The sequence below is a fragment of the Zalophus californianus genome, chromosome 7, assembly GCF_009762305.2.
Source record: "Zalophus californianus isolate mZalCal1 chromosome 7, mZalCal1.pri.v2, whole genome shotgun sequence".
NCBI classification, from domain to species: Eukaryota; Metazoa; Chordata; class Mammalia; order Carnivora; family Otariidae; genus Zalophus; species Zalophus californianus.
In genome coordinates this window covers 102679591-102781946 of record NC_045601.1, presented here as the reverse complement: position 1 = coordinate 102781946, position 102356 = coordinate 102679591, and the positions used below count along the sequence as shown (strand labels likewise).

The 102356-nt window shown below is 36.6% G+C and overlaps 1 pseudogene; it reads left to right on the top strand.

Annotated features, from left to right (window-relative positions):
- The first annotated feature begins 31928 nt into the window (after positions 1 to 31928).
- On the top strand, positions 31929 to 88600 carry LOC113927955 (annotated as a pseudogene).
- The last annotated feature ends 13756 nt before the right edge of the window (positions 88601 to 102356 follow it).

The window sequence follows — 102356 nt, the reverse complement described above, 5'->3', positions numbered from 1 at the left end:
AGGCTTCTCACTTAATTTTTTCCTGCTGTTTCCCTCTCATTCCAGCTGGCTTAGAGAGTATGACTAATGTGCCAAGTTTCCCTAAGAATAGCCTGTGTTTCTCTGGTTTATGTGGGACGTGGGGTCCAAAGGACATGACCCAAGAGCAAGTCCAGGCACAAACCTATGTGTCAATGACACAAGTTCTCATGTTACCTTCCCTAGTTTTACAGGTCTCTTACTGTTATATAGAATTCTTATAAGCTGACTCTTGTTAGGTGTATAATTTCTCCTCTTTAAGCAAACTATCCCTGACTTACATTTTTTTCTTTCATCCAAGTTAAATATTTTGGCCAATTTGTCTTGGAAATGGAGCCCTAAAATAGTGGAAAGTATACTAAGCAAACACTTCTGAAATTTGTTCTTTAGCCCCAGCTCTGCTATATGCTAAATTTATGATCTTGGATAAATTACTTTGCTTTCTCAGACTCAGCTTCCAAATCAATAAGCTGCTGTACAAAGGTGAGTTATTATCATCATTATCTTGTATTGCCATCCATTTTCAAATATAAACTAATTCCAACCATAGATTCTTGAGTTCTGAATCTCATGTACAAGCGTAGATGACATTTGTAGCTGCATCTTAACAGAGAACTTAATTCTCTTTTAAAGCCTAATAATTATTTTAAATCAATTTGTAGTTTTAAAATTTCTGGTAGTGTTCTGAGGTCTACCTTGTCTTACAGACACATTGCAGCAGTGTTCTCTTATCTGCAAGAAGTGTTTTACTATATTCGTGAGAAAAATAACCCTAAATTTCATTGAGGAAGAAACAACAGTTATCCAACAACACAGCTGTGCCTAAATAAAGCTAATTTGTTAACCAAAAGATATGAATATATCTTTATATATATATATACACACACACACCTAAAAATGTTTCATAACCATCAAAGAAGTTTAGATCAAATAAACTGAAATGATTTTAATTTGTATGCATGTAAGGAAATAAAAATGGACTCTTTTTTACAATTGAGATATTAAATGTTCTTAAACATCACCAAAGTTATCAAAGCCAATAGGTAAAAACTGATGAACAGGAATGGAAAAAAAATGATCCAAAATTACATTAGGTGCATACATAGCAGTAATAGAGGCCATTATTGGCTGGTGACTGATATTATAAAAGCACTTTACAAGATGTGAAGTGATTTTAAAAAACATTTATTGGATAAAGGAAACCATAATGCTGAAGTTAATGAGCACCTTTGAATTACTTCTGCTCTACATAATTGTTCCTGCACTTTGCATTTGCAAATATCTAATGTGACCATCTTCACATATAAACTTAGGTCACAACCATAGCGAACAGTATAGGAGAGTCTTTCTTGCCAACCTGGCATTGCTGAGTTATTACTTTTAGAATACTCCATAATTTCTGCAGCATCTAGCACCACCTTGGGTAAAACTGTGTCCTATTTTACAAATGCACTCAAAATACTTTGAGTATTTTTTAAAATTACTGAAATATTCACATTAAAATTTGCACCTAAAAATGTACAGCTCATGGAATCTTCACAAACAGTGAACTAAGCACCGGATCAAAGAACAGATCATTCCCCGGCACCTGGGTGGCTCAGATAGTTAAGTATCTGCCTTCCGCTCAGGTCATGATCCCAGAGTCCTGGGATCGAGCCCCACATCGGGCTCCCGGCTCAGCGGGGAGCCTGCCCCCCCTGTTTGTTTTAAGATTTTATTTATTCATAAGAGACAAACAAACAAAAACATCATTCCCCGCACACCAGCAGTGCTCTAGTGAACTTCTTCAGTTACTAACCTAAACAACGGTAATCAGTCTATAGACTCCTTATGATTATAGATTAGTTTTGACTGTTTTTGTACTTTATAAAACCAAAATTCTACTGTATGTCCTTCTCACTGAGTTCTTATCAAAATATCTTTGATTCATCTGTATAGTTGTAGACCATATTCTCATTGTTTTATAATAGTCAACTGTATGAATAGATCACTCTATTCTTTTGAGCATTTGATTAGGTTCCAACATGGGTCTACTCTGAATACTTCTACCTAAAACAATCTAAAAGTAACACTTGGTGAGTGTACAGAAACATTTTGAGTATATGAATCATGTGAAATTGCTACTTTCATAAATCACAAACAATTGAATATTGAAAATGATAGAATATAATCTAGTGTCTAGGAATAGAATTGTTGGGTCACATTGAACACATTTTGTTTGGTAGATGTTGTCAGAGTTTGCTAAAATTGCACTAGTTACCTGCCTACTGGCAATATATTCCTGTCACATTGTTGCATAATATTTCTAATTTGGTCTATTCTTTAAGTATTCCTTTTTTAAAAAAAATATTTATCTGACAGAGATAGTGAGCTAGAGCAGGAACACAAACGGGGAGTGGGAGAGGCAGGTCTCCCACCAAGCAGGGAGCCCGATACAGGGCTCGATCCCAGGACCCTGGGATCATGACCCCAGCTGAAGGCAGACGCTTAACAACTGAGCCACACAGGTGCCCCTATTTTTTAAGTGTTCTGATAGGTGTATTATAATCTCACTGAGGTATAATTTGCATTTTATAATGAAATTAAGCCCCTTTTATGGTCATTGACAATTTGGATATCTCCCAACCCCTACCCTGCTTTTTTGCCATTTTTCATTGGGTCATCTCTTTGTTTGGATTTTTTAGTTTATGGTGTAGGAGCATACATACATGTGTGTTCTAAACACACAGAGTGCTTTGTCAGAAATAGTGAGGGAAAAAAATATCCTCTCCAGCTGTATAAGTTGCCTTTTCCATTGCTTAATGATGGTTAGTCTTTCCAGGTCTGACTTAGGAAGTTTTTGCCTACTCACAAGTCACTGGATGTTCATCTATCTTTTCTTTCAGTAGCTCTAATTTTGTTGACATTTAAACCTTTGATTCATGTGGAATTAATTTTTATGTATAAAATGATATAGGGGCCCTTATACATTTTTTCAATATGGATATCTAGAATCACTTATTCAATATGGATATCTAGAATCACTCATATCCACTTATTCATTTATCTGAATTGCAGTGTTGCCTTTAACATAAACTATATATATGTATATATATATATAGGACATATATATAGGACATATATATGTATTGGACTATGAGTGACTCTATTTTAAATGTCATAAATGGAGTAAGACTTCATTCTGTGGGAATAGACTTGGTATTTGTAAAGACCCACATTTGTTATCTGTCTAGGATGGGTTCCTATGAGCAAACTAGATAAAGAATAGAAATATAATTTCTCAAAGTATCAGATTAATATAGGGTATGGTGTATAAACTTCTGAAGTCTCGAAGTTTCAAAATTATTCAAGTACTATGATTGTCATTGAACTAGCATGCAAAGATGATACTAGGATGGTCTAGGATTCCATGTTTTGCAGCTCTATCATGTTGACAGCTCTCAAATCTTTTTTCTGTTTCAACATTAGTAGCAATTCAAGTAATTTATAAACCAAACTTATAGTGCCATTTCAAATAGTTCTAAGTCTATCCTATAAATAGAATACTGCATTTATTAAATGCATTTCTAAATATTGCTATATATTAGCTCATTTGAGTGTTGGAGACTTCTTATAATAAACATGTGTATTTAGTTTCTTTGTTTTACTTGCCACAGACTTGACTCAGTCCTTGATTTTTATCTCATTCTTTACCACTAGCTGCTTTTTCATTTTTCTTTCTTACTATAACTTTGTATTCCCACACTCACCAGAAGCTCTGTGGTTGCAATCAGTAGCAATAAATAAAAACTTACATCGGCTTAACCTCGGGGTTGACTTTAAAAGTATTGAATTCTAGAATCCTATATTTTATGAAAAGAAAACACATGGTCAAACATCAAAGTGGGGGGGAGAGATATATTAGGTCTTTATAAAAATTGTGTTATGAGACAGAGTTGCTGGGAAAGATGCCCCCCACCCCCACCCCAGTCTCTCACTTTCAAAACCTTTTCCACATTTCTTGAAAGTCCTGCCAAGTCCTTTCTTTGAATTGGGATATTGAAAGCCTTCATTTGCCATACTTCAACTTTCTTCCTGAACTCCATAGAGTAGTCTGAAACACTCAGGTTCAATAAAGGAAAGGTTCCATACATAATGAAGAGGAAGCTTTATGAGAATAAGACAGCATGTAATCATGTTAGGGCCCCTCTATAAAGAATCTGGGTTGGAGGAGGAAAGATTGTTTTGAGTGTTGTAAGAAATCTAAGTGTGTTATAAAATAACATGAGATACTCAGACAGGCACAGAGATGTTTAAAACACATTCATCTTCACTGGCCTAAATTCTGTTCTTGCAAGGAGAGTGAACATACTCAAACAGTTGGAGAGGCAAAAATTAGCTATTTCTCCTTCAGGCATGAAGGATCCTTCTGTATTTGGTGCACATGCGGACATGTAAGTGATAAAGTTCTTTGACGTTTTATGGTGATTTTCACCAGCTTCATCTTGAGAGAAACCCAATGGAATTATAACATTGAGAACATTTTTGTTTACATAATTATTTGCTCAGCTAAAGAACACTCAGGATTACTGCATGTTGTGTTTTAAAGCCCTACCCAGTAACTCAAAATGAATGTATTTCGTTCAATCTTTACCTATCAACAAAGTCAATGGACTGATATGACTAGAATTAGTCCTCCCCATCCCCCTCTTCACCTGTGAAAACTTAATAGATCAAAGGAGTCCAGCTATTAGATTTATCCTCTGAATTTTATCTGCTTTTTTAATAAATTAGAAAATAAAAATATAAGTGCTAGACATTGATAATGATACAACAAAAGGTAGTAGAGGACATTTTGTTAACTGAAAAAAGCCAGACCTAGAAAGAAAACTATATGATTTCATTACATGTGGAATCGGGGGATAAAAAAAAAAAAAGGCAAATACACTGAAGCATAGAATACAATGGTGGTTACCTGGGACAGGGAGGTGGGGGAAACTGGGAGATGTTGACCAAAGGGCACAAAGTCACATAATCTAGAGACCACTGTACAACATGATTATAGTTAATACTTTATTGAAAACTAGAAATTTGCTAAGAATAAGGATTTTAGGTGTTCTTACACCACACACACACACAAAGAAACATACACATGGTAAGTGTGAAAGGATTAATGCTTTGACTAATTTTTTCACCAGGTGTATATCAAATCATGTGTACACATTAAAATATGACCTTTATTTTAAAATATAAAGCACCAATCTCCTTTGGAGGAAAAAAAAAAATCCTACCTCCCATGTTACTTTGGAAGTTTCATTGAAGACATTAAAATTGTGAAGAGAAATTACCTGGTAGTGTCATCTAAACTTGATAAGTATAACAAATTTAAATTTTCTAAAACTTATTAAAATTATAATTATGACTTTGTAATCAGAATCTGAAAGTAAGAATCAATGAAATGATAAAAAATTAATGAATTATTTATCATCATGATAAGTGTACTCTAATCCCCATCTCCTCTTTCCTCTATCCCCCCCCCTCAGCCAACCTTCCCTCTGGTAACCATTTTTTTCTCTATAGTTAGGAATCCATGTTTTGGTGTGTCTCATTTTCCTTTCCTCCCCCACTTTTTTTTCCCTTAAATTCCACATATGAGTGAGATCACATGGCATTTGTCTTTATGTGACTGACTTATTTAGCATTTTACTTTCTAGCTCTATCCACGTTGTTGCAAATGGCAAGATTTCATTTTTTATGGATGAATAATAATTTATATATACACACACCACATCTTTATCCATTCATCCACCAATTGACACTTGGGCTGCTTCCATAGTTTGGTTATTGTAAATAATGGTGCAATGAACATAAGGGTATATGTATCCCGTTGAATGTGTTTTTGTATTTTGGGGGTAAATACCCAGTAGTGTAATTCCTGGATAGTAAGGTAGTTCTTTTATTTTTTGAGGAAAGCTCCATACAGTTTTCCACAGCGGTTGTACCAGTTTCCCACCAACCGTGCAAGAGGGTTCCTTTTTTCCCCACATACTTGTCAACACTTGTTTCTTCTGTTTTTGATTTAACTGTGCTCACAGGCGTGGGGTGATATTTCATTGTAGTTTTGATTTGCATTTCCCTGGTGGTGAGTGATGAGCATTTTTTCATGTGTCTGTTTTTCATCTGTATGTCGTCTTTGGGGAAATGTCTGTTCATGATCTTCTGTCCATTTTTTAATTTATTGATTTCTGAAGGACTCAGTTGACTTTCATATCTACATCAGAACTAAAGGCCAAGGAATGCATTTCACTTACCCTTCAAAATAGTCTTCCTCATGTTCTATATCAAACTTAAAAGGTGCCCCTTAACACAATTTTAGGATAAAATTTTTCTTACAAAAATGAAAAAAATATACTTTAAATAGTATCTTCTTATACAAAGTCAAATTTCAGCTAAATTCCTAGGCCATTTTTAGTAAATACTGGTTGGTAATATTGCATTATTAGAAGTTGCTAAGACCTTGTCCTGGTTTCTTCTCTGCCTCTAGCTTGGTTTAATTTCATGACTTCATGACTTCTAGGGAATAAAATGAGTGAAAATAATGGATCACAATTGTTTACACGTTTATTAATAAAACTATTTAAAAAATTTTATTATCTTTGAAAGACCAAAGTAACAATAGGACCCAATTAAAATTCAGGAGCTCCACCATTATCCTCTGCTGCCTTCAAGGCACTTTCTAGTGTCCCCAAGTTTTCTGAACAATGCAGTCTGAAAGTTGATGAAGCACTGAACTGGTCTCACAAAGTTTTTTAGTAGAAAAGTTACACAGTACTAGATATAATTAAAACATTGAATTTAGATATTTTTAGCTTCAGTTGATTCACTAGGACTACACTAAGAAGAAATTCTCTTATAAATGAGCAAACGGAGGTCTTTTATTCACAATGTTCAGTTACCACAATGTGCCTTTTCTAGTTTCAACATAGTAGGAAGCTGTATCAATAAGTATAAAGTCTGAGAGGTAAGCATGGATTTTTTTTTTTTAATACTATTAGTGGCTGATCTCTAGAAAGGATGTCCCACCAACATCTATTATGTAGAGCCTCTCAATAAGAATATATATTCTTAGGTCCCTCCTATCTGCAAAATCCTCCAGATACATGGACAAATTTTTGAAGTCTCTCTCTACCACTTTTCTAGGTATCTCCCAAAGTAAATTCCTTTGTTTTTATTTGCTATAACTACTCTATTCTCCATTATGACCCATTCCAAAATAATCAGCTCAAATGAGCAAATATTTGAATGCCTACTATGTGTGCTTCTCTGCTGAACACTATGAAGAATTTTTAAAAGATTAATATATCATCTCTTACATCAATGAACTTAGTCACATTATAATTGTTTCAGGTAAATATGGATCCTATTTTATTGACTTCATTTCAAAGAAATTGGGGATTCTGGTAGCAGTAATGGTAAGGGTTGCAAGACTGATTTTTAAATATAGTTAACATATAATGTTACATTAGTTTCAGGTGTACAACATAGTGATTTGACAATTCTATGTTATACAATGCTCACTGTGGTGAGTAGTTGCCATCTGTCAGCATACAAAGTTATTAAAATGACCATATGCCATGTGCTGTACTTTTTATCCTCATGACTTATCTATTTTATAACTAAAAGTTTTATACTTTTAAGAAAATATTCAAATTGCCCTTTCTCTGGCCCTGAGGCTGAGCTTTGCCATGTAACTTGTTTTAACCAATGGAAAATAGGTGGATAATTCTCAAGAAGATGCTTTGGAAAACACAATATTTCTACCAGTTCTCTTGGTCTGGTCTTCTGCCATAATAGCATTACTTCAGAGGAGGAGTGCACCTGCCTGGGAACTTTGGTTCAACTCAAGCCCAGAGAAGAGCCAGCAACTGTTCCACAGATATTGCAACATGAGCAACATGAGCAAGAAGTAATATTTGTTGTTGGAAGTCACTGGTTATAAGATTGTTAGTAAAACCTGAAAAATCCAGAGGATACTTTATCATTAGTGCATTTTTGCCATGAGACATGGTGGGCTATAGTTATATCTAGAAAGAATTCTGTTGAAAATGAACTTTATCAGTTATTCCAGGACTCTCAAATATTAGTGATGGAAGCCCTCTCCCCAACCCCCACGTCCCCAGCCCAGCTCTTATCAAAGCAAAATGATCTCCTTCAGATCAGTTACTGTCACACTTTTTTTCATGTCCAGAGTTACTGGACCATGGGCTATTGCTCCAAAAAGGTGTGAACATTAATAATTTTCTGAAAAAAATTGAGATTATAGAGTGGAGTACATCACCTAAAACTAGATGCCTTTGTAACTGTTAGGGCCACTTCAATAGACAGAATGTTCTGCAGAGGTCATTTTTTTTTAATTTAGAAAATATTTTATTAATACTGTACTTTTAGAAGAGTTTTAGATTTACAGAAATGTTGAACAGGTAGTAGTTTCCAAATATACCCCATACAGTTTCCTCTAATACTATCTTTTATGATGTTTAGGACAATTAACCAATATTCATGCATTATGAGTAGCAAAAGTTTATGCTTTATTCAGATTCCTTAGTTTTTTTCTTTAAATTTCTTTATTGTTAATGTTAGTCACCATACATTACATCATTAGTTTTTGGTGTAGTGTTCCATGATTCATGGTTTGTGCATAACACCCAGTGCTCCACACAGAACGTGCCCTCTTTAATACCCATCACCAGGCTAACCCATTGCCCTCACCCCCCTTCCCTCTGGAACCCTCAGTTTGTTTTTCAAAGTCCATCGTCTCTTATGGTTCGTCTCCCCCTCCGATTCCCCCCCTTCCTTTTTCCCCTCTTGCTATCTTTTTTTTTTTTTCCTTAACGTATATTGCATTATTTGTTTCAGAGGTACAGATCTGTGATTCAACAGTCTTGCACAATTCACAGAACTCACCAGAGCACATATCCTCCCCAATGTCTATTACCCAGTCACCCCATCCCTCCCACCCCACCCCCATTCCAGGAACCCTCAGTTTGTTTCCTGAGATTAAGAATTCCTCATACCAGTGAGGTCGTATGGTACGTGTCTTTCTCTGACTGACTTATCTCCCTCAGCATAACACCCTCCAGTTCCATCCACGTCGTTGCAAATGGCAAGATCTCATTCCTTTTGATGGCTGCATAATATTCCATTGTATATATATCCCACATCTTCTTTATCCATTCATCTGTCGATGGACATCTTGGCTCTTTCCACAGTTTGGCTATTGTGGACATTGCTACTATAAACGTCAGGATGCACGTACCCCTTCGGATCCCTACATTTGTATCTTTGGGATAAATACGCAGCAGTGCAATTGCTGAATCGTATGGTAGCTCTATTTTCAACTGTTTGAGGAACCTCCATACTGCTTTCCAGAGTGGTTGCACCAGCTTGCATTCCCACCAACAGTGTAGGAGGGTTCCCCTTTCTCCACATCCCCGCCAACATCTGTCATTTCGTGACTTGTTCATTTTAGCCATTCTGACTGGTGTGAGGTGGTATCTCATTGAGGATTTGATGTGGATTTCCCTGATGTCGAGTGATATTGAGCACTTTTTCATGTGTCTGTTGGCCATATGGATGTTGTCTTTGGAAAAATGTCTGTTCATGTCTTCTGCCCATTTCTTGATTGGATTATTTGTTTTTTGGGTGTTGAGTTTAATAGGTTCTTTTTTTTTAAGATTTTATTAATTCATTGAGACAGAGGAGGAGAGAGAGGGAGAGAGAAGCAGAGGGAGAAGCAGGCTCCCAAGGAGCAGGGAACCCAATGCAGGACTCGATCCCAGGACCCTGGGATCATGACCTGAGCTGAAGGCAGATGCTTAACCATCTGAGCCACCCAGGCGCCCTAGTTTGATAGGTTCTTTATAGATTTTGGATACTAGCCCTTTATCTGATATGTCATTTGCAAATATTTTCTCCCATTCTGTCAGTTGTCTTTTGGTTTTGTGGACTGTTTCTTTTGCTGTGCAAAAGCTTTTTATCTTGATGAAATCCCAATAGTTCATTTTTGCCCTGGCTTCCCTTGCTTTTGGTGATGTTTCTAGGAAGTTGCTGTGGCTGAAGTCGAACAGGTTGCTGCCTGTGTTCTCCTTTAGGATTTTCATGGACTCCTGTCTCATGTTTAGGTCTTTCAACCATTTGGAGTCTATTTTTGTGTGTGGTGTAAGGAAATGGTCCAGTTTCATTCTTCTGCATGTGGCTGTCCAATTTTCCCAACACCATTTGTTGAAGAGACTGTCTTTTTTTCCATTGGACATTCTTTCCTGCTTTGTCAAAGATTAGTTGACCATAAAGTTGAGGGTCCATTTCTGGGCTCTCTATTCTGTTCCGTGGATCTATGTGTCTGTTTTTGTGCCAGTACCATACTGTCTTGATGATGACAGCTTTGTAATAGAGCTGGAAGTCCGGAATTGTGATGTCGCCAGCTTTGCTTTTCTTTTTCAAGATTCCTCTGGCTATTTCGGGTCTTTTCTGGTTCCATACAGATTTTAGGTTTTCTTCCATTTCTTTGAAAGAAGTGGATGGTCTTTTGATGGGGATTGCATTGAATGTGTAGATTGTTCTAGGTAGTATTTACATCTTCACAACATTTGTTCTTCTAATCCATGAGCATGGAATGTTTTTCCATTTCTTTGTGTTTTCTTCAATTTCTTTCATGAGTGTTTTATAGTTTTCTGAGTCCAGAACCTTTGCCTCTTTGGTCAGATTTATTCCTAGGTACCTTATGGTTTGGGTACAATTGTAAATGGGATCAACTCCTTAATTTCCTTTCTGTCTTGGTGGTGGTGTATAGGAATGTCACTGTTTTCTGTGCATTGATTTTATATCCTGCCACTTTACTGAAATCCTGTATGAGTTCTAGCAGTTTTGGGGTGGAGTCTTTTGGGTTTTCTACGTAAAGTATCATGTCATTTGCAAAGAGTGTTTGACTTCCTCTTTGCTGATTCGGATGTCTTTGATTTCTTTTTGTTGCCTGATTGCTGTGGCTAGGACTTCTTGTACTATGTTGACTAGCAATGGTGATAGTGGGCATCCCTGCCGTGTTCCTGACCAGAGGGGAAAAGCTCTCAGTTTTTCCCCATTGGGAATGATATTCGCTGTAGGTTTTTCATAGATGGCTTTTATGATATTGAGGTACGTACCCTCTATGCCTATATTCTGAAGAGTTTTGATCAAGAAAGGATGCTGTACTTTGTCAAATGCTTTTTCTGCATCTTTTGAGAGGATCATATGATTCTTGTTCTTTCTTTTGTGAATGTATTGTAGCACGTTGATTTGCGGATGTTGAACCAACCTTGCAGCTCAGGGATAAATCCCACTTGGTCGTGGTGAATAATCCCTTTAATATACTGTTGGATCCTATTGGCTAGTATTTTGGTGAGAATTTTTGCATCCATATTCATCAAAGATATTGATCTGTAGTTCTCCTTTTTGATGGGGTCTTTGGTTTGGGGATCAAGGTAATGCTGGCCTCATAAAACGAGTTTGGAAGTTTTCCTTCCATTTCTATTTTTTTGGAACAGTTTCAGGAGAATAGGTATTCTTGTTTAAATGTCTGATAGAATTCCCCTGGGAAGGGGAATTCTGGCCCTGGGCTTTTGTTGGGAGATTTTTGATGACTGCTTCAATTTCCTTAGTGGTTATAGGTCTGTCCAGGTTTTCTATTTCTTCCTGGTTCAGTTTCAGTAGTTGATACATCTCTAGGAATGCATCCCTTTCTTCCAGGTTATCTAATTTGCTGGCATATACTTGCTCATAATATGTTCTTATAATTGTATTTCTTTGGTGTTGCTTGTGATCTCTCCTCTTTCATTCATGATTTTGTGGATTTGGGTCATTTCTCTTTTCTTTTTGATAAGTCTGGCCGGGGGTTTATCAATCTTGTTAATTCTTTCAAAGAACCAGCTCCTAATTTCGTTGATCTGTTCTACTGTTCTTTTGGTTTCTATTTCATTGATTTCTGCCCTGATCTTTCTTTCTTCTCTTCTCCTGCTGGGTTTAAGCTTTATTTGCTGTTTTTTTTCTCTAGCTCCTTTAGGTGCAGGGTTAAGTTGTGTATTTGAGACCTTTCTTGTTTCTTGAGAAGGGCTGGTATTGCTATATACTTTCCTCTCAGGACTGCCTTTGAGGCATCCCAAAGATTTTGAACAGTTGTGTTTTCATTTTCATTTGTTTCCAGGAATTTTTTTAATTCTTTACTTTCCTGGTTGACCCATTCATTCTTTAGTAGGATGCTCTTTAGCTTCCATGTATTTGAGTTCTTTCGACTTTCCTCTTGTGATTGAGTTCTAGTTTCAAAGCATTGTGGTCTGAAAATATGCAGGGAATGATCCCAATCTTTTGGTACCCCTTCACACCTGATTTGTGACCTAGGATGTGATCAATTCTGGAGAATGTTCCATGGGCACTAGAGAAGAATGTGTAATCCGTTGCTTTGGGGTGGAATGTTCTGAATATGTCTGAAGTCCATTTGGTCCAGTGTTTCATTTAAAGTCTTTATTTCCTTGTTGATCTTTTGCTTAGATGATCTTTCCATTTCAGTGAGGGGGGTGTTAAAGTCCCCCACTATTGTATTGTTGATGTGTTTCTTTGCTTTTGTTATTAATTGCCTTATATAATTGGCTGCTCCCATGTTAGGGGCATAGATACTTACAATTGTTAAATCTTCTTGTTGGATAGACCCTTTAAGTAAGATACAGTGTCCTTCATCATCTCTTATTACAGTCTTTGTTTTAAAATCTAATTTGTCTGATATAAGGATTGCCACCCCAGCTTTCTTTGGCCATTAACATTGTAAACGGTTTTCCACCCCCTCACTTTCAATCGAGGGGTGTCTTTGGGACTAAAATGAGTCTCTTGCAGACAGCATATCGATGGATCTTGTTTTTTTATCCAGTCTGATAGCCTTTGTCTTGATTGGGATATTTAGCCCATTTCCATTCAGGGTAACTGTTGAAAGATAGGAATTTAATTCCATTGTATTGCCTGTAAGGTGACTGTTACTGTTCCTTTGTCTGTGTTCCTTTCTGGTCTATGTTGCTTTTAGGCTCTCTCTTTGCTTAGAAGACCCCTTTCAGTATTTCTTGGAGGGCTGGTTTTGTGTTTGCAAATTCCTTTAGTTTTTGTTTGTCCTGGAAGCTTTTTATCTCTCCTATTTTCAATGACAGCCTCGCTGGATATAGTATTCTTGGCTGCATATTTTTCTCGTTTAGTGTTCTGAAGATATCATGCCAGTCCTTTCTGGCCTGCCAGGTCTCTGTGGATAGGTCTCTTGCCAATGTAATGTTTCTTCCATTGTAGGTTACACATCTTTTCTCCCGAGCTTCTTTCAGGATTTTCTCTTTGTCTCTGAGACTCTAATTTTTACTATTAGATGTTGGGGTGTTGACCTATTTTTATTGATTTTGAGAGGGGTTCTCTGTGCCTCCTGGATTTTGATGCCTGTTTCCTTCCCCACATTAGGGAAGTTCTGTTATAATTTGCTCCAATATACCTTCTGCCCCTCTTTCTTCTTCTTCCTGGATCCCAATTATTCTAATGTTTCGACTTATGGTATCATTTATCTCTTGAATTCTGCCCTCGTGATCCAGTAGTTGTTTATCTCTTTTTCTCAGCTTATTTTCCGTCATTTCGTGTTCTATGTCACTGATTCTCTCTTCTGCCTCACTTATCATTTAGTCTCCCCATTTTTGATTGCACCTCATTAGTAGCCTTTATGATTTCAATTTGGTTAGACTTTTATTTCTCCAGAAAGGGTTTCTCTAATAACTTCCATGCTTTTTTCATGCCCAGCTAGTGTCTTTAAAATCATGATTCTGAACTCTAGGCCCGACGTTGTACTAATGTCTATATTGAGTCGGTCCCTGGCAGTCGGTACTACCTCTTTTTCTTTTTGTTGAGGTGATTTTTTCCATCTTGTCATTTTGTCCAGAGGAGAATAGATGAAATAGAGAACATAATGTTAACAGGGTAACAACGTCCCCAGAAAATATACTCTAAACAAATCAGAAAAGACCTGAAACGGGGAAAAGAAAGGGAAGGAAGGAAAGAAAGAGAAAAAAACAAAAAAACAAAAACAGAACAAAACAAAAAAACCAGAATATGATCAAATATGATCAGGCTGGTGCATAGATCAGTGCCACACACTAGATTTTGGGTGTATTTTGGTCTGTTAGAAGAAAGTGCCTCCCAAAATTTTTAAGAAAGACCTATATATGTACAAAATAAGGGTTGATATGAAGGGATGGAATATGATTGTAAAGATGAAAATTATAAAAAAATTTTATAAAAGGCATTTATAAAATAAGTTTGAAAAAAGAAGAGGATTAAAATAAAATGTAATCAGGCAGGAGACTAGAACAAAGCTGTACACTAGAGATTTAGGGTATATTTTGATCTGGTAGAAGAAACTGTATATCAAAATTTTAAATAGAGAACAACTTATATATGCTAAAAATAAGGGTAACTACTATGAAGGGATAGAATATGACTCTAAAAATGAAAACTAAAAATGTTTTTTTAATAAAAGGTATTGATAAGATGTTGGTTGAAAAAGGGAAAAAGAAAAAAATAAAAAAAAAAAGTTAATTTTTTTAACTTTGAAAGACTAAAGAATCATGGTAAAAAAAACCATGAGTTCTATGTGTAGTATTCCCCTAGTGCTGGAGTTCTGCCATTCTCATTGATCGGTAAACTTGCTCTTGGCTGGTTGTTCTAGCTGATCTTCTGGGGGAGGGGCCTGTTGCCATGGTTCCCAAATGTATGTCGGAAGCGGAATTGCCCCGTCCTTGTCGTCTGGGGTAAGTAATCTGCTTGGGTTTGCTCTCGGGAGCTTTTGTTCCCTGCAAGCTTTTGGTACAGCTTTGGAGGACGAGAGTGAAAATGGCGACCTCCCAATCTCCGACCCAGAGGAGCTGAGAACTCGGGCCGCTCCTCAGTGTGTGCCCAGAGAAAAGCAGTCAATCACTCCTGTCTCCCTGGTCTCCAGCCGCACTCTGTACTCACCGGGCCTGTGACCGAGCATTTCTATCTCTGGCACCTGACCCCATGCAGAGTCTCCAAACCCTGCAGATCCCCGCTCCTCCCAGGGTAGGAAGGGGAGTCTCCCTGGATCTGCCCTTGTTGGGTCCCTGCTGGAGGAGCAGTGCCCTGACTGGGCCGCGGGTCACAGTTTATGGCAACCCCGAGCTGAGAGCCCGCGCCTCGGCTCTGTCTCTGCAGCCAGCTTCCCTGCTCTGATACCTGGGAGCTCTGCCTCATTCAGGCACCCCCAGTCTTTCTGTAACCCCGAGGGTCCTGAGACCACAGTGTCCTGTGAGGGTTCCTCCCCCCGCTTAGCCACTGGAGCGACGTCCCTCAGTGGAACTGACTTCTAAAAGTTCCGATTTTGTGCTGCGCTGCTCTAGCACTTGCCAGAAGCGGCCGACGGAGGCCTCCTCCCCCACCATCTATCCTCCCGAATATCGCCTCGGATTCACTTCTCCGCACATCCTACCTTTCAGAAAGTGATCACTTTTCTGTTCAGAGAGTTGTTGCTATTCTTTCCTTTGATCTCCTGTTGAGTTCATAGGTGTTCAGAATGGTTTGATCCCTATCCAGTTGAATTCCTGAGACCAGACAATATCCAGGTCTCCTATTTCTCTGCCATCTTGCCAGTTCCCCCGGATTTCCTTAGTTTTTATCTAATGACCTTTTGTGTTCCAGGAATTCATCCAGGATACTACATTTAGTAGGCATGTCTCCTTAGGCTCCTCTTGGCTGTGACAATTTTGCAGACTTTCCTTGTTTAGGATAAAGCAATATTGTAGGATGCCTATTGACATTTGTCTTTCTCATAATTATACTGGGATCATGAATTTTGAGGAAGATCACAGGTGAACTTCCAATCTCATCACATCATTTCAAGAGAGTATGCTATTAACATGACTTCTAGCCATTGTTGACCTTAATCACCTGGCTGAAGTAGTGCTTATAAAACTTTTCCCACTGTCACGTTAATCTTTATTTCCTTTCCATACTATAGGCTTTGGATAAGTTATTGCTCCACTCACTTAAGGAATAGGGATTTATGCTTTGCCTCTTTAAGATAGAGTATCTGTATACTTTCTTTGGAATTCTCCATTGGATATTTCTCTGCTTATTTGGCCATTTGTTATTAGTGTAGACATGAGGGTCATAATTCAACACTCCTGTACTTATATTCTCAATCAAATAGTTCTAGGTTTTGCCATTGGCATCTCTTTTGATTGGTTCCTGTGTCCCTTTGAAATACCTCACTATTGTGTATTGTGGACTTTCTTTTGTTTTTGTTTTTTAGAATTCCTTACTTTCTGTCACTGTAAGATGCTTCAGTCTCCTCTTACATATGTCCTAATTTTCTGCCCTCGTTCTAGAATTAGCATTTCTCCAAGGACCCCTGGTTCCTTTTAATGGAAAGTGGAAATCAAGGTTTGGGTTTCAGGTATGTTAATTTTTATTGGTTTCTCATTTTTTTAGGCCTGCCACCAGTTCGAGCAAAGAAATATATGTATGTTACCCATATTTATACACATACCTATAAATATTTCTAATTGTAATTATCTGTATGTACCGTGACTTGAACATGAGTTCTGTTTCCAACTTACTCATTACCACATAGATCATTCTAGTCCCCTCCTCCTGGTTATCTGTAGATTCCCACTCCAACAGTGAGAAACCTTGTTTTCACTGTTTGCTAATTACTTAATTGTTCAATTTTACTATATATGAATAGCAGTATCAGAATTTTTAATCCGTTATCCCAGGGGGAAATGTTATCAACTAGAGTATAGTACTCATGTGCAATTATTTTTCCCTGTAGTCTTACTCCATTTATTCCCAAGTTACTTAGGTTAGCACTGTTTCCCCACCACCTTCAGGTGAGGTTTTTTTCATACAATTGTGATATAGTTATATTCCCTGGTTAATCTGCTTTTTTTCCCTGGGATCCTTCTACCTTCCAATTATTTAAATATTTATATACTCTAAGGTTCATTTTTTAGGTTGGAAAGTTTTATGGGTTTTGAGAAATGAATAATGTCATACATTTACTGTATAGTACCATAGAGAATAGTTGTTTTGCTGTATAAATCCCCTCTGCTTCACCTACTTCCCACTTACCTGGATTCCCTCATACCCATTCATCTATGATTTTGAGTAAATTCTGGTGAATTAGGTAAAGTCTGGGTCTGGATTTACTTTTTCCCTTGCATAAGGATACCCGGTATTTCTAGCATCATTTGTAGAAAATCTTATCTTCACTGGATTGTCTTGGCAAAGATCAGTTAGACTATATTTGTGTGGGTGTATTTCTGAGCTCTCTATATTGTTCCACTGATTTATGTGCCTATTGAATTTTCTTGTGTTTTTGGTGCCTATTGTTTTGATAATACCGTGATGTTTTCATTATAGTAGCTTTACAATAAGTCTTCAGATAGTGTCAGTTCTCAAACTTTGTTTTCTTCAGCATTGTGTTGGCTATTCTTGGTATTTCGCCTTTCCAAGTAAATTTTATAATCCCTTTGTCAATATCCACAAACATTGTTGAGAATTTGATTGGGATTGTATTAAATGGATAGATAAATTTGTGAAGAATTGGTATTACAAAAATCTTGAGTCTTCCAATCCATGGACATGAATTGTCTCTTTATTTAAATCTTTAATTTATTTCATCCTGTTTAGTTAGCTCCATATAGATATTATATTTATTCCTTAAATATTTCATATATTTGGAGTTAATGTATATGGTATCTTTAATTTCAAAATTACTCGTTGGTATATGGAAAGCAAATGACTTTTGTTTATTAACCTTGTATCCTATGACCTTGCTATAATTGCTTATGAGAACCAAGAGATTTTTGTCAATTCTTTGGGCTTTCTACATAGATAATAATGCTATATGTGAACAAAGCAGTGTTTTTATTTCCTGCCCAATATGTATACATTTTACCCATTGTCTTATTGCACTAGCTAGGTCTTCCAGGATGATGTTGACTAAAAGTAGTAAGATGGTGTGTTCTTGCCTCATTCCCAATGTTAGAAAAACATTCAATTTCTCATTACTAACAATAAGTTTTTGGTAAGTATTCTCCATTAAGTTGAGGAAGTCCCCCCCCCATTCCTAGTTTGATAATTTTTATCATGAATGAGTGTTGAATTTTGTTAAATGATTTCTTTGCATTAATTGATAAAAATCTTTTTTTTTTTTTTTTGCCGGTAGAAACAGTGAATTACATCAATGGATTTTTGAATGATGAACCAGCCTTGAAACCTCAAATCCTATTTGGTCGTGATGTATAATTCTACTTATATATTATGGATTCTTTTCTAATACTTTGTTGAGGATTTTTACAACTGTAGTCATAGTCTGTTCTTTTTCTTCTTTCAATTCCTTTTTTTCTGGCTTTGGTATCAGTAATTATGGCTTCCATTTTCTATAAGATAGTGTAGAGAATTGGTAAAATTTCTTCCTTAAATATTTGGTACAATTTACCAGTGAACCCATCTGGGTATGTTGTTCAGGAAGATTGTTAATTATTGATTAAATTTATTTAATAAGTGTGGGACTAATATTTACTTTTTGTGTGCATTTTGGTAGTTTTTGAATATCAAGGATTGATCCATTTCACCCAAGTTACCAAATTTGAGTTCATAATTTCTTTAATGCCCATGGATTTCTGACATTAATTTGTATTTTCTGTATTTTTTATTAGCCTAGATAGAAGCTTATCCACTTTATTGACCTTTCAATTTTGTTATTTTTCTCTATTGATTTCACATTTGCGATTTATTGATTTCTTCTTTTTTTTATTTCTAACTTTTATTTCTTCTGCTTGCTTTAGGTTTAAATTGATGCTCTTTGTATCATTTCCCAAGATGGAAGCCTAGAGTATTGCTTTTAGACTTTTTTCTTTATAAATACATACCCAGTGCTATAAATTTTCCTCTAAGTACTGCTTTTGCTGTATCCTACACATATCTTGTGATGTATTTTCATTTTAGTGCAAAATATTTTTTAAAATGGTTAAGACTTCTTTTTGACCCATGCATTGTTTAAAAATGTGTTTAATCTCCAAATAGTTTGGGATTTTTTTCAGCTTTCAAAAATGAATTTTTATCTAAAAATTCCTCGGTTCTAATAACATTTTGTATGATTTCTATTTTAAAATTACTTTAGCTGTGTTTTGTGGCCTATAATGTGGTTAATCTTGCTAAATAATCCATGTGACCTTAAGAGAAATGCATATGCAGTTGCTGTTTGAAGAATTTTGTAAATGTCATTTTGGTCCAGTTTATTGATGGTGCTATACAGTTCAACCATACCTTTGAGATTTTTCTGCCTGTTAAAGTCTATCAATTATTTAAAGGAGGGCTTTGAATGCTCCAATATGTTCTCTGTAATAGTGGACTTGTCTATTTCTTTTTGTAGTTTTATCAGTTTTGACATTGAATTATTTCACAAATTGTCCATTAATACTTGTGTATTTTTAGAGAATTGGCCCCTTTATCATTCTGTAATACAACGCTCTTTACCCCTGATAATTTTTTTTTGTTCTGAAATCTGTTTTGTCTGAATTTAAAATATTACTACAGCTTTATTTTGCTTTTTTATTTTCATGGTATATTCTTCATTCCTTCACTTTTAACCTTTGTCTTTACATTTAAAGTGAGCTTCTGGTAGACAACATAAAGTTGAGTCTTTAAAAAAAAAAATCCACTTTGTCAGTCTATCTTTTAATTGTATGTAGACCATTCACATTGAAGATTTTTATTGATGTAGTTAATGTCTACCATGTATGTGACTGTCATTACACTTGGTTTTTGTTTATCTTTCTGCTTTTTCTGGTTTTGAGACTTTTATGATTCCATTTTGTCTAAGTATATTAATCATACCTTGTTAAAAATTAGGGCTGCCCTATATTTTACAATAAACATTTAAAATTAATCTAAATCCAATTTCAAACAACACTGTATGTTTTGTGGGTGGTAAAAATACCTTATTCATAACTTCTCACTCCGGTCCCTTAAAATATTGTCATTTCACTTATACATATATACACACACTACAATCATGAATAGTATTACTATTACTTTAAACAGTTACATATTTCACCAATTAATAATTTAAAAACTCATGATCAATGATCAATAAAGTAAATTCTATTTTGACAAAAATAGTGGTTTGGACCAGACTATGAAAATAAATATGTAGAAATGAAGAGTTACTGGGTTCACTTAGATTTCAAATGGGTAACTTGTTCTCTTTGAAGGTTTAAAAATTTTACATATTTAGCGGTGCCTGGGTGGCTCAGTCAGATAAGTGTCTACCTTCTGCTCAAGTCATGATCCCAGGATCCTGGGATAGAGCCCCACGTTTGGCTTCATGCTCAGTAGGGAGTCTGCTTCTCTCTATTCCTATACCCTCTGCCCCACTCGTGCACTCTCACTCACACTCTGTCTCAAATAAAATCTTTTTAAAATTTACATATTTATGTTTAATTTCACATATCTTCATGTGTGGTTTTTCAATGATGAACAGATTCTTGGCATCAGATTTAATGAAAGTATTTAAATCAAGTTTGAAGTACATTGAGTAAAAGTCATAGGTTGTTTTCTCTATATTGACAAAACAAGTCATCACACACCATAGGAATTCAGGTTCATGAAGCTGTTACCAAGGTATTCTAGCATATCAGGCAGTATAGTATGTCTGCTACTGGAAGTATTTCAAATGCTACAATTCAGTTACAGATCAGTATAGTGTTTCACTATTATATTCAAGTAATGGACTCTGCATAGACACAGCCTGAGACACAAAAGCCATTAAATATATCAAAGTTCATATGGTAAAACCAAATATATATGTATAAAATATGGGGCACCTGGGTAGCTCAGCCAGTTGATTGGCTGTCTCTTAATTTTGGCCCAGATGATGATCTCAGGGTCTTGAGACTGAGCACCACATCAGGCTCTGTGTTTGGTGGGGAGTCTGCTTGAGATTTTCTCTCCCCTCCCCTTTTGTCCCCCCTCTACACTTGCTCTCTTTCTCTCTCAAATCTTTAAAAAATACTGTGTCCCCTAAGTGTTTCTTATCTATAATTTTCTATGCTGTAACTTTGTCTTGTGCAGTGGTTAAAAAAGTCTATTTTATAATGACTCTAAGTCAAGAAAAATGGAATACCTAAAAATTCAATTTTTGATTTCATTCTCAACTTGAAAAAGTTGTTAGGTAAAATCTAATTCAGCAATATTCAACTCAGGCTACACATTAATATTACCTGAAAAATCCCAAATAATGCTTCGTCCTTAACCTGCATCAATTATTCCAAAAATCCTTCAGGGTGGGGTCTGCATGCCACTAATTTTTTAAAGCTCCTCAGATGATTCCAATGTATAGCCAGTGATGAGAACCACTTATGTAATTCAACCCTCTCAATTTACATATGAGAAAATTCAAATGTAAAGAGGTTGAGTGATTTGCCCAAAGACTCATATGATTTTTAGATCATTAATTTAGATGGTCTTATTCTCAACTCTAAAATTGAGGTAGGGCTCTCTATTCTCATTCTAGTATGCTCCATATATAACGTGAGGAATGAATTCATAACAGTTATGGCTTTAGTACCATGAACTGTGAAGACCAAATGGAAGTTACAGTTGTGATAACAGTGTTTTGTTAATTGCTATACAGTTGTTATCTATTGTGTATTAGTTTCTATGAGGCAATAAGGAATTTGAGTGACAAAGAGGTCCAAAGTTGGTACCATGCTGTGTACACAAATGTATTTGTAGGGGTTATATCAATACAAATCCAAATGATAATTCTTCTATCATTGAATTCTGAAAGAAAAATCTACCCAGTAGAACCATTGACAATGTTATTACAGAATCAGAACTCTAAACCCTATATATTCTAAAAGACAAAATGATATTAAAATGTCATGATACAAATAGTATGTTCAGTGTGCCTTCCATGAATTTAATATGCTTGACTAAGAAAATATTTGAGATCACTTGCAATCTTTTTTATTCTGTTATCCTCTGTGCTTTCTTTGGGGGTTTACCAAAATGCAATTTTAGAAGTTTCGTTAAACTCAAAGCAAATTGTGCTTTTGACATGCAGAAGCTTGGAAGGGAAAGAAAAGTAATATCTGTTTCAGCAATAAAACAAATCATTGACTTCTTTTAACATCACTGATTTTTTTTGTTGTTGACAGTTGGCAACAGATAACAAAGTCTCATGGAAGGCAAGATCATTTTGGATATTAAAATATGAATCTACAGGGGCGCCTGGGTGGCTCAGATGGTTAAGCGTCTGCCTTCAGCTCAGATCATGATCCCAGTGTCCTGGGATCGAGCCCCGCGTCAGGTTCCCTGCTCCTGCTTCTCCCTCTCCCTCTACTGTTCCCCCTGCTTGTGCTCTCTATCAAATAAACAAAATTTTAAAAAAATATATGAATCTACAGAGGGGGGAAAAAAGTTGCTTACAGTGTAAACCAAGGGAGTTATTTCCTTTAGCAGTAAGTTACCCATTGCATCATAAGTATAGTTCATGTTTCAGTTTTTATTACCCCTGTAAGAATTCAAGTTTGTTGTAAAGATCCATGTGATAAAAATATGTAAAACCTCCACTCTTCCATTTCTTTTCATCTAGTTCACATAAAGTAGAATCTCCAACTATACCATGGATCTTATACACTTTGGGTCCCAGAAATCCCTCATTGTAACTTTGATTTCTATGTAATCCACAAAATAATTTTTGAGAAATTGGTCAAGTCTCTTTTTTCTTTTTCTTTTTTTTTTTTTTGAGAGGAAGTGGGGAAGGGGTAGAGGGAGAGAGAGGATCTTAAGCAGGCTCCATGCCCAGGGTGGAGCCTGACACAGGGCTCTATCTCACAACCCTGAGATCATGACCAGAGCTGAAATCGAGTCTACACTTAACTGAGACATCCAGGTGCCCCAAATATACTCATATTTTGAAAAAAAATTTAGCTTTGAAAGAAAAACTTAATCAGCTTAATATTTTATGTCATTAGCTCTGTAAAATTATTCATCAGTTATCGTTGTAACATCTTCCCCGATATTCTTTGTTTTCTAAGTAGCAGTATTTCCCATATTATCACCATGTATGTGAAAAAAAACTTTTATATGAGAGGCCTAGCGTTAACCTGGTTAATGATTAAGGTATTAAAGGCCATATGTGTCAGTTTCTCTATTGAAGTATAGTTGACATACAATGTCATATTAGTTTCAAGTGTACAACATATTTGATAATTGTCTAAGTTACTCAGTGCTCACCATAAGTACAGTCACTCACACAAAGTAATTACAGTACTACTGAATATATTCCCTATGCTGTACCTTCCATCTCTGACTTATTTTATAACTGGAAGCTTGTACTTTTTAATACTTTTACCTCTTTCATCTATTCTTCTACCCTCCTTCCCTCTAGTGACCACCAGTTCTCTGTATTTGAGTGTTTGATTTTTATCTTGTTTTTTAGATTCCATACATAAGGTATATGGTATTTGTCTTTCTCTGACTTATTTTACTTAGCATCCATGTTGTCAAAAATGGCAAGATTTCCATTTTCATGACTAATATTCTATTGCCTATGTATATACATCTTTATTCTATTGAGGAACATTTGGGTTGCTTCCATATCTTGGCTATTGTAAATAATCCTGCAATTAATGTAGAGGTCCTTGTATCTTTTTAAATTAGTGCTTTCACTCTATTTGGGTAAATATCCAGCCATGGAATTGTTGGGTCATATGGTATTTCAATTTTTAATTTTTTGAGGAACTTCCATACTGTTTTCCAGTGATTACACCAAATAACATTTCATCCAACAGTGCAAAGGTTCCTGTTTCTCCACATCCTTTCAATACTCTATTTCTTGTCTTTGTTACTAGCTATTCTAACATGTGCAGGATGACTTCTCATTGTGGTGGTGTTTCACATTTCATCGATTAGTGATCAGCATCCTTTTGTGTGTGGCCATCTAAAAATGTCTATTTATGTCCTCTGCCTGTTTTTTAATTGCATTTTTTCTGGTGTTAAGCTGTATAAGTTCTTTATATATTTAGGATATTAATCCTTTATCAGATACATCATTTGCAAATATTTTGTCCCATTCAGTAGGTTGTGCTTTGTTCTGTTGATGCCTTCCTTTGCTGCACAAGAGCTTTGTATTTTGGTTTATTTTTGCTTTTGTTTCCCTTTTGTTGCTTGAGGAGACATATCCAAAAATATGTCTCTAAGGCTGATGCCCAAAGAGATTACTACCTATGTTTTCTTTGAGGTGTTTTATGGTTTCAGGACTTACATTTAGGTCTTTAATCCACTATGAGTTTGTTTTTGTATATGGTATAAAAAGTGCTCCAGTTTCATTTTTTTTTTTTTTTGTCTGTAGCTGTCTAGTTTTCCCCACATCATTCATTGAAATGACTGTTTTTCCCCATTGTATATTCTTGCTTTCTTCGTCACAGAGTAATCATATAAGCATGTACTTTCTGTGTTTTCTACCCTGTTTCATTAGTTATCATACTGTTTTGGTTACTGCCGCTTTGTAGTATGTATTGAAATCTGGATTGTGATAGTGTCAGTTTGTTCTTCAAGGTTGCTTTGGCTCTTTGAGGTCTTCTGTGATTCTACACAAATTTTAGAATTACATATTCTAATTTTTTGAAAAATACTGGTATTTTTATAGATCTGTAGATTGCTTTGGGTAGTATAGACTTAGCAATATTCTTCCGGTCAGTGAACATAGTATATCTTTCCATTTGTTTGTGTCCTCTTTAATTTCTTATTTTTTTATTTATTTTTAAAGATTTTATTTATTTATCTGATGGAGAGAGAGCACAAGCAGGGGGAGTGGCAGGCAGAGGAAGAGAGAAGCAGGCTCACCACCGAGCAGAGCCCGACACAGGACTTGATCCTGGGACCCTGGGATCATGACCAGAGCCAAAGGCAGACGCTTAACCGACTCAGCCACCCAGATGCCCCTCTTTAATTTCTCTTATCTGTGTCTCATTGCTTTCAGAGTATAGGTATTTCAGTTCCTTGGTTAGATTTATTCCTAGATATTACTTTGGTGTGATTGTAAATGGGATTTTTTCTTAACTTTCCACTACTTTATTAGTACATAGAAATATAACTGATTTCTATAGTTTAATTTTGTATCCTGAAACTTTACTGAATTTGTTCTAATAGTTTTTTTTTGGAGGGGTGGAGTCTTAGCATTTTCTGTATATAGTATCATGTCATCTGCGAATAGTGACAGTTTTACTTTTACCAATTTGGGTAATTTTTAATTTTTTGCAGTTAGGATTACTAGTATTGTGTTCTATAAAAGTGGTGAAAATCACATCCTGTCTTGTTCCTGTTCTCAGAGGAAAAGCTTTGATTTTTTTGTTTTTTGTTGTTTTTTCCAGTTTCTCACCATTGAGTATAACGTTAGCTGTGGGTTTTTCACATATAACCTTTATTATATTGAGGAATGTTCTCTCTAAACCCACTTTGTTGAAAGTCTTTATAATGAAGGAATGTTGTATTTTGTCAAATGCTTTTCCCACATCTGTTGAGATGATCACATGGTTTTTATTCCTTTTAAGATTTTATTTTAGGGGTACTTTGGTGGCTCATTTGATTGTGTCGGCCTTTGGTTCAGGTCATGATCCCAGGGTCCTGGGATCAAGTCCCACATTAGGCTCTTTGCTCAAGGGGGAGCCTGCTTCTCCCTCTCCCTCGGCCTACTGCTCCCCCTGCTTGTGAGCTCTTGCAAACTCTCTCTCTGACAAATAATTTGATATATTTATATATAAATATATATTACATATATTTATATATAATTGTATTTATTTTAGAGAAAGTGTACATGCAAGGGAGAAAGTAGAGGGAATGGACAGTGGGGGGAGGAAGAGGGAAAGAATCTCAAGCAGACTATGCAGTGAGCATGCAACCTCACACAGGGCTCAATTTCACAACCCTGAGATCATGATCTGAGCCAAAACCAAGAGTTGGTTGCCTAACTGACCGAGTCTCTCAGGGACCCTTATTCCTCCTCTTAATGTGGTGTATCACATTGTTTTATAAATATAGAACCACCCTTGTGATCTTGGAATAAATTCCACTCGATTGTGGTGGATGTTCCTTTTAATGTATTGTTGAATGTAGTTTGCTAATACTTTGTTGAGGACTTTTTTGCATCTAGGTTCATCAGAGATTTTGGCCAATAGTCTTCTTTTTTTGTGGTAGTGTCTTTGGTTTAGTATCAGTATAATGCTGTCCTCCATAGAATGTATTTGGAAACTTTTCTTCCTCTTATCTTCTGAATAGTTTGAGGAGAATAGATATTAACTCTTTAAATGTTTGGTAGAATTCACCTGTGAATCCATCTGGTCCTGGACTTGTTTGTTGGTAGTTTAATTACCAGTTCAATTTTGTTGCTAGTAATTGGTCTGTTCAGATTTCATATTTCTTTCTGATTCAGTTTTTGAGAATTATGTTTCTAGGAATTTATCCATTTCTTCTAGGTTGCCCAATTTGTTGGCATATAACTTTTTGTAGTAGTCTCTTACATTCTTTCATATTTCTGTCATTTGTTCTCTTTTGTTTCAGATTTTGAATTCTTTTTTTTTTTTTGATGAGTCTGGCTAAAGGTTTATCAATTTTGTTTATCTTTTCAAAGAATGAGCTCTTGGCTTCAGTTTTTTTTCAAGACTATTTCATATATTTCTGTTCTGATGTTTCTTTCCTTTCTACTAATCTTGTTATCTAGTTCTTTTAGGTGTAAGCTTACCTCGTTTACCCAGGACTTTTCTTATTTGGGGTGGAAGACTGTATCACTAAATTGTCCTTAGAACTGCTTTTGCTGTATCCCAAATATTTTGGACCATTGGTGTTTTAATTTCCTTCTATCTCTAGGTATGTTATTTCCTCTTTGATTCTTCATTGACTCATTTGCTGTTTGGTAACATTTTGTTTAGTTTCCACGTATTTGTGTTTTTCCAGTCTTTTTTCTGTGATTGATCTCTAGTTTCATACTTTTGTGATCGGAAAAGATGCATGATATTTCTATCTTATATTTTTTGAGACTTCTTTTATAGCCTAGCATGTGGTCTGTCCTAGTAAATATTCCGTGTACACTTAAAGAATGTGTATTCTGTTGTGTTTGGATGGGATATTCTGTATATGTCCCGTACATCTTGTCTAATGTCTCTCAAAGCCACTGTTCCTTGATTTTGTTTGCATGTCCTATCAAAGTAAGTGAGATGTCAAAGTCACCTACTATTATTGTATTATGGCCAATTTCCCCCTCTATGTCTGTTAATACTTGTTTTATATATGTAGGTGCTCCCATGTTGGGTGCAAAGATTTTTATAATTGTTCTATACTCTTGTTGAATTGACCTTTTTATGTAGTGTCCATCTTTTTCTCTTGCTACAGTCTTTGTTTTAAAATCTATTTTGATAAGTATTGCTACTCCAGTTTTTTTTTTTCCCACATCAATTTGCATATGTTTTTCCATCCCTTCATTTTCAGTCTGCGTTTTAGGTCTGAAATGAGTCTCTTATAGGCAGCATATAGATGGGTCTCTATCACCTTATGTCTTTTGACTGGAACATTTAGTCCATTTACATTTAAAGAAATGATTAATAGTTATGTACTGATATTTTCAAAATTGGTTTCTGGTTGTCTTTGTAATATTTTTCTTTGCTCTCTTCCCTTGTGGTTTAAATGGCATTCTTTAATGTTATGCTTGGATTGTTTTCTCTATTTTTTGTGTATCTATTATAGGTTTTCAATTTGTGGTCACTATTGGGTTTATATATAACACCCTATGTGTTTAGCAGTCTATATTAAGTTGATAGTTGCTTAACTTTTGAACACATTCTAAAAGCAAATTCTTATTCCCCTGCCATGTTTTATGTATGTCATATTTTGTCTTTATTTTGTGTCCATTGACTAATTTTTGTAGATTTTTCTACTTTGTTTTTTTTTTTTTTGAGTACCCTCACCATTTCCAGCTGTCTGCTAAACAACAGTGTATTCTTTTTTTTATTGTTATGTTAATCACCATATATTACATCATTTGTTTTCGATGTAGTGTTCCATGATTCATTATTTGTTCATAACACCCAGGGCTCCATGCAGAATGTGCCCTCTTTAATACCCATCACCAGGCTAACCCATCCCCTTACCTCCTCCCCTCTGGAACCCTCAGTTTGTTTTTCAGAGTCCCTCATCTCTCATGGTTCGTCTCCCCCTCTCACTTACTCCCCTTCATTCTTCCTCTCCTGCTATCTTCTTCTTTTTCTTTTTTCTTAAAATATGTTGCGTTATTTGTTTCAGAAGTACAGATCTGTGATTCAACAGTCTTGCACAATTCACAGCGCTCACCATAGCACATACCCTCCCCAATGTCTATCACCCAGCCACCCCATCCCTCCCACCCCCAACCACTCCAGTAACACTCAGTTTGTTTCCTGAGATTAAGAATTCCTCATATCAGTGAGGTCATATGATACATGTCTTTCTCTGGTTGACTTACTTCACTAAGCATAACACCCTCCAGTTCCATCCACGTCGTTGCAAATGGCAAGATCTCATTCCTTTTGATGGCTGCATAATATTCCATTGTGTATATATACCACTTCTTCTTTATCCATTCATCTGTCGATGGACATCTTGGCTCTTTCCACAGTTTGGCTATTGTGGACATTGCTGCTATAAACATTGGGGTGCACGTACCCCTTCGGGTCCCTACATTTGTATCTTTGGGGTAAATCCCCAATAGTGCAATTGCTGGATCGAATGGTAGCTCTAATTTCAACTGTTTGAGGAACCTCCATACTGTTTTCCAGAGTGGTTGCACCAGCTTGCCTTCCCACCAACGGTGTAGGAGGGTTCCCCTTTCTCCACATCCCCGCCAACATCTGTCGTTCCCTGACTTGTTAATTTTAGCCATTCTGACTGGTGTGAGGTGGTATCTCATTGAGGTTTTGATTTGGATTTCCCTGATGCCGAGCGATGTTGAGCACTTTTTCATGTGCCTGTTGGCCATTTGGATGTCGTCTTTGGAAAGATGTCTGTTCATGTCTTCTGCCCATTTCTTGATTGGATTATTTGTTCTTTGAGTGTTGAGTTTGATAAGTTCTTTATAGATTTTGGATACTAGCCCTTTATCTGATATGTCATTTGCAAATATTTTCTCCCATTCTGTCGGTTGTCTTTTGGTTTTGTGGACTGTTTCTTTTGCTGTGCAAAAGCTTTTTATCTTGATGAAATCCCAATAGTTCATTTTTGCTGTGGCTTCCTGTGCCTTTGGCGATGTTTCTAGGAAGAAGTTGCTGTGGCTGAGGTCGAAGAGGTTGCTACCTGTGTTCTCCTTTAGGATTTTGATGGACTCCTGTCTCACGTTTAGGTCTTTCAACCATTTGGAGTCTATTTTTGTGTGTGGTGTAAGGAAATGGTCCAGTTTCGTTCTTCTGCATGTGGCTGTCCAATTTTCCCAACACCATTTGTTGAAGAGACTGTCTTTTTTCCATTGGACATTCTTTCCTGCTTTGTCAAAGATTAGTTGACCATAGAGTTGAGGGTCCATTTCTGGGCTCTCGATTCTGTTCCATTGATCTATGTGTCTGTTTTTGTGCCAGTACCATACTGTCTTGATGATGACAGCTTTGTAATAGAGCTGGAAGTCCGGAATTGTGATGCCGCCAGCTTTGCTTTTCTTTTTCAAGATTCCTCTGGCTATTCGGGGTCTCTTCTGGTTCCATACAAATTTTAGGATTATTTGTTCCATTTCTTTAAAAAAAAGTGGATGGTATTTTGATGGGGATTGCATTGAATGTGTAGATTGCTCTAGGTAGCATTGACATCTTCACTATGTTTGTTCTCCCAATCCATGAGCATGGAACGTTTTTTCCATTCTTTGTGTCTTCTTCAATTTCTTTCATGAGTATTTTATAGTTTTCTGAGTACAGATCCTTTGCCTCTTTGGTTAAATTTATTCCTAGGTATCTTATGGTTTTGGGTGCAATTGTGAATGGGATCGACTCCTTGATTTGTCTCTCCTCTGTCTTGTTGTTGGTGTATAGGAATGCCACTGATATCTGTGCATTGATTTTATATCCTGCTACTTGACTGAATTCCTGTATGAGTTCTAGCAGTTTTGGGGTGGAGTCTTTTGGGTTTTCCACATACAGTATCATATCATCTGCAAAGAGTGAGAGTTTGACTTCCTCTTGTTGGAATGCCTTTGATTTCTTTTTGTTGTCTGATTGCTGTGGCTCAGACTTCTAATATTATGTTGAATAGCAGTGGTGAGAGTGGACATCCCTGCCGCATTCCTGACCTTAGGGGAAAAGCTCTCAGCTTTTCCCCATTGAGAATGATATTTCTACTTTGTGTTTTAACCTCTATGCTTTATAAGTGATTATTTTTATTGAATGTTTACTTTTATCTGTAAGATTTTTTTCTTTTCATAATTTCTTAACATCTAGATATGACTCCCCCCCCCACTTAAAGAATTCCCTTATCATTTCTTGTAAGGCTGGTTTAATGATATTTTTAACTTTTGTTTGTCTGGCAAACCATCTCTCCTTTATGTAATTAAAAAACATATTTGTGAAAGAGCAAGCACGAGAGAGGGGAGGGGTAGAGGGAGGGAGAGAAACAGACTCCCTGCTGAGCAGGGAACCCAACGTGGGGCTCGATCCCAGGACCTTGGGATCATGACCTGAGCCGAAGGCAGATGCTTAACTTACTGAGTCACCTCTCCTTTAATTCTAACTGAAGGATAATCTTGCCAGCTAGAGTACTATTGGCTATAGGTTATTTTATTTCAGCACACTGAATATATCATGCCATTTCTTCCAGTCTACAAATTTTCTGCTGAAAAATCAACTAATAGCCTGGTGCTTTCCTTTGTAACTTTTTCTTTCTCTTGCTGCTTTTAAGATTTTCTTCTCGTTACTTTCTGCCATTTTTTAGTTATTATGTGTCTTGGTGTGTAACCTCCTAAGGTTCATCTTATTAGGGCCCCTCTGTGCTTTCTGAACTTGGATGTCTGTGTCCTTTCCCAGATTAGGGAATATTTCACCTATTATTTCTTCAAATACATTTTGTGCACCTCTTCTCTCTTTTCTCCTTCTGGGACCCCTATAATGTGAATGTTATTACAGTGGTTGTTGTCAGAGTTCCCTTAACCTCCTACATTCTTTCTTTTTGCTGTTCAATTTGGTTGCTTTCCATTACCCTGTCTTTCAGAGTGCTGATTGTTCTGCATTTTCTAATCTGCTGATTCCCTCTAGTATATTTTTCATTTGTTATTCTTAGTCTCTGTGGTTCCTTTTTATATTTTCTTTCTTTGTTGAAGTTCTGAGTTCATTCACTTTGACTATTACTTAGGAGTCTCTATTAGTCATACTGCTTATCTTCATTTCACTTAGTTCTGTTGCTGTGATTTTCTTTTTTTTTTGGACATAGCCTTCTGTTTCCTCATTTTGTTTATTGCTCCCTATGTATTAGGTAGGTTAGTTATGCCTCCTGCTCTTGGAAGTAGTGGCTTTATATACAAGAGGTACTTGGTGCCCTGTAGTACAATCCCCACCCCCACCACCAGAGACATATGCTCCAAGGGTGTTCTCTTTGTGGGTTGCCTGCATCTTCCTGTTGTGGCTGAGCCATGTTCACTGCTGGCACACTGGTGGGTAAAGCTGGCCTTCAGCCAGCTGGCTGCAATGACAGTTTTGCCTGCTGTTGGTGCACTGCAGGGTTTAAAAGGCCTGTTTGCAGTCAAGACACCTCCCCCCCACACACACACACCCACTATTAAAAGGCCTGCAGTCACCATGGCCTCCCTAGTGGCCTTGGTTGACACTCAGCCTAGCTGCCGGCAAGCCTCTGCCACAGCTACTGGAGCACTGAAGAACAGGGCTTATTCCCTGTGTAGCCAGCTAAGAGGGCTGGCGGAAGGAACTGCAGACATACTGGTATGTAGAGTTGTCTCCCCTCTTCCCCAGTGCAGGAATCACTCTAGAGTGGTATTGGTTCTCTTCCAGACTGCCTGCTGGGTGTATTAGGGCTACTTTGGAGGGATTTCTGCCAAGGTATGTAGGTTGGGTGAAGTGAATCTGCGGGGGAATGCTGAAGTGGGGCATAGAGTACTAGTAACATAGATTGAAAGTGTTAGAATTGGCTCCTGCAAGCATCTGGCTATCTAGGCTTGGGAGAGGGCAAGAAAAAGGTCACCCAGCAGTACTTTCATTTTTGAAGAACTTTCTGCAGATCCCTGCCCCTCCCATACATGTTTTAAAGATTAGTTAACAAATCTCCTTCACCCAGGGGCTTTTAAAACTGTTGCTTCTCAATGAAGGGGGGGGAATCAGAGGGGGAGAGGAACCATGAGAGACGATGGACTCTGAGAAACAAACTGAGGGTTCTAGAGGGGAGGTGGGTGGGGGGATGGGTTAACCTGGTGATGGGTATTAAAGAGGGCACGTTCTGCGTGGAGCACTGGGTGTTATGCACAACCAACCATGGAACACTACATCAAAAACTAATGATGTAATGTATGGTGATTAACATAACAATAAAAAATTTTTAAAAAATTGTTGCTTCTCTGCTGTATCTTGGGCCAAGCTATTTAGTGTGCTGGATCTTTAAGGGTGAGAATTTAATTTTCTATCATCCTCTGCTTCTCTGAGTTAAGCTGCACAAATTTCAAAGCCAGGTATTAAGGAGACTCATCTTCCCAGTACGGGTCCCTAGGGCTAGGGGTGCTCAGGTTTGTTCCTCTCATCTGTGTTTGTGATAACCCTCTTGTCAGTGCTTAGTCACTCTGGGGATTTGGTTCCTGACCATGTCTCCACCTCTCCTACCCTTTTAGATGTGGCTTGTCTCCACAACTAGCTGTGAAAAATTTGTTTTGCTAGACTTCAGATTATTTTCAGAGTTAGTTGTATACATGTGTTTGTTGATATGATATGTCCGTGGGACCAGGGGAACTCAGGATCCTGCTACTCTACTATCTTCCAGAAAAAGTTTGTGTCAATTTCTCTGTTCTTTAACACTCCACTCCTTATATCTTCCATTATCAGGCCATAAGTAATATTTTGATCAAGTAAGTGATGTTGCAAGGCCTTCCAGTAACTATGATTTTGTAGAACAAATAATTTGTTTAGATGGGCTGGCTGAAGAGAAGTTATATACTTAAATATTTTAGAATTATTGGTACTTTATTTTTTATTTATTATGTTAATCACCATACATTACATCATTAGTTTTTGATGTAGTGTTCCATGATTCATTGTTTGTGCATAACACCCAGTGCTCCACGCAGAATGTGCCCTCTTTAATACCCATCACCAGGCTAACCCATCCCCTTACCCCCCTCCCCTCTAGAACCCTCAGTTTGTTTTTCAGAGTCCATTGTCTCTCATGGTTCGTCTCCCCTTCCAACTTACTCCCCTTCATTCTTCCCCTCCTGCTATCTTCTTCTTTTTCTTTTTTCTTAACATAAGTTGCATTATTTGTTTCAGAAGTACAGATCTGTGATTCATCAGTCTTGTACAATTCACAGCGCTCACCATAGCACATACCTTCCCCAATGTCTATCACCCAGCCACCCCATCCCTCCCACCCCCCACCACTCCAGCAACACTCAGTTTGTTTCCTGAGATTAAGAATTCCTCATATCAGTGAGGTCATATGATACATGTCTTTCTCTGATTGACTTATTTCACTCAGCATAACACCCTCCAGTTCCATCCACGTCATTGCAAATGGCACGATCTCATGCCTTTTTATGGCTGCATAATATTCCATTTTGTATATATATCACATCTTCTTTATGAATTATTGGTACTTTAAAAAATGTTAAGGCAGAATGAAAAACAGAATCAAAACAACAAAACTTTTTATTCAATTTGAGATTATTATAAGTGTTATAAAGCAATTAAGATGGGACTGAGGCATATAAAAATGTTACCCTAAACACAAATTTTATGTCCTTTCTCCTACCTATATTTGCATGGCTCTCTTATCTGACTGGCTCACCAATATTGGAAAGAAAATTTCAAATGATAGGGTAAGGATGCAAGAGAAATGTGTACATGTCTGCATGTGTACACAAACAGTAGATAGGGACAGGAATAATGAAAAGGCAGCTCTGCATCCTTCAGCCTGTAGGCAGAAGTGAGATTTGGATAATAAAGGAATGTGTATTGTGATTGGGTATTTGGGGAGTAGAATATGTAAATAGGAAGAAAAATGGCAGTAATGGAATGGTTATTAGGCTTTGGGAAAAACAGGTGAAAATGAGCATCTGAAAGCTTTTGATAAGCTTAATGACACAGCATGTAAACTCCTTCTTGCCAAACTTTGAAAATAGCATCTAAGCTGTAAATCCTCCTTTGGATATTGGGGAATTTAGCTGCAAATTGAGTTTGGCTTCAAGTATAAAATGAGTCTCCAAAGAATCGGTGTTAACCATTTTTGTTTGTTTATAGTAGAATATATCCTAGTTTCCTTCACTTTGATAGAAATTCATTTCTTAACTGAAATTAACAACATACAGAAGGGATTGTTGGGGGAAATTTTCATTCTCTCAATGGAAACTTGATCCATCAGAAATTGCCCAATACTTCGCTGGTTATGTTTTCCCACTACACAAATACTCCTTTTAACATGATGATTTGTTCTTTTTTCCATATGTCTCTGCTATATGTTACATGTCTCTACTATGCTAGAAGTCAAGAATTGAGGCACTAGAACAGAGGTCATGAAGCAAAGACTTATTACCTTTTGAGGTCAGACCAACAATCAAGACAATTCAGTTTATCAGTTCATTAAATTATAGGACTTCATTCAATAGATGTTACTCAGTGACTCATATAGGCCAAGTAAGGTTAGATGCTGGAAGAGCAACAGAAAATAAAATGGAAATGTCCCATCCTTATGATCTAAATCTTTCATCAGGGAAGTCACACAGTAATTAAAAGAGCATAACATGATTCTTAATATAACAAGTACAAGGTGTAATGGGAGGGCATAAAAGGGGGACATAACCTAATACAATGGGGAAGAAGGTGAGAAAACCTCCTAAGAGATAAAACAGTAAGAGTGGTCAGGGAGGAGGAGGTGGATTGGGACTGGGAGTGGGTTATAGGAGTGTTTCAGGTAGAATGTCATTTGTGAATGCCTTGATGGAGAAGAGATGTTGATTTAGAAGATTGAGCATGAGAGGAGTCAATCCCTCCCTAAGAAGTACTGATAGGGAGTCCCAAGAGGAGAGAGTCTATGGCAGATTTATAAGGAACATTTTATTTCATATTTATATTATGAACATAAATATTTAAAAATGAGGGATGCCTGGGTGGCTCAGTCAAATAAGGGCCTGTCTTTGGCTCAGGTCATGATCCCAGGGTCCTGGGATTGAGTTCCATATCCAGCTCCTTGATCAGCCGGGAGCCTGCTTCTCCCTCTGCCCGTCACTCCCCCCTCCTTGTGCATGTGCGCGCGCTCTCTCTGACAAATAATAAAATCTTTAAAGATGATAAAAAGTAAGATAAAAGCAGGAAAATGTCATAATAGAAACAAAAGATTCTAATTTCTTTGTTAGCCTCTAGCTTTAGAATTTGGTTTAGAATGTATCTTTCACACACAGATAGTTCATGTAGTCTTGTTAGATTTTCTATAATATAGAAATCTAGGTTTTTTTTTTTTAATCTGTATCTCCAGATAACTTGTAAATGGGAATTTTACAATTCACAAAGTTAGAAACCTGAGACATTGAAAAAATTTTTTTCTATGAGTTTTAGTTTACATTTAAATATTCAATATTTCTGAAACATAGTTTTGTGCTAAGTTAAGTTAGTGATACTTTCAGAGTCTGAAAATTCTTATTCAACTTTCTGGCTAAACTGCTTTCTTCAAGGCCTGATTTCATAATGGTGACTAGAAAGCTCACTTTCAGCAGACTTCCTTGAAGCCAGAAGAATCAAATTCTGACCAAAGACATACAGATATATCCTAAGAAGGCACAACTTCTTTTACAAAAATAGCAAAAGCAAAGGGAAAACGCTTTTCCTTTTCGTCTTTCATGGATGACTAGAATGGCAGTAGCCATTTTGCGATCATAGGGATAATCATGTAAAGTTCCTCGGAAAACCCGGAAGAGCAGAAAACTAGCAGGAGACTGCTATGACATACTATAACATCTATCTCAGCCTATACTACTGACTTGTAGACTTTTTGCTACATAAGCTGGATCAACACCTACATGTGAGTTGTTTTCTCTTGCTTCTGTCCAAGAACACCCTGATACAGAGTGCAACTTTTTTCTTCCATACACATTAGCCTGTTGTCATAATAGTATGTTAATTACTCTTTCCTTTCCTAAATAAATTAAAATACTTCCCTTAGCATAGATTACTCTCTCAAACACATTATAATCTATTCCAGGGATCTCTTTTTCTAAATTTTTCCCTTCTATTTCTAGGCTATTACCATATCTATTTGATTTTCATAACTTTATAGTTTGTTTTTATGCCAGGTATGCAAGTTTACATCTTACATTAAAACTTTACAAGTTTTAATCTTTTTAAAAAACATTTCTGGGCTTTTGGACATTTTTTTCATATGAAATTTATTTTACAACAAAAACCCATTTGGTTGTAGATCAATTTGGAATTACATTAAAATGTCAAGTTTGGGAGCCCTAATATTTATAATTTTATATTAGAATTGGCTTTTACAAGGTGGATATTGGGTCTTAGAACTCAAGAATGTTATCTTTCTGTTTAACTTTTTTCTTATGATCTTGGTTCTTTGAAATAAATTTTTTGTCTACTTGACATAAATGTGATGCCTTCCTTGTCAAATTCAATATTTTAGTTTATTTTCTAACTACAATTTTTCCACTTTCCATTATAAAATGTTCATTCCATTGGTAAATATATAGATTAAAAGTGTTTGACAAATGCTACTGAATTTCATTTTTTAAAAGATTTTGTTTATGAGAGAGAGAGCGAGAAAGCCTGAGCAGGGGGAGGGGCAGAGGGAGAAGCAGGCTCCCCGCTGAGTAGGGAGCCCTAGTGCAGGTCTTCACCCTAGGACCCTGGGATCATGACCTGAGCCGAAAGCAAACGCATAACTGACTGAGCCACCCAGGCACCCCTCTATTGAATTTTCTACATACACTATCATGTGGTCAATCAAAAGCTTTTTGTTTCCAATATGTGAGAGAGATTTTTACCTTAGTGTTCTCACTGGACATTCCAATACAATGTTGAATAACACTGGTGTGTATTGGCATGCTTACTTAGCTCCTAATTTCAATAGAAATTAACTTTAGATTTTTAGAATAATTTCTTTTTTTAAATTTTTTATTGTTATGTTAATCACCATATATTACATCATTAGTTTTTGATGTAGTGTTCCATGATTCATTGTTTGTGCATAACACCCAGGGCTCCATGCAGAATGTGCCCTCTTTAATACCCATCACCAGGCTAACCCATCCCCTTACCCCCCCTCCCCTCTAGAACCCTCAGTTTGTTTTTCAGAGTCCATCATCTCTCCTGGTTCGTCTCCCCCTCTCACTTACTCCCCTTCATTCTTCCTCTCCTGCTATCTTCTTTTTCTTTTTTCTTAAAATACGTTGCGTTATTTGTTTCAGAAGTACAGATCTGTGATTCAACAGTCTTGCACAATTCACAGCACTCACCTTAGCACATACCCTCCCCAATGTCTATCACTCAGCCACCCCCTCCCTCCCACCCCCAACCACTCCAGTAACACTCAGTTTGTTTCCTGAGATTAAGAATTCCTCATATCAGTGAGGTCATATGATACATGTCTTTCTCTGACATTTCATTAAGCATAACACCCTCCAGTTCCATCCACGTCGTTGCAAATGGCAAGATCTCATTCCTTTTGATGGCTGCATAATATTCCATTGTGTATATATACCACTTCTTCTTTATCCATTCATCTGTCGATGGACGTCTTGGCTCTTTCCACAGTTTGGCTATTGTGGACATTGCTGCTATAAACATTGGGGTGCACGTACCCCTTCGGGTCCCTATATTTGTATCTTTGGGGTAAATACCCAGTAGTGCAATTGCTGGATCGAATGGTAGCTCTAATTTCAACTGTTTGAGGAACCTCCATACTGTTTTCCAGAGTGGTTGCACCAGCTTGCCTTCCCACCAACGGTGTAGGAGGGTTCCCCTTTCTCCACATCCCCGCCAACATCTGTCGTTCCCTGACTTGTTAATTTTAGCCATTCTGACGGGTGTGAGGTGGTATCTCATTGAGGTTTTGATTTGGATTTCCCTGATGCCGAGCAATGTTGAGCATTTTTCATGTGCCTGTTGGCCATTTGGATGTCTTCTTTGGAAAAATGTCTGTTCATGTCTTCTGCCCATTTCTTGATTGGATTATTTGTTCTTTGGGTGTTGAGTTTGATAAGTTCTTTATAGATTTTGGATACTAGCCCTTTATCTGATATGTCATTTGCAAATATTTTCTCCCATTCTGTTGGTTTCCTTTGGTTTTGTGGACTGTTTCTTTTGCTGTGCAAAAGCTTTTTATCTTGATGAAATCCCAATAGTTCATTTTGCCGTGGCTTCCTGTGCCTTTGGCGATGTTTCTAGGAAGAAGTTGCTGTGGTGAGGTCGAAGAGGTTGCTACCTGTGTTCTCCTTTAGGATTTTGATGGACTCCTGTCTCACATCTAGGTCTTTCAACCATTTTGAGTCTATTTTTGTGTGTGGTGTAAGGAAATGGTCCAGTTTCATTCTTCTGCATGTGGCTGTCCAATTTTCCCAACACCATTTGTTGAAGAGACTGTCTTTTTTCCATTGGACATTCTTTCCTGCTTTGTCAAAGATTAGTTGACCATAGAGTTGAGGGTCCATTTCTGGGCTCTCGATTCTGTTCCATTGATCTATGTGTCTGTTTTTGTGCCAGTACCATACTGTCTTGCTGATGACAGCTTTGTAATAGAGCTGGAAGTCCGGAATTGTGATGCCACCAGCTTTGCTTTTCTTTTTCAATATTCCTCTGGCTATTCGGGGTCTCTTCTGGTTCCATACAAATTTTAGGATTCTTTGTTCCATTTCTTTGAAAAAAGTGGATGGTATTTTGATGGGGATTGCATTGAATGTGTAGATTGCTCTAGGTAGCATTGACATCTTCACAATGTTGGTTCTCCCAATCCATGAGCATGGAACGTTTTTCCATTCTTTGTGTCTTCTTCAATTTCTTTCATGAGTATTTTATAGTTTTCTGAGTACAGATCCTTTGCCTCTTTGGTTAAATTTATTCCTAGGTATCTTATGGTTTGGGTGCAATTGTAAATGGGATCGACTCCTTGATTTGTCTCTCTTCTGTCTTGTTGGTGTATAGGAATGCCACTGATTTCTGTGCATTGATTTTATATCCTGCTACTTGACTGAATTCCTGTATGAGTTCTAGCAGAGTTGGGGTGGAGTCTTTTGGGTTTTCCACATACAGTATCATATCATCTGCAAAGAGTGAGAGTTTGATTTCCTCTTTGCTGATTTAGATGCCTTTCATTTCTTTTTGTTGTCTGATTGCTGTGGCTAGGACTTCTAATACTATGTTGAATAGCAGTGGTGAGAGTGGACATCCCTGCCGCATTCCTGACCTTAGGGGAAAAGCTCTCAGCCTTTCCCCATTGAGAATGATATTTGCTGTAGGTTTTTCATAGATGGCTTTTATGATATTGAGGTATGTACCCTCTATTCCTATACTTTGAAGAGTTTTGATCAAGAAAGGATGCTGTACTTTGTCAAATGCTTTTTCTGCATCTATTGAGAGGATCATATGATTCTTGTTCTTTCTTTTGTTAATGTATTGTATCACGTTGATTGATTTGCGGATGTTGAATCAGCCTTGCAGCCCAGGGATAAATCCCACTTGGTCGTGGTGAATAATCCTTTTAATGTACTGTTGGATCCTATTGGCTAGTATTTTGGTGAGAATTTTTGCATCCATGTTCATCAAGGATATGGGTCTCTAATTCTCCTTTTTGATGGGGTCTTTGTCTGGTTTTGGGATCAAGGTAATGCTGGCCTCATAAAATGAGTTTGGAAGTTTTCCTTCCATTTCTATTTTTTGGAACAGTTTCAGGAGAATAGGTATTAATTCTTCTTTAAATGTCTGATAGAATTCCCCTGGGAAGCCATCTGGCCCTGGGCTTTTGTTTGTTGGGAGATTTTTGATGACTGCTTCAATTTCCTTAGTGGTTATAGGTCTGTTCAGGTTTTCTATTTCTTCCTGGTTCAATTTTGGTAGTTGATACATCTCTAGGAATGCACCCATTTCTTCCAGGTTATCTAATTTGCTGGCATAGAGTTGCTCATAATATGTTCTTATAATTGTTTGTATTTCTTTGGTGTTGGTTGTGTTCTCTCCTCTTTCATTCATGATTTTGTTGATTTGGGTCATTTCTCTTTTCTTTTGGATCAGTCTGGCCAGGGATTTATCAATCTTGTTAATTCTTTCAAAGAACCAGCTCCTCGTTTCGTTGATCTGTTCTACTGTTCTTTTGGTTTCTAGTTCATTGATTTCTGCTCTGGTCTTTATTATTTCTCTTCTCCTGCTGGGTTTAGGCTTTATTTGCTGTTCTTTCTCCAGCTCCTTTAGGTGTAGAGTTAGGTTGTGTATTTGAGACCTTTCTTGTTTCTTGAGAAAGGCTTCTATTGCTATATACTTTCCTCTCAGGACTGCCTTTGCTGTATCCCGAAGATTTTGAACAGTTGTGTTTTCATTTTCATTTCTTTCCATGAATTTTTTAAATTCTTCTTTAATTTCCTGGCTTGCCCATTCATTCTTTAGTAGGATGCTCTTTAGCCTCCATGTATTTGAGTTCTTTCCAACTTTCCTCTTGTGATTGAGTTCCAGTTTCAAAGCATTGTGGTCTGAAAATATGCAGGGAATGATCCCAATCTATTGGTACCGGTTGAGACCCGATTTGTGCCTAGGATGTGATCAGTTCTGGAGAATGTTCCATGGGCACTAGAGAAGAATGTGTCTTCCGTTGCTTTGGGATGGAATGTTCTGAATATGTCTTTGAAGTCCATTTGGCCCAGTGTGTCATTTAAAGTCTTTATTTCCTTGTTGATCTTTTGCTTAGATGATCTATCCATTTCAGTCAGGGGGGTGTTAAAGTCCCCCACTATTATTGTATTGTTGTCAATGTGTTTCTTTGCTTTTGTTATTAATTGCTTTATATAATTGGCTGCTCCCATGTTCGGGGCATAGATATTTACAATTGTTAGATCTTCTTGTTGGATAGACCCTTTAAGTAGGATATAGTGTCCTTCTTCATCTCTTATTACAGTCTTTGTTTTAAAATCTAGTTTGTCTGATATAAGGATTGCCACCCCAGCATTCTTTTAGTGTCCATTAGCATGGTAAATGGTTTTCCACCCCCTCACTTTCAATCTGGGGGTGTCTTTGGGTCTAAAATGAGTCTCTTGCAGACAGCATATCGATGGGTCTTGTTTTTTAATCCAATCTGATAGCCTGTGTCTTTTGATTGGGGCATTGAGCCCATTTACATTCAGGGTAACTATGGAAAGGTATGAATTTAGTGCCATTGTATTGCCTGTAAGGTGACTGTTACTGTATGTTGTCTGTGTTCCTTTCTGATCTTTGCTGCTTTTAGGTTCTCTCTTTGCTTAGAGGACCCCTTTCAATATTTCTTTTAGGGCTGGTTTTGTGTTTGCAAATTCCTTTAGTTTTTGTTTGTTCTGGAAGCTTTTTATCTCTCCTCTATTTTCAATGACAACCTAGCTGGATATAGTATTCTTGGCTGCATATTTTTCTCCCTTAGTGCTCTGAAGATATCTTGCTAGTCCTTTCTGGCCTGCCAGGTCTCTGTGGATAGGTCTGTTGCCAATCTAATGTTTCTACCATTGTAGGTTACATATCTCTTCTCCCGAGCTGCTTTCAGGATTTGCTCTTTGTCTCTGAGACTCGTAAGTTTTACTATTAGATGTCGGGGTGTTGACCTATTATTATTGATTTTAAGAGGGGTTCTCTGTGCCTCCTGGATTTTGATGCCTGTTTCCTTCCTCACATTAGTGAAGTTCTCTGCTATTATTTGCTCCAATATACCTTCTGCCCCTCTCTCTCTCTCTTCTTCTTCTGGGATCCCAATTATTCTAATGTTGTTTCGTCTTATCGTATCACTTATCTCTCGAATTCTGCCCTCGTGATCCTGTAGTTGTTTCTCTCTCTTTTTCTCAGCCTCTTTATTTTCCATCATTTGGTCTTCTATATCACTGATTCTCTCTTCTGCCTCATTTATTCTAGCAGTTAGTGCCCCCATTTTTGATTGCACCTCATCAATAGCCTTTTTGATTTCGACTTGGTTAGATTTTAGTTCTTTTATTTCTGCAGAAAGGGTTTCTCTAATAACTTCCACGCTTTTTTCAAGCCCAGCTAGTGTCTTTAAAGTCATGATTCTGAACTCTAGGTCCGACATCGTACTAATGTCTGTATTGAGTAGGTCCCTGGCTGACGGTATTTCCTCTTGTTCTTTTTGCTGAGGTGATATTTTTCGTCTTGTCATTTTGTCTTCCAGTAAGTGGTCGCTTCTCTGTTCAGAGAGTTGTTGCTACTCTCCTCTTCGATCTCCTGTTGAGTTCGTAGGTGTTCAGAATGGTTTGATCCCTATTTAGCTGAATTCCTGAGACCAGACGAAATCTAGGTCTCCTACTCCTCCGCCATCTTGCTCCGCCTCTCTAGAATAATTTCTTTTAGTTGCTTTTAAGTACTACATTATCTAAGCTATACTTAAGACTAGGTTATGAAAGATTTTATTTATATTTTAGAATAACAGGCTGAATTTTGTCAAATCACTTTCAAATCTGATACGAATGCATAAATATTACTCATTTTTCAGTGTTATAAAAGTAAAATGACATGCATGAAAAATTTGGGAGACATTAAAAAAGAAAGTTTATACTAGTAACTGTATTTCAACAAATTTGAAACACTGAAAGACATAACTGATTCTCTAGTAAAAATGTGAATTACCATAATGTTACCCTAGAACAAATACCAAATTAAAAAAGAACAAATACCAAATTAAAAAAATTCCGTGATCTTATTTGGGAATATAATAATAAAGATCTCCATGTAAAAAAAATGGAAAAGAAAAAATCAGGAAGATCATAGTAGTTTTGTCTCATTTTAAAGAACATATTTTCATCATAGGAAAAAAAAATGGAAAGCTTTCTAATTTTATAAAACTAGGACACATTTAATATCAGAATCTGGTAAGATTGTCCAATAAATTAATAAAGAAATATTCTTATAAAAGCAGAAAAATCTAAATAAAATCCTAGCAAATAGAATCAATGTAGCAAAATGTTGTCTAGTAACACAGAAGAATCGTTCTAGGAGGAAAAGAATTATTCAGTCTCCAGAATACTAGCATAATTCATTATAAATTCAAATTAAAGAATCACATGTAGATTTCTGTTAATAAATATCCATGAATCATGTAGATTTTTGTTAATAAATACCCAAGAGTCTTAGTTATATCACTACAGACTTACCTCCTCATCAGGCTGACCTCTTTGTAAAGATATGCCAGTGTTCAGAAAAAAATATGTGGTAATTTGTGGATCAGTGCAAATATTTCTTCCAGTTGAGAATGTCCCTAAAATGAATAATTAGTGAACTTGAACCCATTTGAAGGTGCAAAATGTTTTCAAGAAAAGTTACAATCATTCCAAAAGCAGGATATATTTTCATTTAAAGCAGCAGAGAGGGGTGCCTGGGTGGCTCTGTTGCTTGGAAGTTGGACTCTTGATTTGGGCTCAGATTATGATCTTGGGGTTGTGAGATTGAATCCCACATCTGGCTTTGTGCTTAGTGTGGAGTCTGCTTAAGATTCTCTCCCTCTCCCCTTCTCTCTCCTCTAAAAGCAAGGAAGGAAGGAGGGGAGAAAGCAAGCAAGCAAAGAGTAGGAGCTTGAGTGCCAGGATTTGAATCCAGTGCCTTCATTAACAAGCTGTGTGAACCTGGAAAATTACTCAACCTGTCTCAGTTTCTCCATATAAAAAACTAATACAGTTCCCATCTCATTGGGTCATTTATAGGAGTTACATGAATTAATATATTTAAAGTTCCTAAGATAGTGCCAGGCTCATATCCAACAGGTATTACCTGTTTTTACCACTACTACCATCATTGCTACTACCACTAAACCAGTGATTCCCAAATTGCAATCAAGTTTGAGTAAATTGATATACAGAAAGAACACTCAGAAACTAGCATAATGAATAGTATATCCCTTAAAATATTCAACTTTCAATTTTTCTAAAATTTCTCCATAGTAAAGAATGAATCTAGGAAATTATATCTTGCAAATAGAAAAAAAAAAAAAACAATTGGAAGTAATAAGAGGTGATTAAACATATAACCCATTTATTTTAAATTCCTTGCTGGCATCTACATCTATAAATCTGTGCCACAAAACTGATCGTTTTTGGATATCCTGCAAACATTGAACTTCTGAATCCTGCATTAGTCTCTCACATATTCTACTTACCCACAAGGCTTACACTGCAATAGCCCAACAGATTTCACTATCATTCTGTTCTTGTCTTCATTAAAAATTGTCTTTATAAAAGGTGTACACACCTTTGATTTAAATTGAATAACTGGATTAGAGTTTCACTATAATTTGTGATTTTATAACCTTTTTATTGCCAAATAATACTTAATATCCTTAGGGTCACTACCATGATAATAGACATTAAATAAGAATAGCTGCTTAGACATGGGGAGACCATCTATTTCAGGACATAGAAAATTTCTAGAATCTTGAAGTCAAAAGAGATTTGTAATTTTTTTTTCAAGATTTTATTTATTTTAGAGTGTGAGTAGGGATAGAGGCAGAGGATGAGGGAGAGGGAAAGAATGTCAAGCAGACTCCATGCTGATTGTGGCGCCTCACGCAGAGCTGGATCTCACAACCCTGATATCATCACCTGAGTTGAAGCCAACAGTCAAATGCTCAAGTAACTGAGCCACCCAGGTGCCCCAAAAGAGATTTGTATCATACTATCTAGGAATTGGTTTTAGAGAATGACCAATCTCACATTTACACTGTTTTCCTCTAGGATACTAAACTGACCATCACTCATAATATTCAAGACAAATTTACTTCAGAGTTGCATCTTGATCCATAAATAACATATTCCCTACTCAGTGTTCCTCTTTGTCATTTCTTAGTCTTTTCAGTGATCTTGCTGATGCTAACTTGTCCTTCTTTAGTTTTATACCTATTGCTCAACTGCTCTTGTTTATACAGCAGCTAGTCAAAATTTATTAGTTCATCTGCTCTTTTCTAGGTGTATTTAGGTCACTCCCTTTAAAAAAAAATAAGGGAAAGTGATTGATCCTGTTTGAATATTACCTCAGAAATTGTAAAGAAATGCAAACATGTAGGACATTCAAAGACTAAGAAGTTTTAGGATACCAAAACTTGTGTCTTAGAGTACATGAATAGTTAAAAATCTCATAGGTGGATAGGCACATTGTATTCATGGATATGTTATAGATCTGTTGGCACTTTTGACATTATCAACCAGTGGAATTAGGGGAGAAAATGAATCAAATCTTGGCTCTACCACTTATTACCTTTAAGATTATAGTAATGCATCTTAACCTGCCTAAGCTTCAGTTTTCTCATCAATGTAATGGAGGGAAGAACATGATTTCTTTGATTGTTCTTAGGATTAATGAAATAAGCACTTTAATTTTTTGGCATGCTGGGCTGCACCATACACATCATAGGAAGAAGCTCCTTCTGCCCTGCTTTATCAGTTTCACATCTAAAAATGATACCGAAATCTTTTAACTGCTGATGCTTATTTAGTTGTTCTTGTTGTTGAATATTTATCCCCTTTTATTTTTTTGTCATTATAATTGAGTCTCAGAAGGAAAAAAATGATAAATATGTGTTCAATCTGTCATTCTAGTTAAGCTACTCGGTATAATTTAATGTTACATATGGATTATTTTAACCATTGCTGAATTTATGAATGGTATACATATAATATTTATAGTAGCCCCATAAATTGAGTATTACTATTCTTATTCATACTTATGACAGAGTTTCTAGGTGGCTAAATAATTTGAATATTTAAGCAAACTAATAAATTCAAGAATGAAGATTCAAGCTTATGTCTTTAATCATGCAAAATCCATGCTATTTCTGTTCTCTCAGAGGATACATTAATAGCTTAATTGAACTGTAAGATAATTTTAGCAATTAGCCATAGCAGTAAAATATTCCCCAAATTTACCACTGCATTTCTTTTTCTACTTATCATAAGAAATACCTGTAAACGGGCGCCTGGGTGGCTCAGTCGTTAAGCGACAGCCTTTGGCTCAGGTCATGATCCCAGAGTCCTGGGATCAAGCCCCACATTGGACTCCCTGTTCAGTGGGAGCCCTGCTTCTCCCTCTCCTACTCCCCCTTCTTGTGTGCCCTCTCTCTCTGTCTCTCTCTCTCTGAAATAAATAAATAAAATCTTAAAAATGCCTGTAAACATATGAAAAACTTGCACAGTAATGTGAGTCTTTTTGTTCCAGATCACCAGTGAATTTCCCATTATAAAATCTGTGTCAATTTTCAGACCTCACATTTTTGTCCTAAATAAAACATGTGGCACATCCGATTATTTCTTCCATCAAGAAATACCTTTGTTCCTCGGGTTCATGTGGCCACATTCTCATTTTCTTCCTTGCTGTTATACATTCTCAGTCTTTATTAAGATTGGAGTCCCTTAGAATTTAGTCTTCAGACAACTTTTGTCTTCAGTTATAATCCCTTTAAGGGGACTCATTTAATTTCCATATATATTTGACCTCTTGCTTATAATTTAAAACTTTATTTCACCAGCTTGACTTCTCCCCTGAAATCCGTACTTCTTTATCCAACTACCTATTGGATAACATTTCAACTTATTTCTAATGGAAACTCTGGAGACCTCTTGACATCTCAAATTTACTGTGTTTAAAATGTAACCTTATAATCTTCTGATACTGTTTACTTGTAATTTCCCATATCAATTACTGGCAACACCATCTTCAGTAGCTCAAGCAAAAGTCTTCCTTTATTTCACCCACATGCTACATTCTCTCTCTTTTTTAAAAAAAGATTTTATTTATTTGACAGAGAGAGACAGCGAGAGAGGGTACACAAGCAGGGGGAGTGGGAGAGGGAGAAGCAGGTTTCCCGCTGAGCAGAGAGCCTGATGTGGGGCTCAATCCCAGGACCCTAGGATCATGACCTGAGCCGAAGGCAGACGGTTAATGACTAAGCCACCCAGGCACCTCCTCTGCATTCTCTTAATTAGCAGTAATTTTACCTTCAAAACATATCTAGAACCATCGATTATTCACCATCTCCATCACTCCTACCCTGATTGCAAGCACTATTATCTCTGGCATTGACTAATACAACAGGTTCTCAACTGGTCATCCTAATCCCATCCTCGTCTCCATAGTTTATTCTCAAAATATCCCATTAAAATGTGTGGCAGATTAGCTCATACCAGTCCTCAAAACCTCCAATGACACCCTATTTGGTTCAGAGTAAATGGGAAATCCTGAAAATGGTATTATATATTGACATAATTTACTGCCATTCTTTCCCTGCTCTCTCTGCTCTACTTTGCTGCTTCGTGAATTTACCAGGAACACACCAATCTTGAAACTTCACACTTGTGTTCTCTTCACTTGGAATGTCTTTCCAGATGTTGGTAGGACCTACTTCCTCTGCATCTTTAAATCTTTATTCACCTATCACCTTCTCATGAGTCCTACCCAGGGCATCCTATTTATAACTGCAGCTTCTCTCACAGTATTCCCAACACCCCTTACTTTTTTTCTAGTATTCATCATCTCCTATTGTACGATATAATGACTTTTTTTTTTGTTTCTTCTCTAACCCCTTCCCCATTTCACCCAATAAACATTTTCACTTTTTACAACATTGTCTGTTTTGTAGTACATTCAATTAAAGAATGGTGAATGAATGAATGAACGAATGAGCATCATGGTGGGAATCCCGATTTTTTTTTTTTTTTAAGATTCATTTATTTTAGAGCATGGGAGGTGGGGCAGAGGGAAAGCAAAACTTAGGCAGATCCAAGCTGAACATGGAGCCTAATGTCAGGCTCCATCTCATGACCCTGAGATCATGACCTGAGCCAAAACTGAGAGTTGGATACTTAATTGACTGTACCCACCCAGACATCCCTGGGACTCAAGATTTTTAATACAGTGACTGATTGGGACCTAGAACATGAAAACTTGAGATATAATGACTTAAAATATTTTATTTTCTTAAGATAAGACTCTCCCTAAAACATAAGGATCAATACCTCTAACTTGTCATTAAAACTATTCTCAAATATTTGACATGCCTGAATATACCAGTCTCTATGAGGGTGAGGATCCAAGAATGATCCTCTACTAAGTATGTTAAAGTAGTTTCAAAAGACCTGGAGTTGAAGATGTGAAAGACAAGAAGCAAAATAATGTAACCATATTTGCTGGCTTAAATTTCTGGAAAAATACTAGACATGACCAATTTTTCCCTTTTACCTAATAAAAAAAATGGCTGGTGCCTTGAGAACATTTAAAAAAAAAAATCCTCCAAAATAGGTCAACAAGTTCATTGTCCTTCAAGACCATTCTTTAGCTAATGTTCTAGCCTTTAAAATTAGCTGCTCAATTTGCCACTTTAAGAATCATGAACATCTGCCTGCCTAATACCCTCCCCCATGTCCAGCGGGTGAGCCAGCCTTGCTCTAATGAACAGAAGTTATATTCCCCAAGATGTTCATTTGGCAGGGCTTTTGGGCTGTCCTCAGCAATTCTCCAAACTTCCACTTCACACTTCTTATTTCTGAAGAGGAAAAAGGAAAAAAACAACTTCAATGTTTTTCAAAAGCAAAATAAAAAGTGTCATAGCATTGAGTGTCTACAAAATGAATTTCTAAGAGCTCTTGCCAGCTTATTGGAACAAATCATCCAAAAAATGTACCACCTTGAATTCCATACATGGCTAAGTACTTTCAGTTCTCTGTAATGTTTAGGCTACCTTAAAAAGTGGCCCTATTTTGGACTTATTGTTAATTCAGAGCTATTTCAGAGAATCTGATTTTGCTTGGATGAACTCTGAGTCTGATTCAAATAGAAACTAGGTGTCTTTCTGATTTCTGCTCGATGTGTTTTAGGTGAATAATTTACATATGCTTTTAAAATTTCTGCTTCATTTAACTTACATTTCTTCCACAGTTCTTTGGAAAATGTTGAGGAATAGTGATGTTAATTTTTTTTGTTTGTGTTTTTGGAAAACACTAAGTCATTCATCAAAATTAGTCTTCATTTCTTAGTTAAATGGGTAAATTAAGCAACAAGTGAGGAAGAACTAATTAGTACAATCCAGTGTGAGAAGTTCTAAAGTAGCAGTACTGGTTTTAGCTTTCTCAATATACCACATGCTTCAGTCATATATAAAAGAAAGACGAAGTCCTTTGACCTCAGGATAATAGCTTTATTCTTTTGTTCAATGACTTTGGAAATATTGACTCACATGGTAGTCTTGAGTGTTAAATGATAAATTGAGACATATTACAATTTATGAGTTTATTTGAACATACATCAATTTGAAATGAGTGTGGCTAAACCAAAAGTAGTTAGGAGTGTTCCACTGATAGGAGCTAGGGGGAAAGTTTTTATAGAGAAAGGGGAAGCAAAACAAGGAATATTTGATTGGGTATGACTGAAGCTGTTGCTTTATTGGGAAAGACTAGTTGGCTCTTTGTGACTGGTTATTCTTATTTGTTTAAATTTTAATTCCAGTATAGTTAACACATAGTGTTATATTAGTTTCAGGTATACCATATAGTGATTTAACAGTTTTGTGCATTACTCAGTGCTCATCAGGCTGAATGTACTCTTAATCTCCTTCACTTATTTCATCCATCCCCCCACCCCCCACTTACCTTCTCTCTGATAACCATCAGTTTGTTCTCTATAGTTAAGAGTCTTGTTTTTTGGTTTCTTTTTTTTTTCTTGTTTTATTTCTTAAATTGCACATACATGAATGAAATCATATGGTATTTGTCTTTCTATGACTTATTTCATCTAACAGTATCCCCTCTCGCTCCATCTGTATTGCAAATGGCAAGATTTCATTCTTTTGTATGGCTGAGTAATATTCCATTTATGTAGATGTATGTATGTGTATACATCTTTATTCACATCTTCTTTATCTATTCATCTATCAGTGAACACTTGGGTTGCTTTCATATTTTGGCTATTGTAGATAATGCTGCAATAAACATAGGGGTGCATATATCTTTTAGAATTAGTATTTTTGTATTCTTTGGGAAAATACCCAGCAGTGGAGTTACTGGATCATATGGTAATTCTATATTTAACTTTTTGAGGAACATCCATACTGTTTGCATTCCCACCAAGAGTGCCCAAGGGTTCCTTTTTTTCCACATCTTCAGCAAAATTTATTTCTTCTCTTGTTTATAGCCATCTGACAAGTGTGAGGTGATGTCTTATTATAGTTTTGATTTGCATTTTCCTGATGATGAGTGATATTGAACTACTTTTCATGTATCTCTTGAATATTTGTAGGTCTTCTTGGGAGAAATGTTTGTTCATGTCTTCAGGATTACTTGTTTTTTTGGATGTTGAGCTTTAAAAGTTCTTTATGTGTTTTAGATACTAACCCTTTATTGGAGAGATCATTTACAAGTTTCTTCTCCCGTTCAGTAGGTTGTCTTTTTGTTGGTTGTTTCTTTGCTATGCAGAAGCTTTTTATTTTGCTGTAATCCCAATAGTTTATGTCTACTTTTGTTTCCCTTGCCTCAGGAGACATATCTAGAAAAATGTTGCTATGGCGAGTGTCAGAGAAATTACTGTCCATGCTCTCTTCTAGGATTTTTATGGTTTCATGTCTTATGTTTAGATCTTAAATCCATTTTCAGTTTCTTTTTGTGTATAGTGTGAGAAAGTAGTCCAGGTTCATCCTTTTGCATGTTGCTTTCTAGTTTTCCCAACACCATTTGTTGAGACTTTTTCCCATTGCATATTCTTTCCTCCTTTGTCGAGGGTTAATTGACTATATAAATGTGAATTTATTTCTGAGCTTTTTATTCTGTTTCATTGATGTATGTAAATATTTTTATACTATACCATACTGTTTTGATTACTTTGGCTTTGTAGTATTTCTTGACATCGGGGATTGTGATACCTCCAGTTTTGTTCTTTTTCAAGATTGCTTTGGCTATTCAGGATCTTGTGATTCTACACAAGTTTGAAGATTTTGTTCTAGTTGTGTGAAAAATGCTGTTGGTATTTTGATAGTGATTGCATTAAATCTGTAGATTTCTTTGGATAATATGGACACTTTAACCTCTCTTTCAGTCATGAGCATGGAATGTCTTTACATTTGTGTCATCTTCAATTTCTTTCATCAATATTTAAAATAGTTTTCAGAGTACAGGCCTCTCATATCCTTGGTTGAATTTATTCCTAGGTATTTTTATTTCTGGTACAGTTGTGAATGGGATTGGTTTTCTTAATTTCTATTTCTGCTGATTTATTATTAGTGTATAGAAGTGCAACCTATTTATGTATATTAATTTTGTATCCTGCAACCTTACTGAATTCATTTATCAATTCTAGTAAGTTTTTTTGGGGTGGAGACTTTAGGGTTTTCTATATATAGTATCATGTCATGTGCAAATAGTGAAAGTTACCAATTTGGATGCCTTTTCTTGTCTGATTGCTATGGCTAGGGCTTCCAGTACTATGTTTAATAAAACTGGTGAGGGTGGACATCCTTGTCTTGTTTCAGATCTTAGGTGGAAAACCCTTAGGTGGTTTTTATTTACCATTGTGTATGATGGTAGTGGTAGGTTTTTCATATATGGCCTTTATTGAGGTATGTTCCCTCTAAACCTTCTTTGTTAAGGGTTTTTATCATGAATGGATATTGTACTTTGTCAAATGCTTGTTCTGTATCTGTTGAAATGATCCTATAGTTTTTATCCTTTCTCTTGTTGATGTGATATATCAGATTGATTTGTGAAAAATAAACCAAGTTTTTATCCCAGGAATAAATCCCACTGATTGTGGTGAATGACCTTTTAATGTATTGCTGAATTTGGTTTGCTAATATTCTGTTGGGGATTTTTGTGGCTATATTTATCAAAGATATTAGCCTGTAGTTCTCCTTTTATTATAGTGTCTTAATTGGGCTTTGGGTTTTGGTATAAGAGTGATGCTGTCCTCATAGAATGAATTTGGAAGATTTCCTTCCACCTTTTTTTTTCTTTTCTGAATAGTTTGAGAAGTATAGGTATTAATTTTTCTTTGAATGTTTAGTAGAATTTACCTGTGAAGATTTCTGGTCCTGGACTTTTGTTTGGGATTAATATTATTTTGATTACTGAGTCAATTTCATTGCTGGTAATTGATCTGTTCAAATTTTCTATTTCTTCCAGATTTAGTTTTGGGATGTTTGTAGGAATTTATCCATTTCTTCTAGGTTGTCTGATTTGTTGGCATATAACTTTTTAATAATCTCGTAATTCTTTGTATTTCTGTGGTATCAGGTATTTCTCCTTTCACTTCTGATTTTGAGTCCTCTGTTTTATTTTTTGTTTTTGAGTCTGGCTAAAGGTTTACAATTTTGTTGATTTTTTTCAAAGAACCAGTTCCTGGTTTCATTCTTCTATTTTTGTTTGTTTGTTTTTATATCATTTATGTCTGCTCTAATCTTACCTTTCTTTCTCCTGGCTTTGGATTTTGTTTATTTTTTTAGCTCCTTTATGTGACATCTTTAAGCATACACTTGTTTGGTTGAGATTTTTCTTCAGGTAGGCCTGTAGTGATACAAACTTCTTCCTAGAACTGCTTTTGCTGCAAAATGATTGTTTTCATTTTTATTTGTCTCCATGTATTCTTTGATTTCCTCTTCAATTTCCTGGTTGACCCATTTATTGTGTAGTAGCAGGTTATTTAACCTTCATGTCTTTGTGTTCTTCCCAGAGGTTTTTTTCTTGTTATTTCTAGTTTCATAATATGGTTAGAAAAGATGCGTGGTATGACTTTGATCTTTTGGAATTTGTCGAAACTTGTTTTGTGCCTAATATGTGATCTATTCTGAAGAATGTTCCATATGCACTTTAAAGAATGAGTATTCTGCTGTTTTGGAAATTACTAGTTATTCTTACATTTCATTTTCTTGAATTCTAGTGGATTGAATTTGTCCTAGGACTCTGTCCCATGCTTGCATAACCACTAAGGCATTAGAGCCACCTCAGTCTAATGATATCCTTACTTAATCACTTTAACTCAGACTTAATGAAGAAAAAAACTAATGCAGATAGTGGCCCAACAGTAACACCCCACTTTTGTATGTTCCTAAGAAATACAGAAGTTAATATCAGCTCATTAATACTGTGACTAATAGGCATCAACTAAGAAAGTGAATTACCATAAAATTCTCAAATGAGTGGCTTAGATGAATGGAAAACTGTATTAAACGAGATAAAAGCAACTAAAAGTGTCATTGATTAATCACACCAAATGTTTTCTAGGACCTATTTTCCATCCCTGTTCCTTCTGAGTGCATACAGCCTCCATTTATTTTACTTTTAATACTTCCCTATGCTACTGAACTCAGTCTGCCCTCAGGGAGTGGGCTAGTTTATTGGACCACTTTTGGAGAAGACTATATTAGTTCCATTGACTTACTTTGGCATCTTTACCAAAAAGTCAGTTGCACATGTATATTTCGATCTGTCTGGTCTATTATTCTATATATCTATCCTTATTCACATCATATATCTTATTATAACTTTATAGTAAATCTTAAAATTAGATAATGTGGGTCCTCTTTTTTTTTTTTTAAGATTTTATTTATTTGACAGAGAGCACAGGCAGGGGGGGCAGCAGGCAGAGGGAGAGGGAGAAGAAGACTCCCTGCTGAGCAGGGAGCCAAATGTGAGGCTCAATCCCAGGATCCTGGGATCATGACCTGAGCTGAAAGCAGTTGCTTAACTGACTGAGCCACCCAGGCACCCCTTTTATCTTTCTTCAAGAAGATTGTTTTAACTATTTTGGGCACATTATATTACCATGTAAATCTTAAAATCAGCTTACCAATTTCTATAGTAAACCCATCAAATTTTAATTAGAATTGTATTAAATCTATAGATCAATTTGGGGAGAATTACCTATTACCATAATATTGACTTTCTCAAGAGTAGAATATAGTATCTGTTTATGATCCTTAAACATAGTTTCTCTTTCCATTCTCTTCACAGTGCTTTATAATTTTCAATTTACAGGTATTGAATTTATTTTGCTAAATTTATCCCTAAATACTTTATTTTCTGATGCTGTTAATGGTGTTACTTTACATTTGGGTTTCAAATGTTTGTGACTAATATGTAGAAAATAATTGATATTTTATATGTTGAACTTTGTTTGACCTTGCCAGTACTTAATGGTGCTACTTGCTTTTTTGTAAATTCCTTAAGATTTTTCTAGATAGTCCTATGACCTGTGAATAAAGTTTTATTTCCCAGCCATATGTCTTTTAATTATATTATTACACTAGCTAGGACATCCAGGGAAATATTGAATAAAGAAGATGGGATCGTATTTTCCTATCATGTTGAAAAAGTTCCCTTTAATTAGTAATTTGCAAAAGTTTATCGTGATTGTTGATGGGTCAATTGCATCTTTTTCTGCATCTATTAAAATGATCATAAAGTTCCTTTTTAAAATTTTTAACATTGTAAACTACATAAACTTGATTTTTTTTTTTAATGTTAAGCCAACCTTCCGTTCTTGACATAAACTCCATTTGTCTATGTTGTGTCCATTTTACATACTGCTGAATTAATTTTGCTAAAATCTTAATATACGTTATGGCATATGTTTATAAAGGATATTGGTTGATAGTTTCCTGTTCTCATATGTTTAAATGGTTTTGTTAGTGGAGTAGTACTGGCTTCATAAATTGAGATAGGAAATGTTCCTTCTTCAAGTTTCTGGAAGGCTGTTTAAAATTGTCATTTTTTCCTTAAATGCTTGATAAAATTCACCAATGAAATTATCTGGGACTAGATTCTTATGTGGGATTATTTTTAGCTAAAATATCAATTTTTAAACATCAAAACACTCATATCATCTATTTCTTCCATAGTGGGTTCTTGTACTTTAGCGTTTTTTTTTTTTTTTTTGAAAGAACTGTGTCCATTTCTTCTAAGTTATTCAATTCATTGGCATCAAGTTGCTATAGTATTTACTTGGCTTTCTACTAAGATATAAAGGAGTGGTAATTACATTCCCTCTTTCATGGTTCTCTCCTGTTTCCTGTTTTGATACTTTGAGAGCCAACTTTTGTTTATTTCATTTAGGCTTCTGCTCTTTATTTTCTTCATAGACTTATTTGAGGTTATAGTTAATTTGCTCTTTTCTAGTTTCTTTTTTTCTCCTTTTTAATTGTTTTTTTTTAATATTACGTTAATCACCATACATTACATCATTAGTTTTTGATGTAGTATTCCATGATTCATTGTTTGCATATAACACCCAGTGCTCCATTCAGTATGTGCCCTCTTTAACCCCTCACCAGGTTAACCCACCCCCCACCCCCCTCCCCTGTAGAACCCTCAGTTTGTTTTTCAGAGTCCATAGTCTCTCATGGTTCATCTCCCCCCTCCGATTTCCCCCCTTTCATTTTTCCATTCCTACTATATTCTTTTTTTTTAACATATGTATTATTAGTTTCAGAGGTACAGATCTGTGATTCAACAGTCTTACACAATTCACAGCACTCACCATAGCACATACTCTCCCCAATGTCTATCACCCAGCCACCCCATCCCTCCCAACCCCCACCACTCCAGCAACGCTCAGTTTGTTTCCTGAGATTAAGAATTCCTCATATCAGTGAGGTCATATGATACATGTCTTTCTCTGACTGACTTATTTAGCTCAGCATAATCCCCTCCAGTTCCATCCACATCCTTGCAAATGGCAAGATTTCATTTTTTGATGGCTGTATAATATTCCATTGTGTATATATACCACTTCTTCTTTATCCATTCATCTGTTGATGGACATCTTGACTCTTTCCATAGTTTGGCTGTTGTGGACATTGCTGCTATAAACATTGGGGTGCACATACCCTTCTGGATCACTACATTTGTATCTTTGGGTAAATACCCAGTAGTGCAATGGCTGGGTCATAGGGTAATTCTATTTTCAACTTTTTGGGGAACCTCCATACTGTTTTCCAGAGTGGTTGCACCAGCTTGCATTCCCGCCAACAGTGCAGGAGGGTTCCCCTTTCTCTGCATCCCCGCCAACATCTGTCGTTTCCTGACTTGTTAATTTTAGCCATTCTAACTGGTGTGAGGTAGTATCTCATTGAGGTTTTTATTTGGATTTCCCTGATGCCGAGTGATGTTGAGCACTTTTTCATGTGTCTGTTGGCCATTTGGATGTCTTCTTTGGAAAAATGTCTATTCATGTCTTCTGCCCATTTCTTGATTGGACTATTTGTTCTTTGGGTGTTGAGTTTGATAAGTTCCTTATAGATTTTGGATACTAGCCCTTTATCTGCCATGTCATTTGCAAATATCTTCTCCCATTCTGTCGGTTGTCTTTTGGTTTTGTGGACTGTTTCTTTTGCTGTGCAAAAGCTTGCTTTTTTGTAAATTCCTTAAGATTTTTCTAGATAGTCCTATCACCTGTGAATAAAGTTTTATTTCCCAGCCATATGTCTTCTAATTATATTATCACACTAGCTAGGACATCCAGGGAAATATTGAATAAAGAAGATGAGATCATATTTTCCTATTATGTTGAATAATTTCCCTTCAATTAGTAATTTGGAAAAATTTATCATGATTGTTGATGGGTCAATTGCATCTTTTTCTGCGTCTATTAAAATGATCATAAAGTTCCTTTTCTTTCCTGCTTTGTCAAAGATTTGTTGACCATAGAGTTGAGGATCCATTTCCTTTTTAAAATTTTTGTTAACATTGTACACTACATAAACTTGATTTTTTTTTAAATGTTAAGCCAACCTTCTGTTCTTGACATAAACTCCATTTGTCTATGTTGTGTCCATTTTACATACTGCTGAATTAATTTTGCTAAAATGGGTCAATATGTGCTAGTATAAAAAATTGTATACGTTGTAAATTGTTAGAAAAGAAAACCCATAGCATATAACAGTGTCTACTCCCCCTTTTTAAAATTTTATTTTATTGTTATGTTAATCACCATACATTACATCATTTTTTATTTTTTATTATGTTAATCACCATACATTACATCATTAGTTTTTGATGTAGTGTTCCATGATTCATTGTTTGCATATAACACCCAATGCTCCATTCAGTACGTGCCCTCTTTAATACCCATCACCAGGCTAACCTATCCCCCCACCCCCTCCCCTCCAGAACCTTCAGTTTGCTTCTCAGAGTCCATAGTCTCTCATGGTTCATCTCCCTCTCCGATTTCTCCCCCTTCATTTTTCCCTTCCTACTATCTTCCTTTTTTTTTAAACATATAATGCATGTTTTTGAAAAGGATATGTATATAAAGACAAAAATATACATTTGTATATGTAATAGAATTTCTTGGAAGTATAAATATTAATAGTAGTTGTTGCTTCTGTGGAGGTAATTTGAAAAGATGCCTAAATTTTACTATATATGTTTTCATTCTGTTTATATCCCTTACCAAGTATATTTTACTTTTCAAATAGAAGTTATAATACAAAACTTCAAAATAAAATATCTGTCCCAAGTCTATTCAACAGTGCATGTAGTGGTAAAGAAGGGGAGAGTAATTCAAAATATCTCTGCTACAAAAGAGCCAGTAATACTTGATATAAAAAAATGTGTAATTGATTCATAATAGGGTTTCAGAGAAGGTAGAAGTCATCATCTTAGTTGGGGAATGAGAGCTGACTTTCAGAAGATGACTTTTTAAGTGGGTCTTCATGTTAGAAGAGCAGGCCAGGAAGTGAAAATAGTAAGAGTGAGTTTGGATGATGGAAAGACCTAGAGATGTGAAGCATGAAGTTATGGATTAGGTTGCAAAATCCCAGGCTATAATGTTTCCTACTCTTCACAAACTTTCCTTTATAATGATTAATATGGTAATGATCTTTAGATTAGATTGGCGGAGAATATTAGAGACGAGGAAATTTAGGAAACTAATAGGCCTGAAGTCAACATTTTCTTCCTGGCTCACTAGCTGGTAAAAAGCCTTTTGCTGAACAGGACAGATACCTAGGGTTAGGTGAAACTTTAAAATATATGAGAGGAGCACATGAGAAGGAGCTATAATCAATTTTTTTCTACATTAAAACCTTGACCTTGGGTTCAAAGTTAGTCCATCTCAACCATTTGGTTGGTAGTCCCAGTGCTAGCATTCTGAGACTAGAATGAGAGGAAAAATCTAGACCTCCATATGGAGCCTACGCAGGGACTGCTGCTCTTCTGTTTGCCAATTTTCTCTGACTATTGAACTATCAGTGGAAGTGTCCCAAGGCTACCAATGCAGTTGTTTTCTACTCAGTCTGCTGACTCTGAGACTGTTATCTTTGTTCAAGTTGTGCTTTTGGGAGTGCTAAGACAAACACAGCAGCCCCTGGAATTCATTGCAATCCAAATAAGCACACAGATGCTGAACACATTCCTGTATAACACAGGGGAAATGGAAGACCGAGTCTATGACTTACTCTAAAAGCTACAAATAAGATCAGCTCCAACAGTAAAGCTGAGAAGAAGCTTTACTCCTATGGAGGTTGGTTTTGTTAACTATTAACTGGGAAATTGTAGGGGATAGGATGATTCTATGCTGCTAATTCAGCAAAAGAGACTTCTTGAAAATGACATCTTTAAGCATACACTCAATAACAGGTCTAGTTAAAACATGAGGCTATACTTGTTTCTAGACATGATGGAAGTCTTTATGGGAAGTTTTGCAAATACTTTAGGTCACTTGTTTTCATGTAATTTTGTCAAAGGGTAACTCACTACATGACATTTCAAGGTATGAACTTAACTCTAGTTGACCCCTGAACAATGTGAGGGTTAAGGCCACTGACCTCCTCTGCACAGTTGAAATCCATGTGTCTTTGACTCCTCAAGAAGTTAACTGCTGATAGCCTACTATTAACTGGAAACCTCACTGACAATATACAGTCAATTAACCATATTTTGTATGTTATATGTGTTATAGACTATATTCTTACAATAAAATAGAGAAAAATGTTAAGAAAATCATAAGAGAAAATATATAGTACTATATTGTATTTATTAAAACCATGTATAAGTGGACCCACAAAGTTCAAACCTGTGTTGTTCAACATTTCAAAGTTCCAACAGTTATAAGTAGGGTAAATCTTGGCTAAATTTCCATCTATTTTCAAAATTCTGTTTGTTTAGTCTCTGACCACCTTCTCCTCCTGAGCCTGGCATGTAAACTAAGATTTAGTTTCCTGCCTTTTAAGAAAAGAGGCCTGAATGCCATGAAAACTTCACAGCTCTCTTAAAACTGCTTAAAAAGATTGATTCAAGTATAAGCTCTAATATCACAACTCTGGTAGGATAAAGATGGCTATAAATACTTCTTACATTAAGAAATAGAGTCTAATTCTCCTTTTTTTTTTTTTTTTTTTTTTTTGTATTTGGCCTGACTTAGCAACATGTTTGACTAATACTATGACAGAAATAACATTCTGGTATGCCAACATCAGGTTTTAAGAGTTTTCAAGTTCTGCCCAGGCCTCTAGGATTACTCTCGCTAGAACCCTGAAAGCACCATGTTAAAGAAGCCAAAAATAGGGTTTTTAGCTGGCAGTCATCATTTAGTGCAGCCTTGTAGCCATCTTCATCAAGATCTCAGAGATTTGGACTCAAGCCAAGATGTTAACCAGCTGAATAGCACAAAGTGACTTCAACTGGTACAGAAGAATCACCTGAGCTACATGCTGCCTGAATTCTTAACCCACAAAATCTTGAGATATAACACAATTGTTGTTTGAAGCCAATGAGTTTTGGGATAGTTTGTTACACAGCAATAGATAACATAGATAATACTTAAAATGTTTGTATGGGCGTACAGCTAGGAATTCAGCTATAGTATTCTGCCAATATGTGAAAGTGATATTACTGATCAGGTTTCTGGGGAAAAATGATAGTGACATAGACTTAACTGTATGTGTTCTTCTGATATTTTGACGCCCACACCTTTCAGGTACCAAGTATGTTCATAATATTTACCCTGATTGAAGTCTCTAATATCAGATAATTCCCTAATATAAGGTTTTTGAGCTTTTTCTATCAAAAACATTCCCCTTTTGAATGTAGCTTTAATTTAGGGATAAGTCATTGCTTCTCAAGAAGGAAACTTTAAGAATTGGCTGAAAGAATTCAAGGGAAAGATCTACTCAATAATTATGAAAGTGCTTTTGTGTATACATCCTATTCCATGACACATTTCCTATTCAGTTGCAATTCGGAGAGGGTTAAATTCATCTGTGCTGCTGATGTCTCCTGCTTCAGATTGCATCATTCATCTTTTCTCACTTTGCCTCAGGGGCTTTTCTGATACCAAGGAATATTGCTGCCCCTACATACTAGAAAATTCCAGAGTGTGGGGTTGTTAATGCTTCCAAACATGATTCTTGAGCCGTTGAGTATCAGAAATGGGATAAATCTTAGAGCCTTCTCTCCATAAGGTTAACAATTCTTGGTGGCATTCTATACAATTTTTAAGAGGTCCTGGAAGAATTGAGGACTCCTTACAGCAGAAACCTTGTTAACATACCCCTTCTCTCTCTCTCTCTGTCTCTCTCTGTCTCTGTCTTATTGCGTGCATGTGCTCTCATTCTCTTTCTCTCCCTCCCTCCCTCCCTTCCTTTAATGCATACTTCTTGGAATCACATAGCAAATAACCTTCCTGCACCCAAGTCTTTACCTCTGTGATGTTATGGGGGAAATTCAAACTAAGTGCCCTGACACGACCTTGCTTAGAAGATCTTCTACTCCATTTTGTCTGGTTCTCCTACTGATCCAGTATTCACAGGGCTTAAAAGGAAAACATTTTCAAATAAAAATTAGAGATTTTTTCATGTGGTTATTAATAATTTTTACTCTAAATGACAAGACACCTGCATTTTGAGTTTCTTGCTGAGGTTGGCAGTAATATATAAAGTTGGATTTCAGTTGACTAAATGTAAGATATCAACCTCATTAACATCTTATTACAAAAAAATTGAAATAAGCCTGAATATATACCTCATACTGTGTGGTTTTAGGTGTAGTATGTTGGCGAGGGCTACCACTAAATTTCATACCAATTAGCTAGCAGTGCCATTCCAATGTAAGAATGGACTTTGGGAATGTAATGTTCATTCAGTGTTACCTAATCTTATTTTTTAAAATAATAAATGAAGTATTACATAATTATATCAACATGCACACTAAAAACTGGGTTCCAATTAATTCAATTAAAGATTTCATTTGAGGCACAAGATTAATAAGATTATATTCAGTCTAAGACCAAATTAAACTACTTCCTCTCATCTAACTTAATGGCAAGAAAAATCAGAACAGTTATTCTAACCGAGGAAAATCAGCCCACTCAAACTATGAATTTTATAACATGCATCAACTTAATTAAAAATAGTAAAAATGTGGCAAATATATCAATTTCTGACAAAGAATAGACAAATGCCAACATGGATAGCCTGCAACTGACCCACTAACAGAAAACTCCCTATTTACACTTCTAAGTATTTTCAAACATGAAGGAAAATATAAAAATATATCAGAGCTTTCTGTAAAAGTAAAAATTCTGTTCTGAATTAGGGTCACAGGTAGCTCTGAATGATCTCTGAAATGTAACTTGCCTGGAACCACAGATTCATTTAGTTTAATAAGTAGCTTCATCTGAGTGTCTCAAAGATGAACTGTGGAAACTATAAACTCATATTAAAATTACACTGGACTTCAAGGGGAAATAAGGAACTCAGGCCATAGTTCCAGAAGTTGAAGTGTTTTTATGAACTGTTGACTTTACTGTGCTATACAAAAAATAACCTCTCACAAGAGCAAAATATCTCGTGATTTTCTCTGAGAAACAACTGTAGAAAAGGGGGAAAAATGTATTTTTGCCTGTGTATTTGTGGTACATGGAAGAGTTAGGGAGTAGGCTGAGAGAAAGTAGTTAAAAACAGAACTATTACAAGGTCACAAGATCATTATAGTCATTATCCAGCTTTCTCAAAACCACACTGACATAGGGGCATCTGGGAGGCCAAGTCAGTTGAGTGGCTGACTTCGGGTCAGGTCATGATCCCAGGGTCCTGGGATTGAGCCGCACATCAGGCTCCCTGCTCAGTGGGGAGTCTGCTTCTCCCTCTGCCCCTTCCCCTGCTTTTGCTCACTCTCTCTCTCAAATAAACCTTCAAACATACATACATACACAGTGATAGGGTTATTATTCTCAGTTTTAAGGTGAGGTTTAGAAACAAAAGTCAGAGTTGGTATATTATTGAAGCAAGATTCAAACTTGAATGTCTTCTAGATTCTAAGTTCTTTCTTATTCTGTGGCACACTACCTCTACTGAATTAAGGCAAATCAGTTTCCACATGACAGATATTTTCAGCTGCATGGCACCATTTCCATAAGGCAAATATTTTTAGCTGAGCTGTAATTCTTCATAAGTTAATAGGCACTATCTATATTCTGAGGAAGTATATGGAAAATTAAACTGAGAGGAGGGCAAAAGGTCCTCTTTTTATTCTACATTATAACATTTCACATCCGTCTAAAGAAATTTTGCAAGAAGAAAATGAACAAAGCAAGAAATAAGAGACAAGATTTGAGAGAATATGGACAGGAGATAGTGTCTGGTCTTGTTTAAATTGTAAGTTCTCCAAGGGTCTCTTGATTCTTTGTTCAGTGCTAGGGAACTTAAGCCATGTTCACCAAGCTCTTTGCTATTGCTTACAGATGATAGAGAACATTTGCTGAGCAATGTTAAGATGCTCCACCTAGCAACAACTTGCTAGTAACTTAAATTCCTCTTCCAATTTACTTCATTTACTACATGACATGTAAATGTACATGTAGTACATTTACTATAGGATTTTTTTTAAGACTTTATTTATTTGAAGAGAGAGACACAGCGAGAGAGGGAACACAAGCAGGGGGAGTGGGAGAGGGAGAAGCAGGCTTCCTGCTGAGCAGGGAGCCCACTGTGGGGCTCGATCCCAGGACCCTGGGATCATGACCCGAGTCGAAGGCAGACACTTAAAGACTGAGCCACCCAGTCGCCCCTATAGGACCTTTTTTCATATGAGCTTTTATCAACACTTGTCTACATACTTCTGGGTTGTTTGCTTTGCTCAGTCTTGAGAGTGAGATTCTAATTTCTGTCCTTTCCCCTCCAACTGGCCCAGGTCTATTAGTTATCTACCTCTATAAAACAAATGATTGTGAACTTTGCAGCTTAAAATAAATATTTGTTATATTTCTGTGGTCAGGAATCCAGCTATGGCTGAGTCCTCTGCTTCAGGATTTCACAAGGCTGCAATCAAGGTGTTGGCCACAGATGAGGTCCCATCTGAATACTTAACTGGGGAGAATACAGTTCCAACTTCATATGCTTTTTGGCAGAATTCAGGCCCTCAAGAGTTGAACTGAGGGCTCCTCAGTACTTAGCTTTTGTCTAAGGCTGATCTCCATTCCTTGCCATGTAGGCCTCTTTGACATAGCAGTTTTTTTCATCAAAGTCTTCAAGCTGAGAAAAGTATAGAGTCTAACAAGATGATATAAGACAGGATGTGATAATCAACAAATGTGTGGAATATACACATTGATGTGTGTGAACATCCATGTACACACACTATCCGTCCTAAGATTGGAGAGATCACAAGGGCTGAGGCATTCAGAGAATGGTTTAAACAGCAGATGGGGTATCAAACTGACCATTGAAAGGAAAATATGTACTCAACCAGAGGAACTGGGAAAGGTAAAAGTATAGTAGTGTGAATTCAAATTGCATGTCTTAAGGAAAAGGAGAACACTGGGCTACTGAAAGTAGAGAAAATGTTTTGGGAGGGAATAATTATTATATTTATATTATATATAATTATATATATATTTAGTAATATATATATTTAACAGTAATCAAGTCCTTTATTGGATTATGACTTTGGGGGATAATTTTTAATAGTTAAAATATTCTATCATAATTTTTTGTCCAGCAGATATTTAGTATTAGTCTTCCCGTGTCCCTATGCTAGGTGCTGAGGGACCTCAGCACCCTATGCTAGGTGCTTAAAGATAATTAAAGTCCAGTCTAACTGGGGAAAAAGAGGCAAACAGGTGGATTCAGCACAGGGTGGGGCCTAGGAATGGAGTGCAGGGGGTGCACGGTGTAAGTGTGCCCCTCCTGCTTTGGGGAGCAGGCCAGGGCATACCTCTCTTTTGTAGGACACTTTTAAATACTTACATGAGTTCATTTAAGCCTCACAATAATCTTTGAGATAGACAATATTATTCCCAGACTGTAAATGAGGAAAGATAGCTCTGAGAGTTTAAGTGGCTTGACAAGTTTACACAGCAAATAACTGACAGAAATTGGATTCAACCAAGGTGTTATAGTTCTATAACAAACTTTTTTTTTTTATAACTCAAACTTATACAGTAGATTAAAATGGGTTTAGGTAGTTCTATGAATGCATAACCTCAGTAAATCCCCCCACCAACTTTGCAAGTCACCCAGACTATAGACTTTAATTTCTTCTTGATATTATTGTACAGTTCCTCTAAGTCTGAAATTTTTATGTTTTAAATGGATTTTAACCTACACACGTCAGGGCATTAACTTTTCAGAATACTCATGTTCCAAGGAGTATTTTAGGACATTATTTTGGCAGGAAGTGCTACATAGACTGGATTGGAGTTAGAATATAATTAAAGGAGAATTGGAGACCATTGCTTTAGGCCAAGCATTCACAGTCTGCCAATGTGGTAGTCAGAGATCGAAAAGTGCTATGTGAGGGGCGTTACAGAGGACAAAGTTACAGGATTCAGTGGAAGGTAGTGGTGGTGCAGTAGGTTACCATGGCAGCCACATCTGGATTATTTCCTGCTTCAGTTACTAACTGATCCAGGTAAGGTTACTTATATTTTGTAAGCTTTGCTAAGAGGGGGTTAGCAAGATGAGTTTGTTAGGTTGGTGTGCCTATGTTGAAGGAATAAGCAGGGCTTATATAGCAGTAACTTCGTATAATAAAATATTATGCTCAAAATTTGCTCAGGTTCTAGCTAATTGTCCAGAGCAGTTGGCCTCTATATGGTGATTAGTGATCCAGGCTAGTTTGATCCATGATTCCATTTCCACCATAAGGCCTCCTGGGAACAACAGCAGAGGAAAGAAGCAGGTTTTACGAGGGCTTTTTACTGCCTCATCTTGTTAGGCATTTCCTCTCACTGTGCATTGGCCAGAAACATGATCTTGCCTAATCTGAGAACCTAAGTTGTATGGTCTTTATGTCCAAAAAGGAAAGGGGAACAGATAATGGTGATCACTAGTGATGTCTGTAGAAAACATCCAATTTATCTTAGGATAGTAACCTTCCTAGCACATCTTAGGTGTCCTTGGCAAGTGATTCCTTTTAACTCTTGACAGAATTGGGTGCAGTAGGAGTGGAGAATGGAGGGAAAGTTCAAAAATACTCACACTGTGTTTAAAATACTCCCAATATCTTTAAAAGTATATCTTTATACTTTTCAGTCTCTGTCACTCTTTGTTTCTGTCCCTTTCATGTACACATGCCCGTGTGCACGCACACATACCACAGCTGAATTGGGGAGCAGTTTTATCCTAAGTAAATCAAATAAACTTAGGTTCTCAATTTTCAGCTAAATATCTATGGATCTAGTTATTAAGATTTGTGGAAGCAATAGATCCAGCTGGGCTTCTAAGGCTGTCCCTCAGTTATTCCTTTGATTCTTTTTTTCTTGTATTTTGAGGGGTCACAAAATCTGAATTTAGATCTAGATCCACTAAACTTCTTTCATTCCATATCTATGATTTCCAACTAGGGGGTGGTTGGCATTTTAGGCAAGAGAGTTCCTCGTTGAGCAGGGATGTCTTGTATATTTTAGCATAGTTTACCTCCGAACACTGCCTGTGAATTCAAGATCTGCAATCACTATGACAAATTTTCTCTACATATTTTCAAATGTCCCTGGTTTTAGAGTACTCTCCTGTTTGAGAAGCACTAAGACTAAGGATTAGATTCTTCATACCTCTGATACTCTGATGATAGAGTGGATAGTCAAGGTGTAGGGAAGAAAACGAGTACAGAAGATGTATTAGATGCTATGGTATTCATACTTGGAACCCTTTTAAGTTTTAACTAAGATGAGAGACTTCCCTTACAATCAAGAATCTGCAATGATTGGAACATATGCCATCTTTTAGAAATACATTTTAAACCTGGACATAATTAATTCATTCATTCAACAAATACTTATTAGCACTTTTATAATTGCTGAGTAAAATGAAAAACTTAGTCATCCACAATAATATGAAATCTTCCTTTGAACACAGAGATCATCTGAAAAAAGTCGTGATTTTGGACAGTTAAAATATTGTGTAAATTACTGAATTTGTGAGTTACCTGAAAGTGATGCTTATTATATTTTATTCCCTTTCCATGGCATTATCAGTATTATTTTATTATGTTAATCACCATTGATTACGTCATTAGTTTTTGATGTAGTGTTCCATGATTCATTGTTTGCATATAACACCCAGTGTTCCATGCAGAATGTTCCCTCTTTAATACCCATCACCAGGCTAACCCATCCTCCCACCCCCCTTCCCTCTAGAACTGTCTGTTTTTCAGAGTCCATCTTCTCTCATGATTTGTCTCCCCCTCCGATTCCCCCCTTCATTCTTCCCCTCCTGCTATCTTCTTCTTTTTTTATTTTAACATATAATGTATTATTTGCTTCAGAGGTATACAGATCTGTGATTCAAAGTCTTGCACACTTCACAGCGCTCACCATAGCACATACCCTCCCCAATGTCTATCACCCAGCCACCCCATCCCTCCCACCCTCCACCACTCTGGCAAACCTCAGTTTGTTTCCTGAGATTTGGAATTCCTTATATCATGAGGTCGTATGATACATGTCTTTCTCTGACTTATTTCGCTCAGCATAATACCCTCCAGTTCCATCCACATCGTTGCAAAAGACAAGATCTCATTCCTTTTGATGGCTGCATAATATTCCATTGTATATGTGTGTGTGTGTGTGGGGGGGGTATACACCACTTCTTATCCATTCATCTGTCGATGGACATCTTGACTCTTTCACAGCTTGGCTATTTTGGACATTGCTGCTATAAACATCGGGGTGCACATACCCCTTCGGATCCCTACATTTGTATCTTTGGGGTAAATACCCAGTAGTACAATTGCTGGATCCTATGGTAGCTCTATGTTCAACTTTTTGAGGAACCTCCATACTGTTTTCCAGAGTGACGGCACCAGCTTGAGTTCTCACTGACAGTGTAGTAGGGTTCCCCTTTCTCCGCATCCCTGCCAACATCTGTCATTTCCTGACTTGTTAATTTTAGCCATTCTGACTGGTGTGAGGTGGTATCTCATTGAGGTTTTGATTTGGATTTCCCTGATGCCGAGTGATGTTGAGCACTTTTTCATGTGTCTGTGGCAATTTGGATGTCTTTAGAAAAATGTCTGTTCATGTCTTCTGCCCATTTCTTGATTGGATTATTTGTCCTTTGGGTATTGAGTTTGATAAGTTCCTTATAGATTTTGGATACTAGCCCTTTATCTGATATGTCATTTGCAAATATCTTCTCTCATTCTGTCGGTCGTCGTTGATTTTGTTGACTGTTCCTTTTGTTGTGCAAAAGCTTTTGATCTTGATGAAGTCCGAATAGTTCATTTTTGCCATTGCTTCCCTTGCTTTTGGTTATGTTTCTAGGAAGAAGTTGCTGCAGCTGAGGTTGAAGAGGTTGCTGCCTGTGTTCTCCTTTAGGATCTTGATGGACTCGTGTCTCACATTTTGGTCTTTCATCCATTTTGAGTCTATTTTTGTGTGTGGTGTAAGGAAATGGTCCAGTTTCATTCTTCTGCATGTGGCTGTCCAATTTTCCCAACACCATTTGTTGAAGAGACTGTCTTTTTTCCGTTGGACATTCTTTCCTCCTTTGTCGAATATTTGTTGACCATAGAGTTGAGGGTCCATTTCTGGGCTCTTGATTCTGTTCCATTGATCTATGTGTCTGTTTTTGTGCCAGTACCATACTGTCTTGATGATGACACCTTTGTAATAGAGCTGGAAGTCTGGAATTGTGATGCCACCAGCTTTGCTTTTCTTTTTCAACATTCCTCTAACTATTCAGGGTCTTTTCTGGTTCCATACAAATTTTAGGATTATTTCTTCCATTTCTTTGAAAAAAGTGGATCGTCTTTTGATGGGGATTGAATTAAATGTGTAGATTGCTCAAGGTAGCATTGAGATCTTCACAATATTTGTTCTTCCAATCCATGAGCATGGAACGTTTTTCCATTTCTTTGTGTCTTCCTCAATTTCTTTCATGAGTATTTTATAGTTTTCTGAGTAGATTCTTTGCCTCTTTGGTTAGATTTATTCCTAGGTATCTTATGGTTTTGGGTGCAATTGTCAATGGGATCAACTCCTTAATTTCTCTTTCTTCTGTCTTGTTTGTGTATAGGAATGACACTGATTTCTGTGCATTGAGATTATATCCTGCCACTTTACTGAATTCCTGTATGAGTTCTAGCAGTTTTGGGGTGGAGTCTTTTGGGTTTTCTACATAAAGTATCATATCATCTGCAAACTGAGAGTTTGACTTTTTCTTTGCCAATTTGGATGCCTTTTATTTCTTTTTGTTGTCTGATTGCTGTGGCTAGGACTTCTAATACTATGTTGAATAGCAGTGGTGAGAGTGGACATCCCTGTCGCATTCCTGACCTTAGGGGAAAAGCTCTCAGTTTTTCCCCATTGAGAATGATATTTGCTGTAGGTTTTTCATAGATGGCTGTTATGATATTGAGGTATGTACCTTCTATGCCTATACTTCGAAGAGTTTTGATCAAGAAAGGATTCTGTACTTTGTCAAATGCTTTTTATGCATCTATTGAGGAGATCATACGGTTCTTGGTCTTTTTTTGATTAATGTATCACATTGATTTGCGGATGTTGAACCAATCTTGCAGCCTAGGGATAAATGTCATTTGGTCATGGTGAATAATCCTTTTAATGTACTGTTGGATCCTACTGGCTAGTATTTTGGTGAGAAATTTTGCATCCATGTTCATCAAGGATATTGGTCTGTAATTCTCCTTTTTGATGGTGTCTTTGGTTTGGGGATCAAGATAATGGTGGCCTCATAAAATGAGTTTGGAAGTTTTCCTTCCATTCCTATTTTTTGGAACAGTTTCAGAAGAATAGGTATTAATTCTTGTTTAAATGTTTGGTAGACTTCCCCTGGGAAGGCATCTGGCCCTGGGCTTTTGTTGGGAGATTTTTATTGACTGCTTCAATTTCCTTAGTGGTTATAGGTGTGTTCAAGTTTTCTATTTCTTCCTGATTCAGTTTCGGTAGTTGATACATCTCTAGGAATGCATCCATTTCCCCCAGATTATCTAATTTGCTGACATAGAGTTGCTCATAATATGTTCTTATAACTGTTTGTATTTCTTTGGTGTTGGTTCTGATCTCTCCTCTTTCATTCATGATTCTGTTGATTTATCAGGGTCATTTCTCTTTTCTTTTTGATAAGTTTGGCTAGGGGTTTATCAATCTTGTTAATTCTTTCAAAGAACCAGCTCCTAGTTTCGTTGATCTGTTCTACTGTTCTTTGGTTTCTATTTCATTGATTTCTGCTCCGATCACTATTATTTCTCTTCTCCTCCTGGGTTTAGGCTTTATTTGCTCTTCTCTCTCCAGCTCCTTTAGGTGTAGGGTTAGGTTGTGTATTTGAGAACTTTCTTGTTTCTTGAGAAAGGCTTCTATTGCTATATACTTTCCTTTTAGAACTGCTTTTGCTGCATCCCAAAGATGTTGAACAGTTGTGTTTTTATTTTCATTTGTTTCCATGAATTTTTTTAATTCATCTTTAATTTTCTGGTTGACCCATTCATCCTTTAATAGGATGCCCTTTAGCCTCCATATATTTGCGTTCTTTCCGACTTTCCCCTTGTGATTGAGTTCTAGTTTAAAAGCATTGTGGTCTGAAAATATGCAGGGAATGATCCCAATCTTTTGGTACTAGTTGAGACCTGATTTGTGACCTAGGAGGTGATCAATTCTGGAGAATGTTCCATGGGCCCTAGAGAAGAATGTGTATTCCATTGCTTTGAGATGGAATGTTCTGAATACGTCTTTGAAGTCCACTTGGTCCAGTGTGTCATTTAGAGTCTTTATTTCCTTGTTGATCTTTTGCTTAGATGATCTGTCCATTTCAGTCAGGGGGGTGTTAAAGTCTCCCACTATTTTTGTATTGTTGTCAATGTGTTTCTTTGCTTTTGTTATTAATTGGCTTATATAGTTGGCTGCTCCCATGTTAGGGGCATATTTACAATTGTTAGATCTTCTTGTTGGATAGACCCTTCAAGTAGGATATAGCATCCTTCCTCATCTCTTATTACAGTCTTTGGTTTAAAATCTAATTTGTCTGATATAAGGATTGCTACCCCAGCTTTCTTTTGGTGTCCATTAGCATGGTACATCGTTTTCCACCCCTTCACTTTCAATCTGGGGGTGTCTTTGGGACTAAAATGAGTCTCTTGCAAACAGCATATTGATGGATCTTGTTTTTTTATGCAATCTGATAGCGTGTGTCTTTTGATTGGGGCATTTAGCCCACTTCCATTCAGTGTAACAATTGAAAGATATGAATTTAGTGCCATTGTATTGCCTGTAAGGTGACTGTTACTGTATGTTGTCTCTGTTCCTTTATGGTCTATGTTGCTTTTAGGCTCTCTCTTTGCTTAGAGGACCCCTTTCAATATTTCTTTTAGGGCTGGTTTTGTGTTTGCAAATTCCTTTAGTTTTTGTTTGTCCTGGAAGCTTTTTATCTCTCCTTCTATTTTCAATGACAGCCTTGCTAGTTACAGTATTTTTGGCTGCATATTTTTTCATTTGGTGCTCTGAATAAATCATGCCAGTCCTTTCTGGCCTGCCAGGTCTCTGTGGATAGGTCTGTTGCCAATGTACTGTCTACCATTGTAGGTTACCAATCTCTTCTCCCGAGCTGCTTTCAGGATTTTTCTCTTTGTCTCTGAGATTCGTAAGTTTTACTATTAGATGTCTGGGTGTTCACCTATTTTTAATGATTTTGAGAGTTCTCTGTGCCTCCTGGATTTTGATGCCTGTTTCCTTCCCCACATTAGGGAAGGTCTCTGCTATAATTTGCTCCAATATATCTTCTGCCCCTCTCTCTCTTTCTTCTTCTTCTGAGATCCCAATTATTCTAATGTTTCATCTTATATTTATCTCTCGAATTCTACCCTCGTGATCCAGTAGTTTATCCCTCTCTTTCTCGGCTTCTTTATTTTCCATCATTTGGTCTTCTATATCACTAATTCTCTCTTCTGCCTCATTTATCCTAGCAGTGAGAGCCCCAATTTTGATTGCACCTCATTAATAGGCTTTTTGATTTCGACTTGGTTAGATTTTAGTTCTTTTATTTCTCCATAAAGGGTTTCTCTAATAGCTTCCGTGCTTTTTTCAAGCCCAGCTATTATCTTTAAAATCATCAGTCTGAACTCTGGTTCCAACGTCGTACTAATGTCCATAGTGAGTAGTTCCCTTGTAGTCGGTACTGCCTCTTGTTCTTTTTGTTGAGGTGATATTTTCCGTCTTTTCATTTTGTCCAGAGGAGAGTAGTTGAATAAGAGAACAAAATGTTAACAAGGTAGCGATTTCCCCAGAAAATATACTCTAAACAAATCAGAAAAGACCTGAAACTGGGGGAAAAGAAAGGGAAAGAAAGAAAAAAGAAAAAGAAAACAAACAAAAACAGAACAAAACAAAAAAACAGAATGTGATGAAATATGATCAGGCTGGGGCATAGGTCAGTGCCACACACTAGATTTGGGTGTCTTTTGGTCCGTTAGAAAAAAGTGCCTCCCAAAATTTAAAGAAAGAAAAACTTATATATGTACAAGAATAAGGGTTAATACAATGAAGGTGTAAGGTGACTTATTGTATATTGTCTGTGTTCCTTTCTGGTCTATGTTGCTTTTAGGCTCTCTTTGCTTAGAGGACCCCTTTCAATATTTCTCATAGGGCTGGTGTCGTGTTTGCAAATTCCTTTAGTTTTTGTTTGTCCTAGAAGCTTTTTATCTCTCCTTCTATTTTCAGTGACAGCCCCGCTGGATATAGTATTCTTGGCTGCATATTTTTGTTATTTAGTGCTCTGAATATATCATGTCAGTTCTTTCTGGCCTGCCAGGTCTCTGTGGATAGGTCTGTTGCCAATCTAATGTTTCTACCATTGTAGTTTACATATCTCTTCTCCCGAGCAGCTTTCAGGATTTTCTCTTTGTCTCTGAGACTCGTAAGTTTTACTATTAGATGTTGGGGTGTTGACCTATTTTTATTGATTTTGAGAGGGGTTCTCTGTGCCTCCTGGACTTTGATGCCTGTTTCCTTCCCCACATTAGGGAAGTTCTCTGCTATAATTTGCTCCAATATACCTTCTGCCCCTTTCTTTCTTCTTCTTCTGGGATCCCAATTATTCTAATGTTGTTTCATCTTTGGTATTGCTTATCTCTTGAATTCCGCCCTCGTGATCCAGTAGTAGTTGTTTCTCTTTTTCTCAGCCTCTTTATTTTCCATCATTTTGTCTTCTATATCATTAATTCTCTCTTCTGCCTCATTAATCCTAGCAGCTAGTATCCCCATTTTTTATTGCACCGCATTAATAGCCTTTTTGATTTCGACTTGGTTAGATTTTAGTTATTTCTTCGGAACGGGTTTCTCTAATAACTTCCATGCTTTTTTTCAGGCCCAGCTAGGATCTTTAAAATCATCATTCTGAACTCTTGTTCCAACATCATACTAACGTCCATATTGAGTAGTTCCCTGGCAGTTGGTACTGCCTCTTGTTCTTTTTGTTGAGGTTATTTTTTTCCATCCTGTCATTTTGTCCAGAGGAGAATAGATGAATGAGAGAACAAAATACCAACAGGGTAATAACATCCCCAGAAAATATACTCTAAACTAATCAGAAAAGATGTGAAACTGGGGGAGATAAAGGGAAAGAAAGAAAAAGGAAAAAGAAAAGAAAAAAACAGAGTATCAAATATGATCAGGCTGGTACATAGTTCAGTGCCACACACTAGATTTTGGGTGTATTTTGGTCTGTTAGAAGAAAGTGCCTCCCAAAATTTAAAGAAAGTAAAAGTTATATATGAACAAAATTAAGGGTTAATACAATAAAGGGATGGAATATGAATGTAAAAATGAAAATTATAATAAATTTTATAAAACAAATTGATAAGTTTGAAAAAAAGAAAGGATTTAAAAAAAAGAGAGAGAATGTGATCAGGCAGGAGACTAGAACAAAGCCATACACTAGAGATTTAGGGTATATTTTGATCTGTTAGAAGAAACTATCTCAAAATTTTAAATAGAGAATATATATATATATATATGCCAAAAATAAGGGTAACTACTTTGAAGAGATAGAATATGACTCTAAAAATGAAAAATAAAAAATGTTTTTTAAAATAGGGATTGGTAAGGTGTTGGTTGAAAAAAGGAAAAAGAAAAATTAAAAAAAAAAACTTTGAAAGACTAAAGAATCAGGGTGAAAAAAAGTCATGAATTCTATGTGCGGTACTCCCCTAGTGCTGGAGTTCTGCCGTTCTCATTGATCGGTAAATTTGGTCTTGGCTGGCTGTTCTTGCTGATCTTCTGGGGGAGGGGCCTGTTGCCATCGTTCCCAAATGTCTTTGCCAGAGGCGAAATTGCCCCGCCCTTGCTGGTCCGGGCTAAGTAATCTGCTCAGGTTTGCTCTCGGGAGCTTTTGTTCCCTGCAAGCTCTCAGTACAGCTTTGGAGGAGAAGAGGGAAAATGGTGGCCTTCTAATCTCCGCCCCGGAGGAGCCGAGAACTTGGGGCCCCACTCCTCAGTGAGCCCCCAGAGAAAAGCAGTCAATCACTTCTGTCTCCCCGGTCTCCAGCCACACTCTGTGCTCACCCAGCCTGTGACCAAGCGTTTCTATCTCTGGCACCCAACTCGGTGTGGAGTCTCCAAACCCAGCAGATCCCTGCAGTGAGCTCCCACACTGCTCCTCCTGGGGGAAGAAGGGGAGTCTCCCCGGATCTGCTGCTTGTTGGGTCCCTATTGGAGGAGTAGTGGGCCAACTGTGCCGGGGATCACGGTTTATGGCAACCCTGAGTTGAGGCCCGCTCCTCAGCTCCGCCTCTGCAGCCGGCTTCCCTGCTCCGATATGTGGGAGCTCTGCCACACTCAGGCACCCCCAGTCTTTCTGTGACCCCAAGGGTCCTGAGACCACACTGTCCTGCGAGGGTTCCACCCCCCACTTAGCCACTGGAGCGATGACCCTCGCAGAGCTGACTTCTAAAAGTTCAGATTTTGTTCTCCACTGCTCTATCACTTGCCAGAATCGGCTGACAGAGGCCCCCTCCCCCGCCATCTATCCTCCCAAATACTGCCTTGGATTCACTTCTCTGCACGTCCTACCTTCCAGAAAGTGGTCACTTTTCTGTTCAGAGAGTTGCTGCTATTCTTTTCTTCGATCTACTGTTGAGTTTGTAGGTGTTCAGAATGGTTTGATCCCTATCCAGGTGAATTCCTGGAACCAGATGAAATCCAGTTCTCCTATTCCTCTGCCATCTTGCTCCCTATCTCAGCATTATCAGTATTTTGATTCTGTGCTCCTCAAGCAACCTTCCGATTCTTAGGTTTCCCCTGAATACTGCTTAGAGGGTAGAATGAAAAAAGTAGATTGGTGAGTATTTAAAGTACTTAATCATTACTTTCTATTTTAGTAAAGTTATGCAGTTATATTCCTTTATACATTGGTTTCCTTAAAATGTTATTAGTGTGAGTCAGTACACTTTAGTCCCATTAATTCTGGGATCCTGAATAAATAATTTCCCAGGGTCTATGATACTGAGAACCAGACATCAGACTGTGATGAATCCAGAAGAGATGCTACTTGTGAACTGGGCTTCTTGGGAAGCCATGGCTGCCTGTAGGATTGTTTTTCCTTTTATTTCTCCATTAGTTCAGATTTATCAGAGGACTATGGAACAATGTATCCCACAGCTCACTACACAAGCTGATAGGACATCCATTTGTGCCAAAACACCAGTCCAAAACTGACTCCTCTTTTTTCTCCAAACTTGTTTCTATTGTTCCCCTAATTAGACTCCATATTCTATTCAGCTATCTAAGGCAGACAGTTGGGAATCAGCTTAGTCACCTCATTCTAAGTACCCCATATCTACTCAATCAATTCACTAAAGATGTGTTGCTGACTTTATTCATAAATATATTTTGAATATCTCTTTACATCTTTGCTGCCAGTGTTATAATTCAAGCTGTCACTATTGTGATGGCCACCCGACTTGATTCTCTCTACTTTACCTTCCTCACAGCAGGTAAAATAATTTTTAAAACCAGAATAAGACCATGTTATTTTCCATCTTATAATATCTCAGTGATCCTCAAAGTAGCAACAAAACAAACATTTTAGCTTAGTACTTGAGGCCCTTCAAAATCTGACCACTGTCTTCTGTTATCCTCTTAGTTTCTGCCACCTATCCCCCCCCCCACAACACAACTGATTTTCCCCCTGCCAGGTTGCCATATCCATATCCTGTGTTGATGGGCTTCATCTTGTCAGTGGCCTTCATCTCCACTGCCCTTGTCTAGTCCATGATCCTTTTTATTTTCCTACCTTTCCTAACTGTGGGACATCTTGGAGATCACCAACAAACTTTTATTCATCTCCTGGTGATGATTATGGGAATTCTCACCTCTGTCTTCCACATGTTGGAGTATATGGTACAGATCATCCCCAATTTACCATGGTTTGACTTTACAAAGATGTGAAAGTGATATGCATTCAATAGAAACTGTACTTCAATTTTGAACTCTAATCTTTCTGGGGCTAGCAATACATGGTATAATACTTTCTCAGGATGCTGGGCAGTAGTAGTGAGCCATAGTTTCCATTCAGCCAACATCATGAGGATAAGCAAATGATACACTTACAACCATTTTGTACCCACACAACCATTTTGTTTTTCACTTTCAGTACAGTATTAAATAAATGACATAAGATATTCAACACTTAATTACAAAATAGGCTTTGTTTTAGTGATTTTGTCCGATTGTAGGCTGATGTAAGTGTTCTGAGCATGATTAAAGTAGGCTAAGCTAAACTATGATATTCAGTAGATTATGTGTATTAAATACATTTTTGACTTATGATATTTTCAACTTATGGTGGGTTTATTGGGACATAACCCCATCATAAATCAAGGAAGATCTGTGCTCTCTGAGGCTGCCTTCAGGCAGTCATTGACATCTTCTGAATTGAGAGATCAATAGGTCAAATTGAATGTCTTGTTCAAAATAGCCTAAGAGATTTCATATTAGATTATGAGCTCTGCAAAAACTAAAAATAAAATGCATTAAAAGATGAAATCAACTAATTTCTAGCATATTTTTTTGACTAGATAAAACAAAAACAACTTCTATATTTTAAGAAACTTTAAAAATGTCAGTTTCTTTAATAATTGCCTGATTCTTGCATGGCATCTTTCAGTATATAGAGTCCTATACTGACAGAATATAAAGAGTACAGTATATATGCCCTCTTAAATAGTATAAATATGATTTTTACCAAAATTTTTACAATCTGCAGTGTCTAAAATCTTTGTTTTTTTTTTTTTTTTTTTTCTCCTCATAATGGTAGATGAACATTGTCTGGAAATAAACCTTTTAAAAGAAAACTAGATAGTCTTACAATACAAATGGCATAAATCCTCTTAACTGTAGAGAAATTGCTAGTGGGTTTTGTGTAATTAATATAGGTATGCAGACCCACTTTTAGTATATTTGCTCAGTGGGAGAAACATAGGTTTTGGTTTTGGGTTCAAATTCAGACTCAGCTACTTACCAGTTGAATGACATTGTGATTCGAATGCTATTAGCCTTCTGAACTACATTTCTTTTTACCTGTTGAATTGTTTTACTTGCATGGGAAATCCCCGGCTGAGACTTTTTGTGATGGTCACTGATTATTCTAGACTAGTGTCTGACTTAAAGTGGGTGCTCAATAAATATTTGCTGAATAAATGTGGGAATTACAAGCTAAATTTCCATTATTTAATTTTTAAAAAAAGATTTTCAGAAAGAGCACAAGCAAGTGTGAGCAGGGGGAGGGGCAGCAGGAGAGAGAGAATTGCAAGCAGACCCTCAGCTGAGTGTGGACCCTGACACGGGGCTCAATCTCATGACCCCAAGATCATGACCCAAGTTGAAACCAAGAGTCAGAGGCTTAAGCAGCTGAGCCACCCAAGTGCCCCTAAATTTCAGTTTTAAAGGATATATGTAGTAGGCCGCCAGACTGTGTATTGTGCAGTGTTGGCCACCTGGAAGTTTCTTTTGGGTTCTCTCTTCATAGAGAATACTTCAGTTTTTACAAAGGAATTAGATTTCCTGGATAACTGCACGCATCTCACAGTGAACTTTTTTTATGGCTCTTCTCTTAGAAAAGGAAGCAGCTAAACTCTTGAAAATCATGGCCATAGTTCAGTGAAGTTGAATGGAAATGCCTTTGTAGTGTGAATTTTTCTGAAGCCTTTTGGGTTTATTCCTGATTGATATGCTTTTTGTGTGCACTGATTGATCAGTCTTGGTGCTTCTAGCCTCTGGTCATCTCTAGCTAATGGCTCAACTTTCTATCCTGATAAATTTGTGCCATGCATAGGGTCTCAGTAGGGTCTCGCCCAGGATTTTGAGCAATTATGCTTGGATATTGCCTAAAGTTCCACAGAATGATCTCCATAGAAATATTTTTCACAGAGCCATTACTAATGATGATTGAGAATCAAGGCTAATGTCACTACTTTTCTCTGTGGGAGAAACTTCTGCCCTATGATGATGGGAGCATCTTCACCGATGTGACCTTCAGTCTACTCTCCCTAGAAAGTCCCTCAAGAGCAAACAGTGGCAGGTCTTTTTTTCTAAAATATCCAGGACTAGTTGACCACTCTGATTGTCCCTCAGCCCATAAGGTACTGGTACCACATTAAACAAATTAAGTAAAATTACCATAATAGAAGAAGAAAAGAGAAGGAAACTTGTTGAACATATACAGAGCCAATATGGCAGCTAGTAAACAGATTCTGGAAGACATGCAAAGGAGGACATGTTGGTTAGGAGAAACATTACTTGCCTACTATTTCCCAAATGTTTAAAATTTACAGGCACTGGATGTTCCTAGCCATCTGTTACATATAAACATAAACACACCCATTAAAGGGCCTTTGTAGAACTTTAAAAACAACTATTTTAGATTCTAATTATCTGCATTTTATTTTTATGGTACTGTTTTAATTCATTATCCAGCGTTTGGTTTTCAGCTACTTTTTATTCACTCAGTTAGGGATGGTAGGTACACTGTTCTGTAGATGTTTGTGCTTTTGTGTGTGACAGTAAAAATGAAAATGCTTATCTGCTAAAGACATATTTGTTCCACTATGTTCTGACCCAGAAAAGAGGAGAGAGCGTCCTACACAGTTGTGATCCACAGAGATGCTCAGAATATATGCTGAAAAAGGTAGCATGCCCTTTCTCCTGGCAAGGAACTACTGCAAGGAAAAGACAGATAAGTCAAAAAATGCCATGCTGTATTTGCCTGATAATACATATTTATGAATTCAGCCAACATCCTTCTCCAGTAGTGGCAAGCTGGTGACTAAGACAAGAAGCCCTGCCACAGAGGAGTAGCTTTTTGTTACAGGCTTTTTTGGGGACAGTTTCTATTAGGACAATTAGGACTTGACTGTTCTTAAAGACGGTATTTAGTATAACTGTGGTTGAGTCAAATTGGCTGCAATATGGAATTAAGACCCAAAGAAAGAAGGATTTCTATTTGTTTCTGGGAGAGCTAAAGGAAGAAATCTGTCAGAGTAAAGAATAGTAAAAAAAGAAAGAAAATTTAATTGTGTACCAACCTAAGTTTTCTGGCAATTTCCCAAACTAGGGTAATGTCTATGGAATAGTAATGCTCAGTGGGAACAATTTATGAGCTGAATATTTCTGAAAATCCTATTGAATTCCGTGTTCTTTATTTACATAAAGCAGACTGTGCTGAGTAAACTAGACTTGAAAACATCCCTCAAGGTTTACTGCAGATCAAAATGTGTGGGTTTTTTTTTTTTTTTTCAGTTATCCCCTGGTTTTTGGACCTTAATCCTGAATTCTTACTCAGTTTTAGAAATAAAGAATCCCTAGTAATTGGCACCTAAGTATATCTGGGAAATACAGAAAGGAAATAGGCCCTAACACTCTCAAAATAGAAATTTTCAGGTATGATAGAGGACCAGACACTGATGAAAATTTAATGGGAGGGAAACATGGTTCTCATTTATCCATAGGAAAATAAGTATAATTAAAGCTGGTATGGAACTCTGTGTTTACATAGTTCCTGCCCTAAAAATTCCACGATCTTCACGATAAACTTGTAAGGTAAAAAGGACAGGTTTTATTATCTTTGGGACCTGGGGTCCAGAGGCCCTATATAACTTGCTTAAGGCACAAATTGTGTATAATGAAACTGATATTTGAACCCAGTTTGTCCTCATCCAACTCTGTGATCTTCCACCACCCTCACTGATGTGGAGTTTTGGACAGATATTTATTGCATCAGGCTAAATACCTTAGCCAACCTTCAAAGGAAATACCACCACTGTGTCAGGAAATGCCCTGAGCAAAGCCAACCTGTCTCTCCTATATCAAGCATCTAGACGGGTCCCTTCAGGGAGTATCTGGCGTCAAAATTGCATTTGCAGTAACTGCTTGCTTGTGGTAAACTCAAGTCACTACTGCAGCTAAATCATCCACACTCACTATGTTGAGATAGTACTGAATAGAAAGGAGATACTGTTTTAGCACTTAACAAGTTTTATAGTTTAAGACCTATACAGTGGGGGAGACGAACCATGAGAGACTAGACTCTGAGAAACAAATGGAGTGTCCTAGAGGGGAGGGGGGGTGGGGGGATGGGTTAGCCTGGTGATGGGTATTAAAGAAGAAACATATTGCATGGAGCACTGGGTGTTATACGCAAACAATGAATCCTGGAACACCACATCAAAAATTAATGATGTAATGTATGGTGATTAACATAACATAATAAAATAAAAAAAATAAAATCTCTAAAGGACAGAGTATATCCTTCCTAAGTACTGAATTACCTTGCTCAATGCTGAGAACATGAAGGTTACAAATAGATTTTTGTTTTTAAATTATTTTCAGGTTTTTACCTATTTATGGTACATACGTCTTAGGACTGTGCCCAACATAGAGGTTGTTTAATGTTTACTCTTTGAATTATCTCCTTTGTCACTATAAGAACATTCACTGTAATACATAAAATATATCTTTTCCAATTGCTTAATATGTGTTTCATGATAGTCAACTGCTTAGAGTCTTCATATAAATCTATTAAATTTCACTATATATGTTTTATATAGTATGAAAATCCCTATGGGGAGAAAGTTTTAATTTAATCTCGGTGTGATAATACAAACCACCAGATCAAGCGGATTAAGTATTAATTTTTCTCTCACTAGGCTGTGGGTTAGTGGTACATTCATACTGTCTTTTTTAAATACTTCCTTCTTTCCAATTACACGTTATATTGTTGTATTCTCATGATTATTTAAGATCTAGCAGGAAAAACAATACTGTATTCACTTGTCTTATAATTTAAAAAAATAAACATGTTTCTTGTCCCTGCTGCTTTAGCCATGAAATGGTGCTGAATCACAGAAAACAGAGTCCAACAAGGCCATTAGCACATAGTCTTATCTCCTTTGTCACTATAAGAACATATAAGGACTATAATACATTCTCTAATGTGATGAGGAAATGAGTCAGCACTCTTACAAGAGGGAAATGTCCCAAGTCTGCTTTTCTTGTTGATTTACTGTCAGCTTCTATTTGAGTTAGACTTTGGTCTGAATACAAACAGAACCATATTCATCCCCCTATCGATCATTTCCTGGATCTCAGGCTGGCTGCTTACTGCTCAGGGCAAGAAAAGACAGATTAAACAAAGAATGGCAGAAAGGATCCTTTAACACACAGATACATGCGCTCTCACACAAACACTCACACGTGCACTTGCACACAGAGACACGGGCACTACTCACACAAACAGGAAAGCACCCTTACTCCAAAGCCTGAAGATTCTAGAGATGTGATGACTGATTTTAGAGGGTGCAAAGTACAGAAGAATTGAATGATACAAAGAGAAATTTTTGCAAGTCTGTTTCTGTTCCTAGGCTATAATGAATACCTTCTTGCTGCCCACTCTCTCACTGCCCTTCAACATAGGAAGTAGAGTCAAGTAGAACAGAACCAAGTGTGGCAGATTTTGTTTTCCAAAGATGGCCAAACGCCCTTTTAGATCTGCCCATCTCCTGAAGTAAATGAAATCTGTTTCTCTCCCCCTTAAATGCAGACAAGATTTTTAACTGTTTAACAACTAAAAAGGAGCTGAAATGACACTAATTCTTAAAGCTATATCATAAAATGGGATAGGACTTTCCCCTAGACTGCCTTTCCTCTCTTTCCTCCTATTCTCTGCACACATGTGCACACACACGTCCCTTTAGGGTTAGCCAGCAAGCTGTGAGGAAGTTCAAAATGGCCCATGTGGAGAGGAACAGAGGCCCCGTGCAAAAGATATTAACTGTCTGACATGAGGGGATGAACCTTCAAAGAATTCTAACTTTCAGTCTTAAAATTTTCAGCTGGTAACAGGAAACAGAGAAACACTCTCTCTACTGAGTTCTACATTTTGAAGTAATTAGCACAGCCAATATTAAGTGGAGAGGGGTGAGTATATTTTGCATGTTAAAGGGATGGAGATTGTTAGGACAGACGGTAGATGGTGGCAGGTTATATTTACAAAAATGATCACAGCAATATTCCAGGGCCAAATTCTCTTCCAGAACTTTGTCATACCCTATCAAGAAGTAGTTTATTTTTGCTTCTGGCTTCAATTAATGGAATGTGGCAGAAATGATACTATGTGATTTCTGAGGTTAGGTCATAATAGGTGATAGGAGTCTACCTGCTTCTTTGCTTTCTTGTCTTTGGACTCCAGCTGTCATAGTCCATTTAAAAAAACCATATGGAGGGGCACCTGGCTGGTTCAGTCTGTTAAGCATCTCTCTTCAGCTCAAGTCATGATCCCAGATTCTGGGATCGAGCCCCACATTGGGCTCCCTGCTCAGCCAGGAGCCTGCTTCTACCTCTTCCTCTGCCATGTCCCTTGTTCGTGCTCTCTCTTGCATGTGTGCTCTCTCTCTGTCTCTCTCAAATAAATTAATAAAATCTTAAAAAACATGTGGAGAGTAACTGAGGCTGCTGACCATCAGTCAAAGTAGACCTCTAGATACATGGGGGAATGAGCTTTTGGATCATTCTAGGAACAAGGTTTTGCATCATTTATCTGAAGCCCCAGACCTAGTGGGACAGAGAGAACCTGTCTCTGCTGTGCCTTGTCCAAATTCCTGTTCTACAGAATCCCTGAGTGTGATAAATGGTTTTCTGTGACACTAAGCTTTGAGGCAGTTTGTTACAAGGAAATTATATCTAGAACACTAAAGAACCTGAGATCCCTTATAACTCATCCATCCATGGAGGGCATGTAGAGAAGTGAGGATCCAAAATCCAATGTGTCCATGGTCTTTAATATTTATGGATTATCACAAACTGAGACAGATTTCCAACACTTGCTATTGTCATAAGACTCTTGGATACCCTTGATTTGTACTCAAATTTAGAAATTTTTATAAATTATGACTAGATTGTGGACCCAGCTACTATACTTTCTTAGTAAAAGAATTTTCCTCTGGAAGAAGATATGACAGCATTTATTATTTGAATACTAAAAATAGAAGTCAAAAATTTCAGTTAAAGATAGTGAAGTAATTGCATAAGGTAAGTTTCCAGTTTGTAACCACTCCACAGCCTGCTTATTCTAAAGTGAAGTCTGGCAGACTATGCACACAGTGCTTGCAGTCAGCCACCCAATTTAGGAACAAGAACTTTCGGGAGTGAAGGGATAGGTTAATGCATTTTCAGAGGAAAACTCCAACATCTGTATTTACCAGTATAGTATTTTATGCATTAATATGTATTGACCAGCAAAGATCACTAGACTTTTGAGAAAGGCAAGTAATCCAAAGAGAATGGTCAAGAAGAACAAATAAAAACTAACACCTGAGGAAAATGATAATGTAAAAGAAGAAAAACATAAAAAATATCTAGTTAGTATCCTTAGAGACATTTGAGTGAACAGTGACTCCATAAGCTAGAAGGAATGCTTTGGGAAAAAACAAGGGATTGGGAAAGTAAAAGCATGTGAAATATAAAAATGTGTTAATGGGAAAACTAAAAGAAATGTAAAATATAAGGGAAAAAGGTAGAGGACCCATATAATAGGCATTTTAGAAAGAGGATAGAAAAAAAATTATAAAAGATTTACATTTGGAAATACTGTCATAAAATTTCTACATTCTAGAATGAAAACAAAGATTCCATGGTTTCTGAGGGAGAGGACCAAGGCATAGGATACCATTACAGGGATTGGATTAAATTAAGGATTTTCCATTTAATGGAAAATACTTAATTGGTACCAAACTTGCCTGAAGATAGCAGTGATGTTGGAAAACAATGTAGCAATGACTTTAACCCTAGAATGCTCTACCCAATAAAAGTACCAAATGTTAACAAGAGAAATAGATCTCGGCAGGCAAGTATTAAAAATAATTTCTCTTGAACATTATCTTGAAAAAATAACTATATATCCTAGCCATTAAAATACTCTGGAAAGGATGATGCCATGCTACTCCGGAAATAGTAGATCTCATTTATGAAATAAACCAAAGAAGCTCCAGGATGACAAATGGATATATAAGACCACCAGTTTGATTAACATTAGAAAATCCCAAGATTCTAATATTAAGAAACTGCAGGAGGCTTACCCTCGTGTTAAAAATATATTTTAAAAAGGTACAAAAACTCCAGAGAAAACAAGAATTGAATAAAATATCTGTGGTTCAAATATGAAGGGAAAAAAAACACATGCAGCATGAATTTTTTTTTTTAAGATTTTATTTATTTGACAGAGAGAGAGTGCACAAGCAGAGGGAGCGGCAGGTAGAGGGAGCGGCAGGCAGAGGGAGAGGGAGAAGCAGGTTCCCCGCTGAGCGGAGAGCCCCATCCAATGCAGGGCGCTATCCCAGGACCCTGGAATTATGACCTGAGCTGAAGGAAGACACTTAACCATCTGAGCCACCCAGACACCCCATGCAGCATGATTTTAATCACTTAATAAAACATGAGAAATTTAAATTTTATTTTGGATGCTGGAACTATTCTGAATTAAACGGATTATTTGGAGATAGAGAAAAGCATATGCTTATCTATAGCTCCAATCTCCATCTCTACAATACAGTTATTCTACAAACATGTTTACATGATTATAATCTTATTATAGAATTACATATTTTGGGGAGCCTTGAAAGATGAAGTCAGATTTTATTTTAGTTTATGTAACCAAATTGTGATTTTATTTTACTTGTACAAGTCCTGCTATACTTGATATAAATAGGAAAGTTAGGGAAACTATGCAGAAGTACGTATAGATCCTGATATTCTCATTTTTATAGTATGAATCAATTGGTAGTCTGTAAATTTGATTAATAGGTTATTTTTAAGATTTTATTCAATTGACAGAGAATCAGCACAAGCAGGGGGAGTGGGAGAGGGAGAAGCAGTCTCCCCACTGAGCAGGGAGCCTGATGTGGGGCTCCATCCCCAGACTCCAGAATCATGACCTGAGCTGAAGGCAGATGCTTAACTGACTGAGCCACCCTGGCACCCCAATAAAGAGAGTTTAATATACTTAATAGGGAAGCCATTAAAAGTCAAATAACAAAAAATTTGATGACAAGGGAAAGAATTCTTACTTGTACTAAATTTCTCTTTATAGGGTAAAGTCGACTCTAAATTATGTAGGTCAAGAAAGAGATATGTACTGAAAGTAATAAAAGTAAGCATCTTTTTTTTATTTTTGTAAGGGCATGTTATTGGCTCTTAATATATGATGACAAAGTAGTTATAAAAATGAATAGTAAAAGGGTTCCTCTTTCTCCACATCCTTGCCAACATTTGTTGTTACCTGTCTTGTTAATTTTAGCCATTCTAACTAATGATGTACTATATGTTGGCTAATTGAACATAATAAAAATAAAATAAAAAAATAAAAACATAAAATAAAATACATTAGGGAATATTAAAAAAATAAATAGGAAATATGTCTTTAAGCATCATCCTGTTTACTAAGTAAAGCATCAAAAATCTTGGAGTCTATTGCTTACTAAATGTATAGACTGTTTTGAATACTTTGATAGGAATTTTTGCTCAAAGGAATTGTATTCTTTATGTAAATAGCATAGAATGAGATATATTGGATAAACTTACCATAGCTGTACATGTGAGCAAATCATATGTGAAGAATGTGTACAATTTACAGAGTAATATGTATGTGTTTTCTGAATTAGAAAATGCATTATCAAATTTTTATCTTAATATAATTATTACATTCACACATTCAGATGAGAAAAGTGATGATTAGACAGAAAGAAATAGAAAACTGAACAGACTAATTACTAGTAAGGAGATTAAATTGGGTAAAAACCTTACAATGAAGAAAAACCCAGGACCAGATGGCTTCACTGTTGAATTTTATCAAATATTTCAATAAAAATTAACCCCAGTCTTCCTCAAATTCTTCCAAGAAAAATCAGGAGGGAACACTCCCAAAGTTATTTTATGAAGATATCAAAACCAGAAACCAGGCCAACATCCCTGATGAACATAGATGCAAAAATTCTCAATAAAATGCAAACCAAATTCAACAGAATTTTAATAGGATTATCCACTGTGATCAAATGGGATTTATCACTGCACTGCAAGGATGATTCACCATATGCAAATCAATGTGATACATCACATTAATAGAATGAAAGAAAATAATTATATGATCTTAATATGTACAGCAAAAGCACTTGATGAAATTTAATAGCTATTCATGACAAAAACTTTTTCATGATAAAAACTCTTAAGTTTGGCATAGAAGGAAATATCTCAACATAATAAGGCCATATAGGAAAAACCCACAGCTAGCATCATACTTGATGGTGAAAGACTGAAAACTTTTCCTATAAGATCAGGAACAAAAGAAAGGTGCCCACTCTTACCATTCTTATTAACATTGCACTATCTAGTACTACCAGGAAAGAAAAATCAGTGGTATCAGACTTGGAAAGGAAGAAGTCAAAGTATCTATATTTTCAGATGACATAATTTGGAATAGAAAATTCTAAGGACTCCGCCAAAAAACCTGTTGTAATCAATGAATTAAGTGTAGTTGCAGGATACATTACCATACAAAAATCAATAGCATTTTTATACACAGTGAATTCTCTGAAAAATCTTATTTACAATAGCATCAAAAATAATAGAAATTAAAGGAAGTGAAATATCTCTACTCTAAAAACTATAAGACAATGATTAAAGAAATGGAAAAAGACACATGGAAAAACATCCCATATTCATGGATTAGATAAATTAATATAAAATATCAATACTACCAGAAGTCATCTATAGATTCAAAGCAATCCCTATCAGGATTCTAATGGCATTTTTCAAAGGAGGAAAAAAACACTCTTAAAATTTACGTGGAATCACAAAAGACCCTAAATTGCCAAAGAAATCCTGAGAAAGAACTAAAGCAGGACTCCTCATCACACACTTCCTGATTTCAAGCTACACTATAAGATATAGTCATCAAAGCCATATGTTACTAGTGTAAAAGGAGTCCAGTAGACTAATGAAACAGAATCAAGAGCCCAGAAAATAAACCCAAGCATACAAGGTCCATTAATATTTGACAAAGGAACCAAGAATATTCAATGGAGAAAAGACAGTCTTTTCAATAAAAGGTGCTAGATAACTGGATATTCACATGTAAAAGAAACTAAACCCGTATGTTACATCAGTCAGAAAAATTAACTCAAAATGTGACTTAGACTTAACTCCTAAATGTGGGACCTGAAACTATGAAAATTGTAGAAGAAAACCTAGAAATAAAGCTCCATGACAGGGTCTTGGTAATAATTTTTTTGGTTAGGACACCTAAGACATAAGCAACAAAATAAATAAGCGAGACTACATCAACTAAAAAGCTGCTATACAACAAGAGAAACCAACAAAGTGAAAAGACAACTTATGAGAAAACATATTTGCAAATGGTATATCTGATGAGGGGTTAACATATAAAACCTATAAAGAATGCATATAACTCAGTAGCAAAACAAAACATAATTAACAAATTGGCAAAGGACCTAAATTGATATTCTCCAAAGATAGGAAAGGCCAACAGGTACATGAAAAAATGTTCAATATCACTAGTCATTAGGGAAATGTAAATTAAAACCACAATGAAATATCACCTTATACCTGTTAGAATGGCCATAAAAATGACAAAAGATAACAAATGCTAAGGAAATTTTGTACACTGTTTGTGGGAATGTAAATTGGTATAGCTATAATGGAAAACAGTATGGAAGATCCTCAAAGAAAAAACTAAACATAGAACTAACTTACGATCTAGAAATTCTATTTCTGGGAATATATTTAAAAAAATGAAAACACTAAAACAGAAGGTGGGCAGGGCAGCACGTGGTTAGGAAGGCTCCACCACCTTGAAGGTAAAGATTAAGTGCTGGAAGGGTGTGGCCACTTGGCTCTGGGTGGCCCAGGAGGAGGACTCAGCATCTCTGAGATGGACTTCAATGGCTGCTGCTAGGAAGGCAAGGTGCCCTGCCATGGCTGCCCCCTTGGTGTGGGGTCAGTGCTCCCATTGCTACCACATGCACTGTATTCTCAAGTGGCTCAATGCACAGCAGGTGCAGCAGCTTTGCCCCATGTTCTGCAAAGAGTGGAAGTTCAAGGAGTAAGGCAACCCTGTGGCTGTTCACACTTCCCCCAACTTCAGGGCTCGCCAGCCATACTCTCCCCTTGGGAATGGTCCCCTTTGGGCTGTGACAGGGTTGAAATGAGGACTGGAGCTACATTTGTTTCCCATCAAATGATACTTTTATATGATAAAATTCATAATCTAATTAAAGAAACATATTTTTTTAAGTAAAACTTGCAGATTCTTTAAAAAAAAGTAAAATTCATTAAACTGCCGAGCCTAAACAAACAAGATCATTCACTTGAAAAGATCTCTGCATTCCAGTATTCATAGCATCATTATTTATAATCCAATTTAGAACTCAGTCTTGTACTAAAAAGTTTATATTTTCAGATAAACATCTGGGCACTTTTAAGTCAACATTTTCTGATTTGACATTGAACCACAGCATTTGCTGTGACACTGAGAAGAGAATTGATACAATATCTCAACAGAAGAGCGCAAAATAATGTGTATTTCCCAAATTAGGTTAGCCTACACATATTCTATTGTGATTACTAAGCACACGTAAACAAATATATAAACCAACTACCGACTTAATGTCCCTTCAATCATAATATTGGAGCCACAAACTTAAAATCTTAAATATTATTTATTAAAAATTAAGTTAAAGGTTTTGTAGAAGTAGGATTGTCCTAAGTCAATAGTTCTGACTTTGAAATTTATGCCAAACTAATAGTAACTCACAAAACCCACAACCTATGAAATCATTATTTTGTTGTATGAGACTATAGCTACTACAAATCTAAAAATCTAATTTTCTTCCATTTATACTTTTCTATTTATGACAGAAAAGAATAATATAACTTGAGAGATAAGCTGAAGTAGTTGACATTTTCCTGCCCTGACAAATGTCCCAGTAATTTTAAAAGGTTATGTAGAGAATGTGTTAAGTGTAAAAATACTTGGCTTTTATAAGGAGATCCCTAATTATACTTCAATTGAAATTCAACTGGAATACAGAAATTAGCAAGCAATTTTTCTGAACCTGCATAATTCTTAAGATCCTGTTTCTGTTCTGTGATATTTGAATTTCCTTCTTAAGGAGTAAGAAAAATGTGAACTCAGGAGATAAAATGATTCAACTTATTTAGTAAATTTTCCTTTATCTCTGAGTATCTAGCTAAATGTCCCCCACCATCCGTGTATATAGTAAAGTTTCTCCTGACCATAAAACTTATTGGGCTACTTGTTTGATGCCCAGGGCAGTGCCTGAGGTGGTCTCTAAGGTTCAAGCACTAAGACATTAGCTGGAATTTTCACAATAAGTACAATGCTTACGGCTTACCTCTCACTCTGTCTTTGCTGAGTGATGTTGTCAGAACTGTAAGCTAAGAGTTTCATATATTTATATTCTTCACCATAACTCTGACAGGTAGTTATGATTTCCCTCATTTCGTCACTGATGCAAGTGAGACTCCAACTGGTTATTAACTGGCCCCAGAATATTTGTTACTTGGTCCTCTTTTACTAGTTAAGATTCAAACTGGAATCCATCTGACTTTCAAGTCCATGTACTTTAAAATACAGTAAGTTGCCTCTTATAATAAAATAAATCACATGTGTTTTTTAAAAAAATGCTTTGTAAATCATAACATCCCATATGAGTTTAAGAAAATCCCCTCAAAGTTCTTATTTATTTGTGTGATGTGACTTATTGTTTATCTCTGAGTATCATTCTTTTGTTGAACCGGTTATTCTGGATAAATGTCCTCTATTTCTAGGGATAGAAAGTGTGCATGGTGGAATAATACATACGTGCAAATTTCTTTATATATGCATACATATGTATATATATTCATCTTAAAAGGACATAGCCAGTTTGACGTAGGTGCCATGGTGTAGCCCAAACTTTTTATAGCTTTTGCCAAATTTTGATCAACAAATGAAATGTGTTTTTGTTATAATTCAGGATATATATATTTTTATAACAAGTCTTGTCATAAAAATCATATTGCTGAGTGAGGCACAGGACATGCTGCAGCCCAGGTACTACTTGTGAACCTGAGAATTAAGACATATGCCATCAAGTTGACAGCAAAGAAATATGTTGAATAACTTTATCTCCTGATTATATAGGAGAAAACAGTGACAGTGGGATTTCACAGATTTTAGGATTAGCCAATTGTAGAGCATGATGGCTTAATAGGATTGCAAGTACTCCAGTATTTTATGTCAGGTAATTTTTCCAAGTACGACCCCAGGTTTTTTAAATACTAAAATGTGGCAAAAAAATAGGCTGAAAATCATTGTTTCCTCTGTGTACCCTTTATAACACTATGTGCAACTCTCCCTTCCTAATTCTATCATTTAAAAATCCAGGATACTTACCTGTCCTCTGTAAGAATGATCACAACATTCTTCCATTCTTCAGGGAGCATAGCAAATGTTTACAGATGTGGATACAAAATATAGTGACCTCAGTGGTACATTCTGTGCTTAGAGGTGTAAGTATCTGTCATTGTGTGCTCTAGGTTTCTAGATAGCACAAGCCAGTCTTCCTTAAATTTTGCTTTCTTCATACGCCTTTGGGTCATTTTTCTTTTCAAAACTCTGAAATGATTTCCCATTTCTTACAAGAAAACTGTATTACTATATAATAAAGTATTTACCTACATAAAGATGAATAGTAATGAAAGTTAAACCAATGGTTAATTTTCTTTTTATTATCTGAGTTTTCACAATAAAATTATTTGAATTTCTCATTCTTCCTAATTTTGCCTGTCGTGTCACAGATCTGTTAATACCTTGGAAAGAGCTATAAAACAATCTCGTTAGTATAAATGTGATGATCAATCAAATCATGATGTGTAGAAGGAAAATAAGGTAGATTTTTAAAAATTTCCTGTTTATTTTTTCTGTTTAGATGATCTGTCCATTGAGGTAAGTGGGGTATTGATATTCCTATATTTCGTTAGCTATCAATTAGTTTCTTCATGTGTTTCTTATTAATTGCTCTATATATTTGGCACTTCCATGTTGGGTGCACAAATAATACAATTGTTCTATCTTCTTGTTGGATTCTTCCCTTTATGATTATATAATGCGTGTCTTTGTCTCTTTTTCTGTTCTTCCTTTTAAAGTCTAGTTTGTCCAATATAAGTATTGCTACCCTGGCTTTCTTTTGGCATCTGTTCATGTGATAAATATTTCTCCACACACTCACTTCCAGTCCACAGGTGTCTTTAGGTCTAAAGTGAATCTCTTGTCGGTAGTATATAGATGGGTCTTATTTTTTTTTATCCCTTCTGACAACATATGTCTTTTGATTAGAGCATTTAGTCTGTTTACATTCAAAATAACTATTGATAGATATGTATTTAGTGTCATTTTATTACTTGTATTGCCATTGTTTCTGGAGATTTTCTCTGATCCTTTTTTTTAATTTTATTATGTTAATCACCATACATTACATCATTAGTTTTTGATGTAGTGTTCCGTGATTCATTGTTTGTGTGTAACACACAGTGCTCCATTCAGTACATGCCCTCTTTAATACCCATCACCAGGCTAATCCATCCCCTCACCCCCCTCCCCTCTAGAACTCTTAGTTTGTTTCTCAGAGTCCATAGTCTCTCTGATCCCTTCCTGTCTTTGTAACATTTTGTCTCCCCTTTGCACTCAGAGTCTACTTTAATATTTCCTGCAGGGCTGGTTTAGTGGTCATGTATTCCTTTTGTGTTTTTCTGGGAAACTTTTTATGTTTTTTTAATATTTTATTTATTTGAGAGAGAGAGAATGAGAGATAGCATGAGAGGGAAGAGGGTCAGAGGGAGAAGCAGACTCCCCGCTGAGCAGGGAGCCTGATGTGGGACTCGATCCCGGGACTCCAGGATCATGACCTGAGCCGAAGGCAGTTGCTTAACCAACTGAGCCACCCAGGTGCCCAACTTTTTATCTTCTATTTTGAATGTTAACTTTGCTGGATAAGTCTGCTTGGTTGCAGATTTCTCCCATTCAGCACTTTGAATATATCATGCCACTCCCCTCTGGCTTGCCAAGTTTCCATTGAGAAATCTCCAGCTAGCCTTAAGGGTTTTTCCTTTTAAGTTAAGGATTTCTTTTATCTTGCTGCTTTTAAGATTTTTTTGTTATCACTGTAATTTGAAAATTACAATATGCCTTGGTATTGGCCTGCTTTGTTGATTTTGATGGGAGTTCTCTGTGCCTTCTGGATCTGAATGTCTGTTTCCTTCCCCAGATTAGGGAGGTTTTCTGCTATTTCTTCAAATAAATTTTCTACCACCTTTTCTCTTTTCTTCTTCTGGGAGGCCTATAATACAAATGTTAATACATTTGATGAAGTCAGAACATTACATCCTAAAAAAAAAAAAAAAAGAATATGCATTCTTTTCAAGAGCACATAGAATATCCTCCAGAATAAATCACACATTTAGGTCACAAAACAGATCTCAACAAATAGAAAAAAGATTGAAATCATACCATGTAACTTTTCTGACAACAGCACTATAAAACTAGAAGTCAACCACAGATACCTGGAGGTTAAACAACATGCTATTAAACACTGAATTGGTCAACCAGGAAATCAAAGAAGAAATTTAAAAATACATGGAAACAAATGAAAATAAAAACACAATGGGGTCCTCGATGATTCAGTCAGTTAAGCACCTGACTTGATTTCAGCTCAGGTCATGATCTCAGGGTGTGGAATCAAGCCCCACATCAGGCTCTGCACTGGTCATGGAGGCTGCTTAAGATTCTCTCTCTCCCTCTCTCTTTTATAAACAAAATTGAAAACACAATGGTCTAAAACTTTTGGGATGTAACAAAAACAGTCCTAAGAGGGAAGTGTATGGTAATACAGGCCTACCACAAAAAACAAGAATCTCCAACAACCTAACCTTACATCTAAAGGAGCTAGAAAAATAAAAACTAAGCCTAAGGTGAGAAGAAGGAAGGAAATAATATAGATTAGAGCAGAAATATATGACATAGAAACTAAAAATACAATAGAACATGTCAATGAAACCAGGAGATGGCTCTTTGAAAAATCTCTAGCCATACTTATAAAAAATAAAAGCTAAAGGGCTCATAATAAAATAAAAATGAGAGAGAAGAAATAACAACCAACATCACAGAAATGCAACAATTATAAGAGAATATTATGAGAAACTATATGCCAATGAACTGGGCAACCTGGAAGAAAAGGATAAATTCCTACAAACGTATAAACTATGAAAACTGAAATAGGAAGAAATAGGAAACGAACAGACTCATAAGCAGCAAAGAAATTTATTAATAATCAAAACCGCCCAACAGAAGTCCAGGGCTAGATGGCTTCACAGGTGAATTCTTCCATATATTTATAGAATTAATACCAGTTTTTCTCAAACTATTCCAAAACATAGAAAAGGAAAGAAAACTTCCAAATTTATTCTATGAGGCAAATATTACCCTGATATCAAAACCAGATAAAGCTCCCACTGAAGAACTACAGGCCAATTTTCCGGATGAACATAGATGGAAAAAATTATCAATAAAATACTAGCAAACTGAATCCAACAATACATTTCACCATGATCCAGTGAGATTTATTCCTGGCTTGCAAGGGTGGTTCAATATTCATAAATCAATGTGATACACCATATTAATAAAAGGGAAAATATATATGACAATTGCAACAGATGCAGAAAATCATTTGACAAAGTACATCCATTTATGATAAAACCCCCAACAAAATAGGGATAGAGGGAAGATACCGCAACATCATAAAGGCGGTATATGAACAACCCACAGCTAATATCATCCTAAATGGAGTAAAATGGAGAGATTTTCCTCCATGGTCAGGAATAAGACACGGATGTCTATTCAACACAGTTATGTAGCATAGTACTGGAAGTCCTAGCCAGAGCAATCAGACAACAAAAAGAAATAAAAGTCATCTAAATCATCAAGGAAGAAATAAAACTTTTACTGTTTGCAGATGACATGATACCATACAAAGAAAACCTGAAAGACTCCACCCAAAAACTGCTAGAACTGATACACAAATTTAGCAAAGTCTCAGGATACAAAATCAACATACAGAAATCTTGTTGCAGTTCTATACACCAATAATAAAGCAGCAGGAAGAGAAATTAATCAATTCCATTTAAAATTGCACCAATAACAATAAGATACCTAGGAATAAACTAAACCAAAGAGGTAAAAGACTTATAATTATAATTCTAAAACACTAATGAAAGAAATTGAATATGACAGAAAGAAATGGAAAAACATCCCATGCTCATGGATTGGAAGAACAAATATTGGTAAAAATGTCTATATTACCCAAAGAAATCTGTACATTTAATGCAATACCTATTAAAATATCACCAGGATTTCTCACAGAGCCAGAACAAACAATCCTAAAATTTGTATTGAATTACAAAAGATCCTGAATAATCAAAGCAATCTTGAAAAAGAAAAACAAAGCTGGAGGCATCACAATTCCAGACTTCAACAGGTATTACAAAACTGTAGTCATCAAGACAGTATGGTACTGGAATAAAAACAGACACATAGATCAGTGGAACAGAATAGAAAACCCAGAAATGAATCCACAACTATATGGTCAGTTAATCGTGGACAAAACAGGAAAAAATATCTAATGGGAAAAACACAGTCTCCTAAAAAAGGAAATTGGAAAAATGGACAGCAACATGCAAAAGAATGAAACTGGACTACTGTCTTACACCATACTCAAAAATAAATTATAGCAGCGTTATTTTTTGTTTCAGGTTTATTAAATTCTATTTAGTTAACATAAAGTGTAATATTGGTTTCAGAAGTAGAATTTAGTGAATTTAGTGATTCATCACTTACATATAACATCAAGTACTTATCACAAGTGCCCTCCTTAATATCCATCACCCATTTAGCCCATCCCCTGCCCACCCTCCCCCCAGCAACCCTCACATTGTTCTGTATAGTTAAGAGTCTCTTATGGTTTACTTCCCCTTCCTTTTTTTTTTTCTTTCCCATGTTTATCTGTTTTGTTTCTTAAATTCCATATCTGAATGAAATATTGTAGTGCTCGCTTCGGCAGCACATATACTGAATGAAATATTGTATTGGTCTTTCTCTGACTGACTTATTTTGCTTAGCATAATACAATCTAGCTCCATCCATTTTATTGTAAATGGCAAAGTTTTTCATTCTTTTTGATTGCTAATTAATATTCTATATTATATATCTCCCTATATATACACCTCTCTTTAAATATACATATATATGTGTGTATACACACACCTCTTCTTCTCTATCCATTCATCAGCTGATGGACATTTGGGCTCTTTCCATAATTTGGTTATTGTGATAATGCTGCTGTAAACATAAGGGTGCATGTTTCCCTTCAAATAAGTATTTTTATATCCTTTGGGTAGATACCTAGTTTTATTTAACTGGGTTGAAGGGTAGGTCTATTTTTAACTTTTTAAGGAACCTCTATACTGTTTTCCAAAGTGGCTGCACCAGTTTGCATTCCCACCAACAGTGTAAGAGGGTTCCCCTTTCTCCACATCCTTGCCAAAATCTGCTGTTTCCTGTGGTGTTGATTTTAGCCATTCTGACAGGTGTGAGATATCTCGTTGTAGTTTTGATTTGTATTTCCCTGGTGATAAGAGATGTTGAGCATCTTTTCATATGTCTCTTAGCCACCTGGATGTCTTCTTTGGGAAAGTGTCTATTCATGTCTTTTGCCCATTTCTTAACTGCATTATTATTATTTGGTTAAGTTTAAGTTCTTTACAGATTTTGGATACTGACCTTTTGTCAGATATGACATCTATAAATATCTTCTCCTATTCCAAATGTTGCCTTTTAGTTCTGATTGTTTCTTTTGCTGTTCAGAAGCTTTTAATGTTGATGAAGTCCCAATAGTTCATTTTTGCTTTTATTTTCCTTGCCTCCTGAGATATGTCTAGTAAGAATTTGCTACAACTGATTTCAAAGGGGTTGCTGCCTCTGTTCTCCCCTAGGATTTTGTTGGTTTCCTGTCTCACATTAGGTCCTTGATCCATTTTGAGTATATTTTTGTTTATGGTAAGAAAGTGGTCCAGTTTCATTCTTCTACATGATGCTATCCAGTGTTCCCAACACCATTTGTTGAAAAGACTGTCTTTTTTTCCATTGGATATTCCTTCCTGCTTGTCAAAAAGTAGTTGACCATATAGTTGGGTCCATTTCTGGGTTTTCTATTATTTTCCATTGATCTATGTGTCTGTTTTTGTGCCATTGCCATACTGTTTTCTTTAATCATTACAACTTTGTAATATAACTTGAAGTTTAGAATTGTGATGCCTCCAGCTTTGCTTTTCTTTTTCAAGATTGCTTTGGCTATTCAGGGTCTTTTGTGATTGCATACAAATTTTAGGATTGTTTGTTCTGACTCTGTGAAAAATGCTGGTAGTATTTTGATAGGTATTTCATTAAATGTATAGATTGCTTTGGATAATATAGACATTTTTTTACCACTATTCTTTCAATCCATGAGCATGGAATGTTTTTCCATTTCTTTTGTCATGTTTGATTTCTTACATCAGTGCTCTATAGTTTTCAGAGTACAGATCTTTTACCTGTTTGGTTAGGTTTAATCCTAGGTATTTTATGGATTTGAGCACAATTGTAAATGGGATTGATTCCTTGATTTCTCTTTCTGCTGCTTCATTATTGGTGTATAGAAGTGCAACAGATTTCTATATGTTGATTTTGTATCCTGCAATTTTGCTGAATTTGTGTATCAGTTCTAGTAGTTTTTGGGTGGAGTCTTTCAGGTTTTCTAAATAGAGTATCATGTCATCTCTGAATAGTGAAAGTCTGACATCTTCCCTTCCTATTTGGAAGACTTTTATTTCTTTTTGTTGTCTGATTGCTCTGGCTAGGACTTACAGTACTGTGTGAAGTAACAATGGTGAGAGTGGACATTCCTGTCTTGTTCATGACCTTAGGGAAAAAGCTGTCAGTTTTTCCCCCATTGAGGATACTAGATGTGAGTCTTTTGTATATGGCCTTAATGATGTTGAGGTATGTTCTTTCTATTCCTACTTTCTTAAGGGTTTTTATCAAGAAAGGATGCTGTATTTGTCAAATGCTTTTTCTGCATTTATTGAGAGGCTCATAGGGTTCTTTTCTTTTATTAATGTAGTATATCATGTTGATTGATTTGTGGATATTGACTCTCACTTGCGGAACAGGAATAAATCAAACTTGATTTTGGTGAATAATTCTTTTAATGTGCTGTTGGAATTGATTTGCTGTATCTTGTTGAGAATTTTTGCATCCATGTTCATCAGAGATATTGGTCTGCAATTCTCCTTGTTAGTGGGGTCTTTGTTTTTGTATTCAAGGTAATGCTGGTCTCATAGAATGAGTTTGGGAGTTTTTGTAATGTTTCTTTTTTATTTTTTTGGATAGTTTGAGAATAGGTTTTAACTCTTCTTTATTTTTTTTAAAGATTTTATTTATTTGACAGAGACACACTGAGAGAGAGAACATAAGCAGGGGGAGTGGGAGAGGGAGAAACAAGCTTTCCACTGAGCAGAGCCCGATGCGGGGCTTGATCCCAGGACCCTGGGATCATGACCTGAACTGAAGGCAGACGCTTAACGACTGAGCCACCCAGGAGCCCCTTAACTCTTCTTTAAATGTCTGGTAGAATTCCCCTGGGAAGCCATCTGGCCATGGACTTTGTTGGAAAATATTTGATTACTGATTCAATTTCTTTGCTGGTTATGGGTCTGTTCAAGTTTCCTGTTTCTTCCTGTTTCAGTTTCTGTGGTTTGTATGTTTCTAGGAATTTATCCGTTTCTTCCAGATTGACCAATTTGTTGGCATATAATTTTTTATAACATTTTCTTAAAATTGTTTGTATTTCTTTGGTATTGGTTGTGATCTCTCCTCTTTAATTCATGATTTTATTTATTTGGGTCCTTTCTCTTTTTTTTTTCATAAGTCTGGGGTTTATCAATTTTGATAAGTTAGGGATTTATAAATTTTATTCTTTCAGCTCCTAGTTTAATTGATCTGTTCTATTGTTTTGTTTGTTTTTGTATCATTTGTTTCTGTTCTAATCTTTATTTTTTTCCCTTCATCTGTTGGCTTTAAAGGTTCATTTGCTATTCCTTTTCTAGTTCCTTTAGGTGTAAGGTTAGGTTTGAGATTTTTCTTTCTTTTTGAGGGAGGCCTATATTGCTATATACTTCCCTCTCATGACCACTTTTGTTGCATCCCAAGGTTTTGGACTGTTGTGTTTTCATTTTTGTTTGCTTCCATGTATTTTTTATTTCTTCTTTAATTTCCTGGTTAATCCATTCATTCTTTGGCAGGATGTTCTTTAACCTCCATGTATTCGTGGTCTTTTCAAATTTGTTTGACTTCAAGTTTCATAGCCTTGTGGTCTGAGAACATGCATAGTATGATCTCAGTTGTTTTGCATTTGTTGAGGCCTGATATGTGACCCAGTATGTGATCTATTATAGAGAATGTTTCATGTGCACTTGAAAAGAATGTGTATTCTGCTTTAGGATGAAATGCTCTGAATATGTCAATTAAGTCCGTCTGGTCCAGTGTGTCATTCAAAGTCATTGTTCCCTTGTCGATTTGCTGTTTAGATGATCTGTCCATTGTTGTAAATGGGATGTTAAAGTACCCTATTTTATTGTATTATTATCAATAAGTTTCTTTAAAATTGTTATTGATTTATATTTTTAGGTGCTCCCACATTGGGGGCATAAAGATTTATAATTGTTAGATCTTCTTGTTGGATAGACTCCTTTATTAGGATAGAGTGCCCTTGTTCATCTCTTATTACAGTGTTTGCTTTTAAATCTAGTTTATTTGATAAAAGGATTGCTATCCCAGCTTGTTTTGAAGTCCATTAGTGTAATAAATGGTTCTCCATCCCCTCACTTTCAGTCTGTAGGTGTCTTTAGGTCTAAAGTGAATCTTGTAGGCAGCATATGATGGATCTTGGTTTGTTTGTTTGTTTGTTTTTTAATCCATTCTGATAACCTATGTCTTTTGATTGGTGCTTTTAATCCTTTTCCATTCATAGTGATTATTAGTAGATATGTATTTAATGCCGTTGTATGACCTGTAAAGTCATTTCTGGAGATTTTCTCTGATACTTTCTACTCTGTGTTGCTTTTGGTGTCTTTTTCCCAAAGAGTTCCCTTTAATATGTCTTGCAGGGCTGGGTTAGTGTTCAGTTACGCCTTTAGTTTTTGTTTGGGAAACTCTTTATCTCTCCTATTCTAAACGTCTTGCTGTCATTCTTGGCTACATATTTTCCTCATTCAGAGCATTGACTATGTTGTGCCACTTTCTTCTGGCCAGTTTCTGTGGATAGATCTGCTGCTAACCTTTTTGTCTTCCCTTGTAAGTTAAGTATTTCTTTTCCCTTGCTGCTTTCAGGATTTTTTTCTTGTATCTGTATTTTTCAAATTTTACTACAATATGTCTTGGTATTGGTCTGGTTTTGTTGTTTTTGATGGGAATTCTCTGCATTCTGGATATGGATGTCTGTTTCCTTCCTGAGATTAGGGAATTTTTCATCTATAATTTGCTCAAATAAACCTTCTGCCCCTTTTACCTTCTCTTCTTCTGGGACTCCTATGATATGAACGTTATTATGTTTTATGGAGTTGCTGAGTTCCCTGAGTCTGCATTCATGATCCAATATTTTTATTTCCCTTTTCTTTTCAGCTTCATTATTTTCCATAATTTTATCTTCTACATCACTTATTCATTCCCCTGTTTCTTCCATCCTTGTGATCATTACATCCAGTCAGTTTTCATATCAGTTATAGAATTCTTTAATTTTGGCCTGCTTATCTTTTAGGTCTTTTTCCTCTATGGTAAGGGACTCCCTGGTATCTTCTATGCTTTTCTCAAGCCCAACTAGTGTCCTTATGACTGTTGTTTTAAATTCTAGTTTAGGTAAATTACTTCTATCTCTTTTGATTAGATCCTGGGGGTGACCTTTTCTTGTTCTTTCTTTTGGGATGAATTCCTCCAGCTTGGCATTTTGTCTGTGTTTCTGTCTTCTTTGTGTTAGGAAAGCCAGCTTTGCTTCCTGATCCTGAAGTGAAGGCTATATTAAGAAGAAGATCATATACTGTCCAGGGCCTAGCACTTTAGGACATGTTTCTGGTGTATGCTCCATACACTCCACTATTGTGTTTTGACTGCTCTTTCCTCAGGTTAGTCCTCTGCAGTTTTTCCTTAACTACAGTAGGAAGTTTTCGGACTTTGTCTAGTGTGTGGTGAATTTTAACTAGGTGTGTTTTGATCTGATTGTTAAAAGAGGCTAGATTCTATTTCCACTAAAATTCAAGATTTGCAGCACTCTGGTCAGTAGACTTAGTATATATGGGGGATTTGTGCTGGTCCTCTGTGGGGGGCACTACTCTTCTGGCTCTCAGGCACACTTGTGCTAGTGAAAAAGCACCTGCAGGGTGTGGGGGTTGGGGCTTGGTGTAAGTGGCTCAAGCCTCCACTGTGGCCACTGTGCTGCTCCCTGAAGTCTCTCTGTGCTGATGGGCAGAGGATGGAGGGAGAAATGACACCAGCCGCCTCTCTAGTTCCTGAAAAGAGGAGTTTGTGCCTGCTGCTATTCAGGAAGCCCTCAGAGAAGAGTGAAACATCTCCCCTCATGTGTCCCAGACATCCCTCAGATCCCTGCCTTCACCCTGTCTGTGTCTGAACTATCTGCTACTATAGTATAAGCATAACTACATTATGCTTTGTTCATCACAAATATGGCTACAATCTGTTAATATAAAAGTTTGTTACAATACCTTTGACTATATTCATGATGCTGTACTTCCCCTAGCAACCATCAGTTCTCTGAATTTATGGCTCTGGTTCTGGTTTATTTCTTGCTTGGTTTGTTTAGATTCTACATATAAATGAAATCAATTCTAGAGGAAGGGGAGCAAGACGGCAGAAGAGTAGGGGACCTCATTTCATCTGGTCCCTCAAATTTAGCTTAATATCTATCAAACCATTCTGAACACCCACAAATTCAGCCTGAGACGTAAGAAAATATATGTGGAAATCTATAAGCAGAAAAAGGACTGCATTTTGCAAGGTAGGAGGTGTGGAGTTGTGAATCTGTGGGAAAATATCGGAAGATAAATGGAGGGGGGAGGGAGCCACCATAAGCTGGCTACTGAAAAGTGACATCACACTGGAGTACAAAATTGGAACCCTTAGAAATCTCCTGTGACAGATATCCCTTTCCGAAAGGAACCCAGGGAATGGAAAAGGCAGAATTCTCTGTGGGTCACTGTGGTCTCAGGAACCCAGGAGACACAAAAAGAATGGGGGTACCTGAACCAATAGAGTTCACAGCAGTGGAGTGGGGAAACTGGTTATGGTCAGCTAGCCCAAGAGGGACTCTCAGCTCTGGTCTCCATAAACCTGCAGCCCACCGATAGCAAGACTGCTCTTTGAGCACACAGAAAAAGACTGGAACATGCGGGCCAGTTACCAATCCTTTGGAGGGTCGAAACAGCCATGTCCATGACCAGGCAACAGCTCTCAGGGTGGCAGTGGCCCTGGAAAGGACAGTAGGGCAGCACCCAGCCATGACCTGAGAGCAGCAGAGCAGGTGCACACATGAACCCACAAATGCTTGCAGTCTTAAAGATACAAAATGCAGAGACACTCGAAGGTCCCTAGGAACCCACAAGGAGAATTGCAGTGGGCATGACCCATGGGTTTCTGCAGAGCAT